The following is a 144,179-nucleotide window of genomic DNA, read 5'->3' as shown; positions in this document are numbered from 1 at the left end:
TTTGAATGAGTAGAATAAAAGAATCCAGTGTGGCCAGGCGTGATGGCTCACGCCTGTAATCCCAGCACTTTGGGAGGCTGAGGCGGGTGGATCACGAGGTCAGGAGATTGTGACCATCCTGGCTAACACGGTGAAAACCCATCTCCACTAAAAATAGAAAAAATTAGCCGGGCGTGGTGGCAGGCGCCTGTAGTCCCAGCTACTCGGGAGGCTGAGGCAGGAGAATGGCGTGAACCCGGGAGGCACAGCTTGCAGTGAGTAGAGAGTATACCACTGCACTCCAGCCTGGGTAGCAAACCGAGGCTCCGTCTCAGGAAAAAAAAAAAAGAATCCAGTGTGACCTGTGGTCTGTGGTCTGTACCTTTAGGAATAATGCCCGTGGCTTAATCTCTAAATGATCCTAGGTTCAGTATTTGGTTTTAAGGGCTTTTTAGCTACCTTATGCTGACTACACAGAAAACAGATTCCTGCTTCTAGAATGTTGTCATACCTGCCTTGGTTCAATTTTTCATGTCAGGTGAGATTAGAGATTGGAGGAAGGAGAGCCAAGACTACCTTCAATTGAAAGAAAAGACAAGATAAACTATTCTTATGCTTGCTTATAATTAAATTTTTTAAAATAAATGATTGCTTTTGTGGCAGAATTTGTTCTGCGACTTGCTTTCCATACAACCTGATAGCAAGGTTGAAGAAGCAACTGATACTTTCATCTCAAATCTAGTATTTTCTACCAAAAGCAACCTAAGAGTTGTATGGGACCAAATGGGCTTGTGTCAGTCCATAGTACAGAGCATGGGATAGAAAAAGATACGTCTCCTAAAAGCCGTGGAGCCACCATAAAGCTCTGGACTGCTCTCCTCCAGACAGGTTGTTGTGTCCATGTTGTGTCCAAATTGAAAAATAAATTTCCAATGTGTTCCAGCCTTTATCATCCTATATTTTCTGTTATTCACAGCAGAACCTATCTGATAGTCCTGTTGGCCGCAGTCACCATCGCAGGGAAAACTTCCCATGGAAAACTTTTACGATTTAACCTCCCCGCTCCTTATACTTGTCCTCCTCTTTAGTTTAGGATTTTCTCTTGCCCCTTCCTCCTCTACTTTCAGATACTCTGCATTCCACATTCAATGCTTCCAATCAGAAATATCTACTCTCCCAGGGAAGGGTCTTCTGTAACATTGCTGCCTTGGTGGGGACTTAATCACTTACCATTACTATTTCAAAGAAAAGAGTTTTGTTGTTGTTGTTTGTCTTTTTGAGATAGAGCCTAGCTTTGTCACCCAGGCTGGAATGCAGTGGCACCATCTCGGCTCACTGCAACCTCTGCCTCCCAGGTTCAAGCGATTCTTCTGCTTCAGCCTCCCGAGTAGCTGGGATTACAGGTGCCCGCCACCATGCCAGCTAATTTTTGTATTTTTAGTAGAGACAGTGTTTCACCATGTTGGTCGGGTTGGTCTCAAACTCCTGACCTCAAGTGATCCACCTGCCTCAGCCTGCCAAAGTGCTGGGATTACACACATGAGCCACCACGCCCGGCCATCAAAGAAAAAAGTGTTTAATCCTAATTATTTTTCCAATGACAGATATATCAGAAGTCAGACATTTAACCCTTAGACTCTATATCTTACCACATATAATTTTAAAAATAAAAATGATCAGTTGTTCAGGATCAAACATAATCCAAAGCCCATATAACATGATATAGTATTTCCTTATTTTTTCAGGTACTTTTAAAAAATCTCATCTTTTGTGTTCATTTCACAATTTTTTTTTTAAAAAACAGTTTTTCAAGATTACAAATGCCTCAAAATTACATAATATTTAAGATTATGTAGCATGGCTTTACCCATTAGAATGCCTTTTAGGCCTATTACCATTCTTTGTCATTCTCTTCATACTTAACACTCCACTTCTCCAAAAAGTAAATAGAAAAAGGAACTAAATAAACTAAATAAAGGACCTAAGACCTCTCCAATTTTTGCATAGATCAGTATCATCATTTGAATTCTTCGAGGATTTCTCTTTGTGCAAAGTTCAGCCGTGATGAAAGCAGGAGAGTCTGATGATTTAGCATATGCTCTAGAGGCAGTCTGAGTTCAAATCCTGACACTACCTGTGTGCCCTTGGGCAAATAACCACTTTATGCCTCAGTTTCTCACATGAAAACAGGAATAATAACAATACCTACCTCTCAAGGTTGTAAGGATTAAAGAAGATATTAAAGAGCTTAGTATAGTGCTTGGCATGAAGTAGCGTTTAATAATATTCAGTTATTCAACAAATAATTATTCAATGTGTGCTTTGAGCAAAGTACTGCTAAACATTGTTGGGAAATGGACACTGAGGCAGACTGGCTTCCTAGTCTTAAGGAATGTACGATCCAGTAAGAGAAATAAAACATGCAAAGTATATAACTAGAATAATAGAAATGGATATATGTGAAGCTATTCGATAAATTATTTATTGCAATGTATTAAAGATGGTTGCAAATTATTTGCTATTCCTGCTATTGAGTTTAATTCTCCTCACTTTGAATCTGGAGCAAGTCTTAGTACTTTGCTTCACTAATAGAATGTGACAAGTGGTCCTCTGGGATCTTAGAATGCTTGCTCTAGGGGAAGCTAACCATTATGTAAGAACTCCAGGTCTCTGTAACCACCATGTATAAGGAAGCCCAAGATATCCCCCTGGTAAATCTGCATAGACATGGCACTAGGCCTAGCTATTCCAGCCATCCCAACCAAGGCATCAGACATGTGAGAAGAAGTTGTCTGGCAGCATCTTGCCTACCTCAGTGAATATGAAGTAGAGAAGAACCAAGGAATCCAACTAACAGCCAGAATGAAGGGTTCAGACCTATGGTCCCAGGTGAACTATCCTCACCAACTAACTAGATATGACTTTAAACAAGCTAGTCAGCCTGTCTGTGCTACAGATGAGTTCTCTCAAATGAGATTACATCAGTTGTTATTCTTATGTCTCTATGAATGCTGGAATGAAGAAATTAGTGTGAGCAGAATAGTTAACACAGCAGGCCTGAGCCTGCTATCCTTAGAAAGGCCCATTACAAGATCAGCCCTTAGCTGGCATCTGGGAATTTGGCTGGTAAAACATTTCCTGCACACATTTAAAAATTTACCTGAATAACAAAGGTGACTCACTATGGCTATATTGTTTGTGTAAACAATACGTTTATGGTGAACACCTGCATGGGGGGGGAGCCTGGAATTTTGGTATATATAGGAAGAGGGTTCCTATTTGACAAGCCTTCAATAAAGGAATCCTTGGACACCAAGTCTCTCCTGAGCTGGCCCAGTAGAAAGAACTTTGCATGTGTTGTCACAACTCACTGCTGAAGGAATTAAGCCATGCCACTATGAAAGAACTCTTGGAAGCTTGTGCCTGGTTTTCTCCTGACTTTGTCTTATGTGCCTTTTCCCTTTTTTGATTTGGCTTTCTATCTTTTCATGGTAATAATATCAGCCACAGTACAAATATATGCTAAATTATTTGAGTCCTTTTACCAAATTATTGGAAATGAGGGGTAGTCTTGGGAACCCGTGACGCACAGCATTTTAAAAATTGTGAGAGAAAAGTTAGGAGAAATGAGATTGCTCTTCTACTTTCTTTTTACAAAAGGAGGTTTCTCTCATACCTTTCCCTTGTTCTTCCTCTGGGAAAGAAGAAGTTCTCTCCCAGAATATGCATGCTGGACTTCCTTATTTATTCCCTACCAAAGTCCACAGTGGCTTGTGGACATAAACATAACTCTCAGAGATAACACCCTCAGTTCCTCAGCCCTGGAAAAGCTATATAACTGCTATCTTGCATACAAATACAAGATTGTTTTTGCCTGTATTTTACTTTTTATCTAGTTGTGTTTACTTTGTATGGGTATAGTATAAAGACTTTTATCTTATTGGGCGAAAGATATTGAAATTTATTTTTAAAGTATTTACCCAAAGACTAAACTAATGATAAGTATTTTCCTTGCAATTACATAGCGGTCTTCTTATATTTATGACCAATCTCTAAAAGAACTGACACTATAGCAGGAATTTATGTCTACCACATAAAATCTATGCAGCAAACAGAGCATCTCCTGCTATATAGTATATCCTTCTCACTTCATACAATATGCATGACTTATTTTCAGATGATTTTCCTGATAAGCTTCGTGATTATATTTTGACAGGTCTGAGTATCATTTCTTTAATCTTGGAGAATGACAAGAGCTTAGGCACTATAACAAGCAAAGTTCTTGGATTTTGCTCTAAAAATTACTAACTGAGCACAGTATATTTTAAGAATTCATGCGAGAAGCCAGTAAACGACTGAGAATTATGTGCAGGAATTCTGTTAAGTACTTTAAGTCATGTTGTAGACATAGGGACTGAGAGTTAGGAGACCAAATTCTGACCTGGTCTATGTTTTAAAGATATGGCCTTGGGAAATAATTGATCCTAATGGGACCTCTGTTACACCAGCTGTAAAATGACAGCTTTGAGTGAATCATTTTTTTCCATCTCAAACATTCTGTGGTTCAATGATAATAGAAAGTGTGGGATAAGTGCCAAGTGAGAGGATACACGTGTATTTCATAGGAGAGAGAAGTCCCCAGAGGCTGAAATGAGAGACTTTAGTTGGTCAAATAGAGAGAGATACTTCTCTTGGGGAAAGGAGCTTGAGTGAAGGTAAAGAAGCACAATGCACTCTGTGAGATCTTAGTGAAATGTCAATGTACAATAATAATGATATTAATAATAGTTAACCTTTATGGAGCACTCACTAAGGCAATATGTGTTATCTCATTTAATTCCCACACCAATACTAGCTATTATTATTATTATTCCCATTTTACAGAAGAGAAAGCAGGCACAGAAAGATTCAGAATTTGCATGAGGTCAAATAGCAAGTGGTAGAATCCACACGTGAACCTAGGCAATCTGATATTCCAGAGAATAACTTCTAATTACTGCTGTGGCAGTAATGCATGTAAGTCAGAAATAAAATGCTCCATAGAAGCACTGTAGTTTTTGTGAATGTGACTGGAAAACTAGCATAAACAGAAAATGATAGGCTGTCATCAAGAAGAATAATGATAGTTACTGTTTATGTAGTGCCAATTGTGTGCTTTTCATACATTAGTTCTAATCTTCACAGATGTTTTTGTTTTAAATGACCATTTTACAGACAAGAAATCTGGGCTCAGCACATGCAACTTGTACAAGGACAAAGTTTGTAGGTAGAAAACTGGGATTCAGCTCTGAGTTTGCCTTATTTCAAAGACCCTCTTTAATCCACTCTGCCATGCTGGATTCTTGGCTAGGGAGAAGAAACTATTTTCAAATATTAAAAACAGCTGTATATTACTGTAGGCTTTCATTTACATGAAATTCTGGAACAGAAAAAACTAGTCAATAGTGACATAAATCAGATCTCTGGTTTCTTGGAGTGGGAGAAATGAGGGGATTGCCTGCAGAGGAACACAAAGGAACTTTTTGAAATGATGGAAAGATTTCACATCCTGATTATGGTGGTGATTACATTTACATCATATCTGTCAAACTCACTGAATTGCACACTTAAGATAGGTGCAGTTTATCATATGCATATTATACCTCAATATAGTTGATTTTTGAGAAGCCCAGCTGAATCTAGAATTTGGTCTTTGACAGAGGCTGGGGCCAATGGCATAAATGTGTCTTTTTATACGCATGGGACCATAGTGATGGATATAAAACCCTAGCTTTTAGCAACCATTCCAAACACCTTCTATACTACTTTCCTGGATTGCAGAGGCTGAAAAGCTCAAAATTAGATTTCTCTGACTCCTTAGTAGCTAACTTTCTGATTGTAAGTGACATACTTCCGATTAAATAGCTTTGAGTGAGACTAGGGCCACCTGCCTGCTCTGATGTTTACTGTTGCTTGGTAAGTAGGACCATGCAGGCGATGGGTTTTTCTGCAATAGCATTCCAATATCCAATGCCCAGCTTTATGAGTGTTATGAGTTAGTAGCTGCAAGGATGACAGTGGCTTCACCATCCTCAGATTGCAACTATAGCAATGTGTTCAAGAATCCAAACGTTTCCATGGCATACTCCTGATTTCACATATTTAGGACTGGGACAGAGGATATAGCTCCCCTAGCAAATCAGCTTGATGGTTATCTCCTGGGAGTTATTTCTGGAGGTTCAGTTTAGAGACTGCTCCTCCAGCTCTCCAATGATTTGACAAGCACATAGTTACCCTTATTACACCTCTTTTACATGAAATTGCTGGAGTGATTTCTGTGTCTCTGGAACTATACATTGACATCACCATGAAAATTGGTATGTTTTTCTTCAGTCAAAATTATAACTGAAATGATTACCAGCACCATCAGATTAACAGCAATAGTTTCAGAGTACTGACTTTCTGCTAGGATAAATGCAGTAAGATGCAAACAGAGCACACCTTTATTATTTTTCCTATGCTACTTAAACTGTATGGGTAGATTGTCCCCTACTGCATGAATGAAATGAGGCAGGTCTCAGATCATAAAATCAGTCACTCTCAGATCATCAAAAGTTCTCCAACTCATGTCAGTCCCCAAAATGATCTCATTTTAGTTAGTAAAATGTCCGATCTGGGGTTAATATTACATAACCCAATGAGCTTCTTGTCCACTTACATACACCCCCATCTTGAGATTCCTTGGGGCTGGAGGAGGACATGGTTGGCCTTTGCTCAATTTTTCTGTAAGATGCCTCTCCATTTCCCTTCTCCTTTCTCTTCCCCTTCTCTTTCTTATATCTTTCTCTCCCACTTGGGATCCTCTCATGTGGAAATACCATTGGGAAGAGGTAAAACTGGGAAAGGGGAAGAGCCTCTAAACTGGTCTGGATGTCATTTGGCATCGAGCCCTCTTAGTATGGCAGATTCTCAATGCTGATTCTTCCTCTGCTGGGGTGCTGGCAGAGCTTCCTCAGAGAACCTCCATTGCAGCCTTCCCACCGCAGCTCCTTACAAGGCTGGCTAATGTTGAATCCCTCTCAGTTTCTGTATCCGACGGTATACTCCAACTTCTTTTTGGCAGGAAGCCCCCTCAGACAAGGCCTTTTGAAATGACTCCAGACTAGTTTCATTCATCCAGCCCACTGGGCACACAGGGAATTCCCCACTTCATTGTTCTGCTGTCAGTGGCAGAGCATCTGGACCCCTGCAGGTATCAGGCAGGCAACTCCAAACGTAGCCTTCCACATTTAATCTTCACAGGTGTGAGTCAAACATCAGGTCCTACTTCCCCTCAAGCCCTCTGAAGAGTTCCTGTCACCTGACCTGAGGTGAGGGGGAAGCATTGGGAGCAGGAAGAACAATTCTCGCTAAGAAACAATTTCCCTCTACTGGCCTTATCCGCCTTGATTCCTTTTTCAATAGAGCTGAGTGGTTGCATATACCAGCCCAAATAGTTTTATACTCTCTAAGCATGTCTTGCATAGGTGGTCTAGCACCTCACTTTAGAATGTGAATACTTTGCAATTAATTATTTTGTTTTTGGTCTTTGAGGCTACGGCCAAAATTGAGACAGAAGGAGCTCTACTCTAATATCATGTTACTCATATATTATGTAACGATCTCCACAACCGTATAAAATAAAAATCAATGACTCCATTTTGGAAACAGAGGTACAAATGGCAGCAAATGGGATTCCAACACAAATGAGTCGGCCACTAAGTCCTTTGCTGCTAACCATCATGTTTATATGATTGATATCACAAATACTGATGATTGTTATGGGTTGAATTCTGTACCCCAAAATTTATACATTGAAGTCCTGACCCCTAATACTTCAGAATGTGACCTTACTTGGAAATAGGGTTATTGCAGATGCAATTTGCTAAGTTACAATGAAGTTGTAATGGAGTAGGGTGGACCCCTAATCCTATGTGACCAGTGTCCTTACAAAAAGGAAAATATCAGACACACAGGGAGAAAGCCACGTGAAGACTGAGTTATGCTGCAACAAACGAAGGAATGACCAGAAGCTAGGAGAGAGGCTCAGGGCAGATCCTTTCCTTGTGCCTTCTGAGGGAGAATGGCCCTGCAGACACCTTGATCTCAGACTTCAAGCCTCCAGCTTGGGAGACGATACATTTCTGCTTCATAAGCCACTTTGTGTTGATATTTTGTTAAGGCAGTCCTAGAAAACCAATAAAACTCCTCTGTGACCGCCGTAGAAATATGACGGAGATTTCACGGTTGAAATCTGCTTGTGTGAGGGAGCACCTGAGCTCTGAGGGAAGAAAAGGTACTGGAGCAGCCAAAGTAGGGCCTGCTATTGTCCATGTTCAATGACAACACTGGGCTGGTCACTAAAAACTTTGGACAGGCTGTGAAGTAGAAAGCTTCTAAATTAATTCTACTTTCCTTATAACAGAGAAAGATTACTTGGAAAATCTTGAGAAAGTTTGCCTTGAAAAACTTTAAGAAAATAAATCTCAAACTAGAATTTTGCATAATTGTTTCTGAGAAGGCCTAAAGAAATTTGAAAGTGGCCCGAAACAGGATATTATACCTGTATCTGAATGTACAGAACTAGGGGTAAATGAAAGGACAATACAGTACAAGCTTATATTTAATATTTAATGTCTTGCTGGCTTTGAGAACAGGAGTGCTAAGATACTAGAATAAGTATAATGGAATTCTCTTATACATCCATGGGATGTCCAAATGCATAAATAATTATAAAGATTTTCAAATTATAATTCATGCAGAAGTGAAGACACATATGCATGTTCTGATCAAGATATGCACACACACGTTATTGTTTTAGAGATTTTAGATTCAATCAATTTCCAAAAATATTGGCTCAAGTAACACAGATATGCAATTAAATATTAATGCAAATACCCAAAACGTCTCAATTATCACAATAAATATTTATTTTTTGCTCACATCACAATCCAGGGTGGGTCAGATGGCCCTTCTATAGTTTGTAACTATGCCGTATAGAACATTTGGCCTCCGCTGCAGGGGAAGAAAGGGATAGAATAAGGCACTGAGGCTCTCAATTGCCTCAGTCCAGAGGAGACATACCAGTGCTTCTGTTCATAGTTCACTGGCCAGAACAAGTCGCGTGGCCCCCAACCTAACTGCAACTGAGTAATATAGAAAAACAGCTGGAAAATTTTGGAAATACTAATTGTCTTTTCCATAAAAACAATACAAGGAATAAGTGTGTAAAACACATTAACTCAAATAATAAGATGTTTGTTAGATGATAGTAAGTTCAGTGAGAATCTGATCTCATTAATCTTAACAAGGGGGCATTCTGGTGCCTTTCTATCCATGTGAAAATTGTTATAGTATGTCTCGATTACTAAAATTAGATGCTGCTCAAGAGATCCCTCTTTCTTCTGGAAATTCCCAAAGTAGTGGCTCATATGTGATCTCCCCACAAAAAGCTAATTGTTCCACATATAAAACAAAAAGGAACTCAAGCGTTTCCAAGGCAGTCTGGAAGCAAGGAGACAGCAGTAAGAGAATGCCAGGACTTGCAAGGGAAGTAAAAAGATGGAGGAGAGGGTATCAACAGAGGGCAGGAGGCCCAGTCAGATGGCACCAGGGAGGAGCCCTTGAGAGAAGGGTGGACAGTGATACATCCCCCATGTCAAGACAGTGATGTCTAATGTTCAAGTTTAAATCATTGTCAATTCTTTAGTGAGCTTTCGTACTGTCTGTTAGTCTAAACAATACAAAAAGTCTGCTATCCCTGAGTAAAAGTCTGACCTTCAGGGTCAGGGAAGTTTGGAATAGCTGTGGAGACTTTAGTCCTACGTTCTCTGGGGTAAGGCCATCATCTGGTCCCACATTCTACAAAAAGTCCACTTCCCAGACCTTGTGTCCCAATTTTGTCTTCAAAAAATACTGTCATTGTGAAATCATCCCTGTGGAAAAATTGGAAAGAAAGATTTTTTCTGTGCTGCAGGGAAGGCCCCATAGAGAGCAGATGACAGCACAGATTTGAAAGTGGAACCAGGCAGCATAGCTTTTGCCAACAGTGTTCAACAGAAAGAAAAAAAGTCTATATTTTTATTGTGTTACATTTGCATAAGTAAACCCTAGAGGGATATCAAAGAAGCTAATCAAGTAAGTACTTAGGGTGGGGCAAGGTAGGAGATAAGGCAGGTGAGGGCAGAGGTGGGAGTAAGAATTTTTACTATGCATACTTTTATACTATTTGATTTTTGAACTATGAGAATATATTATATATTCAAAATGTTGAAAGCAATTGAAAAAGAAAAACGTCTTCCAACCATCACAGCCCTGTGTTCAAGCTGTTTTGGGAGAACAAAAGAGTAGGACAGAATCCATCAAGAGGGAAGCAACATAGAGGACAGTAGTCAAGGAAAGAATGACAATGTCAGGATAAGCAGGAAATGTGAACATGAGAGAATCAAGGCAACTAGGAGTCCCTGACTCAACTCCCCCTTCCTTGAAGTTCCAGAAATACTTAGTGGGAGAGGTTTAGGATCAGGAAGAGGATGTTGGGCTTTCCATAGGATATGGAATAGGAGCTGGAGACTTTGCAACTTCAAATATTAGAAGAAAGGGTGGCCCTAGAAGGATGGTGCAACTTGAGGACATCCAGGTGGCAGACACTTAGATTATATTAGCATGGCCTCCAAGGCCCTTGACAATTTGATCTGATCCCTACTGACCCTCACTTCTTTCCTGCAGCACTTTTCTCATTAAGGACCAGTCCAGGCTAAGTGTTGGGGACACAGGATGAATGCAAGAGTAAGGAGCACCCAGTCTGACTGATAAAAGCTGATTTAAAAACAAGATGTTACACATGCTTTACTAGTAAAGTGTACAGTTTCAGTTGGGACTCAAGTGCAAAGTAGACAATTGTGTCTTCCAGGGCTTCATTCACATGTCGGGCCATATGTGAATTCACACTCTAGCCAGGGTGATGAAAATAGCCAGGGATTGGCTGAGTTCCTCTCTTTTCACCAAATCTCTCATCATCCCATAATCTAGCCCTAGCTTCAGTACATGGAGGCTAGATCCCAAGAGTCTAAAGAAATCTGCAAGCCCTCTTAAGGTCTAGGCCAGCAAGTCACATTGCATCTTTTTCACCACATTCTATTGGTAAAAGCAAGTCATGGGGCTAGTCCAAATTCAGTGTACAGGAAACAGATACTACCTGTTGATGAGAAGATTAGAAAAGTCACATTGCGAAAGGGCAAATAGTGTGACAATGATTATGGAGGCTATCTTGAGAAATGAACTACCTTAGTGGGAAAGCACTAATTTGAGATATCTACAACTCAGTTACAGACTCTCAACCACTCGTTAAAGACTTGCTCTCTAACTGTAGTGAACTAAGATTGATAACCCAATATCTGGACTGCCATTCTAAGTATGGGTATCTTCCTTATGATACCCATACCCTTATGGCCCACCACTAGACTTTAACACCCGAAGGGTAAGACTCTATCTTAATCATCCTCTACATTCAGGATTGAATGTGATACCTGGCACTTAGTAACAACATAAAGTATTTGGTAATTACATTTGTTGAATTAATAAATAATACAATTAGGTATTTGTTGGGCATTCCCATATATCAGAGACTATTCTAAATACTTTAGATGTTGTATTTGCCTGTTCTCATGCTACTAATAAAGACATACCCAAGACTGGGTAATTTATAAAGAAGAGAGCTTTAATTGACTCACAGTTTCACATGGCTGGGGAGGCCTCAGGAAACTTACAATCATGGCAGAAAGGGAAGCAAACACATCATTCTTCACATGGCAGCAGGAGAGATAAGTGCAGCAAAAGCGGAAAAGTCCCCTATAAAACCATCAGATCTTGTGACAACTCACTATCGTGAGAACAGCATGGAGGTAACAACCCTCATGTTTCAATTACCTCCCACCAGGTCCCTCCCATGACACATGGGGATTATGGAAACTACAGTTCAAGGTGAGATTTGGGTAGGGACACAGCCAAACCATATCAGATGTTTTGATTTATTTAAGTAGTACAACTCTGGCTATAATTTGCCTAAGATTATATACCTTGTGTGCAGTGGTCCTGCATATAGATCTACTTTATCTGGCTCCAGAGCCTGTGCCCTGAAGGCTTTGCTGCCTTAGCAAAAGAGTAAACAACTGTAGTGAAGACAGGATTGAAAATTGCAGAAATAATGGACTTGTAAAAGGACAATTGTCCAAGGCATGAATCACTTAGAAGCATTTAATATACTGGTTAAGAGTGTAGTCTCTTTTAGTTTGAATTTCAGCACTGCCAAATACTATCTTCGATGGAATGCTCTCCGAGTCTGTTTTCTCATCTGAAAAATAAGTCTAAGAATAGAGCTTATCTCATAGGGCTGTGGTGAGGCTCAAATGAGATAGGGCAAGTAAAGTGTTTATCTTAGTTCTTCAAACATAATGAATGCTCAGTGAATGTTTACCATTAATCACACAGACAAGACATTAAAAAATGAAATGGCAAAACAGTGCTTAAAAGTAAAAATTGGAGTCAGATGTAAGTCATTTACACGGTGCATGATAAAATTCCCTTCAGAAATGTTTATTTTTTAATGCAAAGAAACCTAAATTAGAAAAAGAAAAACAATTAAAACTCTTCATTAGAAAGTCAAAAGAACTTTGAACGTTGAGCAACTTTCTCTTTATCAACAATGCTTTGCTAACCTTTTGAAGAGGAAGATTACATCAAAAAGGTTTTAAGGGCTACTGCAGGAAGAAAATAAAGGCTAGCTATAATAAAATCGTTAAGCATTATAGATCTCAAGAGTCAAGAAAACTATCCAATGAGCAAAACACAGAAAATGATTGAACTTTGTAAGAAAGGAAAAGAAAGAAAATTCCAGCCCGCTAAAAAGCTAATACCAGTTTTCAAATTAAGGTTCAAGAACACTATAAAGAAATCAATATGTAAAAACCAAGTGATGAAAGACATGAAACCTATTGACACAAGTTTTACTAAAAGGAAGCCATGCTAGATAAGTTGAATAAGGCTATGATTGATACCTGATGAGAGAAAAGTCACAGACATGATCACTAGGGTTGTCAAATAACGTTTTTTGGCACATATATGAAACCTTTATTAGAAAATTAGCAAATAACTTCTAGAGAAATAAAAAATGATGCATCTTAAATTACATTTCAGTCATCATCCCTCAAGCTACTGTGGCTTCCCCTTCTCCTATGCCTTTCCCTTTGTCCCTCCCTCAGGATAGTAAAGGAAGTGGGAAGGAGAAGAATTTGAGTGGCAGCAGTGGTGGTGAGGAGGAGATGGGTGCAAGCTTCTGAGGCTACTGCTTTCTTGTTTCTATCACATATAATAACAACCAAAAAAGGCTTGTTTTCCATGTAGATATTGGACACTTTGTTTCGGCTTTAAATTATAAATACAAATTGAAGTAGAAGATTATAAAACTATGTAGGTTTTTCAAAAGACGACTTTTCTCAAAGAACTGGCTTTATAAGGCTCTATAAGACTAAAGACTCTATCAGGTGTTTGTGGTGTTCCTTTTTCATTTTGCATGTTGCTTATGCAGTTCTGTAGACTCTAAATGATGCAGCATTACAAGCATTTTGTGGAAAAGAGGCATAAGAGGCAATATTTATTTTAGGTATCGGAAGTGTAAGAGCATGTTTTTAAAGGGAAGATAATATACAAGGCTACTTGACTTTCATTGACTAAAATGATGGGATTCATTTAATCATGCATTCAGCAAATGTTTGTGAAACATACCCTATGTGCCAGGCACTATTCTAGACACTGGGGAGACAGCAATAAACATGACAAAGTTCCCACTCTCTTGGGCCTTGCATTCTAGTGGAGGGAAACAGACAATAAGCAAAAAGACTTATGAAAAGTTTTTGGGCCCTATGAAGAAAGATAATTCAGGGTAAAGAAAGGAGGGAAGAGGTTATGTATCTCTTAGGTAAGGTATTCATGGAAGGCATCCTGGGGAGCAGAGACCCGAATACAGTGAGAGAGTCTTGCAGGTGTCTGGGGAGAGAACATCCAGGATCCAAGGTAGAGGACATGCCAAGTAGAAAGGTCATGAGGCAGGGTTTGTGATCTGTACACTCACATGGGTCCCCACTCTCAGAAGGACTCTGTGCTTTCTTCAATGTTCAGCAGTCACTGTCTTAAAATTCTTAGTAATTTTTGAGCAAGAAGCCCCAGGTCATTTTGCACTGGGTCCCAAATATTATGTAGCCAGTCATGTCATGAGATGGGAGTGGTCTTAGCATGTTTGAAGAATAGCACAGAAGGAGCAGGGATGGAGATGAGTGATCAGGTGAGGAGTAGGAACATAGGAGATGCAATGAAAGAGGTAGAAAAAGAGGGAGCAAATAGGATACTGCAATAATACTGGTAATTAATGAGCTGTCACAATCTCAGATGGTCATCATGGTGCTTGATAAGATACTCATAAGATATGTTGCCTGATAAATAGATCACTGATTTCAGATCCACAAATTCCTTGTTGCTCATTATAAATTGCAGTATTATCGGTACAACACTGTATAGTCCTGTGCTGCATAACAATGTTTCCCTCAAGGATGGACTACATACACTTGGGTGGTCCCAGAAAGTCATAATTGAGCTGCAGTATTCCTATCACCTAGTCACATTGTTGATGTTGCAGCCATCATAATGTTATACTGCAACACATTACATTTTCTATGTTTACATACACAAATACTTAACATTGTGCTACAATAGCATACAGCATTTAGTATAGTAACATGCTATACAGTGTAGCCTAGGAGCAATAGGCTATACCATTCAACCTAAGTGTGTACTAGGCTATGTCGTCTAGATTCGCATAAGTACACTCCATGAGGTTTACACAACGATGAAATCACCTAACGATGCATTTCTCAGAATGTTTCCCCATCATTAAGTAATGCATGGCTGTATTCAGGATCAAATAATTGAATGAAGCCCAAGCCCTTCATTTCTAGGAAACAACTAATTTGGTAGCTATTACTAGAGAAACTGCTAAATAGCAGTAGTGAACAAAGGATTTCCTGGGTGCCGACACCAAGTGTCTGGCTCTCTCTTTTACCACTCTTCACAGGTGTTAAATAAAAATCATAGCAGGTCATTGTTTTGGACTCAGCCCCTGCACTAGGGTCTAATAGACCAGATCAAAAATCAAAATGGAGTCAACTGTGCTAAAGTTCCACACTACCAAAACAAAACTAGATTGTTACGTGACTTTGAGAGAAATCAGGAGAGATGACAGCCATCTGTCCAAACAGGTCAGTTTCAATCTTAACAGGCATGATAGTGACATTCCCTCTGTTTTTGTTTGTTTGTTTGTTTGTTTTACTATTGTACTTTAAGTTCTAGGGTACATGTGCACAACACATGTATAAATGTGCCATGTTGGTTTGCTGCACCCATTAACTCATCATTTACATTAGGTATTTCTCCTAATGCTGTCCCTCCCCCATCCCTCCACCCCACAACAGGCCCTGGTGTCTGATGTTCCTTGCCCTGTGTCCAAGTGTTTTCATTGTTCAATTCCTACCTATGAGTGAGAACATGCAGTGTTTGGTTTTCTGTCCTTATGATAGTTTGCTCAGAATGATGGTTTCCATCTTCATCCATGTGACTACAAAGGACATGAACTCATCCTTTTTTATGGCTGCATAGTATTCCATGGTGTATATGTGCCACATTTTCTTAATCCACTCTATCACTGATGGACATTTGGATTGGTTCCAAGTCTTTGCTATTGTGAATAGTGCTGCAATAAATATACGTGTGCATGTGTCTTTATAGTAGCATGATTTGTAATCCTTTGGGTATATACCCAGTAATGGAATCAATGGGTCAAATGGTATTTCCAGTTCTACATCCTTGAGCAATCCCCACACTGTCTTCCACAATTGCCACAACTAGTCTTCCACTAGTTCACAATGGTTGAACTAGTTTACAGTCCCACCAACAGTGTAAAAGAGTTCCTATTTCTCCACATGCTCTCCAGCACCTGTTGTTTCCTGACTTTTTAATGATCGCCATTCTAACTGCTGTGAGATGGTATCTCATTGTAGTTTTGATTTGCATTTCTCTGATGACCAGTGATGATGAGCATTTTTTCATGTGTCTGTTGGCTGCATAAGTGTCTTCTTTTGAAAAGTGTCTGTTAATATCCTTTGTTCACTTTTTGATGGGGTTGATTTTTTCTTGTAAATTTGTGTATGTTTTTGTAGATTCTGGATAATAGCCCTTTGTCAGATGGGTAGATTGCAAAAATTTTCTCCCATTCTGTAGGTTGCCTGTTCACTCTGATGGTAGTTTCTTTTGCTGTGCAGAAGCTCTTTAGTTTAATTAGATCCCATTTGTCTATTTTGACTTTTGTTGCCATTGCTTTTGGTGTTTTAGTCATGAAGTCATTGCCCATGCCTATGTCCTGAATGGTATTGCCTAGGTTTTCAGGGTTTTTATGGTTTTAGGTCTAACATTTAAGTCTTTAATCCATCTTGAATTAATTTTTGTATAAGGTATAAGGAAGGGATCCAGTTTCAGCTTTCTACACATGGCTAGCCAGTTTTCCCAGCACCATTTATTAAATAGGGAATCTGCTCCCTGTTTCTTGTTTTTGTCAGGTTTGTCAAAGATCAGATAGTTGTAGATGTGTGCTGTTACTTCTGAGGCCTCTGTTCCGTTCTCTTGGTCTGTATCTCTGTTTTGGTACCAGTACCATGCTGTTTTGGTTACTGTAGCCTTGTAGTATAGTTTGAAGTCAGGTAGCATGATGTCTCCAGCTTTGTTCTTTTGGCTTAGGATTGTGTTGGCAATACAAGCTCTTTTTTTATTCCATATGAACTTTAAAGATGTTTTTTCCAATTCTGTGAAGAAAGTCATTGGTAGCTTAATGGGGATGCCATTGAATCTATAAATCACCTTGGACAGCATAGCCATTTTCACAATATTGATTTTTCATATCCATGAGCATGGAATGTTCTTCCATTTGTTTTTGTCCTCTTTTATTTCATCGAGCAGAGGTTTCTAGTTCTCCTTGAAGAGGTCCTTCCCATCCCTTGTAAGTTGGATTCCTAGGTATTTTATTCTCTTTCTAGCAATTGTGAATGGGAGTTCACTCATGATTTGGCTCTCTGTTATTCTGTTATTGGTGTATAGGAATGCTTGTGATTTTTGCACACTGATTTTGTATCCTGAGACTTTGCTGAAGTTGCTTATCAGCTTAAGCAGATTTGGGCTGAGACAATGGGGTTTTCTAAATATACAATCAATGTCATTTGCAAACAGGGACAATTTGATTTCCTCTTTTTCTAAGTGAATACCCTTGATTTCTTTCTCTTGCCTGATTGCCCTGGCCAGAACTTCCAACACTGTGTTGAATAGGAGTGGTGAGAGAGGGCATCCCTGTCTTGTGCCGGTTTTCAAAGGGAATGCTTCCAGATTTTGCCCATTCAGTATGATATTGCCTGTGGGTTTGTCATAAATAGCTCTTATTATTTTGAGATATGTTCCATGAATACCTAGTTTATTGAGAGTTTTTAGCATGAAGAGTTGTTGAATTTTGTGGAAGGCCTTTTCTGCATCTATTGAGATAATCATGTGGTTTTCATCTTTGGTTCTGTTTATGTGATGGATTATTTTTATTGATTTGCATATGCTGAACCAGCCTTGCATCCCAGGAATGAAGCCAACTTGATCTTGGTGGATAAGCTTTTTGATGTACTGCTGGATTCAGTTTGCCAGTATTTTATTGAGGATTTTCACATCGATGTTCATCAGGGATATTGGTCTAAAATTCTCTTTCTTTGTTGTGTCTCTGCCAAGCTTTGGTATCAGGATGATGCTGGCCTCATAAAATGAGGGAGGATTTCCTCTTTTTCTATTGATTGGAATAGTTTCAGAAGGAATGGTACCATCTCCTTTTTGTACCTCTGGTAGAATTTGGCTGTGAATCCATCTGGTCCTGGACTTCTTTTTGGTTGGTAGGCTACTAATTATTGCCTCAATATCAGAGCCTGTTATTGGTCTATTCAGGGATTCAACATCTTCCTGGTTTAGTCTTGGGTGGGTGTATGTGTCCAGGAATTTATCCATTTCTTCTAGATTTTCTAGTTTATTTGTTTAGAGGTGTTTATACTATTCTCTGACGGTAGTTTGTATTTCTGTGGTATCAGTGGTGATATCCCCTTCATCACTTTTTATTGCAACTATTTGATTCTTCTCTCTTTTCTTCTTTATTATTCTTGCTAGTGGTCTATCAACTTTGTTGATCATTTCAAAAAACCAGCTCCTGGATTCATTGATTTTTTTGAAGGTTTTTTTTTTTTTGTCTCTCTCTCCTTCAGTTCTGCTCTGATCTTACCTATTTTTTGTCTTCTGCTAGCTTTTGAATTTGTTTGCTCTTGCTTCTCTAGTTCTTTTAATTGTGATGTTGGGGTGTTGATTTTAGATCTTTCCTGCTTTCTCTTGTGGGCATTTAATGCTATACATTTCCCTCTACACACTGCTTTAAATGTGTCCCAGAGATTCTGGTATGTTGTGTCTTTTTTCCCATTGGTTTCAAAGAACATCTTTATTTCTGCCTTCATTTCGTTATGTACCCAGTAGTCATTCAGGAGCAGGTTGTTCAGTTTCCATGTAGTTGTGCGGTTTTGAGTGAGTTTCTTAATCCTGAATTCTAATTTGATTGCATTGTGGTCTGAGAGACAGTTTGTTGTGATTTCTGTTCCTTTACATTTTCTGAGGAGTGCTTTACTTCCAATTACGTGGTCAATTTTGGAATAAGTGCGATGTGGTGCTGAGAAGAATGTATATTTTGTTGATTTAGGGTGGAGAGTTCTGTAGTTAGGTGCACTTGGTACAGAGCTGAGTTCAATTCCTGGATATCCTTGTTAACTTTCTGTCTCGTTGATCTGCCTAATATCAACAGTGGGGTGTTAAAGTCTCCCATTATTATTGTGTGGGAGTCTAAGTCTCTTTGCAGGTCTCTGATGTCTTGCTTTATGAATCTGGGTGCTCCTGTATTGGGTGCATATATATTTAGGATAGTTAGCTCTTTTTGTTGAATTGATCCCTTTACCATTATGTAATGGCCTTCTTTGTCTCTTTTGATCTTTGAAGGTTCAAAGTCTATTTCATCAGAGACTAGGATGGCAACCCCTGCCTTTTTTGCTTTCCATTTCCTTGGTAGATCTTTCTCCATCCCTTTATTTTCAGCCTATGTGTGTCTCTGCACATGGCATGGGTCTCCTGAATACAGCACACTGATGGGTCTTGACTCTTCATCCAATTTGCCAGCCTGTGTCTCTTAATTGGGGCATTTAGCCCATTTACAGTTAAGGTTAATATTGTTATGTGCGAATTTGATCCTGACATTATAATGTTAGCTGGTTATTTTGCCCATTAGTTAGCGCAGTTTCTTCCTAGCATTGATTGTCTTTACAATTTGGCATGTTTTTGCAGTGGCTGGTACTGGTTGTTCCTTTCCATATTTAGTGCTTCCTTCAGGATTTCTTGTAAGACAGGCCTGGTGGTGACAAAATCTTCAGCATTTGCTTGTATGTAAAGGATTTTATTTCTCCTTCACTTATGAAGCTTACTTTGGCTGGATATGAAATTCTGGGTTGAAAATTGTTTGCTTTAAGAATGTTGAATATTGTCCCCCACTCTTTTCTGGCTCTTAGAGTTTTTGCCAAGAGATCTGCTGTTAGTCTGATGGGCTTCCCTTTGTGGGTAACCCGACCTTTCTCTGGCTGTCTTTAACATTTTTTCCTTCATTTCAACTTTGGTGAATCTGACAATTATGTGTCTTGGGGTTGCTCTTCTAGAGAAGTAGTATCTTTGTGATGTTCTCTGTATTTCCTGTATTTGGATATTGGCCTGCCTTGCTAGGTTGGGGAAGTTCTTGATACTACCCTGAAGAGTGTTTTCCAGCTTGGTTCCATTCTCCCCATCACTTTCAGGTACATCAGTCAAATGTCGATTTGGTCTTTTCACATAGTCCCATATTTCTTAGAGACTTTGTTCATTTCTTTTTACTCTTTTTTCTCTAAACTTCTCTTCTCACTTCATTTCATTAATTTGATCTCCAATCACTGATACCCTTTCTTCCACTTGATCGAATCGACTACTGAAGCTTGTGCGTGCATCACGTAGTTCTCATGTCATCGTTTTTAGCTCCATCAGATCATTTAAGGTCTTCTCTACACTGTTTATTCTAGTTAGCCATTCTTCTAATCTTTTTTCAAGTTTTTTAGCTTCCTTGCAGTGGGTTCGAGCATCCTCCTTTAACTTGAATAAGTTTGTTATTACTGACCTTCTGAAACCTACTTCTGTCCACTCGTCAAAGTCATTCTCCATCCAGTTTTGTTCCATTGCTGGCAAGGAGCTGCGATCCTTTAGAGGAGAAGAGGCGCTCTGGTTTTTTGAATTTTCAGCTTTTCTGCTCTGGTTTCTCTCTATTTTTGTGGTTTTATCTACTTTCAGTCTTTGATGATGGTGTCCTACAGATGGGGTTTTGTTGCGGATGTCCTTTTTGTTGATGTTGATGCTATTCCTTTCTGTTTGTTAGTTTTCCTTCTAACAGTCAGGTCCCTCAGCTGCAGGTCTGTTGGAGTATGCTGAAGGTCCACTCCAGACCCTGTTTGCCTGGGTATCACCAGCAGAGGTCACAGAACAGCAAATATTGCTGCCTGATCCTTCCTCTGGAAGCTTCGTCTCAGAGGGGCACCCAGCTGTATGAGGTGTCAGTCAGCCCCTACTGGGAGGTGTCTCCAAGTTAGGCTACACGGGGGTCAGGGACCCACTTGAGGATGCAGTCTGTCCATTCTCAGAGCTCAAGAGAGCTCTGTGCTGGGAGAACCACTGGTCTCTTCAGAGCTGTCAGACAGGGATGTTTAAATCTGCAGAAGTTTCTGCTGTCTTTTTCTCAGCTATGCCCTGCTCCAGAGGTGGAGTCTACAGAAGCAGGCAGGCCTCATTGAGCTGCAGTGGGCCCCACCCAGTTCGAGCTTCCCAGCCATTTTGTTTACCTATTGAAGCCTCAGCAATGGTGGCTGCCCCTCCCCCAGTCAAGCTGCTGCCTGGCAGTTTGATCTCAGACTGCTGCGCTAGTGGTGAGCAAGGCTCTGTGGGCGTGGTACCCACTGAGCCAGGCACAGGGTATAATCTCCTGGTGTGCCATTTCGTTTGCTAAGACCATTGGAAAAGTGCAGTATTTGGGTGGCAGTGTCCGATTTTCCTGGTACAGTCTGTTGTGTCTTCCCTTGGTAGGAAAGGGAAATCCCCCAACCCCTTGAGCTTCCTGGGTGAGGCGATGCTCTGCCCTGCTTTGGCTCACCCTCCGTGGGTTGCAACCACTGTCCAACCAGTCCCAATGAGATCAACCATGTACCTCAGTTGGAAATGCAGAAATTACCCATCTTCTGGGACGATCACGCTGGAAACTGCAGACTGGAGCTGTTCATATTTGGCCATCTTCAATGTTTTCCCAACATTCCCTCTGTTTTAATCTTCACAACAAAAAGTCACCTGCAGCCAGGTGCAGTGGCTCATGCCTGTAATCCCAGTACTTTAGGAGGCTGAGGCAGGTGGATCACGAGGTCAGGAGATCAAGACCATCCTGGCTAACACAGTGAAACCCCATCTCTACTAAAAATACAAAAAAATTAGCTGGGCGTGCTGGCAGGCACCTGTAGTCCCAGCTACTCGGGAGGCTGAGGCAGCAAGTGGTGTGAACCCAGGAGGCAGAGCTTGCAGTGAGCCAAGATCGCGCCACTGCACTCCAGCCTGGGTGACAAAGTGCAACTCTGTCTCAAAAAAAAAAAAAAAAAAAAAAAATCACCTGCAGTAATCTGATGTCAGTCAGTTATATTTCTATTTTTCTGTCTCCCTATTCCTGCCTTATAAGAAAACTAACTTTAAAATGACTGCATTTTGTTCTTTGTTTCTGTTTTCTTCATCCCTTTCTGTCTGTAAAACCAAACCCTTCTGCACATCTCAATGGAACACTTATTTTATGGAATGAAGTGTCATCCTATTCTAGAATTGCAAACAAAGCCAGTTAAACCAATAAATATCTCAGTTAAGATCTTTAACTAAATTGATTTTACCTTTTTATTTTGACATGAGCTAATTGTTTTCTGCTGAGAAGGTTTTGCAGTTTGCATTGTGGGCCATTAAAGATGCTGCCTCTCTGAGCTGCTTTACCTGCCTGAATGGTAGGCTCAATGACAACAAGGACAAATCATACACATTTTTATCTTTCTTTGTCAAAAGTCTTTCATTTTTCTTCTGTATTCAATTACGTTATCAACTTTTACAGGAAATGTTTCAGCTGCATCTATGAAAGCAATCAGTGACTCTGAACCCAGGACATATTACCATTATCCAAAAGAAGGCTATTTGCTTAAAAATTTCCTCTGATTAAAAATGTCCTGTAGCTTGATAACATAAGCCCAAATCACCTTAATAAAATTACAACTGTTCTCCTACTGACGCAAGTAGGGTACCTCAGTGACTTTCCACATTGGTCTGGCCTGTAGCTAGTTTACAAGTTTACAAATGCTTTTCTTTTTTTTTTTTTTTTTTTTTTTTTTTTTTTTTTTTTTTGAGACGGAGTCTCGCTCTGCCGCCCAGGCTGGAGTGCAGTGGCCGGATCTCAGCTCACTGCAAGCTCCGCCTCCCGGGTTCACGCCATTCTCCTGCCTCAGCCTCCCGAGTAGTTGGGACTACAGGCGCCCGCCACCGCGCCTGGCTAGTTTTTTGTATTTTTTAGTAGAGACGGGGTTTCACCGTGTTAGCCAGGATGGTCTCGATCTCCTGACCTCGTGATCCGCCCGTCTCGGCCTCCCAAAGTGCTGGGATTACAGGCTTGAGCCACCGCGCCCGGCCTTACAAATGCTTTTCTAAGAACAACTGAAAGGCTAACCACACATTTAAGTACATGCTAATAACCAATTGTGAGCATCTTCCTCAACCTTACGGTCAAATTTACAAAGCAATCATATTCTTGGAATCAGTGGGAACCAGTTGGAAAGGCCTTTTTGAGGTACATCATGCTGGTTCTTTTGAGTAGGAAGAGGCTGGGTTGGCCACATATATCATAGACCACCACTTCCCTCTTCTTTGGACCTGGAGATTGGCTATGGCAGTGAATATTCTGACAACTGCTCCTCATGGCTTCTATGTCATGGATAATTACTATCCCAGGCAGCAGTTCACACCCTCAATTCTGGTTCACATGGGGCTCACAGAACCTACTGGATTCTCCATCAAGCCTGCACAGAGATTCTGCACAAACTCCTGTTATCATCTCAAGGAGTTTATCTCTTCTCCTTTAATCATATTCAGTATTATTTTTTAGTCCCCTTGGGCATTTGGATCATCCCTGGTGAAAACTGAGATTCCAATGAGTACTACAAATGTCATTAAGAATTTCTTACAGGAAGTATTTGAATTTCATTACAGTATTTGGACTGAAGCAGCATTGATGCCAGATGAGTGCCCTCACCCTGTTATCCTCAGTCTGATATGTACCAGGGTGCTCTACTCTGCCCCAAAGTCCCATATGTGGATTTAATACTATATACGGCTTTAAATACCATCTATTCACTGATGACTCCTCAATTTATGTTTCTGGCATAGGCTTCTCTTGTGAACCCCATACTTACAAATTCAACTACCCACTTGACATCTTCAAATGCATGTCTAATAGGCATCTCAACTTAATGTGCCCTAAAACAAATTTGTAATCTTTCCCGAAATATGTTCCTTTCTAAGTTCCCCCATCTCAGTAATAAACAAAATCCCTCCAGTTGTTTAGGTTAAAAGCTTGGAAACATCTTTGAGGCCTCCTGCTTTCATACACCCCCCATTTGATCTATCAGCAAATGCTGATGACTGTGCCCTCAAAATATATCCAGAACTCAATGACTTCTCATTCCTTCCTTTGGAGCCAACCTAGTCCAAGTTATATTACCTTTTGCAATAGCCTCCCAGTTGATATCATTGCTTCTGTTTTTGCCCCACCACAAAGAGAGACAGATCATATCACCCTTCAGCTCAAAACCCTCCAATGTCTCCCCATCTCACTCAGTGCAAAGTCAAAGTCCTTTCACAGGCCTACAAGGCCCTACATGATTCTCCATTACTTCACCTATTTCAAATCTCTTCTTCCTTCACGCATCTTCAGCCTCATTATCTCACTGTTCTCCCAAAATACAGGATATAGACCTGCCTCAGGGCCTTTGAACTTGTTACTCCCTCTGCTATGGATTTTTGTCCCTGAGATAGTCACAAGTTTTTCTCTGTAACCTCTTCTAGGTTTTTCTTCAAATGTTCATTTCTCAGTGACCACCCTATTTAACATTACAGCTCCTGCTTGCAACACTCTCTGCTTTGTTTTTCTTCATTGCACTTATCACTATCTGACATTGTGATTGTTTATAGTGTTACTCTCCCCACCTACCAAAATGTAAGCCTTATAAAGGAAGGAATTTTTGTTCTCCCACTTCAAAAGTCTAACCCCGGATCAAAAGCCTGCCCTATACAGCTAATCTTCTGTATCTGTGGGTTCCATATTCATGAATTCAACCAACCATGATTAAAACTATTAAGGAAAAAGTTCAAAATAACAGTACAGTAAAAATAATGTAAATATAGTATTATGATTATTTACATAGCATTTACATTGCATTAGGTATTATAAGTAATATAGAGATTATTTAAAATGTACAGGAGGATGTACATGGGTTATATGCAATTTCTATGTCATTTAATATAAGGGTCTTGAGCATCTAGAAATTTTGGTATCCTGCAGTGGTCCTGGAATGAATCCCCCTCAAATACTGAGAAAAGACTGTATTAACTGCTCAAGAGATCTGCATTGCATGATTACCAAAGCTGTCAGTAGTCTCTGGTGAGCATGAGTCTTCAGTGTGTTTGCTGGTGAGTAGGCTAGGGTGTGACAAGTCCTTAGGACCAGTGGAAGGAATTAAAGAACCTAACAAGAAAACATACAACTGCTCAGAATTCTCCTCCTGGAATGCCTGGGAGGTTAGGGAGACCAGAATGGCAGTCTGCCTGATGGGGAGACATCTCTCCGTTCCCACAAGCAGCCTCAGGAACACAGGGCTGGGTAGGCTTCCTTATCTGGCCACCACATGGGGTATGAAGCAATACTCCACTCACAAGAGTTCTTTTCATTGTACCAGATCCTGACACTTCCTGGGCCTCATGCGAATCCCCACGACCCCACCCCCTCTCCTTTAGACCCTTGGGCACAAAAAGTTCTCCCGTTTCTCTGAAAATAGAATTCCACTACCTTTGAGAAAGCTCCCAGAACTTAGAAAAGCCAGTTTATCCTACATAGAGGGTAAAAGGTTCTGGAATTTAGAAACTTTAAAGAACAAAGACCTTCTTTTATCCTGTCTCAATACCTACACTCTGTGTGTGTGTGTGTGTGTGTGTGTGTGTTTGTGTGTGTGTGTGTGTTTATGTGCGCGCACAGGTGCAAATACCCACCATTAGTCTCTTACAGTCACCAGCCCCTGCCTTCTGTAGCAGGTCACCGCCTTGCTAATCCTGTTATTTGAATACTGGAGGAAATTGAAATAGTGCTAGACATCAAAATAAAATCATTGAATTCAGTTTTTTCATAAATAATAATGAGAGAAGATTTGTTTTTGACCAAGGGCCTATGAGATGATCAGGAAGCCATATTTAATCAAGCAAATTATATAGCTATATCATAAGAGTATATGGAAGCTTATGTGGCAAATCTAGCATGTTGGCTTCTTTTTTAAATATTTAAAAATTATTTTAACTGGCATTTTAAATTTTAAATTGGCATTATAAATTTAAATTTGAAATTTAAAAATAAAAATTTTAATTTTTTCTTAGCAGAGATAGGGCCTTACTTTGTTACCCAGGCTGGTCTTGAACTCCTGGGCTCAAGTGATCCTCCTGCCTCAGCATCCCAAAGGACTGGGATTACTCATGTGAGCCGCCCCTCCCAGCCTGCATGTTGGTTTCTTAAACACAAAAGTTCGTTGAAGGCTACAAGATAAACGAGCTTTTTACTAACTAAAGAATCAATAATTTCTACTTTTATTTTTTGAGACAGAGTCTCACTCTATCACCCAAGCTGGAATACAGTGGCATGATCTCTGCTCACTGCAACTTCTGCCTCCTGGGTTCAAGCAATTCTTCTGCCTCAGTCTCCTGAGTAGCTGGAATTACAGGCGCATGCCACCACGCTGGGCTAATTTTTGTATTTTTAGTAGAGATGGGGTTTCACCAGGTTGGTCAGGCTGGTCTCGAACTCCTGACCTTATGATCCTCCTACCTTGGCCTCCCAAAGTGCTGCGATTACAGGCGTGAGCTACCGTGCCCGGCCAATAATTTCTACTTTTAAAAATATATACTAATTAAAATGCTCATTTTATTAAAATATATTTTTAATTGGCATTTCTGAGAGAAATAAGGAGACAGAAATGCCATAAAGGGCAAAATGAATGGACTGAATTGCTTCAATCAGTAAAGGTGAAACTTGTTCCACCAAGAAACAAGGTCATCTCCATTTATAGGTGCCTAATACAACTTAATTAAAGGTAGTAAAACAAACTGATAGTTACAATAAGTAATAAAGCTGGAAAGTCAGCTAAGGTCAAGTACATAGAAACAAATGGTTTAAAGAAAAGCAATGGCCGGGCGCGGTGGCTCAAGCCTGTAATCCCAGCACTTTGGGAGGCCGAGACGGGCGGATCACGAGGTCAGGAGATCGAGACCATCCTGGCTAACATGGTGAAACCCCGTCTCTACTAAAAAATACAAAAAACTAGCCGGGCGAAGTGGCGGGCGCCTGTGGTCCCAACTACTCGGGAGGCTGAGGCAGGAGAATGGCGTAAACCCGGGAGGCGGAGCTTGCAGTGAGCTGAGATCCGGCCACTGCACTCCAGCCTGGGCGACAGAGCCAGACTCAGTCTCAAAAAAAAAAAAAAAAAAAAAAAAAAAAAAAAAAAAAAAAAAAGAAAAGCAATTACCTGAGGAGTGGTAAAAAATAAGATAACAGAGACTCACCTACATAATGGGTGATATATTAACTAGAAAATGATAATCTTTGCTATTCAAATATGGCTGGAAAAGAAATTTGAAATCACTGTCATGCATATTTCTATTGCAATCTTTGATCTGCAATAATTCAAAGGAAGGAAAGAAAGGTACAAATATAAACATGTACAAATTTAAATATAGTTTTTTAAGGAACTATATTTCCTTTGAAATATATTTAACAGTTCCTGAAGGAAGGAAAGGTGTAAATTTAAACACATTCAAATTTAAATACATAAAACATAGGTTAAAACTAACATTGAGGGGTATTTATGCTACATATATCCATTATGCTACTAACGTTTCATCATCCACAAACCCTACTAAGATGGGCATTATCTTATCCATTTACTAATAACAAAATTGCCTCCCAGAGAGATCTTGTAACAGATTGAAGTTACAAAACCAGCAATCACTGGTATGGGATTTGAACCCAGGTCTGTATAACTCCAAAACCCGTGTTTATTCTACTTAATGATCCAGCCTCTTTTCTGATCCTAATTAAACAAGTCTTGACAAGTGAAATGCAGGCAATGATTGCGGAAGCCAGGATGCAGGGTAGAACAGGACTGAACTTTGGGCTGCAGAACCAAAAGCCAAAGATATTTAATGACAAAAACAACAATAATTTTATATATGTATATATAATTTCAGTGGCTGGTAGCCACTGAACCAGAATACAAAGCCAAGAAGACAGCCCAAAAACATATCAAAAAGATGTTAAACAGTGTTCCAAGAGGAAATGGGCCATCATTGGACACTCTCCCTTTCCAAAAAACCCCTGAAGAAAAGGGTGGGGTTTTTAACACCAAGAGAAATAGAGTAGTATAAACGGAAAAGCCAATCACCCGTAAGCGGGTGAAATTTGACGGTGATGAAAGCTATTATATAAATACCCAAGGGAAGTCAGAGTAGGGGATAAATGGGGCATTTATATCTCTTTCATGAGATAATAGTAATGATAATAATATCAACAACAATAGGAGCAACAGAGCTAACACTTATTGAAACCTGTCAACAACTGTTTAAGCACTTTGTAAACATTACATAATTTGATCACAATATCCCTCCAAGGTATATGTTCTTAAGGAGGCCTGCAGAGGAATTTGGCCCCAGAACTCTCAACTGTTACATTATAGATTCCAATTTCCTAAAGAAATAACCTAGGCTCACTAAGGAAATTTTCTGCTTTTAACATAATTTTTGCCCCCTCCCCTCCCCTCCCCCGACTCTTCCCCTCACCTCCTCTCCCTTCCTCTCCCCTTCCCTTCCCATCTTTTTAAAGAGACAGTCTCACTCTGTTGCCTAGGCTGGAGTGCAGTGGTGTGGTCTGGCTAATTTTTTTATTTTTAACTTTTATATAGAGAAAGACCTATGCTACCCAGGCTGGTCTCAAACTCCTGGCCCCAAATAATCCTCTCACCTTGGCCTCCCAAAGGGATGGAGTTACAGGTATGAGCCACTGTACACTATACCTGGCCTCTATTTCTTTTTGCTCTTTTTTTTTTTTTTTTTGAGGTGGAATCTTGCTCTGTCACCCAGGCTAGAGTGCAATGGCATGATCTCGGCTCATTGCAACTTCCGCCTCCCGGGTTCAAGCTATTCTCCTGCCTCAGCCTCCCAAGTAGCTGGGATTACAGGCACCTGCCACCATGCCTGGCTAATTTTTATATTTTTTAGTAAGGACAGGGTTTCATCTTGTTGTTCAGGCTGGTCTCGAATGCCTGAACTCAGGTGATCCACCTGCCTAGGCCTCCCAAAGTGCTGGGATTATAGGTGTGAGCCACCGTGCCTGGCCATCTGGCCTCTGTAATACTCTAGTCTTGTTATGCAAAGATTTATTATTTCAAAATTCTTTTCTTTCCCTCAACTATTTAAAAGTATAAGAACTGGCTGGACATGGTGACTCTCTTCTCCTCTCTCATATTCTCCCACTTCTTCCCCCACAACACCCCCCCGCCCCCACAAAGGGAAAACCCCATCGGATGACACTGCCTCCAGGTTTTAGCAGGTACCAAGAAGCTACAAGTGATCATCTTGGCAAGCTTAAAATTTATGTCAACCAAATGTAACGGGAAAACATAAAGACATGTAAAAGCTAAACTATTTATAAATGACATTGAATGAATTGAAATCATGAAATGCTCAGGAAAATAAAATATAAGGTAACATTAAAATTTACATTTTCATTGATATAAAATTCATTTTAAAGTTTGTGTGTATGTGATTTAGTTCCATATTTATTGAAAATGAAGGATGATTATGATATATTTAGAGAAAAAGACTGCAAAAGAATATGATCATATGATTCTATTGTTTTAAACATGAGTGTGCATTTGTTCAAAGAATAAAAATGTCCAAAAAGGTAACAACAAAAATATTTATAACATAGTAGTTATCTCTGAGTGATAGGATTATAAATAAAGATTTTTTTCTAATTTTTCCAGAGTAAACATAAATTGGTTTTGTAAATTTTAAAACTTAATGAAACAAATCATGGCCTGGCACTCAAGAAACATTTTACTCTGGGAAAGGGAGCAGGATTTATTTATTTGGGGGCCAGGGAGGGGAGTTAGTAACAATATTTAACAGTTATACTTTGCTGGTGACCAAGTTTTGTTTTTTTCTTTGTTTGTTTTTGCGTTCTTTTTGAAATGGAGTCTTGCTCTGTTGACCAGGCTGGAGTGCAGTGGCATGATCTCAGCTCACTGCAACCTTTGCCTCCCAGGTTCAAGCAATTCTCATTCTCCAGCCCCCCAAGTAGCTGGAATTACAGGTGTGTGCCACCATGCCCCGCTAATTTTTGTATTTTTAGTAGAGATGGAGTTTCACCATGTTAGCCAGGCTGCTCTTGAACTCCTGACCTCAAGTGATCCACCCACCTTGGCCTCCCAAAGTGCTAGGACTACAGGTGTGAGCCACTGAGCCCAGTGACCAAAATTTTAAAGAGATCCTCACTAAGCATCAGAAAATTCTGGATCCATTTTCTGGCTCTGCCATGGGCCATCTGGGCATGTTGGACAAATCACGCTGAGACACAGTTTACCTATCTAAAACATGAAGGTGTAAATGTACTTAATCTAGAATTTCTTTCCCAGAACTAATATTCATTGACTTCACATTCCTAGTTCTGTGGTAACCAGTAACATGGTGATATGGTTTGGCTGTGTCTCAGATGGAGATAAGGAACTTGTGAACCTCCACCTAGATTTCAAAAGATACATGGAAATGCCTGGATGCCCAGGAAAAAGTTTTCTGCAAAGGTGGGGCCCTCATGGAGAACCTCTGCTAGGGCAGTGCAGAAGAGAAATGTGGGGTCGGAGCCCCCACATAGAGTCCCTACTGGGGAACTGACTAGTGGAGCGATGAGAAGAGGACCATTGTCTTCAAAACCCCAGAATGGTAGATCTATCCCACAGCTTGCACTGTGCACCTGGAAAAGCCACAGAAATTCAATGCCAGGCTGTGAAAGCAGCCAGGAGGGAAGCTGTACCCTGCAAGGCCACAGGAGTGGAGCAGACCGAGACCATGGGAACCTACCTTTTGCATCGGGGTGACCTGGATGTGAGACATGAAGTCAAAGGAGATCATTTTCGGGCTTTAAAATTTGACTGCCCTGCTGGATTTCAGACTTGCATGGGCCCTGTAATCACTTTGTTTTGGCCAATATCTTCCATTTGGAATGGGTGTATTTACCCAATACCTGTACCTCCACTGTATCTAGGAAGTAACTAGTTTGCTTTTGATTTTACAGGCTTACAAGGAGAAGGGACTTGGCTTATCTCAGATGAGACTTTGGACTGTGAACTTTTGGGTTAATGCTGAAACAAGCTAAGACTTTGGGGGACTGTTGGGAAGGCATGGTTGTTGTTGAAATGTGAGGACATGAGATTTGGAGGGACCGGGGCAGAATGACATGGTTTGGCTGTGTCCCCACCCAAACCTCAACTTGAATTGTACCTCCCAGAATTCCCATGTGTTGTGGGAGGCCCCCAAAAGGAGGTAACTGAATCATGGGGGCCAGTCTTTCCCGTGCTATTCTCGTGATACTAAATAAGTCTCACGAGATCTAATGGGTTTATCAGAGGTTTCCGCTTTTGCTTCTTCCTCATTTTCTCTTGCTGCTGCCATGTAAGAGTGCCTTTCTCCTCCCATAGTGATTTTGAGGCCTCCCCAGCCATGCGGAATTGTAAGTCCAACTAAATTTCTTTTTCTTCTCAGCCTCAGGGAAGCAGCGTGAAAATGGACTAATACACATGGGTAGATCTTTTCTTTTCCTTCCCAGGTATTTATTTATCTATTTATTTATCTATCTATTTATTTATTTATTTATTCATTCATTCCTTCATCCATGCATTCATACGTCTAGCTCTTTGCTCGAATAATATTTATTGGCAAGCTATTATGTGTCTAGAACTTAGCTGAAGCATTTCCTGTGACTTTTTGGTTGAAGCTTGTTTTCTCTGTATATTTCTCAGGGAATAATATTCATTCAGTTCTTGCATGCTCACAATTGCTTTATTTTTCTGTAGCTTTATATTTTAAAGTAAGTTTGGGTATGTGTAAAAATCATGGTTTCATTTTTTTTTTTTTTTTTTTTTGAGACAGAGTCTTGCACTGTTGCCTGGGCTGAAGTGCAATGGCGTGATCTCAGTTTACTGCAACCTCTGCCTCCCAGGTTCATGCGATTCTCCTGCCTCAGCCTCCCTAGTAGCTGGGATTACAGGAACACACCACCACGCCCAGCTATGTGTGTTTTTTTTTTTTTTTTTTTTTTTTTTTGAGACGGAGTCTCGGTGTGTTGCCCAGGCTGGAGTGCAGTGGCGGGATCTCCGCTCACTGCAAGCTCCACCTCCCGGGTTCACGCTATTCGAGTAGCTGGGACCACAGGCGCCCGCCACCTCGCCCGGCCAGTTTTTTGTGTTTTTAATAGAGATGGGGTTTCACTATGTTGGCCAGACTGATCTCAAACTCCTGACCTCGTGATCCGCCCCACTTGGCCTCCCAAAGTGTTGGGATTACAGGTGTGAGCTACCATGCCCAGCCTATTCTTTTTCTTTTTGATATATTAAATATATTGCTCCATGGACTTACGAAATCTGATGTAAATATGATTTTATTTATGATTTTATTTTTGATGACTTGGTCTTTATGCCTGAATGTTCAAAGAGTTTTTTTATTTTCCAGTTATACTGGAGTATGTCTTGGTATTGGCCATTCTGGCTCCACTTTTCCAAGGTTAATGGTGTGCTCTTTCAAAATAGGTGTTCAATTTTTTTCTAATTTTAAGAACGTCTTTTTGCATTATGGATTTTTGTATTTGCTTTGTTCCATTGCTTTCATTTTCCTTCCAACATAAATTACACTTATGTTGGACTTTCTTTTCCTGTCTTCTATATCTATCATTTTTCTCTTGAATACTTTCTACTTCTTTCTTTGTTTTCTTTTGCTCCTTTGTAAATTGTATTTCCCAAGTCTACTAGGCTGTTTTAGAACAATTTGAAGGTATTGAAAAACCACTCAGGTAGTGAGGACTTATGCGGCCAGGATCCAGAAGAACAGGGAACCCCAGAGAGCTGAGACTGACATGTGCCATTGCTTTTAGTCTTGAGGCATTTGCCTATTTGAGAACAATGGCTGAAAGGATGAGAATTTGAACAAAACTTTTAATAGACTGAAGGAGTTGCAGGGAAAATTGGAGTTCTGAGCTGCACAAGGAGGATGAGATCTAAAATAAAACAAAAAACAAAAAACAAAAACACTAGGATTTCAATTGGGACCACAAGAGACCACATTTTATGAAAAAGGATAAACTGGAAATGGACCAGTGACTCAACTACAGTTCTGAATTATATCAATCCCCAATTGATGTTTAGCTATCTTGTCTCTGAGTTTCCTGGTTCTAATATATGCTGTTATTTTATAGTTTCTATTATTTTCTTAATTTGCTTCCATTAATTTTGCTATATTATTTAGTTTTCATTTTTTTAATTATGTATTTTCTGGTACATGTTAACTACCCTTTTTTTCATGATTTAGTTCATTTTCTTTATAATAGTATACTTGTTTGTTGTTCGACCATATCCTTTTCTGTTGCTTTTGTATAAACAAAATCAGGTGTTCTGTACTTTTAGGAAATGGTTCCCTTGTAGGGAAATGGGATATGCCATGATAGCCTTTATAATTTCATTGCTTAAGGGATTCCTCCCCTATTATTATCACACAGTAGATAGATTGAGATACACATGTAGATGTAGATGGCCTTTGTGTAGTCACACCCACTTTCAGAGATCTGCCTTCTCTGGAGACCCACGTGATATCCCAGTGTTTGATCTTTTTCTCTCAACAAACAACAAAGGCATTGTAAGGTCGTCAAAATATTGGATTTACTCTCAGAGTTTCTATCCTGCTCAATTTGAATTTTCTTCACAGAAGTGTTTTCCTCAGGAAAGATATTTTATTGGCTATTTCTGAGTTCTTTGAGTACATAAGCCACCCAGTACCTTCTGATCTTCCCATTTTCTCTTAGTGTGTGGCTAAGATATTTTTATTCTACTCAGCCATAAACTGGAGTCAGAAGCCTTCTCCTTTTTACTGCTATTTTCACAATATTTACCTGCTGAGAATTCCACTCAAGGTGAGACCTTCTCTTTTTGAGTATTTATGGACAATTTCTGTATCGCAGTGTTCATAGAACCTTCTAAACTCTTGTTCTCTCCTGTCCACTGCCTCTGCATAGCTGCTAAAACTAGGCATGCTCTGTATGAGTTCTGCTGCTGTTGTCTGTGGTTTGGGTGGGGCAAAACCCACTGGCATTCTGAGACTCGTGGGGATGTTTTTTCAGTTGGCTTTCTGGAGGATGTGGTGAGTAGAACTTATCTTTTGCTATTCTAGTTGGTTCAGTATGATTTTAGGAACGGATTTGGGGAAATTAAAAAACTTCACATCATAACCTTGCTCTGACCTGAAGTCAAGATGGGTTTATTTTTAAATCATGAATCTATCAATCAAGGCACTGATTCTGTGTTGCTCTACTGTCTTGACTGGCTTCTAAGATTATACTTATTTCTAATATAGTTTCTGTTCAATTTAGTTAAGTGTTTATTAGCTTCCCTAAAGATACTGTTTTGAAGTATAATCAACCTCTATCTCAGAGCTGCCAACATTCTTATATTGCTTTCATTTTCTTTACCAGCACACTTCAAATTTCAGTTTCTTCTTTAGCTAGCCTCAGTAAGGGTATCTATGTGTACATTCTGAACAATTCCATCAATCAATGAGAACTCTTTTCCTTTAAAATCAGACTTTATTTGAGAACTGTCTTTTTGCTAAAATTGCTGTATTTTCCTCCCAGACATGTTTCAAATTGTCCTTTATATTTCAGGAACCTCAGTTAGAATGCCTCCTTTAATGTTCAGATAACTTGCTAAATCAAAAGTAGTTTCCTCAAGTTGCTGTTGCATTAACTTAGCAGTACATTCCCTTCACATGAAAATTGATGTATTCGAGCCTGTTACCCTCACACGACCACAGTTGAAATATTTCTCTGGTGAATAAAGTAAAATTACTATATCCCTCTGAAGTTCTGTAGAGTCCACTCTAGTCTTTAGAACCTGTTAGAATGTCCCTTCCTTTTTGCTAAAGGAGAGAAATTAAATGGGAGGTTGGGGTGGGGATGGGAAGAGTGGTCTCTAGTCTCCAGTGATCTACTGCAGGGCTCTATACCTGACTCTGTTCCATCTAATTCAATCGGCATTCCAGTATTTCATGAGCACCTCCTATGTGCTGAGTTTTGTGTTGAATAGAAAGGAAAAATAAGTCTCCAAGAAGGCATTGGAGTTATATGTGGATTCAAATTCTGACTCTACTCTTCACTAGCAGGTGGCCAGAGTCAGCTGTTTGATCTCTCTGTGTCTTAATTTCCATATCTGAGTATAATGATTCGTATATAACATAGCTGCTGTAAACATTTTGTATATATTTTTTATTATATTTTACATGTTATTTACACATACATTTATATATTTATAAATTATATAAACATATTTGTATAAATTTACAGGTTTATACACATGTATCTATATATGTATGTATATATATACACATATATTTCATCTATAATTTTATAAAAGCTGTATCACGTAGGACTCATATACACATATATGATATGTAATAGGTGGTCAAATAAGTGTTTATTCCTTTTGGATAATGTTATGACCTACTTGTAATTAGATAACATTTCTTTCCCTTTTTCCCTCCCCAAACACACAAAATGGCTGTTATGTGGCCTATTGATTTTCTTAATGGATTAAAATTTACTGTATTTAAAGGCATTCTATCTCAAACTGTGTGACATTTGTGAAATATATTGAGACAACAAGCAGGGTTCTTGGTCTGAGGTCATAAACTATTAAGGGGTTCAGGGAGTTTTTGAATCTTCTGAAATTATATGCAAATAGGGCATGTTTGTGACTTACACATTTTTGGAGTGAAGCAATTCACTGCTATCACCAGATTTTTAATGGGACTTAGAAAAAAAAGTCAAGAATCATGAAGGTGTTATAAAATCACAGCTGGGACTCAAATGATTGTATGCTTTTGGAGGTCAGAAACTGTCTATGTAATTTCTTTTTTACAATGCTTGGCACAGAGCCAAAAAGAGTTAAGTACTTAATTTTTATTTTTGAATGACTGTAATATTGACCATCTTTTCTCTACCAGGAGGGGTAGATATAAAAAGTAGAACTAAAAAGTAAAAAGGAAAAGATTGGAAAGACACAGGACAAAAACCAAGAGCAGTAAAAGAGTAGGAAGCAAAGAAAAAGAAGGAAAGAAAGAAAACAGGAAGAGGAGGGGGAGGAGGAAATAGAGTGGAAGAGAAATAGAAATGCAAAGCAAAAGAGAAAGAGAGACGGGAAAGAAAGTGGTGTGTTGGACTGTGCTGATTTGTTCCCTCCCTTCTTGTCCCCTTTCCCCAATAATCTCTTCAACGCAAAGGCTCTCTAGAGCCCAGTAGAAACAGAACTCTTACAGACTAAATGAAGGTGTATGAAATTATAATTTTAGCTTAATTTGATAGTAATGCCTTTGGAAAGTCACTATTTTTACATGTAGATTTTCTTTATCTGCAATCTTTAGATAATGTTAGCAAAGTTAAAGAACTTCGCTGTCTCCATGTAAATAAGCTATATTCAAAAAATTCATTTTCGCCGGGCGCGGTGGCTCAAGCCTGTAATCCCAGCACTTTGGGAGGCCGAGACGGGCGGATCACGAGGTCAGGAGCTCAAGACCATCCTGGCTGACACGGTGAAACCCCGTCTCTACTAAAAAATACAAAAAACTAGCCGGGCGAGGTGGCGGGCGCCTGTAGTCCCAGCTACTCGGGAGGCTGAGGCAGGAGAATGGCGTAAACCCGGGAGGCGGAGCTTGCAGTGAGCTGAGATCCGGCCACTGCACTCCAGCCTGGGCGGCACAGCGAGACTCCGTCTCAAAAAAAAAAAAAAAAAAAAAAAAAAAAAAAAAAAAAAAAAATTCATTTTAATGCGATTCAATTCAAAGAATGCATTTGCCTATAGAAACAGTGTTACAAAGAGTATCACTACATTTCATAAAAACATACTTAACATGTAATGGAAGAAAAGGGAACTGGCTTTTCAGTCATTAGCTCCAAGCTTGGTGAACTGGAGCACAGCATCTCTTTTCATTTCCTTTGTCCCATCCTAGGGAGCTTTGCACCAACCCATGTTCATAAATTGAGGGATATGTCTGCACTTCAAATATCAATGGCAGCAACACCATAAACGGCTGTTCATACATAAGTAAAACTAGTTAAATTTCCTGATTCTTATTCTTTCCCTCAGCTCTTTCCTGCCCCACATGTGTGTCCTTCTTGCCCCTAGTACCTTTCCACATTTTATATTGGGTACATATTCCAGTAGCCTCATGGAACTAGAGATCTGTTTCTTCTCAACTCTGGAAAATTCTTTCTATTCTGTTTCTGCACATGACCTTTACCTTCCACCTAGATCTTTTTGGTCTTCAACTGTACAGAGTGTTATCTCTTTCTTGAACCTCCACCTTCTACCTCCAACCCCTAATTCCTGCCATTTTCCTAATCAGGTATATGCTTGACAAAAGTCTGATGTATAAGGGGACAGATAATATTACCTTGATTGACAGTGTTCTAATACATATATTAAGCAGTTGATGTAGAACAGGAAGGAAGACAAAATGTTACCCTGTTTCCCATGAGAAAGAAGGCTACACTGCTCTTCTTAGGAAGTAGGAAGATAGATGCAGAGACAGATATTCAGAAGGGGGGGAAATAAAAGTGGTCTATGTGTCTGCTAGCCTAAATCTATTCAGTAAAAGAGAAGTCAAGTCCAGTTTAAGATAGAAGTAAGGTTGGTTCCAAAGGATGGACACATACATGCAACTCATTCCTGGGTACAAAAGATGAAATAGAGGGCATGTGTCCAAGTACATGTCCAAAGGTGTGAAGTAGCTACAGGAATTTTATGAGAGAAACCAGTCCCCAGGACTAATGTTAACAGATGACAGAGGGAAAGCTGTCTGAATTATTTGCAAATAGACTACTGGTCAAGAGGAACTGGAACTATAGCTGAAAAAAAACTTAGAACTACACACACAAACACAGTACTAATCAGCAGAAGTAATGAGTATTGAGAGAAAACAATAAGCCATAATTTACAATCAACTTAAATAGAATTTATGCAACTGAAAAGCTAAGGCAGAATAATAGGCAGTAACTTCCAGTTTATAATAATGACTACTTGTGTAGTCATTACCACACAAAATTACTGACTACTTATGTACTGACACATATTTTGCACAATGATATGATAGACTAAGACAAACTGGATAGTTTGCAAGTAAACTACTTGTCAAAAGGACTTGGAACCATAGCTCTATTGACATGTAACCATCCTAACTAAAGAGAGACTCAAATTCTCAGAAATGTTTGTTTCTATTTTGGGGAGATCATCCAAATCCATAAACTTGTGAGGCTTTAACAGTGGGAAAAAACCTTACAACTCATTTAATCTAACTTATTTACTTTAAAGGTAATTGCCCCTTGGATAAAAATCACAAACATTTTAGTATAAACATATTTATAGTGAATAACTTTACATTTGCTAGCCAAAATTTGTTGCTAAGGGACTAAAAACTGTGGCAATAAATTGAAGTATTTGTTAAAAAGATATTTACTTTTAAAATTTAAAATTTTAAATTTTAAATTTTCTACTACGGTATGAACCGTAGTAGAGGCCTCGGCCTATGTGTAGGAAGAGGCAGATGAAGAGTGCGGAGGCACCATTGGCGTGGAGGTAGCGAGTGATCCAGCCGTAGTTCACATCTCGGGTAATGTGTGCAATTGAGGAGAAGGCAGAGGATGTATCTGGTGAGTAGTGTATTGCTAAGAATCAGTCCACTTTTTATTGTGAGAGTTGCTGATAAAAATAACTACCATTTATTGAATACTTGTAACATGTTAGACGCTTTGCAAACATCCTCCCCTTTAACCCCCACAACCACTAGAAAAGACAGGCATCATCATCTTCCTTTTACAAAGTTGAGGATCATGAGGCTCAGAAAATAGTAGCTAGTAGCTAGTAAATAGTAGAGCCAGGATTAAAATACATGTTTTCTAATACTTAATACTTTATCAGATTGTGTCGCAGTGGTATTAAAAAATTAGAAACATAGGAAAACATGAATACTTTCCATACTTTCTATTGTAGGTGCTATTTCACATATCCTTAAAATATGTGTGCAAATGCAGAAGATTTTATTGAAGTTTACCTTAAGGCAAAGATAGTCATAAAGAGGTCATAAAGAGGGCTGACTTACTGAAAGTACTTCAAAATTCTACTCTCTCATTAAATGTGAACAGTTCAAAAACTTTAGTAATTGTCGTTGATCAGCATGGTGAAATATAATGGGCTCATTTGTGGACAGGACTGATAGGTTGCACTGGATCTATCTTTCTTCATTTCTCATGTGGAACATTGTTGTTAATGGGTCTATGATGTATGAAGAGCTAACTGTAAGTAAGCAGAAGTAACTCAAATTCTATAACCTATTGATCTTAGATCCCTAAAAAGGAGCTTGGATTTCACGAGGATTGGGAAACAACTCTCCTCTTGCTTCATATTTTGCCATAGGCTGGGTTTTCCAGAAAACAGACTCTGAAATGGAGATCAGCATGTAGAAAGTTTATTAGGGAAGACTTTTAAGATCAGCACCTGTGCATAGAAAGAGACAGAAGCAGGATTGGACAGTGGGAAAAGTTGGGCTGTGATGTAGTCTTAACAAAGTTCTCAGTCAACCCGATGGGGAACTCTGAAGGTGGAATGGCCCTAAAGAGTATCACAGGTCAGGGAAGGAAAGCTCTATTTTTAATACCCCTATGTTGATCAGTCATTGGATGTGGATGCCTAAGAGGGGGCATGGCTTTAAGTTGTTTGCACCTGAGGCAGTTCCCTGAGAGGGCTGTTAGCTGAAGGTCATCTGCTGGCAGCACTCCCAATAGGTGGGGAAATAAATCTTTCAGTCCTGAAGGAGGATCAGGGCAAAGCATTACAGTGTTCACCTTGGGTTTGCTGCCTTTGATTGCATGTAAATATTATTTTGTATTATTTAAGATGTATAGGGTGAGTAAAATGCCCTAGAAACCTTAGTAAAGATTAACCTTGTCTGTCAACTTTATTCATTTAGGTGTTTCTTTTAGATTTGAAAGCCTCAGAGAAGGACCAAACAGTGTCTGAGAAGTTTGAATTTAGACTAAAAGCTTGGTCTGGTGTTTTTATGTGAACCGAACTAGAAATCACAGCAGCCAGGAAGAGAAGATGGCCAGATAACTGAAAGACAGAAGGCAGGTTAGGAAGGAGCTCAGGCCAGGTTATGCCCACCCATCTGTGTTAGAGGATGGTGATCCTTGTGCAAGCAGATATGGAACTAAATAAAGCCTCTTTACTCATTGCGGTGGGATTATGTGGAATAGAAGCATGCATCTAGGTGCCTTGACTATTTTTCCATTGCTTCATTTTACATAATTATACCCATTTAATTTATCCTTTAATTTTTGTGAATGTATCACTCTATTTCAGTTATGCTAAGGGAATAAGAAAAAAAATTTGTGTCCATATTTGGATTAGAGAGAAAAAACAAACATCATATCCATGGGGTGCAGTTGAGACAGGTGTAGGAGAAATCAAAGTGAGAAAGATTAAGAAGGACATTTCAGTGTAGGAAGCTCTAGATGCAATAATTCAGCTTTCAAGACAGGAAGAAAGAGTCCAGAAAGGCATGTACTGCTATATCTTTTCTCATTTCCTTCTCCGATATATTCCCTTTCAGGAGAAAAAAATGAATAGTTATAAGCACCAATTTATGCTCACATGGTACCAGTTGAGCATCTGTAATCCAAAAACCCAAAATCCGAAATGCTCTAAAATCCAAAGCTTTTTGAGCATCAACATGATGCTACAAGTGGAAAATTCCACACCTAACGTTATCTGATGACTCACAGTCAAAATAGAAAAACTTCATTTCATGCACAAAATTATTGAAAATATTGTATAAAATTACCCTTAGGTTATGTGTATAAAGTGTATATGAAACATACATTTCATGTTTAGACTTGGGTCCCATCCCAGAGATATTTCATTATGTATATGCAAATATTCCAAAAGTTCAAAAACATCTGAAATCCACAATACTTCTGGTCCCAGGCACTTGAGATAAGGGACACCTGTACTAGGTGTTTTCACATGTTATCTCATTTACTGATAACAACCATGTGAAAAAAATATATTACTGCCATTTTATTATGAGAAAAAGTAAGACTCAGAGAGAATAATTAGGTTTCCTAAGCCCACACAATAAGTGATGGAACTGGGAAGAGAGTGTAGCACAGGTTTAGGGTGAGAAACAATTGGATTAAATGTCCTTCAGTATTTGAATACAAAAATTGTGGTATGTTCTTATAATCGAATACTACTGAACAATAAAAACTAATAAACTACTGATAAATGTAACAATATGGTTTAATTTCAAAGTAACAATGCCAGTGAATAAAACCAGGTATGAAAAACCACATAATGTATGATTTCATTTTTATAACTCTAGAAAATGCAAACTAATCTCTATTGACAGAAAGTAGATCAGTGTTTGCTTAGAGAGGGGGCAGGTTGGGAAGTGGCAGGAAGAAACTTTTGGAGGTGATAGATACGTTCATTATCTTGACTGTGGTGATAGTTTCATGGGTGTATACATATGTCACAACATCAAATTATACACTTTATGTATACTTATGAATGTCAATTATACCTCAATAAAGCAGTTAAAAACAACTGGGTTGAAATCTCTGTTATACTACTTACAAAATGCTTAATCTCTGAGACTACATTTTTAAAAAATCAGTTAAATGGAGTTGCTAATGCCTACTACAGAGGGTTGGTGTAAAGATTAAATCAGTAAGGCACGTACTTAGCACGCTGCGTAATACAATAGTAAGCATGCAGCAGTAGTTATATAAAGAGTCCTAGACTGAGTTCTTCCTTCTTAGAGCTTTCTCCACTTTAATTAATCATGTTAGTCCTTTTTATTTACAGCTGGAATTCAAACACATCAGTCTTAGTCCAAAGACCAAGATCTTTCCACTAAACTATGCTAAGCCATAACAAATTTTATGATTTGAGTTGAGGAGGGCATCCCATGATCAGACACCAGGCTCAGAGTATTCCACATAAATGCTCCTCTGTCTTATCCCAGGGTCTAGAAAAGTCACTCTGGGCCAGGGAGGAAGACCAGTAGTTCCGCTGCATATTCTTTATGTATACTCCTTCAGATTCTATCTCTGCTCCTTTTATCAGATCCCTACTGGCTAAACAGCAATGAAACTGCTTATGCAGTGTAAAGATAAATTGAGTGCAACAGGTCCTGTTTCTCAGGAGTTTGCCCTGAATAGCAGTCCAAACTAGATGTAATATTGGGAGAATAGCATTCATTGAGATTAACTGACCTACTCTTTAGGAAACATTTGCTTTCCTGGATAAAATAGTGTATTAAGCATGTTTACATCATGCATTAAAAATGTTATACTGCATATTACACATCACACATTTAATCTTAAACTATATGTAAATTTATAAAATATATAAACAATGATAAAGCTCCCATGTTTATTTCCTAAAGAGTACTGTTAAGAGTAATACATCTTTAATATGTCCAATCAAGAGGCCATTTCATAGAATTATGTTTTTTGTTGTTGTTGTTGATTTGTTTTTTCTCCAAGTGATAATCATTGAGAGGGTCAAAACAAGCAGAATTTGTGGTATGCTGACATCTTATAAGATTGTCCTTGGACATTCTAATTTGCCAAAATTTGGACCCCCTGATACTATAGCTCTTTCCTTGGCCTACTACCCCCAGGCCTCTTCTCACAGTGCCCAGACCCTTATTCTTCTGAGACCGTTCTTTCTCCTCTTTTCTCACCCTCCCTCTGCCTACTCCTATGAAGCAGCAAAAACATTCTCCTAGACCCAGACTGAGCCGCTTAGTTCTTGTCTCTGAAGCCTTGGTTAGCATCAGCCATATGGCATCCTAAGAACCTTACCTTCGACTCCATTTTTTTTCAAGGTTTTAAATTTTCTTTCAAAGAAAGGCACTTTTCTCTCTTAGAGAAATTCTGATGCCATCTATAAAGAAATATGTTCTCCACGTTTCACAAGGGAATGAATAAATTCATGAATAGGTAAGTAGAGATGGTGAATGCAGGCTGCTGTTTCAAAAAATCTAGTGATAATGCAAAGGAAAGAAGTGTGCAACAGTTGTAGAAGGTGGTAAGGTAATGGGATATAGAAGTCAGAGGAGTGACAGAAATTGGGAATTTAGAAAAGATGCAGGTTAGTCGCTGAGGCAAGTGCTGAAGAGGAGGGAGGGGCTGGTCTCCAAAGCAGAGTAGGGCTGGAAGGCCAGCGTAGAGCAGGAGGAGACAACACTTCAGAAGTTGCTATTGAGGGAAGTTTGCAGGTAGAAGAGAAGGAGATGAGTCATATCATCGTAAAAAATACCACCTGGTGAGAATAAAAGTGAAAGCAAATAAAGGAGTGTGAATATTGATTCAAGTAACTTTCATGGGAAATGGGAAAGAGAATTGGAAAAGTAAAAGGAAAGCCTTTAGACCCCAGCTGAGACAACAAACCTAATAGGCATAGTAGAGAGATTTCTTCCAACAATCTTCTCCTGTTTTTCCTGTTAATGGGATAACTCTTAAGAGTTACAATTTTCATTGTTACAAAATATTTCATCAAGTAGATGTATGATAATCTATCAAGATTACTCAATTCCTTTTCAAATGAATTAAAATGTGGTATTTTTAAAAAGACAACTAAGCATACTTTAATTACCTGTAAGAATATTGTCTACCTACAAATAATTAAAGTCCCTAAAAAAGGAAGCAAAACAATACATTTGTCTTTTCTGCCAGCATTATTCCTTTCTTCAGCAAAACACTGTAATTTAAAAATATATACAGAATCATTTATTTTTTTATTATGGTAACATATACATAACACAAACTATGACATTTTAACCATTTTAAGGGTACAATTCAGTGGCATTAATTGCATACATGCTATTGTGCAAACACCACCACTATCTTTTAACAAAGCTTTTCCATCACCCAAAACAAATTCAATAACCATTAAGCAGTAACTCCCCTTTATCCCCTCCACCTTTAACCTATTTTCTGTCTCTATAAATTTGCCTATTTCAGATATTTCATATAAGTGGAATTATACAATACTTTGTCATTTGTCTGGCTTATTTCATTTAGTATCATGTTTTCAAGGCTCATCCATGTAGTAGCATGCATCAAAACTTGATTTTTTTCATGGCTGAACAGTATCCCACTGTATGTGTTAAGATATTTTGTTTATCCATTTCTTGGTTGATGAACACTCGGGTTGTTTCCACCTTTTGGCTATTATGAATAAGGTCACAATAAACGTTCATGTACAAGTATCTCTTGAGTCTCTGTTTTCAATTATTTGGGGTGTATATCTCAGAGCTGAATTGCTGAGTTGTATGGTAATTCTATGGTTAGCCTATTGAAAAACTGCCATGCGGGTTTCCACAGTGTTTGCTCCATTTTACATTCCCACCAGTAATGTGCAAATGTTCCAATTTCTCCACATCCTTGTCCACACTTGTTATTTTCTGTTTGGGTAGTTTGTTTTGTTTTTTCTTAATCTTACAGCTATCCTAGTAAGTGTGAAATGGTTCCTCATTGTTGTTTTGATTTGCATTACCCTAATAACTAAAGATGTTGAACTCTTTTCATGTGTTTATCAGCCATTTGTACATTTTTTTGAGAAGTGTCTATTCAAGTCTTTTGTCCATTTTTAAATCATGTTGTTTATCTTTTAAGGATCCTTTTGGATTCAGTTTGCTAGTGCTTTGTTGAAGATTTTTGCTTCAATATTCAGAAGGGATATTGGTGTGCACTTTTTTGTGATGTCTTTATCTGACTTTGGTATCAGGTTAATGCTGACCTCACAGAAAGAGTTTGAGAAGAATTGGTGTTAACTCTTCTTGAAATATTTGGTAAAGTTCACCAGTGAAGCTATCTGGTCCTGGACTTTTCTTTGTTGGGAGGTTTTGATCACTGATTCAATCTCTCGACTTGTTATACGTCTAGTGAAATTTTCTATTTCATCTTGAGTAAGTTTGGTTAATTTGTGTGTTTATCCAGTTCATCCAGATTATCCAAAGCTGGCAGTAATGTCCCTATTCTCATTTTAAATTTTAATCATTTATCATTTGTGTCTTTCTTTTTTCCTTTGTCGGTTTAGCTAAAGGTTTGTCAATTTGATTACTTTTTTTACAGAGCCAAATTTTGGTTTTACTGATTCTTTCTATTGTTTATTCTGTTTTATTGATCTCTGCTCTAATCTTTATTTCCTTCCATTGGCTAGTTTTGGGTTTGGTTTACTCTTCCTTTTCTAGTTTCTCAAGGGATAAAGTTATGCCATTGATTATCTTTTGTTTTTTTCTAATGTAGGAATTTACAGTTATAAGTTTTCCTTTGAGCACTGTTTTTGCTGCATCTTACGCTTTAATATACGTGTTTTAGTTTTCATTATTAAACATCTTATGTTAGGCTGGGCATAGCGGCTCATGCCTGTAATCCCAGCACTTTGGGAGGCCGAAGCGGGCAGATCACTTAAGGTCAGGAGTTTGAGACCAGCCTGGCCAACAGGGTGAAACCCCGTCTCTACTAAAAATATGAAAATTAGCCGGGCATGGTGGTGGGCATCTGTGTTTCCAGCTACTCAGGAGGCTGAGGAAGGAGAATCACTGGAACCCAGGAGGCGGAGGTTGCAATGAGCCAAGATCGTGTCACTGCACGCCAGCCTGGGTGACAGAGCAGGAGTCCATCTCAAAATAAACAAACAAATCTTATGTTTTAATATGTTTGTTTTCATTTTCATTATTTTCTAATTTTTCTTGTAGTTTCTTCTTTGACCAATGAGTGTTTGGTAGTGTGTAGTTTCATTTCCATATATTTGTGGATTTTGCAGTTTTCCTTTGATTTTGATTTGTAGCTTCATTCTCCTTGGTCAGAAAAGATACTGTATATGACTTCAACTTTTTAAAATTGTTTTGTGGCTTAACATGTAATCTATCCTAAAGCATCTTCCATGTGCCCTTGAGAAAAATATGTATTCTGCTGTTATTGGGTAAAATGTTCTATATACTCATGTTTGGTCTAGTTGGCTTATTCAAGTCTTTTATTTTGTGACTTATCTTCTGTCTAGATATTCTATTCATTTTTGAAAGTAAGATATTGGAGTCTCCAACTATTATTGTACAACTATTTGTTTCCCTTTAATTCTGTCAATATTTGCTTGAAATATTTTGGGTCTCTGTTGTTTGGTGCATATATGTTTATAACTTTTTGATGATATACATATTTATCTATATATCAATATATAATGTCCTTCTTTGTCATTATAACAGGTTTTGACTTGAAGTTTTTTTACCTAATATTAGTATAGCCTCCTCAGCTCTCTTTTGGTTCTATTTGGATATAATATCTTTTCTATTCTTTCACTTTCTACTTATTTGTGTCTTTAAATCTAAAGTGACTCTCTTACAGACAGCATTTATCCATTCTGCCAATCTCTGCCTCTGAGTGAATAGTTTAATCCATTTATATTTAAAATAGTACTCCTAATGAAGTACTTCTGCCATTTTGATACTTGTTTTCTGTATGTCTTATACTTTTTTCCTCTCTCATTTTCTCCATTATTGCCTTCTTTTATGTTTAGTTGATTTTTTTGTAGTGAACCATTTTGATTCTTTTCTTATTTCCTTTTCTATCTTTTCCTATATATCTCATTTCCTATAGATCTTTTAGATATTTTCTTTGTGGTTACCATAGTAATTACATTTAATGCCCTAAATTTAAGGTAATATATTTTGAATTGATACCAACTTAACTTCAAAAACATTTAAAAACTATACTACTGCACATCTTTATCTTCCCCCTTTATGTTGTTAATGTCTTTTTACATCTTTAACATTGTGTCCCCAACAGGAGATTTATTATTTTTACATATGTGTATGTTAAATCGTATTAAAAATAAATGGTAGAGTTACAGACAAAAATTAAATAGCACTTGTTTTTATATTTCCCCTACTTTTACTGTAGGCCATTATTTTCCTCACTTAGCTTTGAATTACTGGCTAGTGTCTTTTCATTTCAACTTGAAAGACTTCCTTTGCATTTCTTGTTGGACTCAGCTTTTGTTTATCAGAATATATCCTAACTTTTCCATCATTTTGAAGGACAGTTTTGCTAGATATAAAATTTCAGTTAATAGGTTTCATTTTCTTCCACCCACTTAAATATGTCACTCCACTGTCTTCTGGCTTCCATGTTTTCTGATAAGAAACTGGCCTTTAATTTTAATGAGGATTCCTTGTACGTGATGAGTTACTTCTTTCTTGTTTGCTGCTTTCAAGATTCTCTACCTTTGGCTTTTGATGGGTTGGTTAGAATGTCTTAGTGTGGGTCTTTTTGAGTTTATCCAACTTGGAGTTCATTCAGTTTCTTGGATTTGTAGGTTAGTATATTTAATAAAATTTTGGAAGTTTCTGGCTATAATTTTTCAAATATTAGTTCTGCCCCTCTCTTTGTCATCTAAAAGTCCCATAACACATATGTTGGTCCTCTTGATGATGACGCACAGGCCCTTTCGTCTCTGTAAACTCTGAAAAAAAAAATTAACAGACCTTATTTTTAATGCCATTTTAGGTTTACAGTGAAATGCAGTGGAGTTACAGAGAATTCCCATATATTCCTTACCCTCACACATATACAGCCTCCCCGACTATCAACATCTCACACCAGAGTGGTACATTTGTTACTATCAATGAACCAACAGTGACACATCATTATCAAGCAAAGTCCATAATTTACATTGGAGTTCACTCATGGTGTTATACATTCTATAAGTTTTGACCAATGTATAATGAAATGTATCTACCATTACAGTGTCATAAAGAATAGTTTCCCTGCCATAAAAATCTCCTGTGCTCCACCTATTCATCATTCCTTCCCCTCATCTGACTGGAATCACGCAGTCTGTAACCTTTTCAGATTAGCTTCTTTCACTTAGCAATATGCACTTAAAGTTTGATATAGTTTGGATATTTCTCTCTGCCTGAATCTCATGTTGAAATGTAATCTCCAGTGTTGGAGGTGGGGCCTAGTGGGAGCTGTTTGGACCATGGAAGCAGATCCTTCATGAATGGCCATCCCCTTGGTAATAAGTGAGTTCTTGCTTTGGTTCACATGAGATCTGGTCATTTAAAAGTGTGTGGCATCACCCCTCCACCTCTCTCTATCTTGTTCCTGCTCTGGCCATATGATGTGCTTGCTCTCTCTTCACCTTCTGCCATGATTGCAACCATCCTGAGGATTCCTTGGAAGCCAAGCAGAAGCCAGCATCATGCTTCCTACAAAGACTGCAGAACCATGAGGCAGTTAAACCTCTTTTCTTTATAAATTACCCAGTCTTGGGTATTTCTCCGTAGCAATGCAAGAATGGATTAACACAAGGTTCAACCATGTGTTTTTTTGGCTTGATAGCTTACGTCTTTTAGCATTGAATAGTATTCCATTGTCTGTGTGTACCACAGTTTATTTATCCATTTACCTTGTATTAGTCTGTTTGGGCTGCTATAACAAAATAGTACAGACTGGACTGGCACAATGGCTCATGCCTGTAATCCCAGCACTTTGGGAGGCCGAGGCAGCAGATTGCTTAAGCTCAGGAGTTGAAGACCAGTCTGGGCAACATGGTGAAACCCTATTTCTACAAAGAATACAAAAAATTAGCTGGGCATGGTGGTGCATGCCTCTGGTCCCTGTTACTCGGGAGGCTGCGACAGGAGGATCACTTAAGCCTGGGAGGTGGAGGTTGCAGTGAGCCGAGATCATGCCACTGCACTCCAGCCTGGGTACCAGAGCAAGACTCTGTCTCAAATTTTTTTAAAATAGGAAAAAAAAAATATAGATGGGGTGTCTTAAACAACAGAAATTTACTTTCTCACAGTTCTGAGGCTTGAAATCCATGACAACACTGCTGGCAAATTCACTTTCTGGTGAGGGCTCTTTTCCTGGCTTTATAGGTGGCCGTCATTTTTTCCGTTTTTTTTTTTTTTTTTTTTATGTCCCCACACGGCCTTTCCTCGTGTATGCATAGAGAGGGGAAAAGAGAGTGCTCTGGTATCTCTTCTTGAGAACACTACTCTTACCAGATCAGGGCTCCACCCTTAACCTGCACTACTTCCTTAGAGACCCCATCTCCAAATACAGCCACACTAGGGGTTAGGACTTCAGCACAGGAATTCTGAAGGGTACATAAAAGGGCCTCTTGGTTACTTTCAAGTTCTGGCAATTATTAATAAAGCTGCTGTAAACATTCAAATGCAGGTTTTTGTGTGGACATAAGTTTCACCTGATTTGGGTAAATAACAAAGAGCCCAATTGCTGGATTGTATAGTAAAAGTATATTCAGTTTTGTAAGAAAACTGCCAAACTGTCTTTCAACATGGCTATACTGAACCCATGCCTGTAATCCTAGCACTTTGGGAAGCTGAGGTGGGAGGATCACAAGCTCAGGAATTCAAGACCAGCCTGGGCAACATAAAAAGAAAAAAAAAGTGGCTATACAATTGGCATTCCAACAAATGAAATTTTCTTCATTCTTTTTCCTTTCTGCTCCTTAGGCTCAATAATTTCAATGGCCTTATCTTCAAGTTCACTGACTCTTCTGCTTGCTCAGTTCTGTTGCTGAAGCCACCTAGATTGTTTTATTTTTATTTTTCAGCTTCAGAATTTCTGTTTGGTTCCTTTTTATAATTACTATCTCCTTGTCGACACTCTCATCTTGTTCATACATCATTTTCCTGGCTTCCTTTAGTTCATTGTCAATGTTTTCATTTCCATGTTTAGCATTTTGAGCATATTTAAGACAATTGTTTTAAAGTCTTTGTTTAGTAATTCCAATGTCTGTACTTCCTCAGGGACAGTTTCTATCCATTTATTTTGTTCCTTTGAATGAGCCATACTTTGTTTCTTTGAATGCTTTGTAATTTTTGTGTGTGAGCTTGAAAAGTGGACATTTGGCTCCTACGATGTGGTAACTAGGAATTAGATTTTCTTCACTTTCCTAGGCTTTGCTGTTTTCTGGTTCTTGAAGGCTGTAGCAGTCAGTTTATTTGAGGCCTGTCTCAAACATTATTTCAAAGACTGTATTCCTTGTCAATATGGTCACTGAAGACTCTGTCCCTTAGCTATGTTCAGCTAGTGTTTTGGCAGATTTCTTCGAATACCAGGAGCTCTCACAGTCTTTGCAAATTGGCTCTAAGCCAGGGCTCTACTTCAATTCTTAGTCAGGCTTGCACTGTGCTAAGGGATCAGCCCAAAATGAAAGCTCAGGGTTTTCTCAGGTGTTTTCTAAGCATGTGTTTTGCCCTGGGCATGTGCATGGCTTTCTAAATTTCCATGTATACATGGTTGCTTTTGAATATTTTAATTTCCCAAATAAACTCTCTCCAGATTTTGCCTTAGGCAGTCTATTGCATGTTTCAACTGTAATCTCTGCCTCCAGGTGTCCAGAGTTATTACTTCAGTTTGCCGTGTTTTCCAGCTTTTTCTGCCCTAAGTTCTGAGTTAGACAAAACAGAGGACAGGATCTTGCATCAACCCTTCAGGTAGCCCCTTGTATTGGTCTGCTTGGGCTACTGTAACAATATACCACAGACTGAATAGCTTAAACAACATAAATTTATTTTTCACAGTTCTGGAGGCTAGCAAGTCCAAGATCCACATTCTGGCTGACTTGGTTTCTGCTGAGGGCTTTTTTTTTTTCTGGTTTACAGATGATTGGCATCTCTCTGTGTCCTTACATAATGGGGAAAGAGAGCTCTTCCTCTTCTTAGAAGGGCACCAGGTCTACTGGATAAAGGGCCCTACCTTTATCACCTCATTTTACCTTTATTACCTCCATATACCTATAAACCCCAACAGGATAGGGTTGGGGGGCTTTCCAAACACACAGCGGTTCCTAGAGGTTGGTATGCCTGGAGACAGCATGGAGGCTACATGCCATTTCTCCCATACCTTACATTATACATCTCTTCTATCTGGCTATTCATCTGTATCCTTTATAATAAGTGAGTAAACATAGGTAAAGTATTTGCCCAAGTTCTGTGAGCCATTTCAGCAAAATGGGAATTTATGGAAAAAGGCTGAGGAAGGAGATGCTTCTCAATGGAGGATGAATAGAAACCAGAAAAGGTATCTACCACAGGTCCACCTTTAGATTTAGAAATACAACTTGAAATAAGAAAAAAAAAATGCCACATTATGCAGCTACACAATTTGTAAGTCAATTAGTTCTTTACAATAACAGATGCAACATATACATTTATAAATAATTTACTCCTTTGGGATTTCAAACTAAAGAAACCAACTATTTCATTTACAACAAATGTTTCTGCTTCTGTTTCTCATCAATTGAGAAAACAATTAAGGAATACTCTTGATTCTTATTCCAGGGAACTGGAGGAACAGAGAGTAACCCTAGGGATTCTAGCCTCGTAAGCTGAGAATATTTTTCTAGATGACACAAGTTCCTCAGTGCACACGTGACAGTCTCTGCTTTCAAGCTAATATGCTGTGAGTCACACTGAGTCCTCTTCCCTTGAGGTTAAGTGTACTTCCTAGACTTTTTTCTTTATTTCTTCCTCTGCTCTATTCTCCATCTGAACCCTATTCCTCTGTCAGTCAATTCAGAAAACACCACCAGCCGTTCCAATTGTCTCAAAATCTTGGTAAATTTTGTGAAGATGTAGCTGCAAGGAATAAAAACTGTTTAGAAAATCTTCCCTTAGGTTATACAGGGTGGCACTGTCAGGTATTTTCAATAGGAGATGAGAAGCTCTGTCTAAAAGCACAATGTTGCCAGAAGGATTTCCCTCATCTTTGTTTCCTGGTGTCCATTTTTCACTTACTTCCTAATTTAACATAGGAAATGAGGTACATGAAGCTCTGTCCCTTTCTTCCCCCTAGAATTCTTCTTTTTCTTACTCAGGGATCATCCACAACAACAAACAGTCTGATATCTAATTAGGCCAGTAGTTTCAACTGATTTGGGCTCACAGTTGAATAGCTGAAAACAAGAAACAACAATACAATTAAACTAGGGACCTTGTATTTAAGGCCATTCATTCACTACATAATCAGGACTTGAATCTCACACTAAGGCTCTGTCTTACTCATTCTAACATATATTACCTCTCAGGTTAGTCATGCCACAAAAATGTGCATTGTTATAACTGCCTCATCTCTACCTTTGATGTTCCAGTATATAAAGCCTTCCCCTGTGTGCCCTAAGCTCTGCCCTCTGAAAGAGAAAGACATGTTTTCTGCCATTTATTTTCTTGCTATTGGATGCAATTTTGCTCTAGGATGAACTCATAAACTCAAATAACCGGTTAAATATATGTTTGTTATTAAGTTTGTTTAAGTACCTCTGTTACAATAAAGAGGAGCAGATATACTCAGCCACAGTTACAAATTAATTCATGAAAAGAAAAAGGAGCCAGTGATAATTATGCATTCTTTTAAAAGAGTAATAAATTTTCAACAGGCTAATAAAATGAGATCTGACATATAAGCTACCATTCCGCCATACTCTTAAATCCAAACTGCTTGTTATGAATGATGCTACTATTTTATACAGTACATAGTAAAATCAGTAAATAAGTTGTCACTTCCTGAAAGAAAGATCTCCATGGTATTCACGTAAAATACTTAATGCTTAACTGCTTAAACATAAGGTAGACCTCATCAGCCTAATTTAATTAAAAGAATGCTAATACTGTATATATAAAGCATATTTATACATAATCTCATTGACTGCCTTTTGGAGTACATTGGGATTATTTTCCCCAGTTAGTGGATAGGGAAATTGAGATTCAGAAGGGGTAGGTGACTTATTACAGGTCATCCAGCTAATCAGTGATAAAACTGGGGGCACTGAAGGATAAGTACCTTGACTGGGCTTACCAAAGTGGTGGCTACAAAAAGGCTAGAGGTGTGTTTAAAAGTTTACAGGAGAGCCATCCATTTTCAGTTGACTTTTTCAGGAAATGATTCAGTTTGAAAAGGAAGAATGCAAGAATCCTGCAAAAGAGGGCTTTGAGAGAATTTAGATCTGTAGATTCTGATCTTTGGATCGATTACATCAAAGGAGAATTGAACCGCCCCCTTGGTAGACCTGAGAAATGCAGACAGACCTATTGGTGAGCCATGAAAATGCTGCAGGGAAAGTCATCAGAGGCATCTGTAGCTAAACGTGCTATGCATCAGACTGGTCATTTGTGAAGAGAAATAATACAGCCTACCTTGTGAAATAGTATTGCAAGCCCTGTGGGCAAATTTGTATTATGAGTCAATCTGTAATTTGCTTGGAGATGGCAGACAAGATGGCTGTCTGGTTTCGAGACATGGTTTAATTTTGTGTTAACTCATTAATTTTTAAAACATTTTTGATTGAGGAAAAACAACTGGGGGCAGAATTCAAGTTTCAAGGATTCCATTCTGTTCACCGTGTTACTTCCACAACTGGGGAAGTTTAGCTCTCAGTAAGATTCACACTTCACTTCTCTATGAGAGATCAAAAAACCCTTAGATAATACAGGTGTCAGGGAGCAAAGATAAACCTAACATTGTATGCTACCCACTAAAGTGTAAAAGATATACTTCATTCAATTATTTATTCATTCAAACAACAAATAATCGAACACCAGCATGTGTGCCAGGCATTGTGCTAGGCTCTATTATATCCAGCTGCATGAGTTACCTATTGTTGCATAACAAACTATCCCAAAACTTAGTGGCTTAAAACGAAAATCATTTAAACATTTAGTATCTCACCATTTCTGTGGCTTAGGAATTCAGGACCGTAGCTGAATGATTATGTCTCAAGGTCTCCTTCTAGGTTACAGTCAAGATGTTGACCAGGATGCATGCAATCATATGAAGGCCTGACTGGGATTGGAGGATCTGCTTCCAAGCTCATTCACATGGCTATTGTCAGAAGGCCTCAATACCTCACCGATTGTTAGCTGGAAGCCTTAATTACTCACCATGTGAGCCTTTTTATAAGTTACCTGAGTGACCTTATGACTCTGACATGACAGCTACCTGGCCCCAACAAGTAATCCTGGAGAAAGAATAAAAAGGCTGGCATGTTTTATAGTTTCCCCTCAGAAGTCACACTACATCATTTCCTCTGCATTCTATTCATGAGAACAAGTCATTTGATACAGTCCAAACTCAAGGTGAGGGGAATGAAGTTTGACCCTTTGAAGGAAGAAGTATCAAATAATTTGTGAACATATTTTAATACTACCATATGAGTTAATAAAATTTAATTCATGAAATTTAACTTAATTATTATAAAGTGGTGTCAATATATTTGTAAAATGTAGGTATTTAAAGGGAAACTAAGTCTATTAAAGAAGACAATGTTTCACTGTTGTTGCTAGCTTGTTTACATTTTCTGTCACCATTTTCGTCTCATTCTGTTAAAAAAATTCTGTATATAGTGCTAAATAAATGATGACTTGGCCTATCTTGTCAACTAAGAATTGGATTTGATACTTATAACAGACAATAACAAAATTTTATATAGAAGGGATATAGTCTTCCTCACCTAACAACAAATCCAGAAGTGGGACAGTCCAGAGCTGGTCAGTTTGGCCCTCCAAAGCAACCACGGACCTAGGCACCTCCGGTGTCCTACATTATTAATAGTGTCAGTGTGGCTTTTGTTATTATGGGTGAAATATGTCTGCTCTACATCCAGTATCATGTCCCTGTTTCAGGTTCAAAAAAATAAAAGGGGTGGGTACAGATCAAATGGCTAAAGCAATATTTATTGAGCCTCCTCTACAGAAATTCACTTTTATTTAATTGATAGTCACATGGCCAGCCATGACTTAAGAAAGTCTAGGAACATGAATATTTTTAACTGGACATGCTGTCACCCTGAAGAAATCAGAGTTCTACTAGTAAAGAAGAAAGGATATTGGTTTAGACAACCAGTAATGTCTACCGACCTACTCTAAGGAGCTTTAACATGCATTATTAAACACTAGACACAAGAAAAACAACAATACTCAGGTATACCTGTGTTTCAAATATGTTTCAAATGGGAGAATCTGGTCAGTTTTGAGTCCCACATATAAAGTATATTTTTCAAAGTAACCACAACTTTTATTCTCTAATTGAAAATGTTAAAGAATTGGCTGACATTAGTGTTACTTCTAGGAATGTGTCCAAGGAGATAATTGCACAATTGTGCAACAGCCTGTGGATAAGAATGTTCATAAGAGACTTTTTTATGATAGTAAAAACTTGGAAACATAAATGTCAATCAATAGAATACTGGTTGGATAAATGATGGTATATCCATCTAACAGACACTATGCAACTTTTAAAAATAATGTTTTTCATGACTATTGTTCACTGTGCAGATAATAAGATCCAATTTATGAAATATTGTATTTATATGTCTATATGTGCTTCTATTCTTAGAGAGATGCCTAGAAGAATGTAACACAAAATTTAAGAAATGGTTATCTCTATATTATGGGATTTGGACAGATTTTAACTTCTTTGCATTTTTGTTTAAAATTTTTCAATTTGTTTGCACAAGCACGTAGTGTTTTTATAAAACAATAGTTATTAGCTGGGTGCCACAGCCTGTGCCTGTAATCCCAACTACTGGGGAGGCTAATGTAGGAAAATTGCTTCAGCCCTCAGCCCAGTTGCTCGAGGCTGTTGTGTGCATGATCACATCTGTGAATAGCCACTGCACTCCAGCCTGGGCGACACAGAAAGACCATATCTCTTTAAAAAAAGAAAAAAAAAAGCTATTTTCAAAGAAAGGCAGGGTGGGAGCAGGGCTGATTTGGTCCAGTATTGTTTCCAGCAAGTAATTTTCCTGGATAAGGCTGTGGCTGACCTTATCTTAGGAAAGGGTTCTAATCTTTGCTCAATGGAAAAAAGTGTTATTCTTTATTCATTATAACTTTTAATAAAATTAAAATGAGAAAAGGAGTTGTGAGTTTTGGTTTCTATTTGGAACACTGACCTCTGAAAGGGTCTCCCTTCCATATTTTACAATGGGTGAAAGATATTGTGGAAAGGTGGAGGGGGAGGAGGCTGAGCAACAACTGTATACAAGTTGGGGAGGAGTAGAGGATGGAGGTAAGGATGTAAGGGAGAGAAGTCTGGACCTATGAGCCAGGGAAAGAGCAATAACCTGGACAGCAGGATAGCTGCACTTCTCTTCTAGCATGGACCTATCAGTTTATCTTTCTGGCCTTAGTTTTCTCATCTGAAAAATAAGACATCTGTATTAGAATCACTACATGTGCTTTATGTTTCACAATTCTTTTGGATATATTGATGCTATGTCCTGAGAAACTACACTACAGCTGAACCTAAGCAAATTAAAGAAAAAATAACAACAATAATTTATATTGTTTATTATTTGTCTCAGGCATTCTAAGTAACTTGCCAATAGGTGGAGGGACCAAGATGCCAGCCCAGGCAGTCTGATTTTAGAGCCCATACTCTAACAACCATGCTGTAGAGTACTAAAGAACCGCTTGGATAGGGCATTTAAAGGAAGCAGGATAGCTTTCCTATTCTGGAACTTGGTCTTGTAGATAATGGTTAACGCCAGTAAAGCCGATACCTTACCCTCACCTCATGACTATTATGCCTCAACAGGTGGCAGTCTCCTCCCCCTATTCCAAAGACAACTTCCTTATTCAGAGCCCAGTGAAAGGGGAGATAGGTTTTGTTAAGCCCCGAAGAAGCTCTTCTGGCCATTGCCCCACAGAACCGAAGTGCTGACAGAACCAAAGACGAAATGTGCCTACAGAAAGCTTTCTAGTATCATTATCTCGGTCATCATACATGATGACCCAGCACCCGTATGCATACTTCATCTTATTACTTCCTTTCATTAAGTCCAGAGAGATACTGAGTAAAGAGAGTACGAGGAGAGAACAGAAAAACAAATGAACGGGTTAAGAGCAGGCTACAGGCCACAAGAGTCCTGCAGGGTTAGAGCCTGTACCTCAGACAAAGATCCCTCAGGCATCCCCTTTTTCCTTCCCTGTTGTTGCCCTGCCTTCGTCCCCCTCAAGATCCGGAAGCAAGTGCATAACCTTATAGCAGGATCAGAAAGGTGGAGGGTAGCAGACACAAGCCGCAAGGGGGCTATAACGAAATCTGTTGCTCTTGGAAGACCGACTTCCCAGACCTCTTCGCATTAGGGCGGAGCGTGCGCCCGGCGGCCAATCCCCGGTTCCTCACGTCGCCGTATCCCCGCCCACCGCCCCTCCCGCTCCGCCCTTCCCTGGGGCTGGTGCGGCGGCGGAGACGTCAGCGCCAGGAGACTCCGGGTGGCGGCTGCGCCGTAGGCGGGCCACGGCTTGGACGCGCTGCGGGGAGGGGCGGAGCGAGCGGGCGGGAGCGCGCGTAGGGCCCGCCTTGGCCGCCGCTGCTGCTGCTGCCGCCGCTGCCGGGGAATAATCTGGGCGGCAGCGGGCGGCCTCGGCTAGCGGCCACGAGCCACTTCTGCGGCTGCCCAGAGAAGCAAAGGTCGCCGGTCCGAAGTCGTCCCCCTCTCCGCCCCCCAGGAGGGGCGAGAGGGAGCCGCAGCTGATGTCAGGTACGGCCGGCGGAGGCGCCCTCAGGCTGCGGGTCCAAGGTCTCGGCTCCCCTCGCCCTCTCCCCGCCCTCCCCCTTCTCCGGGTTGGTAGGGAAGCGTGGAGGATAGACCCAAACCCCGGGCGCGGCGGAACAGGTGTCTCGGGGTCAGAGCCGGGCTGGGGTCGTCCGGGCTCCTGAGGAAGGCGCGAGGACTTCCTGCTCCCGGAGTCTTAGCGATCTGCCACAGCGTCCGGGTGCGTACCCGGCCGCAATTTTGTGGACTTGTAGCCTCCTCTTCGTCGTGGGTCCTTCCGTTGTGCCCGCTGGCGCCCCTCTTCTGCCGGCGCGCTGCCTGGCGGCGCCGCAGGGTGCAGAGTGCGCCCGGGCCGGACCACTTAGCGGTCCTGCCCCGCCGGGCCCTCCCGGTCCCTCCTCCCGCGCCCTCCCCGCCCCGCCGCTGACCTGGGGGTCCCGCCGGACTCGGCGCCCAGGTGTGGGGCACCTTCGCCGAGAGCTACTCAGCTGCCGCGCCGCCTGAGCGCCCAGCGAGCAGGCTCCTTCCAGAAGTGCCTGGAGCTTGCTTGGGGCTAGCTTGGATCATCAGGTTTGTCTGTGGCTGATTTATTTCTTTAAGTTTCCGTGCCGCAGAGTGAACCAGATACGTGTGTGTTGGGGCATTCGCTGCGTGGGGGAGGAAGAAAGGCATTAAAAAGAATTTTTTTTTTTTTTTCATCTCCACCCCATTTTCCCCCAGCAAATTGTGATGGGATTAGTAGGTGTTGACAAGTTGTCCATATTGCTTTGAATTTGGGTAAGTTGTACACTCTTAAAACATGACCATAATTTAGCGCTGTGGATTTATTCTTTCCTAGCCCTTACCGTCTCCCCACCCCCACCGCCCCGCATTTAAAGCAAACAACAATATCAGCAACACAAAACCCACACATTCTAGAAAAATTCTCAAGATTTCTAACCTAGTTCTCTATATCCATTGTACATATTACTCGATTTCCGTTTCACGCTTTTTAAGATAGAAAACTATTGTGCTAACCATGGATTGATTTCATTATGAATTTAAAAGTTATAAATTTAGAATCATAATGAATCAGTGAATAATTAGGCCAGTGTGTAAGGGACAGAAATATGTTAACTTACTAAAAGTTGGGCATAGAACATAGCTTTGCTAGGAAAAAGTGTGCATAATTTCAAGTTGCTTGATTGTGGTGTGAGTTTGGGAAGTGGGAATCTGAGTTTTTAGAAGGTATTTAGATGACAGCTTTTCACCCTCTTAGGTAAATGTCAGATGAGCTTGATGCACATGATACTGTATGTTTTAAGTATTGTATATAGTAAACTATGCTTTCTACCAGCCTTTATATATAGATGTACAGTTTAAGTGAATATAAGGTTTCAAGTTAGCAAACAGTTAACTCTTCACCTAATGTTGAGTAAAGCAATGATTTAGTCAGGAAAGTATGACTCATTTAAAATTCTTCATAAAGAGAATAATTTTTCAGTATTAGTGGAGAACCATTAAATGCCTCTCTTAAATTTGCCTGGAATTTGTATTTTTTTGTATCTTCCTACTTAGGATTAAGCATTTTAGAAATATTTTGTGTTTCCTATTTAAAGTTTTTCATAATTATTCTTTTTAAGACTAGACTACATTGAGTAAATTCAATATTCAGTTATTAAAATCGTATCACAAATTTATTTCAGGGTACATATAATGAATTTGTGTTTACCTAATAGAAATATGAAAAAGTATGTCACTAAGCATATGCTACTATTTGTATATTGATTTGTGCTAAAATTAAAATTGCATTATGCAGTTTAACTTTATAAGCCATGGTAATTTAGAGTCTTTGTGTGGTAAAATTATTGATTGGAATTTTTATGACAGTGCAGCTATAAATAAACCTTAAGTAGAAAATGGAAAGCTTGATGCTGAAATTAAATTCAGATAGGCTTAAAAGTTTAAGCTTCCCAATACAACCATCTTTTCTTTTAGAAGATTTCTTAAGATTTGATTAAAGAGGCTGATGTACAAACTATAGCAAGGCTGAAAGAAAGGTATGACAAAAATCTTTACTCCAGATTCAGTGGGATTAAGTCATTCTTTTAAAAGAAGAAAGGGGGTGGAGTTGGGAAGGAGACTTGTTCATAAAATGAGAAATTAGCCTTTTATCTTGAAATCTGGTTAGAGAGGAACTCCAATGTGTACTTAAATTATTTTGCAGCTAATTCAAATGTCCAAGGGGAAAATATATGCCAACATCTGTAATGTGTGAGAATAGGAAGTGTACCTTGGAAAGAAAAAAAAAATATATAAAGAAACTGGTGTTTGTGATCTAGGGAAGCACATAAGAAGGTGGGTGAAACTGAAAGGAAAGTCTAAATAAGCACCTGTAGTATGTGCTGCCTTGCACACTGAAGGGGCATGTTGGGGGCAACGAGAGGCAACACTAGGGAGATTCTGGAATGGGAAACCTGTATATTAAAGCACATTTAAATGGGTAGATGTTGGATAATAGGCAGAACTTGAAATTAAATACAGCTTGGCATAGTTATTTGCATTCTTGGTCATTGTATTAGTTTTCTAGGGCCTTGGTAACAAAATACGACAAACTGGGTGATTTAAAACAACAGATTTATTGTCTCAGTTCTGGAGGCAAGATGTCTGAAGTCAAGTTGTAGGTAAGGCTATGCTCTCTCAAGGTTCGAGGGGACAGTCTGTTCCATGCGTCTTACCTTGTGTTACTGCCAATCCTTGGCATTTTTTGGCTTGCAGCTATATCACTCCAGTCTCTGATTCTTATCACGACATAATCCCTGTGTGGCTCTGTCTTCATATGGTGTGCTCCACTTGTTAGAAGGATACTAGTCGTATTGGATTAAGATCCACCCTAATCACCTCATCTTAACTTATTACATCTGCAAAGACCCTGTTTTTGAAAAAAAAAAAGAAAGAAGGTCACATGCAGAGGTACTGGAATTAGGACTTCAACCTATCTTTTGGGGGAACACAGTTTAACCTGTAACAGTTACACGGTTTCTTTTACAGTGTTCAGTAAATGTTTAGCATCATAGGCTGAGTCAGAGGCTACCGTGGAAACAGGATGGGACACTTATATTTATTTACATATATCAGTGATGTCTTAATAGCAGAATATCTGAAACTGGGTAATCTATAAAGAAAAGAAATTTATTCCTTACAGTTATGAAGGCTGAAAAGTCTTGGTTCAGGGGGCCACATCTGGTGAGGGCCTTGCTGGTATGGACTCTGCACAGTCCTGAGGTAGCACAGGGCACCACATGGTGAGGGGTCCAAGCATGCTAGCCCAGAACTCTCTTTTCTTATAAAGCTACCAGTTCCTTTCCCATGATAACTCGTTCATGAGGGCTGAACCCTTAGGACCCAGTCACCATTTAAAGACTCCAGCTTTCAGTACTGCAACACTGGTGATTAAGGTTCAACATGAGTTTTGGAGGAGGCAAGCATTCAGACCACAGCAAGTGCTTACTATGTGCCACGTCCTAGAGATAAAACAGTGGATAGACAAAAATCTCTGTCCTCATGGAGCTTACATTCTGAAACAGGTTCTAAAAATGTGGTCCCTGGATCTGCAGCATCAGCATCACCTGGGAAGTTGTTAGAAACTGAAATTTTCAGGCTCCATCCCAGAACTCTTTATTTAACTAGCCTTCCAAATAATTGTGATGCAGACTCAGGTTTCAGAACCACTGATCAAGATGGAAAAGACACAGTAAACAAGATGGATAAGTAAAATAATATTAGATATTAATAGGTGCTGTGGGTAAGCATAGGGTGGGCCAGTGAAGACTCCTGAAAAGTGAAGACCTGAAGGAGTTGGAGAGTGAGCCATATGAGCATCTGGGTGCGTGTTCTCAGCAGAGAACAGTAAGTGCAAAGACCCTGGCACGTCTGAGGAATGGCAAGCAGTTAGTATTAGGTTCAGTCTATGAAATGGCCGCTGTTTGTTCATTTTTTGACCTACAGAAACACCAAATACTAGGGAGAAGAGATCAGAAAGAAAGGGGTGGAGTAGGATGCAGATTGTGGGAAGATCGTTGTAAGGTTTTGGTGGTCTGAGATTAGGAAGATGGGAGGTTTTTGAGCAAATGAGTGACGTGATCCGATTTCAGTTTTAAAAGGATCACTGTGGCTACAGGTAAAAATGGGCCTAAGAAGGAAAGGCTAAAGGAAGGGGAAAGTTGGTTAGCATGTTGTTGCAGTAGTTAAAAGACAGAGCGGTTGCACAGACCAGGGTGATAGCACTGGAGAAGTTAGAAGAGGTACAAGACTAAAAACACACAGTGAATGTTTTGAAAAGTAAGTTTTTTTCATCCCACTCCAGTTACCCAGTTGTCTTCCTCAAAGGCAATTAGTGTTAAAAGTAGTCTTATCTCTATTCTTCTTGAGATTTTTTTTTTTTTTTTTTTTGAGACAGAGTCTCCCTCTGTCGCCCAGGCTGGAGTGCAGTAGTGCGATCTCAGCCCACTGCAAGCTCCGCCTTCCGGGTTCACGCCATTCTCCTGCCTCAGCCTCCCCAGTAGCTGGAACTATAGGTGCCCGCCACCGCGCCCGGCTAATTTTTTTTTTTTTTTTTTTTGTATTTTTAGTAGAGACGGGGGAGATCTTTTATGTAAATATGAGAAACAGTTTTAACAAATTAATGGAGAAGTTGTTACCTGGGCCTGTTTTCTTCCCCAGGAAACATTTAGCAATGTCTAGAGACATTTTTGTCACAACTAGGGGGAATGCTACTGGCATCTAGTGAGTAAAGGCCCAGGATGCTGCTAAACATCCTACATTCAACAGGACAGCTTCCACAACAGAGTTATCCAGCTCTTGATGTCAGTAGCGCCAAGGTTAAGAAACCTTAGTTTGATGGGATTTACAGAGGTTGGTGGAAAGCAAGTGTTGTAGTCAGGGAAGACAGTAGGAATAGAGGAGCTGACCGTATTGGGAATCTTTCAGGAACTGTAGATAGTTCAGGATTGCTGAAGTAGACATTAATTGTAATGCACAGAATAGGAAAAGATGAGGCTGGAAACCTGGACAGGCTCTAGATCATAGCCTTTATATATATCATGTTAATTAGAAATGTTTAGTTTTTTTTTGTCTTGTAGGCAGTGGAGTTCTGTGAAAGGATTCATGGAGTGACATGGTCAGCTTTTCATTTTAGAGAGCTCATTCTGGTGAGAGTTACCCAGCTCTGATGTCAGTTAAAGAGGGATAGCACCTGAGTCCGGTTAGATATTGTAATAGCCTGGGGGAGAGAGGAGAGTCTGAAATAGGATAAATACTAGAAATGGAGAGGAGACAATGGATTAGAATAATATTTAGGAAATAATGTTGGCAAGACTTGGTAATTAGATTTGGGGTGAAGATAAGGGAAGCATTAAGAATATCTCTGTACTTTCTAGTTTAGATAATCCTGTGACTCTGAGTGAAATAGGAACCCATTGATGAGTAATTTAGGTAATTACCAGTAATTAAGGTAAAATGAGCAGAGGAAGATGATGAGTCACTTTGGAGGTGTTGAATTAGAGCTGCCTCAGGTCCAGGTGGAAGTGTTTAGCAGGCATTTGTGTACATGAATCTGAAACTTGGAGAAGTCTGAAAGGATCAAGAGATCATTTTGTTTAACAAGTGTAGAGAAATTAGTGAACTTTCATTTTTATCATATTATTTCACTCTGTAGATAAAAATAGCCTCCTTTAATTTTATCAGAAAAGTAATATGTGTACCTGATGCAAAATTAAAATGTCAAAAGGTTATAAAATTAAAAAATTGTGCTTCCTTGCTCGTGCCACCCAGTGCTAGTTCCCAGAGATAGCTCTTGTTAAATATCATATGTATATGTATCTTAACAGATTTTTAAATATATACAGAAACATTTAAAAAGCCAAGTGAGATCATACTAGAAAAGATTTCGGTATATTGTTTTAAACAAATAAACCTTTTATCTTACACAGTTGTTAAAATGAATGACATTATGTTATGGAAAAAGTAAGTGAAGGGATAAAGCACAGACTAATGGATAAGTGTGATCTCTGATGTAAAGTAAAAGCTGAACATGCATATGTGATGATATAGGCATTACCCAGCGATATGAAAGCAGTTACTTTTGGGGAGAGATAGTGGTAGAGATGGTAAAGAAAATTTATTCTTTTCTGTCTACGGTTTTCTTTCATTTGTTCAGGTTTGTTCCTTTTGTTTTCTTTACATTTTCTAATGTTTAGAAAAAATACCCAGTATACCTTATTAACAACAAAAAGTAACCTTTTTCAAAAGCACAAAGATTTTGCTTATCAGCACATGTAGATCTTTTTTTTTTTTTTTTGTGACAGAGTCTCGCTTAGTCGCCCAGGCTGGAGTGCAATGGCACGATCTCGGCTCACTGCAAGCTCCGCCTCCCGGGTTCACGCCATTCTCTTGCCTCAGCCTCCCGAGTAGCTGGGACTACAGGCGCCCGCCGCCTCGCCCGGCTAATTTTTTGCATTTTTAGTAGAGACGGGGTTTCACTGTGTTAGCCAGGATGGTCTCGATCTCCTGACCTCGTGATCCGCCCGCCTCGGCCTCCCAAAGTGCTGGGATTACAGGCGTGAGCCACCGCGCCCGGCCTAGATCATTTTTAACAGCTACAAGTATTCTATGCTATGGCTATATCTTTTTTTTCTTTTAAACTGGTTCCTCATCAACAGACAAACATCCTTTTATGGTTATGGCTGTCTTGAGCATCTTGGCTGACTTCTGTGATTGTATCTGTAAAATAAATTTCTGATCATGAAGTGATGTATCAATCCATAATTAAAAATTTTAAAAGATGTTGTGAAATGCCCTTCCAAAAGACAGTAAAAGTGTGTATTATGAGAAAGAATATAGGACTGCCAGTTTTCTTATATCTGTGTCAATAATAGCTGATAATAAACTTTAAAAGTTTTGCCAATATGTTAGGTTAAAAATAGTATCTCTTCATTTGATTATGTGAGTGAAATTTGAACATCGTTGACCATTTTTTACTGTGAATCTTTTACTGTTTTTATATTTGGTTAATTTTTTATATTTATTATTTATGATACTTTTTGGTTCTTTTTGCTGCACATTAAAAAAAAAAATTTCATAAAGAAATATGCCCTTTAACTAGCGACTTCATTGCCAGAAATTTATCCAGTGGATAAACTCATAGTTTTTTAATAGTCACAGCCTCCGAGTTTGGGGGAGATCTCAGTTCGTAATACAAAAATGCAAAAATATATTTTCTTCCAGTTTTGTTTTAATTCCATTTTCTAAAATACTGAAATCTTAGAAACTTTTGAAATTGTTACCAGAAAGTTAAGGATCCAGCTGGTTTTGTTTTTTCCCAAAAGATTAATTAATTCAATACCGTTTTTCAATAAGCCACCTTTTTCTTGATTTGAAATGCTATTATGTTTTAAATTTCCACATAAACTTTTGTTTTTCATAGACTCTTTATTTCAACCTGATAAAGTCCCTTTATAAGATTTATCTGGTAAAGACCACCAGGGAGACATCTGTAGGCTGACAAAGGTTAATTAGCTTGCTGCAGTGAGGGAGACTTGCACAGCAGAAGAAATGCCACCTTTTCACTAAAGAATGAACCAGGGTTATTATAGGATTTTGGAGAGGGGTGGAGTTTGGACAAAGTTTAAATGCAACAATATTTGATAAGCTTAAAGCACAGCAAGACAGTGTGTCAAGGGTTAATAAACATCAGGCCTGGGCTGAGAAGCTGACTCAGGGTTCTGATTCCCTGGAGACTACAAAATCGAGATACATGTGGAATGTTGTGTCTGGAAACCCCTTCTCTGAAGCTCTGAGTTGCAAATTGAGGCTGCTTCTGTTTCATAATGATCTACCATCAGTGCAAGAGTGGGATGTTCCATTCTCACTTTATAAAATTTCAAACAACATAGTTTTTGACAGTTTGATGGAGAGAACAGTTTCTCAGCACATTGTCTTTAGTATTAACAAATGGATTTTTTAAAAGCAGACTCAGAGCCTGTTCAGCATAAATATCATTGTTTTTATTACATTCTTTAAGGTAATATATTTTTATATGTAGTAAACTTCGTCTCTTCCTCTCCCTCAGTTCCCCTTTCAAGGGTTTTCCAGTTATACTCACCTATTTTTCCAGATAACATTTAGAATAATTTTTGCCACATTACTTTTTGAAAATCTTTTTTATAACTTAAAATTGATCGGATCAGATTAGTACACCCCTTCCCACAGTGCCCCTTTCCAGAATTTTCCAGTTACACCCACTTGTTTATTGGTCTGAAGTTTTAGAATACTTTTTGCCAAGTTATATAATTTTTAAAAATCTTCCTGTGTTTTAGCTGGGATTACTTTACATACAGGTTAATTCAGAGGAAATCAACATCATTATCATTGATACCTTTTTTCTCAAGCTTTTTAAAATTGTGGTAAAATACGTATAAACTTTACCATCATAATCATTTTTAAGTTTACAGATCAGTGGTACTACGTTTATATTGTTGTGCAACCATCATCGCTGTTTATCTCCAGAACTCTTTATTTTGTAAAACTGAAGCTGTATATCCATTTAAACAACAGCTTTCCATTCTCACCTTTCCACAGGCCCTGGAAACCAAAATTCTCTCTCTCTGATTTTCACTACTTTAAAGTACTTCATGTAAGTGGAATTGTACATTATTTGTTCTTTTGTGATTGGCTTATTTCATTTAGCAAAATGTCCTCAAGATTCATTCATTTTGTAGCATATATCAGAATTTCCTTACTTTTTAAGGCTGAATAATATTCCATTGTATGTAAATACCACATTTTGCTTGTTCGTTCATCCTTGGTGAACACTTGGTTTGCTTCACATTTTAACTCTTGTGAATACTGCTCCAATGAACATGAGTGTACAAATACTTTCTTGAAACTCTGCTCTCAAGGGGTATATATCCAGAAGTGGAATTGCTGGATCATGTTGTAATTCTATTTTTAATTTTTTGAGGAATTTTCATCCTGTTTTCCATAGCAGAAATAACATTTTACTTTCAAACCAATAGTGTGCAAGGGTTGCAGTTTCTCCACATTCTCTTCAACACTTATTTTCTGAATTTTGATGGTAGCCATTCTTGTGGGTATAAGGTAGCATCTCATTGTAGTTTTGATTTGTTTTGCTAATGATTGGAGATGTTTATCTTTTCCTCTGTTTATTGGCCATTTGTGTGTCTCTATTTGAGTCTTTTGCACATTGTTGAATCAGGTTTTTCTTTTGGTTGAGTTTCAGGAATTTTCTATATATTTTGGATACTAATCTCTTATCAGATATATGATTTGCCTATATTTTCACCCATTCTGTGGCTGGCCTTTTACTGTTGATATGGTCTTCTGATGTACAAATTTAAAAATTTTTCGTGAAGTCTAATTTGCCAGTATTTTCTTTCAGTGACTGCCTTTGTTGTCACATCCAAGAAATAATTGCCAAATATAATGTCATGAAGCTCTTTTGTTCAGTGTTCTAAGAATTTTATAGTTTTAGGTCTTATATTTAGGTCTTTGATCCATTTTGAGTTATTTTTTCTTTTCCTTTTTTTATTTCAATAGGTTTTTGGGGAACAGGTGGTGTTGGATTACATGGACATGTTTTTTGGTAATAATTTTTGAGATTTGGGTGCACCCCTCACCCAAGCAGTGTACACAGTACCCAATGTGTAGTCATTTATCCCTCACCCTTTCCCACCCTTTACTTCAAGTTCCCAAAGTCCATTGTATCATTCTATGCCTTTGCATCCTCATAGCTTAGTTCCCATTTATGAGTGACAACATACAATGTTTGGTTTTCCATTCCTGAGTTACTTTACTTAGAATAATGGTCTCCAACTCCATCCAGGTTGCTGTGAATGCCATTATTTGGTTATTTTGCATGGCTGAATAGTAGTCCATGGTGTGTGTGTGTGTATTTGTATATGTATTATACATACCACATTTTCTTTATCCACTTGTTGATTGATGGGCATTTGGGCTGATTCTGTATTTTTGCAGTTACAAATTGTGTTGCTATAAACGTGTGTTCAAGTGTCTTTTTTTTGTATGACTTCTTTTTTTTTTTTGGGTAGATACCCAGTAGTGGGATTGCTGGGTCAAATGGTAGATATTTGGTTCCTTAAGGAATCTTCACATCATTTTCCATAGTGGTTATACTAGTTTACATTCCTAGCAGCAGTGTAAAAGTTTGATCTTTTTACCACATTGATGCCAACATCTATTATTTTTTGATTTTTTGATTATGGTGATTCTTGCAGGAGTAAGATGGTATCGCATTGTGGTTTTGGTTTGCATTTCCCTGATAATTAGTTATGTTGAACATATTTTCATATGTCTGTTGGACATTTTTATATCTTCTTTTGGGAATTGTCTATTCATGTCCTTAGCCCACTTTTTGATGGGATTGTTTGTTTTGCTTTTTTCTTGCTGATTTGTTTGGGTTTTTTATAGATTCTGGATGTTAGACCTTTGTCAGATGCATAGTTTACTAAGATTTTCTCCCACTCTGTGGGTTGTCTGTTTACTGATTATTTCCTTTGCTGTGCAGAAGCTTTTTAGTTTAATTAAGTCCCATCTATTTGTCTTTGTTTTTGTTGAATTTGTTTTTGGGTTCGTGGTCATGAAGTCTTTGCCTAAGCCAATGTCTAGAAGGGTTTTTCTGATAATATCTTCTAGGACTTTTATGGCTTCAGGTCTTAAAAGATTTAAGTCTTTGATCTAATCTTGAGTTCATTTTTGTGTAAGGTGAGAGATGAGGATCCAGTTTCATTCTTATACATGTGGTTTGCCAATCACCTCAGCACCATTTGTTGAATAGGGTGTCCTTTCCCCACTTTATGTTTTTGTTTGCTTTGTCAAAGATCATTTGGCTGTAAGTATTTGGCTTTATTTCTGGGTTCTGTATTCTGTTTCATTGGTCTATGTGCCTATTTTTATACCAGTACTATGCTGTTTCAGTAACTATAGCCTTATAGTTTAGTTCGAAGTTGGGTGATGTGATACATCCAGATTTGTGGGTTTTGGGTTTTTTTGTTTTTGTTTTTGCTTAGTCTTGATTTGGCTATGTGTGTTCTTTTTTGGTTTCATATGAATTTTAGGATTGTTTTCCCTAGCTCTGCAAAGAATGGTGATATTTTGATAGGAATTGCATTGAATCTGTAGATTGCTTTTGGCAGTATGATGATTTTCACAGTATTGACTCTAGCCATCCATGAGCATGAGATGTGTTTCCATTTGTTTGTGTCATCTATGATTTCTTTCAGCAGTGTTTTGTAGTTTTTCTTGTAGATGTCTTTCACTTCCTTAGGTATATTCCTAAGTTTTTTTTTTTTTTTTTTTTGCAGACATAGTAAAAGGGGTTGAGTTATTGATTTGATTTTCAGCTTGGTTGCTGTTAGTGTGTAGCAATGCTACCGATTTGTGTACATCAATTTTGTATCCTGAAACTTTACTGAATTCATTTGCCAATTCTAGGAGCTTTTTGGATGAATCTTCAGGGTTTTTTTGGTATACGAGCATATCATCAGCAAACAGCAACAGTTTGACTTCCTCTTTACTGATTTGATGCCCTTTATTTCCTTATCTTGTCTGATTGCTCTGGCTAGGACTTCCAGTACTATGTTGAACAGTAGTAGTGAGACTGGGCATCCTTGTCTTGTTCCAGTTCTCAGGGGAAATGCTTTCAACTTTTCCCCATTCAGTATAATGTTGGCTGTAGGTTTGTCATAGATGGCTTTTATTACCTTAAGGCATCTCCTTTCTATGCCAATTTTGCTGAGTGTTTTAATTATAAAGGAACACTGGATTTTGTCAAATGCCTTTTCTGTGTCTATTGAGATGATTATGTGATTTTTTGTTTTTAATTGTTTATATGGTACGTCACATTTATTGACTTGTGTATGTTAAACGATCCCTGCATCCCTAGCATGAAACCCACTTGATAATGATGTGTTATCTTTTTGATGTGCTGTTGGATTCGGTTAGCTGGTATTTTGTTGAGGATTTTTGCATCTATGTTCACCAGGGATATTGGCCTGTAGTTTTCTTTTCTTTTCTTTCTTTCTTTCTTTCTTTCTTTCTTTCTTTCTTTCTTTCTTTCTTTCTTTCTTTCTTTCTTTCTTTCTTTCTTTCTTTCTTTTTTCTGTTATATTATTTACTGGTTTTAGTATTAGGGTGATACGGTCTTCATAGAATGAATTAGGGAGGGTTTCCTCTTTCTCTGTATTGTGGGGTAGTGTCAATAGGATTGGTACCAGTTCTTCTTTGAATATTGGATAGAATTTAGCTGTGAATCCATCTGGTCCTGGACGTTTTTTTTGTTGGCAGTTTTAATTACCGTTTCAGTCTTGCTGCTTGTTGTTGGTCTGTTCAGAGTTTCTATTTCTTCCTGGTTTAATCTAGGAGGGTTTTATGTTTTCAGGAATTTACCCATTTCCTCTAGATTTTCTAGTTTGTGCACGTAAAGGGGTTCATAGTAGCCTTGAATGATCTTTTGTGTTTCTGTGGTATCAGTTGTAATATCTCCATTTCATTTCTAAGAGAGCTTATTTGGATCTTCTCTCTTCTTGCTTGGTTAATCTAACTAATGGCCTATCGATTTTGTTTCTTTTTCAAAGAACGAGCTTTCTGTTTCATTTATCTTTTGTGTTTTTTGTTTCTTTCTTTCTTTGTCTCAATTTCATTTAGTTCTGTTCTGATCCTTGTTGTTTCTTCTTCTGGGTTTGGGTTTGGTTTGTTCTTGTTTCTCTAGTAACTTAAGGTGTAACCTTAGATCGTCTATTTATGCTCTTTCAGACTTTTTGGATATAGGCATTCATTGCTGTGAACTTTCTTTTTAGCACCACTTTTGCTTTATCACAGAAGTTTTTATATGTTGTGTCACTTTTATCATTCAGTTCAAAGGATTTTTAAATTTCTACCTTGATTTCATTGTTGATCGAATGATCATTCAGCAGTAGGTTAATTTACATGTATTTGCATGGTTTTGAGGGTTCCTTTTGGAGTTGATTTCCAATTTTATTCCACTATAGTGTGAGAGAGTACTTGCTATAATTTCGATTTTCTTAAATTCGTTGAGACTTGTTTTGTGTCCTGTCGTGGTCTGTCTTGGAGAAGGATCCGTGTGCTGGTGAATAGAATGTATAGTCTGTAGTTGTTGGCAAAATGTTCTGTGAATATCTGTTAGGTCAATTTGTTCCGGGGTATAGTTTAAGTCCATTGTTTCTCTGTTGACTTTCTGTCTTGATGACTTGTCTAGTGCCGTCAGTGGAGTATTAAAGTCCGCCACTATTATTGTGTTGCTGTTTATCTCATTTCTAAAGTCTAGCAGTACTTGTTTTATAAATTAGGGAGCTCTAGTGTTAGGTGCATATGTATTTAGGATTGTGATATTTTCCTGTTGAACAAGGCCTTTTGTCATGATGTAATGTCTCTGTCTTTTTTAACTGTTGTTGCTTTCCAGTCTGTTTTGTCTGATATAAAAATAGCTACTCCTGCTTGCTTTCAGTGTCCATTGGCATGGAATATCTTTTTATTGTTGTCGTTGTTTTAAATTTTATTTTATTTTTTATTATTATACTTTAAGTTCTAGGGTACATGTGCACAACGTGCAGGTTTCATATGTATACATGTGCCATGTTGGTGTGTTGCACCCGTTAACCAGTCATTTACATTAGGTATATCTCCTAATGCAGTCCCTCCCTGCTCCACCCACCCCACGACAGGCCCCAGTGTGTGATGTTCCCCACCCTGTGTCCAAGTATTCTCATTTTTCAATTCCCACCTATGAGTGAGAACGTGCAGTGTTTGGGTTTCTCTCCTTGAAATAGTTTGCTGAGAATGATGGTTTCCAGCTTTATCCATGTCCCTACAAAGGACATGAACTCATCCTTTTTTATGGCTGCATAGTATTCCATGGTGTATATATGCCACATTTTCTTAATCCAGTCTATCATCGATGGACATTTGGGTTGGTTCCAGTTCACTTTGCTATTGTGAATAGTGCCGAAATAAACATACGTGTGCATGTGTCTTTATAGCAGTGTGATTTATAATCCTTTGAGTATATGCCCAGTAATGGGATGGCGAGGTCAAATGGTATTTCTAGTTCTAGATCCTTGAGGAATCGCCACACTGTCTTCCACAGTTGGTTGAACTAGTTTACAGTCCCACCAACAGTGTAAAAGTGTTCCTGTTTCTCCACATCCTCTCTAGCATCTGTTGTTTCCTGACTTTTTAATGATCATCATTGTAACTGGTGTGAGATGGTATCTCATTGTGGTTTTGATTTGCATTTCTTTGATGACCAGTGATGGTGAGCATTTTTTCATGTGTCTGTTGGCTGCATAAATGTCTTCTTTTGAGAAGTGTCTGTTCATATCCTTTGCCCACTTTTTGATGGGGTTGTTTGATTTTTCGTGTAAATTTGTTTAAGTTCTTTGTAGATTCTGGATATTAGCCCTTTGTCAGATGGGTAGATTGTAAAAATTTTCTCCCATTCTGTAGGTTGCCTATTCACTCTGATGATAGTTTCTTTTGCTGTGCAGAAGCTCTTTTCTTTAATTAGATCCCATTTGTCAATTTTGGATTTTGTTGCCATTGCTTTTGGTGTTTTAGTCATGAATTTGTTGCCCATGCCTATGTCCTGAATGGTATTGCCTAGGTTTTCTTCTAGGGTTTTTATGGTTTTATATCTAACATTTAAGTCTTTAATCCAACTTGAATTAATTTTTGTATAAGGTGTAGGGAAGGGATTCAGTTTCAGCTTTCTACATATGGCTAGCCAGTTTTCCCAGCACCATTTATTAAATAGGGAATCCTTTCCCCATTTCTTGTTTTTGTCAGGTTTGTCAAAGATCAGATGGTTGTAGATGTGTGGTTTTATTTCCGAGGGCTCTATTCCTTTCCACTAGTCTATATTTCTGTTTTGGTACCAGTACCATGCTGTTTTGGTTACTGTAGCCTTGTAGTATAGTTTGAAGTCAGGTAGCATGATGTCTCCAGCTTTGTTCTTTTGGCTTAGGATTGTCTTGGCAATGCAGGCTCTTTTTTTGTTCCATATGTACTTTAAAGTAGTTTTTTCCAATTCTGTGAAGAAAGTCATTGGTAGCTTGATGGGGATGGCATTGAATCTCTAAATTACCTTGGGAAATATGGGCATTTTCGCAATATTGATTCTTCCTATCCATAAGCATAGAATGTTCTTCCATTTGTTTCTGTTCTCTTTTAGTTCGTTGAGCAGTGGTTTGTAGTTCTCCTTGAAGAGGTCCTTCACATCCCTTGTAAGTTGGATTTCTAGGCATTTTGTTCTCTTTGAAGCAATTGTGAATGGGAGTTCACTCATGATTTGGCTCTCTGTTTGTCTGTTATTGGTGTATAGGAATGCTTGTGATTTTTGCACATTGATTTTGTATCCTGAGACTATGCTGAAGTTGCTTATCAGCCTAAGGACATATTGGGCTGAGACGATAGGGCTTTCTAAATATACAATCAGGTCATCTGCAAACAGGGACAATTTGACTTCCTTTTTTCCTAATTGAATACCCTTTATTTCTTTCTCTTGCCTGATTGCCCTGGCCAGAACTTCCAACAGTATGTTGAATAGGAGTGGTGAGAGAGGGCATCCCTGTCTTATGCCAGTTTTCAAAGGGAATGCTTCCAGATTTTGCCCATTCAGTATGATATTGCCTGTGGGTTTGTCATAAAGAGCTCTTATTATTTTGAGATACTTCCCATCAATACCAAATTCATTGAGAGTTTTTAGCATGAAGGGCTGTTGAATTTTGTCGAAGGCCTTTTCTGCATCTATTGAGAAAATCATGTGGTTTTTTTCCTTTGGTTCTGTTTATATGCTGGATTACGTTTATTGATTTGTGTATGTTGAACCAGCCTTGCATCCCGGGGATGAAGCCAACTTGATCATAGTGGATAAGGTTTTTGGTGTGCTGCTGGCTTCAGTTTGCCAGTATTTTATTGTGGATTTTCACATTGACGTTCATCAGGGATATTGGTCTAAAATTCTCTTTCTTTGTTGTGTCTCTGCCAGGCTTTGATATCAGGATGATGCTGGCCTCATAAAATGAATTAGGGAGGATTCCCTCTTTTTTTATTGATAGGAATAGTTTCAGAAGTAATAGAACCAGCTCCTTTTTCTACCTCTGGTAGAATTCGGCTGTAAATCCTTCTGGTCCTGGACTTTTTTTGGTTGGTAGGCTGTTAATTATTGCCTCAATTTCGGAGCCTATTATTGGTCTATTCAGGGATTCAGCAACTTCCTGGTTTAGTCTTGGGAGAATGTATGTGTCCAGGAATTTATCCATTTCTTCTAGATTTTCTAGTTTATTTGCGTACAGGTGTTTATAGTATTCTCTGATGGTAGTTTGTATTTCTATGGGATTGGTGGTGATATCTCCTTTATCATTTTTTATTACATCTATTTGATTCTTTTCTCTTTTCTTTTTTGTCTTGCTAGCGGTCTATCCATTTTGTTGATCTTTTCACAAAACCAGCTTCTGGATTCATTGATTTTTTTGAAGGGTTTTTTGTGTCTGTATTTCCTTCAGTTCTGGTCTGATCTTAGTTATTTCTTGCCTTCTGCTAGCCTCTGAATGTGTTTGCTCTTGCTTCTCTAGTTCTTTTGGTTGTGATGTTTGGGTGTCAATTTTAGATATTTCCTGCTTTCTCTTGTGGGCATTTAGTGCTATAAATTTCCTTCTACACACTGCTTTAAATGTGTCCCAGAGATTCTGGTATGTTGTATCTTTGTTCTCATTGGTTTCAAAGAACATCTTTCTTTCTGCCTTCATTTCGTTATGTAACCAGTAGTCATTCAGGAGCAGGTTGTTCAGTTTCCATGTAGTTGTGCGGTTTTGAGTGAGTTTCTTAATCCTGAGTTCTGGTTTGATTGCACTGTGATCTGAGAGACAGTTTGTTATAATTTCTGTTCTTTTACATTTGCTGAGGAGTGCTTTACTTCCAACTATGTGATCCATTTTGGAATAAGTGTGAGAGGAAAATGTATATTCTGTTGATTTTGGGTGGAGAGTTCTGTAGATGTCTATTAGGTCCGCTTGGTGCAGAGTTGAGTTCAATTCCTGGATATCCTTGTTAACTTTCTGTCTCGTTGATTTGTCTAATGTTGACAGTGGAGACAGTGGAGTGTTAAAGTCTCCCATTATTATTGTGTGGGAGTCTTAATCTCTTTGTAGGTCTCTAAGGACTTGCTTTTTGAATCTGGGTGCTATTGTATTGGGTGCATATGTATTTAGGATAGTTAGCTCTTCTGGTTGAATTGATCCCTTTACTATTATGTCATGGCCTTCTTTATCTCTTTTGATGTTTGTTGGTTTAAAGTCTGTTTTATCAGAGACTAGGATTGCAACCCATGCTTTTTGTTTTGTTTTGTTTTCCATTTGCTTGGTAGATCTTCCTCCGTCCCTGTATTTTGAGCCTATGTGTGTGTCTGCACATGAGATGGGTCTCCTGATTACAGCAAACTGATGGGTCTTGACTCTTTATCCAGTTTACCAGTCTGTGTCTTTTAATTGCAGCATTTAGCCCATTTACATTTAAGGTTAATATTGTTATGTGTGAATTTGATCCTGTCATTATGATGTTAACTGGATATTTTGCTTGTTAGTTGATGCAGTTTCTTTTTAGCATGGATAGTCTTTACAATTTGGCATGTTTTTGCAGTGGCTGGTACTGGTTGTTCCTTTCCATGTTTAGTGCTTCCTTCAGGAGCTCTTGTAAGGCAGACCTGGTGGTGACAAAATCCCTCTACATTTGTCTGTCTGTAAAGAGTTTATTTCTTCTCCACTTGTTTAGCTTAGTTTGGCTGGATATAGAATTCTGGGTTGAAAATTCTTTTCTTTAAGAATGTTGAATATTGTCCCCCACTCTTTTCTGGCCTGTAGAGTTTCTGCCGAGAGATCTGCTGTTAGTCTGGTGGGCTTCCTTTTGTGGAAAACCCGACTTTTCTCTCTGGCTGCCCTTAACATTTTTTCCTCCATTTCAACTTTGGTGAATCTGACAATTATGTGTCTTGGAGTTGCTCTTCTCCAAGAGTATCTTGGTGGCGTTCTGTGTATTTCCTGAATTTGAATGTTGGCCTGTCTTGCTAGGTTGGGGAGGTTGTCCTGGATCGTATCCTGAAGAGTGTTTTCCAACTTGGTTCTATTCTCCCTGTCACTTTCAGCTACACCAATCAGATGTAGATTTGGTCTTTTCACATGGTCCCATATTTCTTGGAGGCTTTGTTCATTTCTTTTTACTCTTTTTTTCTCTAAACTTCTCGCTTCATTTCATTCATTTGATCTTCAGTCACTGATACCCTTTCTTCCATTTGATCAAATTGGCTACTGAAGCTTGTGAAGCTTGTGAATGCGTCATGTAGTTCTCGTGCCGTGGTTTTCCACTCCATCAGGTCATTTAAGTACTTGTCTACACTGTTTATTCTAGTTAGCCATTTGTCTAATCTTTTTTCAAGCTTTTTAACTTCTTTGCGATGGGTTCAAACATCTTCCTGTAGCTTGGAGAAGTTCGTTATTAACGATCGTCTAAAGCTTTCTTCTGTCAACTCATCAAAGTCATTCTCCGTCCAGCTTTGTTCCGTTGCTGGTGAGGAGCTGCATTCCTTTGGAGGAGAAAAGACACTCTGATTTTTAGAATTTTCAGCTTTTCTTCTCTGGTTTCTCCCCATCTTTGTGGTTTTATCTCCCTTTGTTGTTTGATGATGGTGATATACAGGTGGGGTTTTGATGTGGATGTCCTGTTTGTTAGTTTTCCTTTCTAACAGTCAGGACCCTCAGTTGCAGGTCTGTTGGAGTTTGCTGTAGGTCCACTCCAGACCCTGTTAGCCAGGGTATCACCAGTGGAGGCTGCAGAACAGCAAATATTGCAGAAGGGCAGATGTTACTACCTGATCCGGAGGCTTTGTTTCTTTCAGAGGGGCACCCAGCTGTATGATTTGTCAGCCAGCCCCTTCTGGGAGGTGTCTCCCAGTTAGGCTACTTGGGAGTCAGGGACCCACTTGAGGAGGCAGTCTGTCCCTTCTCAGATCTCAGACTCCATGTTTGGAGAACCACTACTCTCTTCAAAGCTGTCAGGGACTTTTAAGTCTGCAGAAGTTTCTGCTGCCGTTTGTTCAGCTATGCCCTGCTACCAGAGGTGGAGTCTACAGAGGCAGGCAGGCCTTGCTGAGCTGTGATGGGCTCCACCCAGTTCAAGCTTCCCAGCTGCTTTGTTTACCTAGTCAATCCTCCTAAATGGCGGATGCCCCTACCCCAGCCTCACTGAGTCTTTCAGTTTGATCTCAGACTGCTGTGCTAGCAGTGAGCGAGGCTCCGTGGCCATGGGACCCTTTGAGCCAGGTGTGAGAAATAATATCCTGGTGTGCCATTTGCTAAGGCCATTGGAAAAGCGCAGTGTTAGGGTGGGAGTGTCCTCAATTTCCAGGTACCATCTGTCATGGCGTCCCTTTGCTAGGAAAGGGAATTCCCCAACCCTTTGCACTTCCCGGGTGAGGCGATGCCCTGCCCTGCTCCGTGGGCTGCACCCACTGTCTGACAAGCCCTAGTGAGATTGGCGTGGTACCTCAGTTGGAAATGCAGAAGTCACCTGTCTTCTGTGTCGCTCATGCTGGGAGCTGCAGACTGGAGCTATTCCTATTCGGCCATCTTTGGCATAGATTATCTTTTTCCACCACTTTACCTTAAGTTTGTTTGAGTCTTTTATGTGTCAGATGAGTTTCTTAAAGGCGGCGGATACTTGGTTGGTGAATTCTTGTCCATTCTGCCATTCTGTATCATTTAAGTGGAGCATTTATGCCATTTACATTCAGCGTTAGTACTGAGAAGCAATGTACTGTTCTATTCATTGTGCTAGTTGTTGGCTGAATAACTTGTTTTTGTTTTGTTTTGTTTTTTTTAATGTTACTGTTTTACAGGTCCTGTAAGATTTATGCCTTAAGGAGGTTCTATTTTGGTCTATTTAAGGTTTTGTTTCAAGATTTAGAGCTCCTTTTAGCAGTTCTTGCTGGCTTGGTAGTAGTGAATTCTCTCAACATTTGTTTGTCTAAAAAAGACTCTATGTTTCCTTTATTTATGAACCTTACTCTTACTGGATACAAATTCTTGGCTGGTAATTGTTTTGTTTAAGGAGGCTAAAGATAGGACCCACATTCCTTCTAGTTTGTAGGGTTTTTGCTGAGAAATCTGCTGTTAATCTGATGGGTTTTCCTTTTTAGGTTACCTGATTCTTTTGCCTGGCAGCTCTTAAGATTCTTTACTTTGTCTTGACTTTAGATAACCTGATGACTATGTGCGTAGGTGATGGTCTTTTTGCAATGAATTTCCAGGTGTTCTTTGAGCTTGCTTTATTTGTATGTCTAGATCTCTAGCAACGTCAGGAAAGTTTTCCTTAATTATTCCCTCAATATGTTTTCCAAACTTTTAGATTTCTCTTCTTCCTTGGGGAGATAGCAGAGGAGTGAAGTGGACTCTGTGAGGGTCTTTGGTTATAGTTTCATTTAGTGTGCTGTTTTTGTGTTGGTTGGCCTCCAGCCAGGAGGTGGCACTTTCAAGAGAGAATCAGCTGTGGTAGTATAAAGAGGATGCAAGCTTGCGCTCGGGTCACCAGGATAAGTATTTGGGTTTCTCAGGTGGTGGGTGGGGCCATAGAGCTCCCAGGAGATTATATCCTTTTATCTTAGACTACCAGGGTGGGTAGAGAAAGACCATCAGGTGAGGGCTGGATTAGGCGTTTCTAAGCTGAGACTCTCCTTGGGTGGGGTTTGCTGTGGCTGCTGTGGGAGATGGAAGTGTGGTTCTTATGCCAATGAAGTTATGTTCCCAAGGGGATTATGGCTGCCTCTACAGCATCATACAGGTCACCAGGGAAGTGGGGGAAAGCCGACAGTAACAGGCCTCACCCAGCTCCCACAAAGCCCGAAAGGCCAGTACCACTCCCGGGGTGCCCCTTCCAGTGGCACTGAGTTAATTTCCAGGCAGCTGCTGAGCAGGATTGAGAAGCTGCCCCAGACTGTAAGCCTGGTCTTGGCTCCCTTCCCAAAAATCCTTTGACCATAAAGTCAGATGCCTTTTTTTTCCTGTGAAGTCTTTATTTCATTGTTCTGTATGTCTGTTTTCATGCCAGTACTACACTATTTTGATCAATGTAGCTTTGTAGTAAGTCTTGAAATCAGTAAGTATGAGTTTTCTAGCTTTGTACCTCTTTTTCAAAACTGACTATTCGGGGTCCCTTAATATTCCATGTGAATTTTAGAATGGATTTTTCTATTTCTGCAGAAAACGTTGGGATTTCAGAAGGAACTGCATTGAATCTGTAGGTCTCTGGATAGTATTGATATTTTAACAATATTAAGTTTTCCAATTGATGAACGTGTAATGTCTTTCTAATTATGTATTCTTTAATTTCTCACAGCAGTGTTTTGTAGTTTTTGTTGTACAGCTCTTTCACTGTCTTGGTTAATTCCTAAGGTTTCTTTTTTATGCTATTGTAAATGGAATAATTATTTCAAGAAATGTTCTAGTGTGTAAAAATGTAACTTGTTTTTGTGTTGACTTTGTATCCTGCTTCTTCTTTGCTAAATTGATTTATTAGTTCTAACAGGTTTTTTTTTTTCTTGGAATCTTTAGGGTTCCCTGCATATACGATCATATCATCTGTAAGAACATAATTTTACTTTTTCTTTCCGATTTGGATGTCTTTTGTTTCTTTTCCTTTCCTAATTGCTCTGAGTAGAACTTCGAGTAGTATGTTGAATAGAAGTGATGAAATCAGGCATTCTTGCCTTGTTGTGGATCTTAGAGGAAAAGCTTTGAGTCCCTTACCATTTGATCTTAGAAGAAAAGCTTTTAGTCCTTTACCATTGTGTATGATGTTCACTGTGAGTTTCTCATATATGGCTTTTATTATGTTGAAGTAGTTTCCTTCATTTCCTAGTTTGTTGAGTGTTTATATCATGAAAGGATATTGAATTTTGTCAGATGCTTTTTCTCCATCAGTTGAGATGACCATGTAGGGTTTTATTTTTTCCTCCTGAATTCTGTTAATGGGGTGTATTGCCTTGATTGATTTCCATATGTAAAATCATCCTTGCATTTCAGGATAAATCCCACTTGGTCATGGTATATAATCTTTTAGTATGCTGCTGAATTCAGTTTGCTAGCATTTTGTTGAGAATTTTTACATCACTGTTAATAATGGATACTGGTTTGTAGTTTGTTTTTTTTTCTCTTTTTAGGTTGCTCTCATTTCTTTTTCTAAAAATAATTTTAATTGACACAGTCATTGTACATATTTTTGGAGTACATAGCAATGTTACAGTACATATAATGTATCAGGGTAATTAGCATATCTATCATCTCAAACACTTCTTTGTGTTAAGAACATTCAGTATCCTCCTAGCTGTTTGAAACTATATATTATTGTTAATTATAGTCATCCTACAGTACTATAGAGTACAGTAACTTATTGCTCCAGCTTTTATCATTAGCTGTAATTCTGCATCCTTTAACTCATCTCTCTCTCTCTGCATCCTTTAACACATTGCCCTTCCCCTTCCTGGTTTCTACCATCCTTTGTTGGTTTGTGGTTTTCTTGTAGTGTCTTTGTCTGGCTTTGGTATCAGGGTAATGCTGGCCTCACAGAATGAGTCAGAAAGTGTTCCCTCCTCTTCTGTTTGTTTGTTTGTTTTTGTTTTTGTTTGTTTGTTTTAATTTGAGAAGGCTTGGTTTTAGTTCTTTTTCAGATGTTAAGTAGAGTTTACCACTGAAGCCATCATGTCCAGGGGTTTTCTTTGTTGGGAGGTTTTTGATTACTGATTCTATCTCCTTACTAATGTAGGATTTTCAGGTTTTCTGTTTGTTTTTGATTCTGGTTCAGTAAGTTTAGTGTTTCTAACAGTTTTTCCTCATCTAGGTTATGTAGTTGTTGGCATTCAGTTGTTCATAGTATCCTCTTATAATCTTTTGTATTTCTGTAAAACTGGTAGCAATGCCTTAGTTTCGTTTCTGATTTCAGTAATTTGAGTCTTTTTTTTTCTTAGTTTAGCTAGAGATTTATCAGTTTTGTTCCTTTTTGAAGAACCTTTTAGTTTCATTGATTTTTCCATGTTGCTTTCCTATTTTCCATTTTGTTTATCTCTGTTCTTGTTTTATTTCTTCTGCTAGCTTTGGGTTTACTTTGTTCTTTTTCTGGTTTTTGAAGTTGTAAAAATAGGTTCTGTAATGTAATGGGGAGCCGAGCAAGAAGACACGAGGCAGATGAGAACAGAGGTAGCCTTTATTGGGCTCGCGGGCGAGGTTCACCGGCCCTCTAGGAGGAGGGCCAAGGAAGTCGCGCGGGGCAGGTATCAGGGGTCTTTTATAGGACAAGGTAGGCGGGGTCTGTAGGTTTCGGTTTCCTAAGTTAGATTTCGATTTCTGAGGAATGATGTGTCCAGGAATTTGCGCAGAGCGGGGGTTTTTTGGCGGGCGCGGGCTTTTTTCGAGCGCTGAGAGTCTTAGCAGGAAGTGATGGGTGGGAAGTCCTAACAAAGGACCTGCCATGCCAGGTGATACCACCATGTTGGGTCTAGATTCCTGCCTAACATTCCGACCTCTTTCTAATAAGAAAAAGGGGCGATGTATTCATCTGGCTGCGTCCTGCTGGTATAGGTCGTTGTGGGGTTCTTCGGAGGTTGGAACTCAGGTATAGGGGTGGAGTAGCATCTGATTGACAGTGACCTGCAAGACTTCCTTTATGCGGTCCTGGACAAAGCGGATGACACAGGGAGCTATGAGTAGCAAGAATCTAATGATTAGTAAGGGGCTTAGAAAGGGTAGGACCCAGCCGGCTGTAGACGATTGCCACCACCCAAGTGAGGGCCCTGGTCCGAGGTTTTTCTGGTGGAGCCCTTCCTGAATCCTTTCTAGAGTGAGGAGATTGGTTTCTACTAGTCCTGACTCATTGATGTAGTAGCAACATTCTTCATTGAGGAACATGCTGGTGCCGCCTTTATCGGCTGTAAGGAGGTTGAGTGCCCGATTCTGGGCTGCCACCTGGGCGACTGAAGTGATCTGTCATTAGAGGGAAGCCAAGGACTCTGCAGAAGCTTCGATTGCTACCTGTAATCGGGCTGAAAGGTCCTGAGAAGCCTGGACAGAATGAATTAGGGCTCTGGTTCCTAGGCCGGAGGCTACAAGGGATGAGGCTAAAGAGACCCCGATCATCAATGGAAGGAATACTGCCCTTGACTGGCAGGGGTGGGCAGAGGGCAGGAGGGAGGATAGCTCAGCCTCACTGTACAGGGTAAGGCTGGGGACTAGGGAGATGGGAATGCATAGGGTAGTGTTGGGAGCATGGAGGGTTTTTGATAGGGTGGAATTGCACCAAAAATACCCACCTGGAGGGGTGGTTAGATTTGGAGGTGCAGATCCGGTCTGGTTGCACCAGGAAGCATTCGGGGTGGAGTAGCAAAAGGGGAGTTGTTGCCTAAGCGGGTCTTGGAACAAGGGGACCTCTCCCAGGGTTCGGCCGGAAAGGGGAAAGGAGGGGGTTAGGTTAGAGGAGTTAAAAGGGCTGGGTAAGGGTACCGCAACCAGTGGGGGCTTATTCAAGGCTGCACACAGGAAACAATGAGAGATGTTGTGTACCTCGGCCGTTTGTACTACTTGAGCCCCTTCCCTGACTAAGGTTAGCCAGGAAAAAGGGTTGCTGCTGCCCTGGGGATTGCTGCCTGGGTCAGCTATAGCTGAGATGGCTTTCCCCTGTTGTTTGATGTCAGAGGCCAGGCTGACAAGGCTGCTTACGACCCTAATGTGGGCCCTAAAGATCCTGAGTCGGGCCACGGGATAAGAGTAATGGACGCCTTGGTAAAGGCAGGCCTCAACCCCCAACACCCACCTCAAGTCCCAAGGGTCAGGGATGGTGAGGAAGAATGTAGACTTGTCATACTTGTCACTCCTAGTCAGTCGCACAGAGGAAGTGGGCTGCTGCCAGAGGATTTCTTTGGTGTCCAGAATGGTCTTGTGCATGTTGCAGTAGCGATAAGGGCAGCCTCCATTGGTTTCAACCCAAGTGAATCGACAGGCATCGTTCGTCTGATCATATGTGAAAGAAATGACTGGGTATGGAGGGGGGTACTTCTGGGGCATACTCTGGAAGGAGGAGATATTAAAGGTTACTTGGCTTTGGCACCCTTGAGGCTGGCAGTCTACTGTGGCTATAGTGAGGGAGCTCATGCGATCTCCCTGGTCCAGGTCTCGGTAAGGTAGAACCTCCATCGGAATGGATCGGTAGGGGTAGTTTGGGCAGGAGTCTTACCTAGATCTGGGAGGACTAGATGGCCAAGGAAGGTTAGGCAGAGGGTCGTTACCTGTGCATGTGAGTCGTAACTTGGTAGGGGTAACAACCTGAGTGGTCCAATTGGAATCATGTTGGGTGGGTGGCTTTTTCAGCTGGGACAGGTGATACCAGGAGGAAAGACCAAGAAGCTTGGCAGCGGTGGGAGTGGTGAGGATTACGGTGTATGATCCTTCCCACCGTGGAGATAAGGCTTGGGGTTGCAGCTGCTTGACCAGGACCAGGTCTCCAGGTGCTACGATGGCAGGATTCTCGAGGGTTGGGGAAGCGGATGCAGGGAGACACCGGTCTGTTTGTTTTCTCGGAAGCTCACGAAGAAGGGTTAAGTAAGGGAGGTAGGAGCCTAAGGGAGGGGAGAGGGCTGGCAGCTCCTGGAAGAGGAATGGGTGTCCGTACAGCAGCTCAAAAGGGCTGAGCCCTGTGGGGGCCCGTGGAGCTGCCCTAAGACGAGTGAGAGCCAAGGGAAGGAGAGTCACCCACGAGAGGCAGGTTTTTAGATTGAGTTTGGTCACATGTTTAAGGAGACCATTTGCGCTTTCTACCTTTCCAGATGACTGTGGATGGTAGGGAATGTGGAGCTTCCAGGTAATCTGGAGTGCGGCCGCCATCTGCTGGGTGAGTTTAGAAATGAAGGCCGGACCATTGTCCGATTGGATGGTTCTGGGGAGACCAAACCTGGGGATGATGTGCTCTAGGAGAGTGGTTGCCCCGACCTCTGCAGTTTCCCGGGTGGTGGGGAAAGCCTCGATCCATCCTGAAAAGGTGTCAACCAGGATCAGCAGGTAGTGAAATTTTTTATGGCAGGACATGTGGGTAAAATCAAGTTGCCAATCTTCCCTTGGCTGGTGACCCCTTAGCTGATGAATGGGCCCTGGGTGCCTGAGCCTGCCTTGGGGGTTAGCAGCTGAACAGGTGGCACATTGCTGATGTACCTTTCTAATTTGGGCCTGCAGTGAGGGGAGGTGAAGGGTGGGTTCCAGGAAGTTATACATAGCCTTAGGCCCTATGTGGAGAGAGCGGTGTATGTCGGTCAATATATGCACCTCCTGAGTCTGAGGGAGTGCTACTCGGCTGTCAATGAACACCCACCCATCCTCGCTCTGGGTAGCACTGGGATGGGCCATCAGGGTTTGAAGTTCCTGGGGAGAGTAGTCGGGGGAATATGTGGGGGAAAGAAAGTAAAGGCGCTGGGGTAGGGGAGGAAGTGAGGGTGGTGGCCCGTGCAGTGGGATCAGCTAGGTTGTTACCCTGCGACACAGGGTCCTTAGAATGCTGGTGGCTTTTACAGTGGATGATGGCTACCTCCTTGGGGGCCTGGAGAGCATCAAGCAACCTCTTTATATGTGGTCCATTGACTACTGGCGTCCCTTTGGTGCTAAGGAACCCACGCTCTTGCCAGAGAAGGGAGTGGGTGTGTGCAATAAGGTAGGCATATTTGGGGTCTGTGTAGATATTAACCCTCTGCCCTTCGGAGAGAAGTAAGGCACGAGTAAGGGCAGTGAGTTCAGCCTTCTGGGTGGTGGTGCCTAAAGGCAAGGGCCTGGTTTCGACCGTCTGGGTTGCTGTTACGACAGCGTATGCCACTTGCCGGCGGCCATTGGGGGTTAAGACAGAACTCCCATCCATGAACAGGGTACGGTCCGGGTGTTCTAATGGCTGTTCGGAAAGACCGAGGCAGGCGGGCAGCAAGGTGGTGAGAACCTCCGGGCAGGAATGTGCGGGGGCGGAATCACACCCTGGAGTGGGCAAGAGGGTAGCAGGGTTTAGAGGAGGTGAGGAAGTGAGGGTGATGTGAGGATTTTCGATGAATAGCAGGTGGAACTGTTGAAGCCAGGATGGGGTGAGGTGGCTGAGACACTTGTGTGTGATGAGATCTGACAGTCAGTGAGAAGAGTAGACAGTAAGAGGATGTCCTAGGGTGAGCTTGAGGGCCTCCTTGGTAAGTTCTGTGGCAGCTGCCAGGGCTCACAGACAAGGTTGCCAGCCCTGGACTGTGGGGTCTAACTGCTTGGAGAGATAGGCCACAGCCTGGTATGTGGATCCAACCGGCTGGGCTAGGAGGCCAGTAGCTACCTTTTGACGCTCGGTGAATAGATGAAAAGGCTGAAGGGGGTTGGGGAGAGAGAGAGAACGGGGGCAGAAAGGAGACAGTCCTGAAGCTTCTTGAAAGAGTTGGCAACCAATGACGGGTCGGACAGCGGTCCGGTGGGCGCTTCCTTGGCAGCCTGGTAGAGGGGCTTGGCTAGGACCCTGAAGTTGGAAATCCAATGCCTGAAATACCCTACCAGTCCCAGGAAGGACGAGATCTCTTCCGCATCCTGGGGAGGCTGAAGAGTTTCAATAAGGCTTATTCTATCCGCCGTGAGGCTTTTCGTAGTGGGTGTGAGGAGTATGCCTAGGTAGGTGACAGAAGGGGTGCAAAGCTCAGCCTTGGCTGGGGTAACCTGATAACCTCGGTTGCCAAGAAAATTTAAAAGTGTAGCAGTATCTGCAAGGGAGTTCTCCCAGGAGGGACTACATAGCAATGAGTCATCTACATATTGCAATAGTGTGCTGTGAGTGAGGGGACAGAGGCTAACATCCTGTGTCAGTGCCTGTCCGAAAAAATGGGGGCTATCTCGGAACCCTGAGGCAGAACAGTCCAAGTCAGCTGGGAAGAAATATGAGTGTCTGGATCTTCCCACGTAAAGACAAACAAAGTGACAGTCGGGGTGTAGGGGAATAGTGAAGAAGGCATCCTTTAGGTCAAGGACAGTAAAATGAGTGGTATCAGGGGGAATGTGTGAGAGGGAGTGCGTGAGAGAAGTGTATATGGGTTAGGAACAACTGGAAAGGTGGGGACTACTACCTCATTGATGAGGCGTAGATCCTGCATGAGGCGGTAGCCTGCGGAGCTTTTCCATACAGGCAGGATAGGAGTATTGCATGGTGAGTTGGCAGAGACTAGAATGTGCTGCTGGAACAGGCGCGTGATGATGGGTTTTAGTCCCTGTCAGTGTTCAAGGGAGGTAGGGAACTGGGGTCTAGAGGGAAACTTGGAGGGATCCTTCAGCCAGATGCAGACTGGAGTATGGTGCTGGGCAATGATGGGGATGGAGGTGTCCCACACCTTAGGGTTAATGGGTACTGGAAACGGGAGTGGGGGTCAGCCCGGCGGGGTTTATCAGGCAAGAGGAGGGGAAAGAAGAACGCAAGGTGCGGGGAGGGGTTGGGCCGGAAGTGCACTGAGGTCCCTAGCTTGGAGAGGAGGTGTCGTCCTAACAAGGGGACTGGGCACAAAGGAATGGTAAGAAATGAGTGTGAGAAGAGGGAGCCATCCAGGCAGCAAGACAGAGGAGGAGTCTGGCGGTAGGTGGAGGGAGTGCCATCAATTCCCATGACCGTGACAGCGGGAGGATGGCTGGGGCCACTGAAGGAAGGCAAAACAGAGTAGGTAGCCCCCATGTCCATAAGGAAGGATATGGACTTAACCGCTACCTGGGCTCAGCGAAAGTAAGCAGGGTTCCCGAGTCCAAGCCTCTTCAATCTTCGTCGGTGTCGAAGAGCTGGAAAACGCCTCCAGTACCTGGAGGAGGGTTGTCACATGGAGGCGTAGCGACCGTCCTCAGGTTGGGGCAGTCTGACTTCCAATGGCCCATCTGCCAGCAGCTCGGACAGGGGCGAGTTGGCTCCTTAGGGTTGGGGCACTGCTTGGCCCAGTGACCTTCATTGCCGCACTTGAAGCAGGCACCAGGTGGCGCTCGGGGAGTACCTCCTCTCTGAGAGCTCCTGGAGCCAGCCGGCCTCAGGGCTGCTACCAAGGCCTGGGTTTGGAGTTGTACCTTCTGTTTTAGCCTGGCCTGTCGCTGGGCCTCAGCTGCTTCCTCCCTGGAGTTGTAGACCTTGAAGGCCAGTTTGACTAAATCCTGGATGGGATTTTGATGGCCGGCTGTCCTCCACCTTTTTAAACTTTTTCCAGATATCCGGAGCCAGCTGAGAAATAAAGTACGTAGCCAAGAGAGTTCCTCCTGCTAGGGAGGCAGGGTCAAGGCGGATGTACTGATTGAGTGCCTCAGTCAGTTGGTTAAGAAAAACAGCTGGATTCTCATCTGAGCCTTAGACTACCTCCTTTAATTTATCAAAGTTGACCGACTTATTGGAGGCTGCCTGCATGCCAGCAAGAAGGCACTGGACCATCATGTCTTGGCGGCGGTGGCCTGCCTGCCCAACCTGGTACTCCCAGCCGGGCTTGGCCAAGGGCACCGCCTCGGTGCCGACTAGCATGGCGGGGTCAGTTAAATGAACCTGGTCAGTGTGCTGCCTGGCTGCCGCTAGGATACGTTCCCCTTTCCTCAGGGGACAGGGTTGAGGTCATAATGACATGCAGATCATGCCAGGTGAGGTCATACGCCTGGCATAGGTATCTGAACTCTTTGATATACAGAGTCGGGTTGGCCAAGAGCCTACATGCTCTTCAATCTTAGGTCTGCCAGCAAAAACAGCACATGGACCCGGACCACTCCTTTGGCGCCTGCCACTTCCTGCAAGGGGCACAGGAGGTTGGTCCTGGACGGGGTATGGGTTGAGACAGGCAAGGAGGCAGAGGAGGCAGGAGAGACAGGATCCGTCAGGTTTGGTGGGGACACAGGAGGAGTGGACAGAAGGGGTGGCGCCGACGAGGATGGAGACGACGACGGGTCAGAGTAAGGGGGAGGTTGAGCGGGGGACTGAAGAAGGGCCAGGAAACGAGTATCAGGGGGCTCAAAGAAAGAGGAGGAATGATCTTTCTCCTTGCTTGACGGAGTAGATTTTGCGAACAAGACCTGGGCCAACGAACGTCGGGCACAGAAGTCTGGGCAAGAGCGCAAGTCCCAAAAAGCCTGAAAGTAGGGTACCTCGGACCATTTGCCTAGTCTCTTGCAGATGTTGGTCAGATCTGTGAGAATGTTAAAGTCTAGAGTGCCTTCTGCAGGCCACTGAGACTGATTATCTAATTTATACTGCGGGCATGCCACTGTGCAGAAGAAAATAAGCTGCTTTCGTTTTAGGTCTTGGTTGAGACCTATCGTCTGGAAATTAGCCAAGAGGCACCCCAGAGGGGATTTTGGGTCTGGTTTGGACTGGGCAGCCCCCATGATCCTGAGGCGGGCAGTCCAGAGTCAACGGGAGCGTCCTCCCACTGCCACATGGAGTGTGGGATATGGTGGCTTATGGGGAGGTTGGACGTCTCCTAGTTCCTGGTGCTGAGGTCACAACGCGGCTGCGTTTTTGGGCAGGGACTCCCGGAACCTGCAGGAAGGGGGAAAACTTACCCAGCAGTGATCAAATTGAGTCTTGGATTTGGTGAAACGGCTCCTGGCTCGGAGAGGAGGTCCTGGCTTGGGGAGAGGAGAGCCTGACCAAACCAGCAGGGGTTCAGGGAGGGGTCTCCTCCCGGGTTTCGGCACCAATGTAATGTAATGGGGAGCCGAGCAAGAAGACATGAGGCAGATGAAAACAGAGGTACCCTTTATTGGGCTCGCGGGCGAGGTTCACCAGTCCTCTAGAAGGAGGCCTGAGGAAGTCGCGCGCGGGGCAAGTATCGGGCCTTTTATAGGGCGAGGAGTCGGGGTCTGTGGGCTTCGGTTTCTTGAGTTAGGTTTCAATTTCTGAGGAATGACATGTCCAGGAGTTTGTGCAGAGCGGGGAGTTTTTGGTGGGCACGGGCTTTCTTCACGTGCTGAAAGTCTTAGCAGGAAGTGAAGGGTGGGAAGTCCTAACAAAGGACCTGCCATATCGGGTGATACCGCCATGTTGGGTCTAGGTTCCTGCCTAACAGGTTCTTGAATTGAGAACTTCCTTTTTGTTTCATGTAAGTGTTAATAACTATAAAGTTGTCTCTTAACACTGCTTTATCTGTGTCCCATAAATTTTCTTATGTTGTGTTTTTCGTCTCTAAGTATTTTCTGATTACCCTTGTGATTTATTCTTCGCCCCATTGGTTGTTTGATTTCCACACGTTTGTGAATTTTCCATTTTCCTTCTTTTATTGATTTCTAACTTCATTGTATTGTGTTCAGAGAAGATACTTTGTATGATATCTGTCTTTTAAAAATCTATTAAGACTATTTGTGGCCTAACCTGGCCTATCCTGGGAAATATCCCACGTGTACTTGAGAACAATATGTATTTGGTTATTGTTAGGCAGAACGTTCAGTCTATGTCTGTTAGACCAAGTTGGTTTATTGTGTTGTTCAGGTTCTCCTTTCTGTGTGGTTCTGTTAATTATTGAGAGTGGGGTACTGAAGTCTTCAGCTATTGTCATAGAACTATTTCTCCTCTCATTTTTTTCACCTTTGGTTGATATATCTCAGTGGCCTTTATTAGGTATGTAAATGTTTATATAGCTGACCCCTTAATGATGCAGGGGTTAGGGATGCTATCCCCCCACACAGAAATCTGCGTATAATTTTTGACTTTTCTGAAGTTTACTAATAGACTACCATTGGAAGTCTTATTGATAATGTAAGCAGTTAACACATTTTATGGATGTATTATATACTGTGTTCTTATAATAAACTACAGAAAATAATGTGTTATTAAGAAAATTATAAAGGAGAGAAAATTTATTTACAGTTCATTAAGTGGAAGTAGATAATCATGAACGCCTTCATTCTTGTCATCTTCACATTGGGTTGAGGAAAGGAAGGATTGGTCTTGATGTCTCCTAGGTGGCAGAGGTAGAAGATGATGCACATATAAATGGACCTATAGAGTTCAGACCCATGTTGTTCAAGGGTCAACTATAATTATTATATCTTTTGCTGTATTGAATCTTATTAATATATAATGTCCTTCTTGTCTTTTGTAACCTTTTTTGATTTAAAGTCAATTTTGTCTGATATTAGTATGGCACTTCTGTTCTCTTGGTTCTTGTATGAATGTAATATCTTTTTTCCATGCCTTCACTTTCACCCTGTTTGTGTCTTTGGGCCTAAAGTGAGTCTTTTGTAGACAGCATGTAGTTGGATGATATTTATCCATTCTGCCAATCTCTGCCTTTTGATTATAGAGTTTAACCATTTATATTTAAAATAATAAGGAGAAACTTCTGTCATTTTGCCTTTTTTTTTCCTATATGCTTTATAGCTATTTTCTTCATTTCCTGCTTTACTGTCTCATTTCTTTTTGTATGTATTCTATTAGCTGTTTTCTTTGGTTATCGTGATGATTACACTTAATATTTAAACATTACAATATTTATACTAGCTTAATTTTAGTAACATAAAAACATTATGCTTCTTGACAATTCCTTCCCCACTTCTTGTTGATGTTGCAGAATTATATCTTTATACATTGTGTGTCAAAAATATAACCTAATTTTTAATGTGCTAGTCTCAAGTTATGTAGAAAACAAAACATGGCGTTATAAACCAAAGTTACAATAATACTAGCATTTATAATTGCCTAGGTATTTACTGTCACTGCAATTTTTATTTTTTCATACAGCTTCAAGTTATCTAGTATTCTTTTGTTTCAACCTGGAGAATTTTGCTCTACAGAGCAGGTGTTTTGGTAATAAACTCTCTCAGCTTTTTACTTGAGAATGTTTTATTTAAGAATGTCTTGAGAGGCTGAGGCAGGCAGATCACCTGAGGTCGGGAGTCAAGGCCAGCCTGACCAACATGGAGAAACCCTGTCTACTAAAAATACAAAAAAAAATTAGCTGGGTGTGGTGGTGCATGCCTGTAATCCCAGCTACTTGGGAGGCTGAGGCAGGAGAATCGCTTGAACCCAGGAGGCAGAGGTTGCATTGAGCCAAGATCACACCATTGCACTCCAGCCTAGGCAATAAGAGTGAAACTCCGTCTCAAAAAAAAAAAAAGAATGTCTCAGCTTTTCTTCTAAACGACGGTTTTTCTGGATGTAGGATTCATGGTTGACATTTTTGTTTGTTTGTTTGTTTTATTATGTTAAATATATTGGCCTATGCTTTCTGTCCTCCAAAGTGTCTGATGAGAAATCTGATAATTTTATTGAAGACTGCTCATGTGTGATTAGTTACTTCATTCTTTCAGCTTTCAGGATTTTCTGTTTGCCTTTTGGTGGTTTCATTATAATATGTTTTGCTGTGAGTCTCTTTGAAGTGATTCTACTTGGAGTCTTTTTCAGCTTCTTACATGTTTGTATCCATGTCTTTTATTAAAATTGGGATTTTCGACCATTGTTTCTTCAAACATTTTTTCTCTCTGCCTTACTTGGGACTATGACAGTATGTATGTAGGCCTACTTGATGGTGTCACAACTCCCTTAAGTCCTTCACATTTATTTTATTTATTTTATTTATTTATTTATTATTATTATTATACTTTAAGTTCTAGGGTACATGTGCATAACGTGCAGGTTTGTTACATATGTATACTTGTGCCATGTTGGTGTGTTGCACCCATCAACTCGTCAGCACCCATCAACTCGTCATTCACATCAGGTATAACTCCCAATGCAATCCCTCCCCCCTCCCCCCTCCCCATGATAGGCCCCCGTGTGTGATGTTCCCCTTCCCAAGTCCAAGTGATCTCATTGTTCAGTTCCCACCTATGAGTGAGAACATGCGGTGTTTGGTTTTCTGTTCTTGTGATAGTTTGCTAAGAATGATGGTTTCCAGCTGCATCCATGTCCCTACAAAGGACGCAAACTCATCCTTTTTTATGGCTGCATAGTATTCCATGGTGTATATGTGCCACATTTTCTTAATCCAGTCTGTCACTGATGGACATTTGGGTTGATTCCAAGTCTTTGCTATTGAAGACCTTCACATTTCTTTAGTCTTTTTTCTTTCTTTTCCTAAGACTCAGTAATTTCAGCTGTTCTCTCTTCAAGTTCACTGATTACTTTTTTCTTCCTGTCCAAATCTGCCTTTCAATCTCACTAGTGGATTTTTAATTTAATTTATTGTACTTTTCAGCTTCAGAATTTTTTGTGTGTATCTTTTTAGGTTTTCATTCTCTGTGTTTCTCTTACTGTCTTGCTTATTATTTTTATTATTTTTTTTTTTTGAGGTCTCACTCTGTTGCCTGGGCTGGGCTAAAACTCCTGGGCTCAAGCAATCCTCCTATCTCAGCTTCCTGAGTAGCTGGGACTGTAGTTGTGCACCACTGTGCCTGGCTCAGATTTTCTATGTCTTTATTCATATTTCCATTTTGTTCATACATCATTTTCTTAACTTGGTCCACATTTTCCTTTAGTTCTTTGAGCATTTTTCAGAAAGTTGTTTTATAGTCTTTGTTTAACAGATGTTTAACAGATCTACCATCAGGTCTTTCTCAGGGACAATTTGTTAGTTTTCTTTCTTTCTTTTAGTGGACCATATTTTTCTGTTTCTTTATATACCTTGTGACTTTTTTGTTGAAAACTGGATGCTTAAATTTAATTTAATGTGGTAATTCTGGAAATTAGGTAGTATCCCTTCCCCAGGGTTTGCTTTTTTTTTTTTTTAATTAAATTGTTGCAGTCTCTTTGCCAAAGATCAGTCTGAGATTTCGTAAAATTATGGTATTTTCAGGTCTTTTCTATGCCTGTGCCGTAAGCTAGATATGTAATTCAATAGTCCCTCTTTATCCCTGGTTTTACTTTCTGAAGTTTCAGTTATGGTCAACAGTGGTCCAAAAATATTAAATGGAAAACTTCAGAAATAAACAGTTCATAAGTTTTAAATTACGTGCTGTTCTGAGTAGCATGATGAAATATTGTTCCAACCTGCTTGGGACATGAATTATCCCTTTGTCCATCATATGCACATTGTATATGTTACCTACCTGATAGTCACTTAGCAGCTGTGTTGATTTTTGGATTCACTCTCGTGGTATTGCAGTGCTTGTGTTCAGTTCAACAAAGTTAAAACAAAGGTTCAATAAAGTTAACCTTTATTTTACATAATGACGCCACAGCACAAGAATAGTGATGCTGGCATGTTGTCATAATTTTTTTTGTTTGTTAATATCTTATTGTGCCTAATTTACAAATTAGACTTTCTCATAGGTGTGTATATTTAGGAAGAAACAGTATGTGTAAGGTTCAGTACTATATGCGGTTTCAGGCATCCAATCAGGCATCCACTGGGGTTCTGGGAGCATATTCCCTGTGGATAATGGTGGACTTCTATAGTGAATTTCTGTTTTCCCTTATATATGCAGTTGCTTTTGAATATCTCAGTCCTTAATGTCTGGCTCCACAAAAAAGGAAAAGGACAAAAATGAAGAGGGTTGGGGAAAGCACCAGCCTTTAAGTCCCCTGGAAGTTACCTCAGCTAGAGGGGGAGGGACTTGCATCAGTGGATGGAGGTACAACCACAATGGCTGCTAGCCCCTGCATCTGTATCTTCATGATCAGAAGTAGCAGTCAACAGTCAGGACACCTATTCCTGATATTTGGAGGACGGGGTCCTTATTGCCCACTCCAACTCCCACAGCTATGTATAAGCTGCTCCACAAACACCTGCACAGTTGCCTGCCTGTGGGAGTGAGAGTGGGGTGGGGTGGGTAGCTCCTGCTGAGCAAATAACTGAAATTGACTGAAATCAGCCACAATTTACCTTACTGTCCAGGACTTTTTCTTGAAGTTGGTTTTCAGTATACTTCGAGAGCTTGGAAATAGTTGTATGAGATAGATTCTACCAGCGTAAGTATTCTCTGGGTATACAGACTTATTCTTGGTGCTTTCTACTCTACTGTCTTCCAAGAATCTTCTAACTTAATCATGGATTCTTCATATCTCACAACATATCTTGTCTTTCCATGTACTCAAGTTTTATTTTAGATCCTTTATGGAATTATAGTTTTCTTTATGTAGAGCCTGTACATTTCTAGTTTTGTTATTCTTTGTTACTTATAGCTTTTTTGTTTGCTATTGAAACGTGACCTTCCATTATAAGTTTCTTATTATCTGTATATTAAAAAGTGATTGACTTCACGCATTTTGTAAATGGCAGCCTTAAGTGAATTTACTGTTTTTTTTGGACAGCATTTTAGTTTTCTTTCCGAAGATGGCCATAGTATCTGCGGTTAGTGATAACTTTCCCACCTCTTCTGAAACATTTGTACCTTTATCTTCAGTTGGATTGGCTAGTGCTTTCAGTATTAAGTAGTGTTGATAACCTGCACCCTTGTCTTAAATGGATACTTTGTGCATGTTAAGTATAGAAATAGGAGCATGATATAGAAAGAACAAGCTCTTCAAGAATAATCTGCTTCCAGTATGTCTTACAGCCTTCTGAACCTTGTAATGGATAAGGGTCAGCCTACTCCTGGTAAAGGCAGATGGGAGATTCATGGAGAAAGAATATTAGATGTTCCTAGAAAGTTTTCAGTGTGATAAAGTAGTATAATTTTCTCCTAACCTTGGGTATTGTAGAACATTTCTCTCACATCCGTGTGAAGAGATCACCAAACAGGCTTTGTGTGAGCAATAAAGCTTTTTATTTCACCTGGGTGCAGGCAGGCTGAGTGGGAAAAGAGAGTCAGTGAAGGGAGATGGGGTGGGATCATTTTATAGGATTTGGGTAGGTAGTGGAGAATTACAGTCAGAGGGCGTTCTCTGGCGGGCAGGGGCAGGGGACAGAAGGTGCCCAGTGGGGGAGCTTTTGAGCCAGGATGAGCCAGGAGAAGGAATTTCCAAGGTAATGTCATCAGTTAAGGCAGGAACAGGCCATTTTCACTTCTTCTGTGATTCTTTAGATACTTCAGGCTTTCTGGATGTATATGTGCAGGTCATGGGGGAATATGATGGCTTAGCTTGGGCTCAGAGGCCTGACATTCCTGTCTTCTTATGTTAATAAGAAAAATAAAATGAAATAGTGATAAAGTGTTGGGGTGGCAAAAATTTTGGGGGGTGGTATGGAGAGATAATGGGCAATGTTTCTCAGGGCTGTTTCGAGTGGGATTAGGGGTGACCTGGGAACCTAGAGTGGGAGAGGTCAAGTTGGAGGATTTTGTGGTAAGGGGCGATATTGTGGGGTTGTTAGGAGCATTTGTCATATGGAATGATTGGTGATGGCCTGGGTGCGGTTTTGTATGAATTGAGAAACTAAACGGAAGACACAAGGTCCAAATAAGAGAAGGAGAAAAACAGTTATTAAAGGACTAAGAATTGAGAGGACCCAGGACATCCAATTAGAGAGTGTCCAAGGCGGTTTAATGTAATTACTTGTTTGGTTGGTGAGGTTTTGGGCTCTATTCTTGACAGAGTCCTTTTTATTAAGTTGGAGGCTGAGCTTGGTGAGGTGTGTTTTTCAAAGACAATTAGTCCATTCTCCCTTTCCCGAAGATTGAGGACGGTAAGGGGTATGAAGGTTTCACTGAATACCAAGAGCCCGAGAAACTGCTTGGGTGATTTGACTAGTAAGGGCCGGTCCATTATCAGACTGTATAGAGGTGGGAAGGCCAAACCGAGGAATTGTGTCTGACAGAAGGGAAGAAATGACTGTGATGGCCTTCTCAGACCCTGTGGGAAAGGCCTCTACCCATCCAGTGAAAGTGTCTACACAGACCAAGGGATATTTTAGTTTCCTGACTTGGGGCATGTAAGTAAAGTCAATTTGCCAGTCCTGGGCAGGGGCAAATCCCTGAGCTTGATGTGTAGGGAAGGGAGGGGGCCTGAATAATCCCTGAGGAGTAAAATAGCAGATGGAACACTGAGAAGTGATTTCCCTGAGGATAGGTTTCCATGATGTAAAGGAAATGAGAGGTTCTAAGAGGCAGGCTAGCGGCTTGTAACCTACATGGAAGAGGTTATGAAATGACAGAATAGAATGGGTCTGTGAGGCTGCAAGGAGGTACTTTCCTTGGTCCAAGAACCATTTGCCTTGTGTGGAAAGAGATTGATAGGTGGAAGTTTCAGTGGGGCAGTAGGTGGGAGTGACCAGATGAGGAGAAAAACTGCCGTGAGGGATAGAAGTTGGAAGGCTAGCTGCTTTTTTAGCTACATTATTAGCATAAACATTGTCCTGAGCGATGGGATCTGATGCCTTTTGATGGCTGCTTTTTTAGTTACCTTATCAGCATAAGCATTGTGCTGAGTGATGGGATCTAACTCCTTTTGAGGCCCTTGCAGTGAATGAGTTCTGCTTCCTTTGGAAGTAAAGCAGCCTTGAGAAGATTTTTTACTAAAGAGGAATTAATGGTGGAGGACCCTTGTGTAGTGAGGAAACCTCTTTTTGCCCATTTAACAGTAGGTGCAGGATATGGAAGGCATATTTAGAGTTAGTATAAACATTGATGCGTAGTCACTTTGCAAGCGTGAGGGCCCAAGTTAAGGTAATGAGTTCAGCTTGCTGAGAGGTAGTGGAGGGGGGCAGAAAGTGTATGCGTCAGGTGTGAGGAAGAAAATAGATTTTGGAGGTTATGAGAAACGTAGTGAGTGAGTTGAGCATAGTTTGTGATTTTGAGGGCCTCTAAAAGTATTAAGGCAGTGGCAGCCGCTGCATGCAGACATGAGGGCTAGGCTAAAACAGTAAGGTCAAGTTGTTTGGATGAAAAGGACAGGGTGCAGTCCCAGCTCTTGTGTAAGAATTCTGATTGCACAGCCCTGCACTTTGGCTGTGTGTGATGAAAAAGGGTTGGGATGAGTTAGGGAGAGCTAGTGTGGGAGCAGCTTCTAGGGCTGTTTTTAAGGAATGGAGAGGAGTGGCGAAAGGATTTAGGATCTGTGGGGTCATCTAAGTTTGCTTTTCTGAGTTTATATAATGGCTTAGTCAGGATGGTAAAACTAGGTATCCAAAGGTGGAAGGACCTAGCCATGCCTAGGAAGGAAAGGAGATGTTTTGTAGAAGTGACTGGGGTTTTGGGAGATTAGCCAGACACAATCAGCAGGGTGAGCCACGTGTGTTTTCATGAGAATTATGCCAAGATAGGTAACAGATGACAAAGAAGTTTGGGCGTGACTGAAGTAATGGGGGCTGTCTGTGAAGCCTTGCAGTAGTACAGTCCAGGTAATTTGCTGAGCCTGATGGGAGTCAGGGTCAGTCCAAGTGAAAGCGAAGAGAGGCTGGAATGAGGGGTGCAATGCAATAGTAAAGAAAGCATGTTTGAGATCCAGACAGAATAATGGGTTGTGGATGGAGGTATTGAGGATAGGAGAGTATATGGGTTTGGCACCACGGGGTGGATAGGCAAGACAATTTGGTTGATAAGGTGCAGATCCTGAACTAACTTGTAAGGCTTGTCAGATTTTTGGACAGGTAAAATGGGGGAACTGTAAAAAGAGTTTATAGGCTTTAAGAGGCCATGCTGTAAAAGGCAAGTGATAACAGGGTTTAATTCTTTTGAAGTGTGCTGTGGGGTGCGATATTGGCATTGAGTGGGGTAAGGGTAATTAAGTTTTAATGGGATGGTAAGGGGTGCATGATCAGTCACCAAGGAGGGAGTAGAGGTGTCCTATACTTGTGTATTAAGGTGGGGAGATACAAGGGGAGGGTGTGAAGGCGGCTTTGAATTGGGCAAAAGGGGCAGCAATGAGGTGTGGCTGTAGCCTAGGATTAGCCAGGGAAACAGATTATTTAGTTAAAATGTCTCAACCTAATAAAGGAACTGGGTAGGTGGGGATAACTAAAAAGGAGTGCATAAAAGAACATTGTCCAAGTTGGCACCAGAGTTGGGGAGTTTTAAGAGGTTTAGAAGCCTGGCCATCAATACCCACAATAGTTATGGAGGCAAGGGATACAGGCCCTTGAAAAGAAGGTAATGTGGAGTGAGTAGCCTCTGTGTTGATTAAACAGGGGATGGACCTAACCCTCCACTGTGAGAGTTACCCGGAACTCGGCATCCGTGATGGTCCAGGGAGCTTCCAAGGTGATTGGGCAGCGTCACTCTTCAGCCACTAAGCCGAGCAGATCTGGGAAGGAGTCAGAGAGCCTTGGGCTAGAGCTTTAGGGGCTCTAGGAGTGGCTGCCAGGCAAGCTGGGCAGTCTGATTTCCAGTGGGTCCCTGCACAGATGGGACATGGCTTGGGAGGAATCCCCGGCTGCAGGCATTCCTTGGCCCAGTGGCCAGATTTCTGGCACTTGAAGCAAGATACTGGTGGAGGAAGTCCTGTAGGAAAGCTTGACTGCTGCCGCTTAGGCATGTGCGGCTTGGGCATTTTGAAGTTCTTGTGTGCTGGAGGTGTGGCTGGGTTTTGTCTCACAGCAGGGGCAAGTAATTGTAACTCTTTTTTATTATTGTACACCTTGAAGGTGAGATTAATTAAGTCCTGTTGTGGGGTTTGAGGGCTGGAATTTAATTTTCAGAGCTTTATTTGATGTTGGGAGTGGATTGGGTAATAAAATAAAATGCATATTGAGAATAAGACAGCCTTCTGACCTTTCAGGGTCTAGGGCTGTAAAGCATCTCAGGGTTGCTGCCAAACAGGCCATGAACTGGGTTGTTTTTCATATATGATGAAAAAGAGCCTAAACACCAACTGATTTGGGAGAAGTCGGATAAAGAAAAAGGAGTGTTGGCCGGGCGCGGTGGCTCAAGCCTGTAATCCCAGCACTTTGGGAGGCCGAGACGGGTGGATCACGAGGTCAGGAGATCGAGACCATCCTGGCTAACACGGTGAAACCCGATCTCTACTAAAAAATACAAAAAACTAGCCGGGCGAGGTGGCGGGCGCCTGTAGTCCCAGTTACTCAGGAGGCTGAGGCAGGAGAATGGCGTAAACCCGGGAGGTGGAGCTTGCAGTGAGCTGAGATCCGGCCACTGCACCCCAGCCTGGGCGACAGAGCAAGACTCCGTCTCAAAAAAAAAAAAAGAAAAAGAAAAAGGAGTGTTAACCTTGACTATGACTTTAGCTCCAGTCACCTCTTTAAGAGGAAATTGTTGGGCAGGTGGGGGAGGGCTAGAAACTGTAAGCCAGTCGGGGTATGAGGAGGGGAGGTGATAAAAGAATTATAGGGTGGAGGAGAGGAGGCTGAGGAAGAATTGGGACCTGGCTCAGCCTGGTGAGAAGCAGCCTGGGGAGGATGGGAGAGGTCAGATGGGTCCATAGAAAAGGAAGATTGGAAAGACTCAGCGACGCTTGGGGTTGGAACTGAGGGGACAGGCGGGAGGGAAAGAAGGAAGATTTGGGACGACTTGTATTGGGAACAGAGACTAGGGAGGGACCAATATGTTAAAGAATGCCTGGACGTCAGGCATCTCAGACCATTTGCCCATTTTACAACAAGAATTATCTAGATCTTGTAGGATGGAAAAATTGAAAGTGCCGTTTTCTGGCTATTTTTGAACCATTGTCGAGTTTGTATTGGGGTTAAGCGGCATTGCAGAAGAAAATAAGGCATTTAGGTTTTAGGTCAGGTGTGAGTTGAAGAAGTTTTAAGTTCTTGAGAACACAGGCTAAGGGAGAAAAAGGAATGGAGGGTGGAAAGTTGCCTATAGTGGAGGAGGCAAGTCCCAAGAACAGAGAGGGTAGAGACACGGAGAGAAGGGGTTGGGGGTGCTTGCCTCCCAGGAAAGTAGAGAGAAAAGGGAGGGTAGAGACATGGAGAGAAGGGGTGGGGGGTGCTTGCCCCCCAGGAAAGTGGAGAAGGGGTGGGAGGTGCTTGCCCCCCAGGAAAGTGGAGAAGGGGTGGGAGGTGCTTGCCCCCCAGGAAAGTGGAGAAGGGGTGGGGGGTGCTTGCCCCCCAGGAAAGTAGAGAGAAAAGAGAGGGTAGAGACTGGGAGAGAAGGGATGGGGTGTGCTTGCCCCCCAGGAAAGTGGAGAAGGGGTGGGAGGTGCTTGCCCCCCAGGAAAGTGGAGAAGGGGTGGGAAGTGCTTCCCCCCCAGGAAAGTGGAAAAGGGGTGGGAGGTGCTTGCCCCCAGGAAAGTAGAAGAGGGGTAGAGACATGGAGAGAAGGGGTGGGGGGTGCTTGCCCCCTAGAAAAGCGATTCTTGCTGCTAAGGGTGAAGGATCAAGGCAGGCGTCCCCGTGGTGATCAGACACCTCTGAGACATGGGTGAATAATCAAGCAGGCATCAGTGCAGTGATTAAACACCAAGGGAAGACTGTCTTCCAGAGTCCATGACTGGCGCTGGAGTTTTGGGTTCACAGATAAAACGCGTCTTCTCTGTTTCTATCAGAAAAGTCAAGGAACTGAAATTAAGAGAAGGGAGAGATTGAAGGATGACGCCAAGATTGAAGGGAGAAAGAGGTTGAGTGATAGTGAGAGAGGTTGGAGAAGGAGTAAAGAGATGCCGCTTACCCAATTTAAAATTGGTGAGATGTTCCTTGGGCTGGTTGGTCTGAGGACCCGAGGTTGTAGGTGGATCTTTCTCACAGAGCAAAGAGCAGGAGGACAGGGGATTGATCTCGCAAGGGAGGTCCCACAATCCGAGTCACGACACCAAATTTCACTCGCGTCCGTGTGAAGAGACCACCAAATGGGGTTTGTGTGACCTATAAAACTTTTTATTTCACCTGGGTGCAGGTGGGCTAAGTCTGAAAAGAGTTAGCTAAGGGAGATAGGGGTGGGGCCGTTTTATAGGATTTGGGTAGGTAGTAGAAAATTACAGTCAAAGGCAGTTGTTCTCTGGTGGGCAGGGACCGGGGACACAAGGTGCTTAGTTGGGGAGCTTTTGAGCCAGGAGAAGGAATTTCACAGGTAATGTCATCAATTAAGGCAGGAACAGGCCATTTTCACTTCTTTTGTGATTCTTCAGTTACCTTAGGCCATCTGGATGTATACGTGCAGGTCACAGGGATATGATGGCTTAGCTTGGGCTCAGAGGCCTGGCAGAACCTATTGAAGATGCAAAAAAATATTTGTGACTCTTGGAACAGTAACAAAAAGTTGTTCTGACTTTTTGTTTTCTGAACCTGAAATTGTGGAGCTGTTTTAAAAAATAGAATTTCAACTTGAGACTTGTGCAACTTGATTTTAACTTGATTGCAGAGCATCTGTATAGCTCATGTGGCATGTCCAGTTTATGGCTTTGTATTATTGAAGTGTATTTAAAGCTTCAAATGATGAGACCATACATAATTTAATGGTGGGTAAATCCTTTTTTTGTTTGTTTGTTTGGTTTTAAGGAGTGGAGAGTTTAACAGGCCAGAAAGAAGGGAGAAGGCAGAAGGAAGAAGCTCCCCCATACAGAGATGGAGGGAGGCTCCAAAGCCAAGATAAGGGAACCCCAAGTGTGGTAGACACCAGCCAGGTATATATGCAGAGACTGGAGGAGGTGGTGTTCGATTTGCATAGGGCTCAGGGGATTGGTTTGACTAGGCACATCATTCACGTAGCTCATGAAAAATCTGGCCCTCCCACCCTAGTCTTTTAGTATGCAAATGCAGGGCGCCATGATGTTCTACCCACATGGGGATATGTGGGGGTGGCCATGTTTCCAGGAACATGTGGGGCAAAGGCAAGAAGGCTGTGGGAATCGCAGTGTTTGCTGGCCTGGCTCTAAGAGCCTGGGCTTTACAAGAAACTTTTCCAGAGATGCTTAAAAAAATGAAAACTTTCTAAGGACCCCTTTTCCTCTCTGCCTAAAATATTTCTTAATAACTCCTACAACATTCCTCCCTGTGGAGAATACCACACTAACTGCTGTTAGAGAGTTTTGGGCAACAACTCCTTCGGCTACTTCCTGCTGAAAAGGGGCATCAAATGGGGAACAGCAACTTGGGCTCCTCCTGGGGTTGATGTAAGGATCCTCGGAAGAATGCCGTGTCCATGTGTGGTTCAGTTTGCAACACCATTTGGAGTTTGATTGCTTCTAGGTGAGAAGAAACAATTTGAGTTACAGTATTGAATATACAGGACCCAAATATCAATACAAGACGTATAAAAAGAGAGGGCTTAATAAAGGAGTTATCTAATTCCATAAAGAAGACTGGAATTTATTAAAGAGGGTAGCCACATGGGGTTGAATATGGTGTTTTCCCTGAGCCTGTCAATAATTTTGATTTGATCTTTAAGTACCTGCAGATTTTTCTCTACTTTACTAGAGGTGTTAATCATCCCTAAACCCAATAAAAAGTCCTAGCAGACTCAGTGATAGTATAAACCCAATAAAAAGTCCTAGCAGACTCAGTGATAGTAAAATTTTCATGCTTCCTTGTCAGTAACTATTATTCCTGCTATAAGGATAATAATTAAGCAAAATACAACAGAAATGGAAACTCTGCCCAATATTTCAGTTAGAAGGTGCTACTGTGTGTATTCCTATTGCAAACAGTAAAGTGAGTATACCAGTTCCCACAAGTGTGGTGTAGTAGATGATTTCCATCTAAAATTGTAGTTGCCAAGGTAATTTCCCTTTGGTGGTCTATGAAGCTTTAGTTTTATTTTCCTAAGCAAAGAAACCTCCGGGTTATGGGTACCCTACTTACTTTCATTACCCGGCAGAATTTGCAAGATAATTGCCCAGAACTAGTATATTGATTCAGATTTTTACATTACCCATCCCTTTTTCTTTCTTCTGAGCTGCAGAAGATTACCACTTGAGTCACAGGAATAAGCAGTATTAGTTTAAAACGTAGGCAAAAAGCTTAAACACAGTTAATGAGACTAGGATTTAATGACAAATGTATGCTAAGCTTTGGGGCACAATTTTTCTCTCCAGTTCTCATTTTTGGTAAAAACCAATTGTGAATGAACTTTAATCTTATACTTGGCCTGATTATTTGCATGAAGTGTTAGCAAGAATAGTTTTTCTACATAGGTCTTTTGGATTGGCTTTGATGAAACTCTGTTCCACAAGGAATCTTAGGTAAGACCTTTAAAACCGAGCCCAGCCGTGGGTTTGTTTCCTCAAATACCTGTAAGTTGGGTGATCCTCTCTTCTTGAGGTCCCCAGAAACTTGGAGCTTCCAGACCTGTTAGAAAGTGACATTCTTCACTGACCGCAGGTTAGGAACCCTGTGCAGGGACTGTGTAGACAAGGTACGATGCCAGTTCTCCCAGGGGCTTTTATTGGCTCTGCATGTCACGCTTGATTCCTTAAAGGGAGACACACCCTTTCAGTCAAAGCCTTGGTAAAATAACCAGTTTTTCCGACTGTGTCCCGTTGACAAAGAAAAATGGATTCTTACTGCACTAATGCAAACAACTATATTGCTATAAGTTAAGAGTACTTACAGGTAGTCTCCAAATTAAAGAGGAACCAGGTGGGGAAAAATGAACATTGTTACTCATGTCTGTATAAAGACCACCTGAGCAGGCTTAGTGTGATCAGCAAGGCTGTTTACTCACTTGGGTGCAAGTGGGCTGAGTCTGAGATAGGAGTCAGTGAAGGATGGTGGGATTAGCTTTGGTTCTTATATTAGCATTGGTTCTTATATTAGCATTAGTTCTCTGGTATAGGTGTTGGAGTCAGGAGCAGTTTTTTTGTGGGCAAGGGATGGATGTTACAAAGTACATTCTCAAGGGCGGGGAGGATGTTACAAAGTACATTCACAAGGGCAGGAAGGAATGTTACAGAGTACATTCACAAGGGCCGGAGGGTGTATTGTCATAAGGGCAGGGAGGAATGTAACAAAGTACATTCACAAGGACAGGGAATATCACAAAGTACATTATCACAAAGGCGGGGGAATATCACGATGGCTTGACCATGGTGCAGCCAGCTCAGAGGACCTTACAAACTTGCTCCAAATTTTGTTATAGTAGTATACCTTACTCAATTATTAAAGGCCGTAAATAGTTTAAGTTTCCTTGACTCTGAAAAACAAAACAAGGATCAACAATATTCCTAGCAAAAGTTAAAAAGTTGCTTAAACTTTTTAAGTGCAATCCACTTAGTTAACTCTTGTTTTGCTTGATATTTGTGAACATGTCAGTTCTTTAGAAGTCCCATACCTTCTTTCTCAATTTCAGTGTTACAATCTTCAAAGCTATTAAAAACCGGTATTTGAGAACACCTGTTAATGTCCTTAATATAGCTTGATTATAAACCATCTTTTGAGAAGGAACAAAGCAAGACAACAATTATCTGCAAATGACAAAATTTTCAGGATAGCTACAGTTAAAAACATGACTGATTAATTTATTTATTTCCATGGTTTACAGTAACTTTACCCTTAATTGTGATTGATAGCATATACTTGGGCATTAGAATTTTAGAAATCCCATACAAGTTTGGAATGTGTATTAGTATTATTTACCGAAATATAATGTAAAGAAGATTGGACATCATCTTGGCAATCTTATGTAACTAAACGTGTCAAATAATCCTGTCTACCTTTTCTTTGAATGTTTCAGGGGCCCTCTGAGCCATCCAGAAAGCCAGGCATCAGTAAGGACAATTTCCAGATTGGTATAAATTATTTTGCCAAAATGATGACTTAAAAGGCAAAAACCTTTCATTAGTCTTTACTATGAGATGAAAATTTTGTTTAAAGCCAAATTTTACAATTGCATTAGTTTATTGATGTTAACCCCAATTAGGTTAAATGAAACCTTATAGATTATTTCATCTAATTTTAACCAATTTGACCATGAAGTAAAAAATCTTACAAACCTTTCACAACCTTTTTACTAAAGGGTGGATTGTGCCTTAAGACCTTCTTGCTATGCTTTTATTTCAGTGCTTAATTTATGAAAAGAACATATAAATATAATGGGAGAAGACACTATAGTGCTTCTACCATGCATTTCATTGCAAGGCAACCCAAAGCCAATTGGCTTATTTTGTAATCAGTCCATCCCTGAGGGGAGTCTCATCTCCCAGTGCGGGGTGAGGATGTTTCCTTATCTTCCAGGTGGCCAAGAGCATACTTTTCTAATTTATAACTACTATTAGCCATCCCTTACAGTGTGTTTTCTACCTAGTTATTACACACCAAAGCTTTTCATAATGTGAAGTAATTTGATACCCCCCCCTCATACTTAAAACACAATAGATAACACAGTGCAAAACAGAATAGAGCCTTTGATTTTGAGAGGGATCCATCTCCTTTTAATTCCTGGGATTTCATGAGGAAAGAAACGGGTTTTTTTTTTTCCCAAAACGGGGTCTGTGGCATCTCGTTTTTCCCAAGAAGTTCCATGCTACCAAAAGTTATCTTAGGACCTCTCATGCATGCATTAAGAGTGGTAAGACAAAAAATGGAGAAAAATAATTCAGTCGACTGAGAAGAGGAGAGCCTTTTTCCAGAACTTTAGGACCTCTCATGCATGCATTAAGAGTGGTCAGACAAAAAATGGAGAAAAATAATTCAGTCGACTGAGGAGAGCCTTTTTCCAGAAAAGCAGGATCCAAGAAGAGAAAAACATAAAAGCCTTTTAAATATACCTATAACTTGAATATCCACTTTTAATTAAACTGAGCACTCTTTAAGGAAATCCTTTTAAATCCCGTTACTTGACTTTAGCCATGCCAAGCATTTAAGATTTTCGGCTTTAGAACTTTTGAAAGTAAACTCACGGTGAAACCAGCAAGCCTTAATCAGATTTTGACTCAACTGAGTGTGTACAAAGTATTTTCAAAATTGTGATTGAGACAGTGAAAGAGATCCAACCCAAACAACTCCGTTTTGCTTCCAGCCCCCAAGCTGTCCTTGCCCATCCCTCAGGGTAGGCCAAACAAACTTTGGGAGGAGCTGAGTTTACATTCTACAGTCAAAAACAAAGATGATAATAGCTGATAATAGCCGCCTCCCATGATATACTTCCCTCTTGCCTAGGGACCAGACTGGAAACTAACCACAATATTAGAAACCATGGCCCAGGAGCCATGCAGCTGGAAGCTACAAGATTTTGACCTTCCCTAAACTGCTCTCAAGATCAGGCTTAAGATATTTTGTAAACCCTGCCCTTGATGGATCAGCTGGTACCATCCTGATTGACTAACTGGATTATCTGATTTTGTGGCCCTCACCCAGGAACTGACTTAGCACAAGAAGACAGCCACCATTGTGAAATGGTGAAGACTAAAACAAAGTGTTGCCATGCGGTTGCAGATCATGTTCCCAAGGACATGAAATGAGATGGAGGCTGTAACCAAGCTTGCTACGGGCTGGCTTGAACAGCAGGCTTATGGAGTCCTGGGCCTGCATCCTAACCTAAGGTACCCTTTCTTTGACAGAACCATACAGAAAGACATGCAAAGCACACCACGTTGTTTATAGCATAAGACCAACCTCACAAATCCTTCTTCATTAATTATAAATTTACAGAGAATATAAACAATGATCCTTATTATCCCTTTTGCCAGTTTGCACAGGGAGAGAAAAGCCAAAAGCCCAGTTGGTAAGACATTTTTACGCTTTTGCTGGCATATCAGGCTTCTGGGTTCCCTTCCCCCGAGCTTAACTTTAAGCCAAGCGTTTTAAGGTTTGGAAAATTAACCTTTTTCAGGTTGGAAGAACATTATGAAAGAGACAGTAGCCATGTTAAACCATGAAAAAAGGAAAAACTACAAAGGAATTCCAGTTAGGGTTTTCAAGAAGTATTGCCTCTCTTCCTATTGAGAATGGTGTTTCCTCTATTTCTTTGCCTTCCCTATTTTTTCTTTTCCCTTTTGGCGTACTATGGGAGATACATTGCTCATCTCCAAAATTCTCTTCTGCTTGCAGAGCTGCCTGTTTTAGCCGCAGTGAGGGCTTGACTTAGCAGCAACATAACTGATTTGTTTTATGCGACCACCGGAGCAGGCGCCAGAGATGAGGCAAGTAGGTAAGGTAAAAAAAAGCTTTATCAGCTAGCCAGTGTGAAGGAGGAAAGGGCAAGGTTCACTGGTCTCCCGCAGTGGAGGCTGAGAAAGTCGCTCCGGCGGTGGAGGCTGAGAAAGTCGCTCCGGCGGTGGAGGCTGAGGAAGTCGCTCCGGCGTTCTCGGGTGAGGTTCCTAGGTCCACATATGAGGAGGGGCCGAGGAAGTTAGCGCCGGACGTCTGCTGGGAGCGGCTTTTTATGTCTAGGGCCTGGGAGTGGGAGGGCAGTAGGCGGGACACCGGCGTGTCGGGGGCATTCCCTAGGCGCGGCCAGGTAGGTTTCGGTTTCCTCCTTCGGACGTCACGTTGCGCCTACGCAGTTGGTCTGCATTTTTCCGGGGCGCGGGCTACATTTTCCTATGCGTAAGTTGGTGATAAAGAACCTGGAAATGCGCCATCTTAGTCGTCTTTGTCCTCTCCCCCATGTCCAGACAATAACATCCTCCCGTGTGAGGTTAAATACCTGAGTTAAATTTTGGAAAGCTTCTGTATACCTAGTAGGGTTGTTAGAAAATCAGTCTAAATCTCCTTTTACTTGTGTAAAGTCCTGCAATGAGCAGGGAACTTGAAGGTGCCCCAAATAAGGGGGACCCTCAGATGATTTCCCTGAAAGTTACTTTTTTTTAATTTTGGGTAACTGTTTTCCCTGGGCTTGCCCAATATGGTTGCTAAAAGATCTGAGTTGATCTTAAAACACTTGCAGAGGTTTAGTAGAAATGCCATGCTGTTGTGCAAAAGAAAATGAGTTGCTTTCTTTCAAGTTCTGAGGTTAAGGAAGTTCCAGTGTTTCAGAGTGCACTCCAGAGGGGTGCAAGCTGAAGATAATTTATTACCCAGTTAGAAAAAGAAGCAAGAATAAAAACGTTTTCTTAGTTTCCTTCCTTTCTGTATGACCCAGAGTGGAGGAGAAGACAGGGAGTGTCCTCTGAATATCTTACCTCCCCGGTTTCTGGATTCCGGCACTTTCTTAAATGTGCTCCCCTATGGTTGTAGGTGTGGTCCTCCAGGCCGTGGATCCGGATGAACTAAGTGATGGGGCTAACCACGTGTACCCAAGCAGCCTTAGCTTATCCGCCTTGTGTGATTTCCCTTTGACTTCCTCGAACCAGTGTGATTTGCCTGGATCCCCCCCCCCCAAAAAAAAACGATCTGGAGAGACTGTAGCCTTTGGGCAAGGCTCCTTTAATGGGGGCAGTGTGCTATAGATTGCCTGCTATTACGGCCTGTGCTAAAGCATTTACACTTAAAAGAAAACAGTTCTGGTTAACTTCGGAACTTAAACTTCCCTTACTAATTAAGTACTATGTTAACTGGGACAGAATAGATGCCTTAAAAAAAACGTAGGAATTGGAATGGCCATTTTCCCACTAATAGGACAATATCAGGACTAAAATCTGGCTGTGGGAGACATTTTACTCCTAACTTAAAAGCAGAAACTTCTGTTCTCAAAAGAGTCCTAGAGCTTGATTTCTACCAGAGAAACCGGAGAGAGAGTTACTGAGTTACTACTGCCTGCTGTGATTCTCCATCTTTTCTAACAAACATTTCTTCCCTAAACTGTAAGGATTCCTGCACAGTAGACACACACACAGAGGGTAAGAGACTGCGGATAAAGAGAGAAAGTTTGGCGACAGGGTAGATGGAAGAAAGCATTGAGATTATAGGACAGATTTAAAGTTGAAATCCGCTGCGTACTCACCAATCTGATGAATGAATTTCTTTTAGGGGCCAATGCACCAAAATGATAACAGCTCTGATGAGTGAAGGAACACCAGGGTTCTTGGTACTCATACTGTTTTAGATAAAATGACATGGACACACATGGAGTGGTTTTAAGGAGTGGAGAGTTTAATAGGCCAGAAAGAAGGTAGAAGGAAGAAGCTCCCCCATACAGACCCGGGAAGCTGGGGTAGCGGGGGTGGGGGGTGCTCCAAAGCTGAGAGAGGGAATTCCCCTACCCACCACCATTTTTTAAAAGAGACATGGTCTTGCTACATCACCCAGGCTGCGGTGTAGTGGTCATTCATAAGGGATCCTCCTGCCTCAACCTCCTAAGTAGCTGAGACTACAGGCACATGCCACCTGCACCTGGCAGTGGTTAAAGTCTTAATGATTATGTGGGCACATGCTTTATTCACTGATAATTATTTCATTTTTATTCCTTTTTGTTTTAATAAGATAGAAACTTCTTTAAAAGCTTTGAGAAAACTATTGAAAACTTTAGAGGTGTAGGCATGATTTGAAATACAACAGAAGCAGTTCTTTTGTTTTTGTGTATTTATTTAAAGAAGCAGAGTCTTACTCTGTTGCCAGGCTGGAGTGCAGTGGTACAATCATAGCTCATTGCAGTCTTGTCCTGAGCTCAAAAGAGCCTCCTAAAATTCTGGGATTTCAGGCATGAGCCACTATGCCTGGCCCAGAAACAGTTTTCTTTACTAAATCAGGCAGCATAGATACCAATTTAGAAAAATCATTTCGACTGTAGCTCTCCCCTCCCTGCTCCAAAAAACTAGATGGCTTTTGCAAGCTGAGCAGTATGCTAGGTACTGGCGAGAGAAAGATACATGAACCCATAGCTGCCATTTTGGGGGAACTTTACTGATGAGTATACGTAAAGGTGTAAATGAAGGAATCATGAAAAAGTTGATGGGATAGTATTATAGTTTGACCATGGAGTTAGGGAATGGGAGCAGTGGAAAATGCTGAAACTAAGATAACCTTTAAAAGTTAGTTACAGGTCTATGGAGTAGACAAAATCAGTCCAGGCACTCCAGTCATAAAGATTAAAATGGTCAAAGCCATCTATATAAAAGGCCATGGAAGGCTTGGAGAAAGGCTCAGTATAGGCTTAGGGATAGGGAATGTCAGAAATAAAATGGCAGAAAGGTGAACTAGAGCTAGACCCTGTGTGCCAAGTTAAGCAGTTGGATTTAATTTTATGGAATTGGAAAGTACTATATTTTTAAAACAAGACTGTTAGGTGAAGTCTATGGGGTTGTTGGCAGAGAGTAGTAAAAATTATTGGCCCAGTGAAAAATGATCAAATAATGGAAGAAGAAAAGTGTCATCAGAGTGGTTAAAATAGAACAACGGAGAGCTACTAGATTTGGGGGTGGGGAATGAATAAGGTGAGCTGCTTTGCCCCCTTATTACAAGCTAGTTATTGTGTATTGCACTAGTGCCTCATAAAAAGAATCATAGCAACCCTGAGAGGTAAGATAGTCTATTTTGCTTTGTTTTGCCTTCTGAGAGTTTACACTGAAACAGTAGATGTGCTAGTTACTGTCTTTGGCTCCTAGTACAATATTTAACACTTGGAAAGGTACTCATTTGGTAGCACCTTCCAAAGATTACATAAAACCTTGTAATTGGGTTTAAAATCAAATTGATGTAAATCTCAAACCGTGTTTCTATTTTTTTTTTTTTTTTGAGACGGAGTCTGGCCCTGTTGCCAGGGCTGGAGTGCAGTGGTGTGATCTTGGCTCACTGCAAGCTCCACCTCCTGGGTTCATGCCATTCTCCTGCCTCAGCCTCCCGAGTAGCTGGGACTACAGGTGCCCGCCACCACACCCAGCTAATTTTTTGTATTTTTTTTTTTTTTTTTTTTTTTTTAGCAGAGATTGGGTTTCACTGTGTTAGCCAGGATGGTCTCCATCTCCTGACCCTCGTGATCCGCCACTAGCCTCAGCCTCCCAAAGAGCTGGGATTACAGGCGTGAGCCACCGTGCCTGGCCCCGTGTTTCTGTTTTTAAAGAATGTTCCCACCAATTTTAGGTTCAAAGATCAAACTGTAAGAATGACTCTGTGTTACTCTTCTATGAGTACACAAATATTTTGTGCATCCTCAATGTTTTCTATGATACCCAAAGTTAGTGTTATACTACTTGATGATATCAAAATGAAGTGAGGGAGGAAGGAAAAGAATGCCATACAGGTTTCCTTTTGTGGATACTCCTTAGTAGGTAACACTCAGACTGGGATTTCCAAATCTGGTTATACTTAAAGTGAATTGAACCTGAACCAAGTGGAAAGAGCACTGAAAGCTTTGCTTCCCTGCTTTAAACATTGTCTTTCATTGTACAGAAAATGAAGATTGAATATAGCCTGTTCCCGTTTGAGTTCTAGTCACCCAGAAATCAGAGAACTCTCAAGCCTCCATCCTCTTTATTTCATAATCCAGCAGGCTACCAGCCACCATGCAATATTTTTGGAGGAAGAAAATTTTGGTCAAAATAATGCATCAATTCTCAAAGTATGGTCTGGGGAAACTGAGATCTCTCAGACCTTTTCAGGAGGTCCATAAAATCAAAACTAGACTGATACCAAGATGTTATTTGCATTTCTCTTTCATTCTGTCACAAGTGTACAGTCACGTTTTTAAGAAGCTACATGGTTTATGACATTGCAACAAATTAAATGCAGAAGGAGATATGGAATTCAAGATCCAGCTGTTTTCTATTAAGCCAGTTACTAAGATTTGTAGACATTTAAAGCAGTGCCACTTTTCTCATTTTAAAAGGAAATAGTTATTTTTCATAAAATACATTATTTGTGTTAACAGGTAGAGGGTTTAACTTTACTATTTTGAATAGTTTACACATAAGCTTTTAGGGGAATGAAAATATTCTGTGATACTGTAATGACAGATATGTGTCACTGTACATTTGTCCAAACCCATAGAATGTACACCACCACCAAAAGTGAACCCTAATCTAAACTGTAGACTTTGGGTGATGGGTCAGTGTAGCTTTATCAGTTGTAACAAATGTACCCTCTGGTGAGGAATGTTGATACAGGAAGCTAGGCATATGTTGGGGCAGAGAGTATTGGGAAATCTCTGTTCTCCTTCCTCTCAGTTTTGTTGTGAATCTAAAACTACTCTGAAAAAAATAAAGCCTTAAAAGTTTTTCAGTTTCAATTTCTAATAAAAATCTGAGTCAATAGATAAAACCTACATAAATAAAAACTATTTGGAGGTCCTCACTAAGAGTTTAAAGGGATCCTAAGATTAATTTTTGAGTGCTGCTCAGGAAATACATACTCATTAAACTCAATTTAGAAAAATAATCTTAGTTGGCGCTTATCCAATTGAAATATTAGAAGCATTTTAAATATTTTGGTTAATTTTCTTCTAGTCTTTTTTTAGTATCACTTTTTTAAGTACATAATTGGAATAATATTGTCTATAAAATTTTGTATAAAATTGTATATAAAATTATTGTATATAAAATATTTGTGTTCACTTACGTTTTCATAAAATGTAATCTTCAAAAATTTAGCAGTTGTATAATCTACTTAGTGGGTATATCTTAATTTACATAATTTTACCTTGTATTGATTCTGATTGGGGTATTAAATCTTTTTCATTTAGCACATACTTGGAAGCTTATTATGTACAGGCACTCACTGCTCATGAATGCTTTTTATTTTTTATTAAGATTTTCTTAGATTAAGAGTTGAGTGGCTGAGTAAGAAGACGGGAGTGTGCTAAAGAGAATCTTGTCTTTTGAGTTTTTTTATAGAAGCAGGCCATATAGCAAGCAATTAAAATTAATAGGAATTTACACAACTCTGTTAGCCAGCATAGGGTTGTGGAAAGTTATGGTAAATTAAAGCACTTCGAAGAATATCCTTTGCAATGAATAATTACTCAGTGTTACCTGTTTTTTTTGCTGTATTATATTTTAGATTTGACTGTTCTTTTTAATTGGTAATTTAAATATACAGGTGACCAATTCTGAAACTTCTCCCAGTCTCCAGACCTGTATCTCCAGCAGCTTGCTCAACATTTCTACATCAGTGTCCTACTGGTGCTTTAAAATATAGTATATGCTGAGCATTGACCTAAACAAAATCTGTCATGTCTTTAAAGTATCTTTATTTATTTATTTATTTATTTATTTATTTTTTTTTTTTTGAGACGGAGTCTCGCTCTGTCATCAGGCTGGAGTGCAGTGGTGAGATCTCGGCTCACTGCAACCTCCACCTCCTGGGTTCAAACGATTCTTCTGCCTCACCCTCCCCAGTAGCTGGGACTACAGGCATGCGCCACCACACCCAGCTAATTTTTGTATTTTTAGTAGAGACAGGGTTTCACCATGTTAGCCAGGATGGTCTTGATCTCTTGACCTTGTGATCCGCCTGCCTTGGCCTCCCAAAGTGCTAGGATTACAGGCATGAGCCACCGCGCCCGGCCCAAAAGTATCTTTATTCTTCCCTCACACTTATTGGATAGTTTGGGTATAAAATTATAGGTTGAAAATTATTTTTCCTCACAATTTCAAAGGAGTTTCTCTACTGCTTTTTAGCTTTCAGTGTTGTGCAAAAGTCCAGAACCACTTATTTTCTGGTCTCTTGTATGTGACCTTTTGTTCCTCTGTCAAAGTTTGCAGGATGGCTTCTTTGACCCACCCATTCTGAGATTTCATGATATGTCTTTATGGGTCTGTTTTTATTTACTGTGCTGGGTATCATTGGATCCTTTCAGTGTGAAAATGTAAATGTCTTTGAAATAGTGAGTTAATAATTTCCTCTTCTCTTTTATCTGGACCTCTAAAGTGATCTTTCGTTTTCACAATTTTTTTTATTTTCCATCACCTTGTCTTTCTTGTCTTTTAACGTTGCTTACTTTCAGGTAGATTTCTTTATCTGATTTACAGCTGTTCTATTTGAGGTTTTCAATTTTCTTATATTTTAATTTTTAGGAGTCTTTTGTCTTCTGATATTTAAAAACTGATATCGTGTTCTTCATGAATGCAATGGCGTGGCATCTTTTCTCTCAAGATATTAATGGTGTTTTCATCTTGTTTTGTTTTTGTTTAAGTTTTCATCTCATTGCATAATCTTTGTCTACCAAGTTGATTTAAATGTGACTGTGTTTGTCTTTTTCTTTCTTATCAGAGCCGTTCCTTAAAATGTCTGGTGATTCTTAACCGGTGTTGATAATTTAGACTAGCTAATAAAAAACTAATTGAAATATCTGTAAAAGTTGTTGGGACTAATTACCAGTGGTTTTTAACTGTAGGATGATCCAACTGGAGTGATATGTTGCTCAACCTCTTAGGAGTTCCATAATGCAAATCCAAACAAAGTGGTTTTTAACTTTCCGTATCCTAAAATTACTGTAGCAGATGATGCCAGTGCTCTCTCTATAGGCCTGTGTTTCCTTCCTGCTCTCAGACTCCTAGTGTGTGTTGAGTCTCAACATCTAGCTCCTAAGGCTTGTTGCAAGGCCGGTCTCACCATGCCAGAGCCTGTTTTGCCAATGTACCTGCTGTGGAAGTGTCTGGAAATTTTGCTTCCTGAGGACAGCCCTTAACCAATGACTAATGATATGAGTAAACTCTGAGGTGTGACCTACATTAACACCAGAGCTACCCTGAGGGACTGAGCTAAAATTACCCTCTATGGGACCTTCCTTGGTGTCTTACCCTTGCTTAGCTTCCTTCCCTTTCCTGTCGTATTTCCCTACAAGTTTTTCCACAGAATACTTTCTAATAAATCACTTTGACACAAGTGCATCATCCTAGAGCTTACTGCCAAAAGACCCAACTTACGGTAACTACTACTAATTGCACAGCATTCTCTTTAATAATGTAATAGTTTGGAGTGAAATCAGACTGAAGTTTTCTATGCTGTTCTTTGGGTTCTGTTAGATAATGTCATCAAACTTTTATATTAAAGAAGAATTGGTTAATTTCTGCTCCTTAATTTTCTGGAATGATTTATGTAGTCCAAAAATTGTTTTTTTGAAAGATTGAGAGACTTCAGGAAAGTCTGGACCTTTTTGAAGTCTGGCTCTTTGACAACATATTTTATTTTTTCTGTGGTTGTCTGTTAGGTTGTGTATCTTGAGCCAGGTTTGATAATTAGCTTTCTTTTAAATAGAAATGTGTGTTTCATTGAGGTTTTTATGTTTAATAGCTATTATACAAAGTGTTATTTTTTCATTTTATCTGTGAACATGAATACTATTTGGATTCTGATTTGAACAAACCAACTGCGAAAAGTTGTGTGTGCTAATTGAGACAGTTTGATTACAGAAGGGAAATTTGATTACAGACTCTGTGTTAGATGATTCCAAATAATTATTGTTAATTTGTTAGGCATTTAGTAATGGCATTGTAGCTTTTAAGAAAATGTTGATATTTTCAGAGAGGTTTACAGAAGTATGTAGAAATGAGATGACTTTATGTCTAAGATTTGCATTAAAATACTATAATCATTTGAAGAAAGAATAAAGTAAATATGCCAAAATTTTTATTATAATTGAATCTGTATGACAGGTATGTGAGGTTTTTTTTGTTTTGTTTTGTGCATTTGTGAAGATTTTTGTAGTTAAGCATTTTTTTTAAAAAAATGACAACTGAGTTACTTACATGATGAAATTAGAACACATACTTCTCACAAGCACATTCTCTCCTATCCCCCACTTCATTTCAGTTGGCAACATAATGCCATTTTTGCCTAACTATAACATAAATTAGTATCATTTTATATTATGAAGTTTTTCTTTCTGGGATAATAACATTTCTGCTCTGTTGCATAATTATCACACACAGGTTTTTCTTTTTTTGGAGATGGAGTCTTGCTCTGTTACCCAGGCTGGAGTACAGTGGTGCGATCTTGGCTTACTGCAACCTCTGCCTCCCAGGTTCAAGCAATTCTCCTGCCTCAGCCTCCCCAGTAGCTGGGATCACAGGCGCCTGCCATCACGCCCAGCTAATTTTTAAAAATATTTTTAGTAGAAATGGGTTTTGTCCATGTTGACCAGTCTAGTTTGGAACTCCTGACCTCAAGTGATTCCACCACTTCAGCCTCCCAAAGTGCTAGGATCATAGGTGTGAACCACAGTGCCTGGCCACACACAGATTTAGTTTTATATCGGAAGAGATTGCATGTCTTTTGCCAAGCCTTTCATTGTATGATTTCTCCATTTGTGAGTTTTATGGGTTTTGTTTTTTGTTTGTTTTTTTTTTGTTTGTTTGTTTTTGTTTTTGAGACCAGGTGTCACTTTGTCACCCAGGTTGGAGTGCAGTGGCTTGATCTCACAGCAACCTCCACCTCCCAGACTCCAGCAGTCCTCCCACCTTAGCCTACCAAGTAGCTGGGACCACAGGCGGGCACTGCCACACCTGGCTAATTTTTTGTATTTTTGGTAGAAACAGGGTTTCGCCATGTTGCCCGGGCTGGTGTTTCATTTCGTTTTCTTTCTTCAATTTAGATTCCTTGCTGAGTTATATCTTTAGGTAGTATATCAAGGGTATATGGGTCCTGAGTCCGCACATATTTGAAAATGTCTTCCTATTATTTTGATTCTTGAATGACAACTTGCTAATTATCTGAGACTGTGAGCATATGTTTTTCCCTTCAGAAACTTCAGTTTTTACAGCATTCCTTTTGCCATGTAATGATAGAGGAGAAAGCTGCCTGTTTTTCCTTTGTAGTTCTGCCTAATACTTTGCCTTTGCCTTGCTTGCTTTTTTTCCTGGATACTTAAAGAGTTTAAGAATAAAGGTCAGGATGTTTTTAAATACTGTTCTGTGTATATATTGCATTTTTCTGGTTCATATAAGAGGCCTTTAAATATTCAGATATATGGCCTTCATTTCAGTGCATTTTTTAATTATGTCTTTGACTTTTTTCCTATTCTATTCTTTTTTGCAATATAAGTTATCTCTCTGTTGACTCTCCATTGCCTGTCTTTCATATCTGTCAACTTCTCTATAATTTCTTTAATCTCTTGAATTCCTAAATGTGTACAAAACAGTTCTGTATAGTTTATGACTTCCTTATTTTATATGGAATAAATATTCAGAACTGTGTCTTTCACCTCTATTTTGTATCCTGTGTTCCTTTTTTTTTTTTCCACTGCAAGATTTTTATGTAGGGTGGATACATTTCTATTTATTTTTTAAATAGAATCAGTTCTAGCTAATCTTAAGAAATGTGTGGATGGAAATCTTTTTTACTTCTTTCCACATACAGACAATTGTTTTATACATCATTTGGATCATTCCCTTTAAATTTTAGATGGAGTTCTATGCTGCTGGTGGTTGATAGTCTCTGTCTAGTCATTTAACTGCCTAAGAGAGGTAAATAGGAGATCTGGGACCTGGGACAAGTGCAAGCAGAGATTTGTCTTGATCTTTTCTGTGATTTTTTTTAAAAGACTCCAGGAGATTGGGGGTGTGTGGGGGTGGGAAACTACCAGACTGGAGGAATATCATTCAGATTTGTTTGGTATATTCCCCATTTTTTCAAGATGAATAGTGTCTAAGTTAACAAATTTCGTTTGTTTAATGGTTTAGAACATATTTTTCTCTGCATAGTTACCTTTGATCCATAGTAGCTTGACACTGTTTTATAGTCCAACTAGCAATGTACAGTAATTCGGTTTCTCTACATCCCGACCAACATTTGGTGGTGTCACTGTTTTTTAAATTTTAGCCATCTTTATAGGTATGTAGAAGAATCTTGTAGTTTTAGTTTGCATTTTCCTAATACTGAATGATGTTGAATGTTTTCGTGCTCTTACTTGTCATCTACAAATCTTTGGTGAAATGTCTTTTGCCCATTTTTTATTGCATTGTTTTTTCTTGTTTGTTCCTGGTTTTTTTGCTTTTGAGAGTTTTGTTTTTTGTTTTTTTGAGACAGTCTCACTCTCTCGCCCAGGCTGGAGTGCAGTGGTGCGATCTCCGCTCACTGCAACCCCTGCCTTCCAGGTTCAAGTGATTCTCCTGCTTTAGCCTCCTAAGTAGCTGGAATTACAGGCGAGCACCACCACACCCGGCTAATTTTTTTTTGTATTTTTAAGTAGACACGGGATTTTACCACGTTGGTCAGGCTGGTCTTGAACTCCTGACCTCGTGATCCACCCTAGTCAGGCTCCCAAAGGGCTGCGATTACAGGCGTGGGCCACTGTGTGCCTGGGCAAGAGTTCTTTATATACTTCAGAAGTGAATTCTTTTTCAGATATGTGTTGCTATGGTTTGAATAGTCCCTCCAAAACTCATGTTGAAATTTAATTGTCTTTGTAACAGTATTAAGAGGTAGGACCTTTAATAGGTGATTAGGTCATTAAGGCTCTGCCCTCATGAATGGATTAATACCATTATCACAGGAGTAGGCTTTTGATAGGAAGGATGTTTGGCCCTGTTTTTCTCTCCGTCTTGTGAACACTTCCTTGCCATGTGATGCCTTCCACCATGGGATGACCCTCACCAAGTGCCAGTGCCATGCTCTTGGACTTCCCAGCCTCCAAAACTGTGAGCCAAATAAACTTCTGTTCTCCATAAATTACCATGTTTGTGGTATTTTATTACAGCAGCTGAAAATGATCTAAGACATGTACTTTGCAAATATTTTCTTCCAGTCTGTAGTTTGTCCCTTCTGTTAGTAGGGTCTTTCACAGAGCAAGATATTTAATTTTGGTAAAGTTTAATATCACTTTTTCCCATGTATAAATTGTGCTTTTGGTTCTAAGTCTAAGAGCTCTTTTCCTAGCTCTAAATACCAAAAGTTTTGTTTTTCTTAAAAGTTTCATACTTGCATGTTTTAACATTTAAGTTTATGATCATTTTGAGTTAATTTTTGTCTCAGGTGTGAGACTTTGGTCTAGGTTTATTTTTTGCCTAGGAATGTCCACCATCGTTTGTTGAAAAGGCTGTCTTTGCCCCATCACTTGCTTGTGCACCTTTGTCAAAAATCAGTTGAGCATATGTATATGGGTCTATTTCTAGGTTTTCTGGTCTGCTCCATTGATCCATGTGTCTATCCACTAGAACTATAAGGTCTTGATTTCTATAGCCATATGATATCTTGAACTCAGTTGACTTATTCCTCCCCTTTTTCTCATTTTTCAAAATTGTAGCTATTCTAGTTCTTTTGCCTTAACTTACAAATTTTAGAATAATCTTGTCTGTCTCTACAAAAAAATCCTGCTAGAACTTCAGTAGAAATTGCATTAAGCATGCATGTCAATTTGGGGAGAACTGACCTCCTTACTAAGTTGAATTTTTAGTTCCATGAACGCAGTATGAATCCTCATTTATTCAGATCTTATTTGATTTTCTTCATCAGCATTATTTAGCTTTTATCATACAAGTCGTATACGTGTTTTTTTAGCTTTACACGTAATTTATGGTTTTTTTTGAGCAATTGTAAATGGCATCGTATTACATTAGTGTCCTTGTGTTCATTATTAGTATATAGAAATACAATTTATTTTGGCATGTGTATTTTATATCCTGTGACCTTGCTAAATTTACTCTTTCTAGCATTTTTCTTTTCACAAAATCCTTGAGATTTCCTTCACAGACAGTCATCTACAAATCTGCAAATAGTGATGATTTCATTTTTTCCATTACAATCTATATGCCTTTTCGTTCTCTTTTTTTCCTTTATTATACTGGCTAGAATTTCCAGTACTATATTGAATAAGAGTGATGAGAGTGGACATCCTTTCCTTGTTCATAATCTTAACGTGAAAACAATTCAGTCTTTTACCATTAAGTGTAGCATTAGCTGTTAGTTTTTGATAGATGTTCTTTATCAAGTTAAGGAAATTCCTTGTTTGTTTTTCTGAGAATTATTTGTCATGAGTATTGGATTTTGTCAAGTATTTTTTCTGCATCTTTTCATTTGTGTGATTTTCCTTTTTAGTTGGTTAATAGGATGAATCGTGTTGATTTTAAAATATTGAACCATTCTTACATACTCAGAATAAACTCTACTTGTTCATAATAATTCTTATATAATGCTGAATTCTGTTTACTAATAATTTGTTAAATACTAATACTTCATTAAGTATTAGTACTTAACATGCTAATTCATACTTTTAAGTATTTTTGTTTCTGTATTTCTGAGAAGGGTAGTAGTAGAACCAAGTCTTTGTTTAATTACTTTTTTTTTTTTTTTTAACTTTTATTTTAGGTTCAGGGGTACATATACAGGTTTGTTACGGAGATAAATTGTGTGTCATGGGGGTTTGATGTATTTAAGCATAGTCCCCATAGATAGTTTTTCAGTCCTCACCCTCTTCCCTCCCTTCAGTCTCAGGTAGTTTCTGGTGTCTGTTATTCCCTTCTTTGTGTCCATATGTACTCTGTGTTTAGTTACCACTTATAAGTGAAAACTAACAAAGTTTTCTGTTCCTGTGTGTGTTCACTTAAAATAATGTCTATTTTAAATTTTATTAATTTCTGCTCCTGATTATTTAATTCCTTCTTGCTTTGGGTTTATTTTGCTCTTTTTGTGGAGTCTTGAGGTAGAAGCTTAAATAATCAATTTGTTTCTCTCTCTTTTAATGTAAACAGTTAGTGCTATAAGTTTTCCTCTTAGCACTGCTTTCGCTGTGCTGCTCTATTATTTCCGAACTGTTTCTTTGCTGTTTTTACTTCCTTGTATCATTAGCAAGACTAAACTCCAGGAAAGCAGGGAAAGGTACTTGCTTTTTGCTTTTGCCAGTATATAGCATAGTGCTCTATATTTGTAAATAATTTTTGAGCTTTAAAACTTAGATCTCAGCTTGGCAGCTTACCTCTGCTTATAACCAGGAATTGGAAGAAATACAATTAATACAAATATTCCCTGAAATTAGAAGAAAACTATAGAGGGGTTTATTGCAAGTAAAATTCTACTTAATAAATTTATTTTTGTTTATGGAAAAGTATATTGAAAACACTGTATGGATTAAGTCTTTAGCAGTGTGTTTGCCTTTTGTGTTTAAGAATTTATATAGAGAAACATTTGAATTTTTTAATGGCAAAATTAAAGAGCAGAGGCATGAACATTTAGTCTGAAACCAGGTCCAATCTCTCAGCAAACATTAAAACCCTCCCAGTCCATTCTTAGAGCCCGTGGACTTTTCAATATCTTATTTTCACCTCAAGATTTATAAATAGAGCAAAAGTGGTTTCTTGTTGGACCTACTGATGATATAACCTTTTAAGTATTCCATTTAAAGATAATTTTAGAGAGAAAGGGAAAGGATATGGAACGTTAATAGACAGCTATAGGTGAGAGAGTGGTGTAGCGGAAAAACTAGTGAACTTTAAATGAAATGGGGGTGAAAATTCCAGTTTATCCTGTTGGTTGGCTGGTTTGGGTCAGTTTAATTAACCTTTCTCATACTCAGTTTCTTCATCTGTAATATGAAGGGGACACTGCTGTTGAGTTTTCAGGTTGCTGTGAGGATCAGAAAAAACATAAAAATTTCTAACATGGTACCTCACATGTACTATATTTGTAAATGTAAGGTGTGTGACTGTAAGATTTATATCACTTTCATAAGGAAAATCTTTTGGGAAAATATAAAGATGTATCAAAAATTATTTTAATATGGTTAGAAGAGGGAATATATTTTGAATATGTAAATGCAGTAAATGAATATCATAATCCAGAGCAAAATTAGAAGTACCTGATTGTCACCTTTGCAAAATGCGGTATAAAGTGTTAAAAAAAAAAAAAAAAAAAAAAACTAGAATTTCAGGGACTTTATTGTGAATTACATTGACTTCCTGAAAGCCTGAAAGGGGGAAGACATGCGCTCATGGTAAAGGGCATTAAAATCTTGATGAAAGAATATTCTTCAACTAGTGGAGTAGCTGAAAACCAAGCATAAGAGAAGAGGATAAAGGCTCTATCCTCAGAATTCTCTGGCACCCAGGTAAGAAGACCATGGAGTCATATTTACAAAGTTTTTAGGGAGAAGAAAGTTTGTATAATAGCAGAGATTCTGAAACCTGCAAGAATTTCAGATATAGCACCGATTAGCACCATTAAAAAAACTGCTTGCTGAAACCCAGCTGACGAAAACATATTAATGAAAAACTCAAATTTAGAGGAGTTGTGATAAAAAGGACTCTTGGTGAGCATGGAATCTAGTTTAATGTAGATCCAGGATTAAGCAGTCATGCAATTACAGTTCATAATTCATATAAACTATGTACATTTTTACCAAATAAAAAGTTAACAAAAATTGGTTGTGGCAGAGGGGGTGTGTGTATGTGTATGTGTATATATATTTGTACATGTGTGTATTCATGCTGATTTCCACATTTCACAGCAAGAAATCAATAGATATTGCCTGAAATTGAGTTTATTTAACTAATAAGAGCCCTCCCGCTCCTTTCTGTTTCTTTGTAAACTTAATTTTTAGAGAGATCCTTTAGAGGATGGGGGTCATATTACAAATGTCTAGGTGACATTCAGATTTTTTAGATTCATTTCCTTTCCTTTATTTCCTATAAATTCAAATAAATCTAATATGTTAAATCTTTAAAAACGAGATGACTAATAATAATTCCCATTCTGTAAAACTGTGGTGCTATGGTTTGAAGATTTGTCCTCCGTAAAACTCATGTTGAAATTTAATTCCCGGTTTGGCAATATTAATAGGTAGGACCTTTAAGGAAGTAATTGGTTTATGAGACAGACCTCTGCCCTCATGAATGGTTTAATCCATTAATGGGTTAATAACTTAGTGGGTTATCATGGGAAGGGAACTGTTGGCTTTATAAAGAAAGGGAAGAGAAACAAACCTCAGCTAACATGTTAACATGAGTACCACCATGCCATGTGATGCTGTGCCACCTCGAGACTCTTCAGAGAAGAGTCTTACCAGATGTGCCCCCTTTGGCCCTGGACTTCCTAGCCTCCGTAACTGTAAGAAATAAGTTCTTTCTCTTTATAAATTACTCAGTCTCAGTTGTTCTGTTATAAATACCAGAAAATGGACTAAGACATAATAGCAAAGTGGTTGAGAGTCTGAATTCTTCATTCAGATTGCTAGTGTGACTCTGGGAAGCTTGCTAATCTCTGTGTGTCTGAATTCATCTGTAAATGGGAATACTAGTCCATACTTTATAGTTTACAGATGCTCTTAGTACAGGGCTCAAATTTAACTGTAATTACCTCTCCTATTTTTGTTATTCCTAGAGATAAACTTGTAATGATAATCAGAAAATATTAATGATTGTTGTTTCTGGGTAGTAGGACTTGTGATTTTTTCCTTCTAAATGCTTTTTTAACAATGAATAACACAAAGCTGTCCTATTAAAAATATAAATTTTAGTTGTCCCAGCAGTCCTTTTGTATCTGAAACCTCAGTTGTCAAGCCTGGAAATCTGTACTTTTAAAGTATCCTCAAGTGACTCTGATTACACATCACGTTTGGAAGCACTTGGCATAAAGAACTTCCCCCACCCAATTCAAAGAAATATGTATTTAAGCCCTCATAATGTGCGGTGTGGTTCAGCTATGTCTTTTTCCAGGCTAGTCTACCTCAACACTCTTGTGGACATGATTTTTGCCAAAAATCCGAGTCAGCTTTGGGGAGCATTCTACCCCCATGAGATGGCTATTTTATCCCAGGAGAAGGAAAAAAAAATGGTAGTTTACAGTTTTTTAGGCATAAGGCAGGAGTCCTTTAAATTGGAAGGGAATGTGGTAAACACAACACAAGAGGAGCCAACACATTCTGAGTGTGCTGATACCCTGGGGGAGAAGAGTAAGAGAGTATGACAGGCATCAGACATCATCACAAAACATTTTAAAGTTAAAAACAAATTATGTAACACCAAGAAGTCAATTTTCCCTCCACTCACTCCAGGACAGATGCCTTGCTTAAAAAGTGCCTCTTCAACTAAGAAAAACTGTGTCCATAAGTACTTCACTAGCTTTCCACAAACAGTAACTTTTTTTGTGCTAGAGAAGTAGGCTTATTCTGAAGCTCAACATGTCCTTGGAAAATGATTGAGTAACATGTTAATATTCATAGTTGATGGAGCTGGATTAGCTCTTCTTTAACTTCGGATATCCACTGTGATGATAGAAATAGGGATTTTCTCTGGTCTTGCAGTCCTTCCTCTTCTCAGTCACAGTGCTTTCTGCCTAAGTGGTACTGAATGGCATTGTGACTCCTGCTTTCTTCTCCAGTGCCAGGAGCGGTAGACTCTGCAGCAGTGAAGATATCATTGTCTTTGTTCCTTTCTGAGATGGTGAAGTGGCTATCTATGACATTAAGGCAAAATCACAGCCAGGACAAAAAACAATGGAAACTCAAGATCAGTGTGCTGTAAGGCAAAGCATTAGTGAGAGAATCAGAGGATGTAGAGAGTGACACCTCAGAAGCTGCTAATGTTACCTTAGAATCTTCCTCCAGGTTCACTGCTTCAATCGTATTCTGCTAGTCTTTCTTCGTAATAAATTAAGAGCGATAACACTTTTCATTTACTTCTCTTAGCTTCATGTTTTCGATCCATGGTACTTTCACATCACATACCTCTTGTAGATTGTCTTGATCATGTATACTGCTAAAGGAAGGACTTGTATAATATCAAACAGATATTTGAATAATCAGTTCTCTGGCTGTTTGAATGAAATTTCAAACCAAGATTTCTGGTTAGAGCAAGGTCTAAATGAACTGGGCCTCAGACAGTCGAGATATTTAGAATTTCAAAACAATCACTTGAGACAGGAGGGGTATGTTTTATTGTATCTTTCGCACATAAAGATTTCACTAATGGCCAATCTGAGTGAGGGAAAGGGGGCAGTAGGGAGGGAGAATTTGAGACCCCCTCATCAGAGAAAACAGCAGAAAGACATGGTAAACTTGTTTCTGCTTTTCCTGTGGGAAATTTGATTGGGGGTGAAGGAGGGATTGTTGAGTGGGGCTATGTACTCATCATCCATGAAGGTCTACCTTTCTGAACTTGAAGGTACAGTTAAGATAGAGCAAAAGGTGTAAATAAGTATCTGATAGTTTCAGATGGTTAATTTACATCTCAAGATAATGAGCAACTTTGCTTATACTGTGCTGTTCCTTCACCTCTCCTCTTCCTCTTAGGGTTGTTCTTCCCAAACTGCAATTACAATTCAGGAGAGAGCCTGAAATATGATACGTAATGCAGCATAAGCATGGTGTGTTTTCATGGCATGTCAATTTTACTTGTAGATTTTGGAATATTTTTGTATCAAATATGAATATATTAAGTATGTACTTAATGGGATAAAAAAGACACATGGAGGGGTTTTTGTATATACTTTTTACTGAAATAAATGTTAATACGGAAAAGTATGTAAAATCATAAATGTAGAGCTTAATGAATGTCACAGAGAACAAGCCATGTAACTACTAGTTTTTTTATGTGATATCAATAGGCTTTCCTTTTATTACTGTTTGTATGGTATATCTTTCTATTATTTTGCTTTCAACTTTGTAAATATATTTAATATATGTCTCTTGTAAGCTGTGTATAGATGGGTTTATTTTTCTCGAGTCTGACTGGCAATCTTTATCTTTTAATTGGAACTTCTAGTCTGTTTGCTTTTAATATAATCATTGATATGTTTGTTTTTAAATCAACCACCTTACTATCTATTTTCTATTTGTCTCATCTGTATATTTTTTTTATATTGCCTTGATTTGGGGTATTTTCCCATTTCATTTTTTCTATTTGAATTATATTCTTTTGCTGTTTGTTTGTTTAGAGATTATATCATACATCCTTGGTCTTTTAAAAGCTATTGTTAATTAGTATTTTTTTTAACAGCTCCTGGACAGTGAAATGACTTTAGAGCTCTTAAACTCTGTGGCTCCTCCTTACACTTTTTGATGCCAGTTTTGTAATTTGTTTTAATGGTAATAATACTAATATCTTGTGAGACTTTCAAGAAAGGTTTTATATAGTCAGTATTTATTTGGATTTACTTACATACATACATACCCTTTTTATGACTCTCTCCCCCTTCCTACATCTCTGAATTTTTATATGAAATTCTTTTCCTTCTGCCTGAAGAATTCGAGTAGACCTTTTAGTGATAAATTCACTTAGGTTTTGTTTTTCTGAACGTGTTTTTAAGGCTCATTTTTGAAGGACATTTTTGCTGGATACAGAATGCTAGGTTGGTAGTTCTGTTCTTTTAGCACTTTAAAAATAGTTCACTGCAGTCTTGATTCTGTTGTTTCTGCTAAAATGTCAGCTGTCAATCTTATTACACCTTTTAAGTTTTTTTCTCTGTCCTTGGTTTTCAGTAGTTTGACTGATGTACTTAGGTAATGTTTTCTTTTTCTTTGTAATCTTTATTGGGTTTTGTAGATTTTTTTTTTTTTTTTAATGTAAGGGTTGGTACTCTGTCAGTATGGAAAATATTCAGTCATTATTTCTTTAAATACCACTTCTCCTGAGTTATATGTCTCCTCCCTCAAACGTTCCAGTTAACATTTAACATTAGACCCTTTCACTTTATTCTTTTTTTTTTTTTTTTTGCTCAATTCTTTTTCAATCCATTTGTTTTTCCATACTTCACTCTGCATATTTTTTTCTGACCTAGCTTTTTAGGTTATTAATTTTTTTCTTCAGCTGTGACTATTCTATGCCTAATTTCTTAATCTTGCCATTTAATTTCTTGACTTTATTAAGAATAGTTATTTCAAAGCTAATGATATGAAAATCTTGTCTTTTGGCTCTGTTTCTATTGTCTACTTTTTTGTGTTTAGCCATAATTTTCATATTGATGCCTGGTTGTTTTGGACGTTGTGTATCAAAATTTTGTCCATGTTGTATACCCAAAAAAAAAAAAAAAATGTAGTAATAATTTCAGGTTCTTCATGATTTTATATTTCTCCAGGAGAATATTTTTGCAGTTAGGCTAGGGTGGATCATCCAGTCAGTGTCTGAGATGACTCCAACGTAGACTTGAGCCCTTGTAAAGATTGGTCTATTTTTGTTTTGTTCTTATTCCCAGATTGTAGCCTTTCAGAGTCCTTGATAAGAACATAGGTGTTTCTCAGAACCTCTTCTCCTAAGCAGACTTTGGACATTAATTTTTGCTTAGCTTTATTGCCCTTATTGTTTTCTCTTTCAGAATCAGTCATGGTCTTGAGGATAGAGCTGTGCCAAATGTCTGGGCTGCTTCTCTCCTTTCTTCTTGCAGATTTTGGCCCTACTAATTCTCACTGCCTTGATATCTTACCAATGTCTTCAAACGTATATTTATATTTTTTTACATTTTGTTCAGTATTTCTGATTGTACTTGGTTGTTCTAAAAGAACCTAGTCAGCCATTCCAGACATATATGAAGTTGTTTTGTTTTTATTGTTGTAGTGGTGATTGTTAGTTTGTACCTTTTGCTTTCAAAAAATATTTTAAAGAAATTTTTATTTTTAGGGTTATATTTCCCAGACCTCTACTTTGACTACCCATTGCCCTCTGCTGTTAGTGGTGATTAAGTGAAGAGTTTGAGAAATGTAATGGAAAGGGCATGGGATTTTGTTTTGTTTTGTTTTGTTTTTGAGACAGAGTCTCTGTCACCCAGGCTGGAATACAGTGGCATGATCTCGGTCCTGCAGTCCTGCCTCTGAGGTTCCAGTGATTCTCCTGCCTCAGTCTCCCAGGTAGCTGGGATTACAAGCAGGCATCACTATGCCTGGCTAACTTTTGTATTTTTAGTAGAGATGGGGTTTCACCATGTTGGCGAGGCTGGTCTTGAACTCCTGACCTCAGGTGATCCGCCTGCCTTGGCCTCCCAAATTGCTAGGATTACAGGCATAAGCCACCATGCCTGGCTGGGCATGAGCTTTTTAAGCACGCAGACCTACATTCAAACTGTGGCTCCTCCTGATTGTGTCAACCTATATGAGTTACCTGTTTAAAATTACCTTTTTAAAATTTCTCTTTCCTCATCTGCAGATGGGTTTAGTGAGAATGAAAAAGGAAATTGAAATTAAATTTTATTTAAAGTGAAATAATGTATGAACAGCTTCTGGTATAAATAAATGCTTAGTAAACTTACTATTTTAATTATCTTGAGGAATAGGAAACTAGAGTTAAGACCAATCTTATAAGGAATTTAATAGAAATTTATAACTTCACCATGTAGTAATTGTTAACAAACCCTTAAAAAGGGCCTTTATGTTTGGTTTTGGGGCAGTTTAACACGCATCTGTGTCCCAGGTACCCTACTTAATCTCGTTAATATTATAGATTCCATCCAAGATCTTGCAGTATAGAGCAGAGGTCAGCAAACTTTTTCTTTTTTTCTGAGACAAGAGTTTCACTCTTTCGCCCAGGCTGGAGTGCAGTGCTGCAGTCTTGGTACACTGCAACCTCCACCTTCTGAGTTCAAGTGATTCTTCACCTCAGCTTCCCAAGTAGCTGGGACTACAGGTGCATGCCATCATGCCCAGCTAAATTTTTTACCATGTTGTCTTGGCTGGTCTCAAACTCCTGACTTCAAGTGATCCACCCACCGTGGCCTCCCAAAGTGCTAGGATTACAGGCATGAGCCACTGTGCCTAGCCAGCAAACTTTTTCTATAAAGGGCTAGGTAAGGTTTTTTGAGACATATTGCCTCTATTGTAGCTATTCACTCTGCTGTTTTAGGGCAAAAGTAGCCATAGTCAATATATAAATGAATGGGCATGGGTGTGCTCAAATAAAACTCTATTTACAAAAACAGGTGGCAGGCCAGCTTGGTCCATGGGTCCCCAAACTGTGCTGACCCTAGTCTTCCACAAACTAAAACTGTTTTTTACTTATTGTAAAGGATTGTTTAAAAAGAAGATGCAACAGAGACCACATGAGACCCAAAAAGCCAAAAATACTTCATTTCTAGTTCTTTACAGAAAGGGTTTTGCTAACTTTTGGGTTGGAGAATGGGTGGTGGTTGCTACCAAAGAAAAGGAAGTAGACTTCAGTACTCAGAGTTAACAGCAAAGAAAGAAAAACAACATGACAAGTAGTCTTAGATCCAGAAAGGATCCTCATGGGAAGAATAGGAAATTCTGTGTGCAATTCTGACATACTTATCCATACCCCACCCCAACTATGACTGTCCTACTAATTAATCTGTTTTTATGAATTTTCCATAGTGTGCTGTTTAAGCAGCAAATAGAGGGGTAAACTCATAGATAATAAATAGCTAAATACTGTTAGAAATTAACTTTCCATTATAGCTAAATGTTACCAGAATTTTTACTCCTGTTATATATCTAGTTTTGATTTTATAACATCCTGCTAATTTTTGTTCTTACAGAAATACACTTTCGGGAAATGGCCTCTAAATCCTGGCTGAATTTTTTAACCTTCCTCTGTGGATCAGCAATAGGATTTCTTTTATGTTCCCAGCTATTTAGTATTTTGTTGGGAGAACAGGGTGACATCCAGCCTAATGTTCTTCATAATGATCCTCATGCGAGGCATTCAGATGATAATGGACAGAATCATCTAGAAGGAGAAATGAACTTCAATGCAGATTCTAGCCAACATAAAGGTATGGTTTACTTTATTAAGGAGTAAATATAAGCAGTATTTTAGTCTAAATTTTGTCATATCCCTGTCTATATCTGTTGATTAAAATGGGCTATATATTCCAGATACTAAATAACAATTCTTGGTTTGCCTTGAGAGAAGGAATTGCTAAAACCCAGATTTATTTAGGGAATATTAATTTTGAATTAATTTTTAAGTAGAAATGGTTCAGAAACCATGATTTGGGGAAGGGCATAACTATTCATATTAGATTTGTTTCTGAAAATGTTTTTTTAGGTCCAGTTTTGTTATATGTGTGTCTTTGGTTTTTGTTACTTGTTTTGGTCATAGCTTTTGCTTAAGTCTTATTTTCCTAGAGAAACTTGAGGTATATATAAATTTCAATTTATATTTTTATAGTTAATATAACTTTTTTTTCCTCAAGAGGCACAAAGAACAAGGAAGTTAAAAACCAAGGATGCGTTCTAAAGACTTCATTTTCTCCTAGCCTCCTACCTCTAACCAGATTTTCTCAGTTGAGTTATTTATGTGTCCCTTAAGTGTTATCTCCAAGTTTCTGTCCTTTAGCTGTTTATCTGTGTGACATCATCAACCCTCATAATTTTAATTTCCATCTATTTCTTACTGTCTTTAGCCCAGTTCCAGACATTGTGGGAAGACATTAACACAATGCAAAGATCTCTGCAAAATATGGTTTGACAGAAAATAATATAAGTAGCTTGAAAACTATTGGAATTCTGGGATGCAGAGGGTCCACTATTCAGAGTTGCTTCTCTTCTCTTCCCAGTAATAATTACTTCTTCACTACCTCTCAATCAGAGGTTGAAGGGTGAGATTTCAAAGCCTGGTTCCGTTTTCTCAACTAGCAAACACATGCATACTATGTCATATTTTGGGATTGTTTATATAACAGTAATTCAGCTCTGAGCAGGTGCTCTGTGTTCTTACAGAACAGTTTGATCACTGTGTGTTTGCTCTGTAGCATAGCTACATGGCTTTAGATGATCAACTGGAGCCAGATTTCCCTACTAACAGTAGGCCATACTAGGCCTCACTATAGGCATGTGTATTAGATACATACTTGTCCAGCTCAATGACCTACAACATGTGGGGTATGCTAAAAGTTTGTCTACTCCCTTCAGACTCAGCATGTGTAAATTGAGTCTCCTTTTCCTTCCTACTCCTAGAAGTTGCTCTTCCTCCTCTATTCTTTATTTTATATAGCTCATTAGCATCTGTCAGTGCCAGAAATTATGAAATCATGGTAGGTGATTGCCTTCACATGCTAGCCAATTCCATTTATCAGTACATTCTATGATACTTCTTTACCATTTTTCATCTTTTCCTCTTAGTCCACAGTGCATTTCTGATTCAAACCTTCAGCTATACCCATGTACCTGCAGTCATCCAGACTTCACCATTCCTTTTGGTGAACTTATAACCTATTTTCTGTGTCATCTCTTTATTTTTATCTTTCTTTTTGTTCTACCCAGGTCCCTATATACTGCTCTGTAGGATTTATTAGCCACTACTTTCTTTTCCTTCAGCACATTGAATCCTTTGTTCATACCTCTATAATAACATGTCTTACTAGTTAGCAATTACTGGTTTGTGTGTCAGGTTCAGGCTCCCTGAATGGACTGACTTTCTCTGCAGCAGGAAATGTGTCTTACTCATTTTATTCATTTCCTGTGCCAGCCCATGCCCGGTACAAAGTAATTAGTGAATGAAAAATTATTTATCAGGCGGAGTGGACAAACCTGTCTTGCCTGAATGAAACAGATTGGGGATTCTTGCATTCAGTATTTCTGTCCATTCAAGGTTTGGTATATTTGTATAGCTAAGAGATTGGGCTCCTCAAGGATATGAGATGTCTATGCTTTCTGACTGAAAGTAAGGTGATTTTGTCTGCTATTGTCCTTTTGGATTGTGAATCTTGATATTCAGAGGGACATGATAATTTTTTTTTTTTTTTTGAGACAGAGTCTCACTCTGTCACCTGGGCTGGAGTGCAGTGGCAGGATCTTGGCCCACTGCAACCTCCGCCTCCCGGGTTCAAGTGATTCTCCTGCCTCAGCCTCCCGAGTAGCTGGGATTACAGGCGCCCGCTACTACGCCCGGCTAATTTTTTGTATTTTTTTTTTTTTTAGTAGAGACAGGGTTTCACCATGTTGGCCAGGCTAGTCTCAAACTCCTGACCTCATGATCCGCCCGCCTCAGCCTCACAAAGTGCTGGGATTACAGGCATGAGCCACTGCGCCCAGCCGGGACATGAGAATATTTTTATGTTCCACCCAGCTTTTCCCATTATTTCCTCTCAGTTGGTTAACTAGTATATTATGCCTTCGTTGTTAATTTCTCATAGGACTAAGTAACTTACTGTTTGACCTTAATTTTAAGCACATACTTCATCAGGATACTGCCCAGAACATTGCTACTGAAAGTCAGTTCATAGACTCATTCTGGTCCTATAACTAAAGAATGGCTGCTTATTTGGGAGTAAGCAGAAACTTTTATTGTAATTGGAGTAATTTTGTCTGAAGCTAAAAATAAAAATATAGGGCTTGTGTTTTATATTTCTGTTAGTTTTGTTTTTCTTATAATTCATTTTTATCCTATTTACACAGTATAGACCGGTATTAGAAATAAAAATTGGCCTTTCACCACAGATAGCTTAAGAAGTACTCATCTAGAATCTCATCATTGAGCTCTTCCTGTACACCAGTGTTACTCAAAATGCGGTCCTGGCCTGACAGTTTGTAAACTGTTTGTCTGCACAAGATAATGAGGTTACACTAGGATGTAAATCAGTTTTAAGCTCACTGCTTAGTTAAGTGGACATTTTGGTTGGTTGGTTCTAATGGTAGGCCTTTTTCAAAGCAATGTGTTGCTTTATATTCTGGTATAAGCTCCTTATTTCTTTGCAAACCAGTAGTTTAAAGAGCACTGCTCTAGTCTTGGAATTGCCACGTCTACCATTGTTCTTTTCTGTTTTTGATTGGTGGATTTACATTTTGGAATGAGGTATGTTACTATCAGGAAGTAATCTCAACTCCTGTGCTTTGAACTTTTACCACCTCTGGGTACTTGTAGAAATTCTTTATAGTTGATTCTTGTGAACTTCAAAAATGAACTGCCACTTCAGCAGCATGTCTTTCCTGCTCTTCAGAAACTCATTCAGAGCAGTTAGAAATTTCTGTCAATAATCTATTAAAAACCAGCTGCTTTCTTCTATGAAGTGCCAAGCAGAGACTATTTAAGGCAGCATTTAGCATGGCTATGAAGCACCAGGGGAACTTATTAAAATGCTGATTCTGATTCAGTGGGTCTGGGTTGGGGCCTAAGATTATGCATTTCTAACAAGCTCCCAGGTGATGCTGTTGCTTTTAATTGGTAAACTACAGTTTGAGAAGAATTTAGATTATAATGTCAACTCTTATTAGCCCCAGTGATGTCTTGGATAACACTGACGTGAAACCAATAAATCAGAATGTCAGTTTACATTAGGATGAGTTTTGCTTTCCTTTGGCTAAATCACTAATAGAGGGATAAATAGGAGGACCTTTGAAATTAGGAAAATGCTTTCTTCAGTATAATTTATTAATATTTGGATTTTACATCTATGTAAATAACTTTTTAAAATATTTTAATAGATGAGAACACAGACATCGCTGAAAACCTCTATCAGAAAGTTAAAATTCTTTGCTGGGTTATGACCGGCCCTCAAAACCTAGAGAAAAAGGCCAAACATGTCAAAGCTACATGGGCCCAGCGTTGTAACAAAGTGTTGTTTATGAGTTCAGAAGAAAATAAAGACTTCCCTGCTGTGGGATTGAAAACCAAAGAAGGCAGAGATCAACTATACTGGAAAACAATTAAAGCTTTTCAGTATGTTCATGAACATTATTTAGAAGATGCTGATTGGTTTTTGAAAGCAGATGATGACACATATGTCATACTAGACAATTTGAGGTGGCTTCTTTCGAAATACGACCCTGAAGAACCCATTTACTTTGGGAGAAGATTTAAGCCCTATGTAAAACAGGGCTACATGAGTGGAGGAGCAGGATATGTACTAAGCAAAGAAGCCTTGAAAAGATTTGTTGATGCATTTAAAACAGACAAGTGTACACATAGTTCCTCCATTGAAGACTTAGCACTGGGGAGATGCATGGAAATTATAAATGTAGAAGCAGGAGATTCCAGAGATACCACTGGAAAAGAAACTTTTCATCCCTTTGTGCCAGAACACCATTTAATTAAAGGTTATCTACCTAGAACCTTTTGGTACTGGAATTACAACTATTATCCTCCTGTAGAGGTAAGTTTAGAAATTTTATTACTATGTTAATACTTGGACTGACTGAATTTTGTTGATAAAAATGTGTTAATATGTGTATGTTTCTTTAGTACCAATAATGAGGACTCTTTCTTATTTTTGTTTTTGAGACAGAGTCTCACTCTGCCTCCCAGACTGTAGTGCAGTGGCGCATCTCCGCTCACTGCAAACTCCACCTCCCAGGTTCACACTGTTCTCCTGCCTCAGCCTCCTGAATAGCTGGGACTACAGGTGCCTGCCACCCACCACGCCCGGCTAATTTTTTTGTATTTTTAGTAGAGATGGGGTTTCCAAGACCATTAGCCAGGATGGTCTCCTGGCTTTGTGATCCACCAGCCTCGGCCTCCCAAAGTGTTGGGATTATAGGCATGAGCCACCACACCCGGCCCTTTCGTAGTCTTTTTAAATAGAGTGACAGTATAACAAAATAGATGAGAACAGGGACATCAGCAGTAGTCACTTAGCAAACATCTCTTGGTTATATGCCAGGCACTGAGAATGTAGAAGTAAATCACAGCCAAATTCCAGTTCTCGTGAACCTTACATTCTGGATGAGGAGATATACAGTAAACAGGCAGACTTATAAAGATAAAATAGGATTTTAGTAGTAAGTGCCCTGAAGAAAAATAAGCCAAGTAAAGGGATGTAGAGTGATCCAGAATGGGATGGAGTCCTCTGGTTTGGGTGATTAAGGAAGGCCTCTCAAAGAGGTGACTTTTGAGCAGAAACCTGAGTGATATTAGAGAGCAAGCTGTGTGAAGATCTGCGTAAAGAGCCTTCTAGTCATCAGGAGGACTTAGTGGAGGTTCAGAAAGACCTAGAGTCAAATCCTGCTCTCCCACTTAATAGCCGAACGACTTGTCTGACTTCTGAGCCTTAGTTTCCTCATTTGTAAGATGGACATAATGTACTTGTCTTATTTAGTTGTAATTACAACATAGTACAGCCCTTCACACAGTAAGCATTTAATAAGCCTTGGCTCACATTCCTGAGAATTGTATCTAAAATACATTATTTTATGAAGTATTCCAGTTGTACAAATATTTCAGAATATGCATTGTACTTATGCCCCAATCTTTACCAAATATTAATCTTTTACCACATTTGTTTCAGAGTTTTTTAAAGAAAAAAATGCTATAGTTGAGGCCTGTGTACCCTCTCCAACCTCCTTCCCTGGAGTTAACCACTGTCATGAATTTAATATTACTCATTAACATGAATGTTTCATATTTTTCTACATGTTTATGTATCAATAACATATAATATTGTTTTTCAGATTTTTAAATAAGCATCTTTCTACAACTTCCCCTTTTCATACAACATTGAGATTTATCAATGTTAATTATGTATATGCTATGTTCACTATTATAAGCATTGCTTCAGTGGATAATTGAATGAGACCGGGGATCATGAAACCTAGTTCTCTATGCCTTCTTTTCTCTGGACCTAACATATAAATAATAGACTTCATGCTACTACTCTCATCTTCATAAGGCAATGCTTTCAGATCATCATCTGGAACAGTGATTCTCAACCCAGGGCAATTTTGCCTTCAGAGGACATTTGGCAAGGTCTGGAGACATTTTTGGTTGTTACAGCTAGGAGGCTGCTACTGGCATCTAATGGGTAAAAACCCACTACATTATAAACCTACTAATTGCTAAACATCCTAAAATGCACAGGACAGCCTCCTACAACAAAGAATTACTCTTGCCCAAAATGTCAGTAGTACCATGGTTCAGAGATCCTGTCCTAGAACATCTGACCCGAGCTTTAGGTAATCAGCTTTAAAAGGAAACTTTTCATAATCTGTTTTTCTGTTTTAGTGAGAGTACCACTTTGGATGCTTGTTTGATGTAAACTTTTCTTAATATATTCTGACCATTCCAAGATGACTTGATCTTTTCCTTTCTTAATTCTGTATCCTTTTCCCATATAAAAAATTTACCCAAATTCAAGAATATAAACATGTAGCAAATACATCCAAATGCACATAAGATATTACTGAGAGTATCTGATGTTGGGTATACATACAAGAGTAGCAAAGGGACATCATAGTTGTCATTATTTTGTAAACAGTAAAATAGCCTCCCTTTCAAAAGTACTGCCTATAATTCCTGTTTGCAAATAAAGTATACCTAACAATATGCTTTATATGAACAAAATAAATATAGTGCATCCTTTATTTACATTGTAGTGGTTTATTAAATGGATGGCACATTTGTTCTTTCTATAAAAATTTATCCAATTATATTGAAGAACATAAAACAGAATTCAGAGTACCAAAATTGACCCATCAATCTGACATTGCCTGTTCTTCATCAGGAGATTCTTACATAAACCCAATGTGAAACTAAAATTCTATTATTATTCATCTATCATTTAGTAAGTTTTCTTCCCCCTAAATGAGTTTAAATCTTATACTTTTTTTTCTATGTACTAATTACTGAAAATACAGAAAATTTTTATCTAGCGAGTCAGGGTAAAAGATACTCTAATTCATGAAAGAGTTACATTCCTAAATTTCTTGTTCAGAACTGACTCTTAAGCAGTTCCCTTCCCACTCCACCTTCTTAGTAATAGACTTTTCACCAGAGAAGTTGCAGTGAGTGTTAATATGGTAGATTTAAAATATATATGTAATTGTTTATGTATATCTCTCTACATGAAAAATTGACTTTTCTGTAGGTCAGAAGTGGTCAAATATGATTTATTTTATTCTTCAGTTTCATTTATTCTGTCTGAAACATATTAGTACATAATTGAGGTAGAGAGCTCCTGATTTTTTTAAATTGTTAACTAATTATTCTACTGCCATTTTTTAACTCATTACTGATTTAAAATATCTCGTTTATCGTACACGATAGCCCTTACTTGTAGTAGGATCTATATCTGGGATTTCAGTTCTATGCCATTGTTCTAATTTGATTTTGGCCCAGCACCATATTATTTTGAACCTTGTAGCTTTACAGTAATTTTAAGTTATTATTCTAAGGGCAAATTAACTCTTCTTTTTTTCTAAGTGTTTTGGCAACTCATTTCTTTATCTTTGCATACAAGCTCATTAATTTAGGGATAACTGCCAAGGATTTTTTTTAAGTTGCCTTTTAGGTCCTTTGGTCAAGTTTTATAAACCATTTCCATAGGTACGCAATATTTCTGTTACTGTTCTACTTGGGCTTTTTAAAAACTTAACCTTTTTACTGATATATATGAAAACTTATTTGTTTGGTTTTCTTTTTAAGCATCTTTAAAATCTGGCTTTGTAACTGAATTCCCTATTCTGATGATTCTTCGCTTGAGATTCTTGAGTTTTTTGGGTAACCATAATTGTCTGCTAGCTCTTGTTTTCTAATAATTATAGCTTTTTTCTTTTATTGTCTTTTATTGCATAAATGCCTAACAGAATCCTGACTATCCAGTAAAATATAGAGTAACATAATTAATGCAGTAAATCTTATCAAAAATATTAATTATTTTAGAGAACATAAAAATTGCTTCCAGAGGTCAGCAATTTAAAACTATTACTGGTCTAGTCCTTAAGTTTAATATGCACTGGACAGGATAGTAGTCACTAAGGTACATGTGGTTATTGAGCACTTGAAATTTGGCTAGTCCAAATTGAGACATGCCATAAATAAAATACACACCTGGTTTCAAGAATGGTTTAATTAATCATTGTAAAACTATTGCATGTTAAAACAATATGATGAAATTTTTCCGTTAAATAAATTTCATTTTTTTTTCTTTTTTTTACATTTTTAATGTGGCTACTATATGGCTCACATATCTGTTGGACAGAGCTAGTTTAGATAATCACAAGTTGACCTATCTGGTTATTTTTCCTATTTGCTTTTATTCTGGTATTTCCTAAAGGTGCAAGACTAGGTTGTCTAAGAATCCACATACCCAGTGTGTGTTTCAAAGGAAAGTTCAGAGATAACAGCAGAGAAAATGCAGCGGACAGTTTGATAACTTTTACTACACTGTAAGCTACATACTTCCAAACATGAATTACTAGATTTATTAAATATTCAATCATTATGCATCTTCTCTTGGAACTTGCTAGACTATCTCCCTCATTCTTTACAAAGATGTCAGATGGAGCCTGAAGTTTTGTTGGAGTCACCTGGATGACACCAACGTTCTCCAGATACCAATTCTGACTCTAGGTTGACTGCTTAATTCGTCTCTTTTTGTCTTCTTAATTTTATTGCTTTCTTGTTCATTGTATTGTTTTATTTTAAACTTTGTTCTCATACCAACCCTATTAGGAATTTATGAGAATTACATAATTGGACAGAGGTTTAAATCTGACCTACCTGAGGGCCACCTGATACGATTTTTCAGTCAATAATAGCTAACATTTATTGAGCACTTATTTTAAGCAAAGGGTAATTCCACGCATTTTACACACATTGTCTCCTTTAAATAACCACCTTTTACAGATGTGGAAATTGAATCTTATAGAGAATAAATAGCTTACTCAAAGTCGTATACTAGCCCACAAAATTTGGGTTCAAACCCAAGTCTAGCTTGAGAGCTTTGTCTCAAATACTGTACTGTATGGGTTGATATATATAGATGAAGTGTATTGGGTTGTAGACACCTAATGAGCAAGGCTTTGTAGTCACTGAATGCCCCAGAGGTATCTTTCCGAGTCTGAGCCATGCAAAAAATTACAGTGAGAAAATTAGGAAGAGAAAGCAGATGTTGGAGATTTATCCTTTGTATGGCTGCTCCTTTGATTTGAAGAAATCTCAATAATTTTATCTGCTAAAGAGTGTGAGAGAATATTATTTCAGTTAAAAATACTTTCCACAATTTCACTTGGTTTCACCAATTTCAATTAGTTTTAAATCATTAGGACATCTAAGTAAACTATTGATTTATTCCACAGGTCTAGTATATTAGGTTCCTTTGCTTTACCTTGCCATCTTTAATGTTTGCATTCTTTTAAAATTACATTGTCCTTTATAAGTATGTAAATATTGTATGCTAGCAATGTGCTGTTTATTAACAATGCCTGTTTCCACTGCTTTTTTAGGGTCCTGGTTGCTGTTCTGATCTTGCAGTTTCTTTTCATTATGTTGATTCTACAACTATGTATGAGTTAGAATACCTCGTTTATCATCTTCGTCCATATGGTTATTTATACAGATATCAACCTACCTTACCTGAAGATATACTAAAGGAAATTAGTCAAGCAAACAAAAAGGAAGATACAAAAGTGAAGTTAGGAAACCCTTGAAAGAAAATCATGAGTGAACAAAGGTAAAATGTCTAGCATTGCACTGAAAAAGGACTTCTGCATTTCTGACATAGAACACTGGAATCCCAGTGAGGAATTCTAAGTGAACATTCCTTATAGAAACCTTTCACATGAATGACTATAAACTGAAGCTTTAAATGAGCTGTGAAGTCTGTTAAAATGTGTTTTGATACAGTAATATATAAATATATCTATATATATGAAGAACTTGTGTTTTTAAAATGGTGGCCAGGTAGAGGAATTAGAAAAGAGATTTTGTTGCCTGTTTTCTGACCATCTGTATTATTGTCACTGAGAAACTAAAATTAAATTAAATTTACTAAAACTACACTGCACCATGTTAGTAATAAACAGATCTGCCTTAAAGAAAATTTTAGAAAGAAATATTGTTGCTCAGTGTTGTTAATACAGCTCAAGAATTGAGTTTATATTTGCAGTATGATATAAATGATCCACCCCCCTCCACACACACACACACAGAGTTTTTGTCTAATGAAAATGTTGCTGTGATTATTTATAATTGGTAGTATTTCTTCCAGAAGAAGCTAAAATAAAACTGGCACTTACCCTGAAGTGCATTAATAAAACCACACTTTAAAATTATCATGGGCCTTGACTATATTATATACTTGATTCTAATTGGTAATCTTTTACGGAATCTCTGTTGTCTCTCTTCTAAATATGTTTAGCCACTCTTGAATACCATTCTCCACTATTAATTTACTCAAACCATTCATAGCATTTGTAAACATGTATTTTACAATATTTGTTCCCAAATTTACCCATTGTTAATTATGAGTAACTAATAAATTTAATGCTATTTGAGGATGCTTTTCTCATAACAGTGCCACTCTCAGGAATTACTGACATTTTAAATTGATTATTTTAAACTCTTTCCAACTACATAGTTATGGTTTATTTCATTGTCATCCTGTTGAGATGAGAACTTGTTTGTGCCTTTCATAACTTGTTTAAAGCAGAGTTTTAAAATTCATTTATAGGATCTGAGGTGACTGTTAGTTACAGTGGCAAGATTTTGACAAGAATTAAAAACAATAGAAAATGCAGACTGCTTAAACAAAAATGTTATATATTGAAAGAGTAGATACTTAATTTATAAATAAGTCTGAAAGTTGATGCTATTTTGGGATAATTGTTTTGCTAATGGATAGTTCTAACAACGCAGAATAACTAGTCAAGACTGTCATCAAAAACATTCACAAATGTTTCATTCTATTTTTAGTGACTCTGTTTAAAGAGTTTCTGAAGGGAAAGAAATTTTTTATTTTTATTATGTTTAGCAGTACTCAGTGTGTCATAACAGAATATTTTACAGACTTTCTATGAGATTATTTTTATGGTACAAAAGATTTACATTTCCCTTATGTTTATCATTATGCCAATTTTACATAGCTGTCGTGCCACTGACTCTGCTATTTAGCTAGGTAATTCCTTTTTTCGGAGACCGCCTCACTCTGTCCCCCAGGCTGGACTGCAGTGGTGCAATTCTCCTGCCTCAGCCTCCCGAGTAGCTGGGATTATAGGCACGTGCCACCACACCCAGCCAATTTTCATATTTTTAGTAGAGATGGGGTTTTGCCACGTTGGCCAGGCTGGTCTTAAACTCCTGAACTCAAGTAATCCACCCGCCTCGGCCTCCCAAAGTGCTGGGATTACAAGTGTGAGCCACAGCGCCCAGCTAGCTAAGTAATTTATATTTATTGTGCCAAAACATGTCAAAATCATGACCTCTTTGAATGGTATATTTGAGAGGATGTTCATTTCATTGGCTAACCATGGACTACTCTGCCCACATAGTGAAAACATGCACCAATTTTTACCTATTACCATGGTAGTATCATCTGCCAAAATTTCAAGGCATTCATTTGATTCTTTGAACAACTCTTCACCATGGTGTGTACATGAATTTTCATATGTGTTACTTGACTAGAAGTATAAATGGTTTACTATAAATATCCAAAAACCTTAAGATTTGCTCATAGGAAATGAATGTTATGATGAATCCTGGGCTCTAGAGTCAGACTTGCTTGGATTTAAATTCTTGCTCCAACACTTACTGTTTTTGTAACCTTGAACAATTTTACTTAATCTCTCTGTGTCTCAGTTTCCTCATCTGTAAATTAGGGATGATAATACTGCCTACCTCACAGGATTTTTATGAGGATTAAATAAATGTAAGGTTCTTAGAACACTGTCTGTCCCAGAATAGGGAGCAATAAATAGAAGACTGTATTATTATTCTGTTACCTTGGAGTGTAAATACTGCATTTAAGTGAATGAAAAATTTGCTTTGACCAGATAAGGAAATAATAGCTATTATTTATCAAGTGCCAACTGTATGCTAGGTACTGTACTTAGATAATCTGTGTATAATAGTGTTAATCCTCAAAATTTGGGTGTTTTTCCCCTATTATAGATAAGGAAACTGAGGCTCAGAGAATTAAAGTAACTTTGTCACTGTCACAAAGCTAGTAAGTAACAGAGGTAGGATTTATATTCAAACCCTATGTGTTCATTTGAACTGTCTCAGGCTTGGGGTTATTCATTTAGCATTATTTCCATTTTTATGTATATGTTATGTGATATCTGATACAATGGCCAGTAATAGTCAAATTAACCCAGCCAAATTGTCAAAGTGATTCTTAAACTGTGGTTCTCACACTTGCCCAGGATGTTGTTCAATGCAGATCTGAAAACCCCAATCTCAGAAATTCTAATTTAAGCATGGGGCCCAAGAGTATGCATTCTTACCAGATACCCTAGGGCAGCGATTGTCAAAAGTGTGGTCCCAGCAAACAGCATTAACATCACCTGGGAACTTTGTTGGAAATGCAGCCTCTCTCAGGGCTCCATCTCAGATCTACTAAATCAGATACTCTAAGGGCAGGGGCTAGCAGTTGTGTTTAAGCAAACTCTGCAGGTGTCTTTCTTATCCTAGTTTGAGAACCAGTACCCAACAACCTACGTGATTGTGGTGCAAATAGTGTTTGAAACACACGAAGATTACTGCCCCATTACTAAGACATTTTTCAAAAAGCATGTTTTAAATCACTGTAGTACAGGATCACACTATATTAAATCTAAAATAAAGATAACTTAAAGGGTCATTGGATCATTCATTCTGGCCAAATTTTTAGCTTCTCCAAAGTGACTAATATCAGGGCCCACAATAAAATCTGTAATTCTCCAAGTTTAGTAATTTTATGTTGAGGCAGGAAGGGTTCATTAAGTACTAATAAGTACATAATTTATTAAAAGCATACATAAGTGTCATCAAAAAGTTCCACAATTGTTAAAAAAAAAAATTGAAGTAGTAAATGCTATTTTATAACATACATTTTTCTGCTAATTCATTGTTTTGTTTGACCTAATAAAGCAAAAGAAAAACAAAAAAGCAATTCTCCAAGTACTTCATAGAGCACATAAAATCAGATTTCATGATGATGATGTAGTTACTATCTTTTAGATTAAGATCTTTGTTATTTGGTAAATGATTTTAGTATGGTTTCAAAACATAAGGCTTTTGATGTCTTATGCTCTCTAATAATGGTATGCTTGTATTTTCTAGTGGAAAGTTCATAAAGCAGATTTTTGTCCCAGTTTGCTTTCAAATACGAATTTCAGAGGAGTTTTTCTTACTGTAATGAGGTATGAAAATAAATCACTGATCAGCTCTTAATATTTTTTTAATATGGAATTGGATTTGAGCATTAAATTTGCTAACTGGTTAGTTTCACAGTTTTCTTGAGTATTAATTTTTCCCTTGAGACTGTCAAACTATAGTTATTACCAGGTTGATGCACTATTTATTATACTTGAAAGAATCCCTTGATTAAATTATATCTAGCATTTTATTTGCCATTTAAGTTTTCAGTTCATTAGACTATTATTCTTTGACAGTTTCTGCCTTGTGTTTATTGCCCTTCTTTATTTGCTTTATTACTAACTTCCATTTTCTAGTTACTCTTAAATGCTGCCTTCACAGAGTTAATTTGGCTGTTAATAGTGATTAGAATTTTTATTACTTAATTGATAATTTTAAACCTACTAACTAGGGTTCCCTATAAAACGGAAAGTAAAAGTCTAAGAATAATGCCTGCTGGCTTTGGAGATACTTGCCCTGCTTAAAAATCTATAATTTTAAATTAATTCTACATCTACAATTATTAAAGGAAGTAGTTATTTGGATTCTTCCACTCACCCTTTTCTCAAAAACAACAACAAAAAAAATCTCATTTGCTTTATTTTTCTGCTTTATAGTAGGCCTGACAGAAACATACTGAAGCAATCTGGCAGACAACGTGTGGTAGATTTTATGCTAAATGTTAATGTAACCTCTGTTGATTTTTTTAAAAATGTGTTTATATATAAGATTTGAAATAAAAACTTTAATACAGGCTAGAATAAGGAATTTTACAAATTCTCTTTAGAGAAACCAACTCTAAAGTTTTAGAGTTGAATTGTGCTCTATTTCAACTCCCTTACCTCTCTAGTTTTCAGTTTATATTAAGTTTTAGTAACTTTGCAGGGCCTTGCAAATTAATAACCTACATGAAGTATATTATTAGAGGGAAACTAATCTTACTGCTAAGCAGTGTGTTGTACTACATAGTGAATGTTTGTGTTTTGGAATTTAAAAATTATTTAAGGTAATGGTGTTATGAATGGTTTAAAAATGTCTGGTGACTTGCTTATTTTAAGTGATCACCATTAAGTCAGAAAAATGTATTTTTAAATGTTTCTTGAAGTGCCTTTTGAACATTTTTAAACAGCGGATTTAAATAATGCATAAAATAAATTGCCGTGTTCAAAGTTGTTTCATCTGATTATTTTTAACCAATATAAAAGTTGTGAGATAAATGTTGTCTTTTATGGGTAGTTTGGGGCTATTTTTCCAAAAGTATAAAATTGTTTTCTCATCAAAGCTATTTAGTTTGAATAGGCTTACATAAGTTTTACTGCAATATGTATTACTTACTTTAAAGCAACAAAATATTCCACCTCTGACTGAGAATAATATACTGTGAAAAAATTAGAAACACTCTGTAGTCCAGGTAAGTGTGTCTGGATGGGTGGGGGCAGAGGAGGGGAGAGAATCTCATATATTTAGAGAGAGATTGCTTCTGTGCTCCTTGGTATATTTTGATCTATTGCATACACAGAGAAATTAGTTTATTCAACAAATAATTGTGCCAAGCATCTGCTAGAAATACAGTGGTGAGCAAGACATACAGGATGTCTTAATTCTAGAGTTAGAAAATAAGCTAATAGATGAATAAACAAAGTATTTCAGAGAGTGGTATTAGGAAAATAAAAATATTATCAGAACAATTTTCTGGATGGGGTATTAAGGAAGACTAGGAAGTAACATTTGAGCAGAGACTTGAATGTTGAATAACAGACACTTTATGTACTTCAGAAATTACTTTTATCTATGAAATTATTTGTTCCAACTATGTGTTTAAAAAACAAAAAAGTTTCCACCCTTGCTTAATCATGCTGTGGGTATATGTATATATGAAGGCTTACTGAAATGTAAACTATAGGCTGAAAAACTTTGTGTTTTTAGGCATACTTCATCCAGAGCTCAAGTCTATTGATAGATTTGTCTGGGAGTTTCAGGATATGAATAAAAATAGACGTAGTATTTTATGTCTTCCTAGGCAAACAGTTACAAATTTCATAAGGCCCTTGAGTCTAGCCTATATATCTTGATTTTTCAGTAATCTACTAC

General features: G+C 39.2%; 1 protein-coding gene and 1 long non-coding RNA gene across 7 annotated transcripts; one reads left to right on the top strand and one right to left on the bottom strand.

Moving 5' to 3' along the window:
• Positions 1 to 45,672: 45,672 nt before the first annotated feature.
• LOC102137601 (uncharacterized) lies at positions 45,673 to 58,086 on the bottom strand. 3 transcript variants are annotated; one of them, XR_012432645.1, is made up of 4 exons: positions 57,093 to 58,086; positions 54,468 to 54,630; positions 53,687 to 53,975; positions 45,673 to 47,447 (listed from the first exon to the last, which is right to left on the bottom strand). It is a non-coding gene; the product is annotated as an uncharacterized lncRNA (long non-coding RNA). The 3 variants fall into 3 exon arrangements; XR_006696827.3 differs by lacking the exons at positions 45,673 to 47,447; positions 57,093 to 58,086 and adding exons at positions 51,127 to 51,917; positions 53,155 to 53,416 and having other exon boundaries at positions 54,468 to 54,887; XR_010585771.2 differs by lacking the exons at positions 53,687 to 53,975; positions 54,468 to 54,630 and having other exon boundaries at positions 57,947 to 58,086.
• C1GALT1 (core 1 synthase, glycoprotein-N-acetylgalactosamine 3-beta-galactosyltransferase 1) lies at positions 57,293 to 143,257 on the top strand. 4 transcript variants are annotated; one of them, XM_015447710.4, is made up of 5 exons: positions 57,293 to 57,503; positions 105,712 to 105,896; positions 128,578 to 128,814; positions 132,467 to 133,134; positions 138,200 to 143,257. In XM_015447710.4, the coding sequence occupies exons 3-5, from the start codon at positions 128,595 to 128,597 to the stop codon at positions 138,401 to 138,403; spliced, it is 1,092 nt and encodes a 363-aa protein (XP_015303196.1). In that variant the 5' UTR covers positions 57,293 to 57,503; positions 105,712 to 105,896; positions 128,578 to 128,594; the 3' UTR covers positions 138,404 to 143,257. The 4 variants fall into 4 exon arrangements, with proteins under 4 accessions (XP_015303196.1, XP_045244774.1, XP_015303198.2 ...); XM_045388839.3 differs by lacking the exon at positions 105,712 to 105,896 and adding an exon at positions 66,135 to 66,189; XM_015447712.4 differs by lacking the exon at positions 105,712 to 105,896 and having other exon boundaries at positions 138,313 to 143,257.
• Positions 143,258 to 144,179: the final 922 nt, after the last annotated feature.

The sequence above is a fragment of the Macaca fascicularis genome, chromosome 3 (assembly GCF_037993035.2).
Source record: "Macaca fascicularis isolate 582-1 chromosome 3, T2T-MFA8v1.1".
Taxonomy (NCBI): domain Eukaryota; kingdom Metazoa; phylum Chordata; class Mammalia; order Primates; family Cercopithecidae; genus Macaca; species Macaca fascicularis.
This window is presented reverse-complemented; position numbering and strand designations above follow the sequence as displayed.

Coding starts and splice junctions, on each gene's coding strand:
- C1GALT1 (XM_005550140.4), top strand. Junction 128,815..132,466: donor AGATTCTAGCCAACATAAAG/GTATGGTTTACT, acceptor ATATTTTAATAG/ATGAGAACACAGACATCGCT. Junction 133,135..138,199: donor ACTATTATCCTCCTGTAGAG/GTAAGTTTAGAA, acceptor CTGCTTTTTTAG/GGTCCTGGTTGCTGTTCTGA.